General features: G+C 36.5%; 1 protein-coding gene across 1 annotated transcript; it reads left to right on the top strand.

Annotated features, from left to right (window-relative positions):
- The first annotated feature begins 59,239 nt into the window (after positions 1-59,239).
- On the top strand, positions 59,240-120,270 carry LOC121302819 (small conductance calcium-activated potassium channel protein 2-like). The gene is made up of 8 exons (XM_041233059.1): positions 59,240-60,256; positions 60,749-60,844; positions 81,050-81,468; positions 100,213-100,354; positions 110,595-110,705; positions 112,790-112,917; positions 117,484-117,553; positions 119,742-120,270. Exons 1-8 carry the CDS (start codon positions 59,303-59,305, stop codon positions 120,027-120,029), a joined length of 2,208 nt encoding a protein of 735 aa, XP_041088993.1. The 5' UTR covers positions 59,240-59,302; the 3' UTR covers positions 120,030-120,270.
- The last annotated feature ends 23,909 nt before the right edge of the window (positions 120,271-144,179 follow it).

Below are 144,179 nucleotides of genomic sequence, written 5' to 3'. Positions count from 1 at the left end.
CGGTCTCAGTAAAAAGGATGACTTTATTTCTATGCCTCATGAGGAGATTTTCTGAGACATGGTGTTTTTTTTTTTTTTAAATGAATATGGAAGTGCAACTTCAAAGTAAGCCCTCATAGCACACATTGAAAAAAAAGTCTATAAAAAGTAATAAAGAACATGCATAAAGATACACAGTACAACAAATGGCATAACTAACACAATTTTTACATGTTTTTTAAAAAGTTTATTACAGGCTTTATTCTGTATTATTAAAGGGTGTTGGTAGAAGTCTTAAGTTTCATTATTTCCTTCTTAGCATGGACACTGAGTCTCTTTGTCTTGGGAGCAGCTCCAGTCAATGGTTGTGGTAATTGTAGACGGTTGCCAGTGACATTGTATTGTCCTCTCTTTTTAGTTTTCCTGCCATTGCCTCTGCTGTTTACAAGTGGTTCTGACATGATTGCCATCTCAGTTGCTTTGAAATAATGGTTAATGTATAATATGACAGTTTGAGCCTACCCTTAATGATGATTGAGTTGAAAAGTGTTCCTCACTGTTATTAGGGTGGTAGTGTAGCAAACAGAAAAATAGAGATTTCGGGTAAATGTCTTTTTTTGTTAAAAAATTTACATCAGAATAAACTCTTGAGTTGAAACAATTTGCTTTTCAAGAGCGTTCCCAAGATATCAAACTCAACAATCAGGTACAGCAATCACCCTTTCACACATAGTATATACAGTACTGCACATCTGCATTATACTGTATTTTACTTCCTGCAATTCCTTGCATGAGAACATTTGAAAACGGCCATTGAAAAAGTGTTTTTTTTTTTTTTTTTTTTTGTGATCCTACACAATACTTTATTTTTCATATTTAAATTAAATCTTTGAAAATAATGTTGAATTTCAACAGAAATATTTGGAAATAACTAATCTCAAAAGGTGTTAACTTTAAAACATGTCTTATTAAAAAAAAAAAGAGATATCTTCCTTGTTTTTCATAAAATAAACATAAAATACAACATTAACAGAAAAAATATATACCGGATTCTGCCGAGTCAACACACTGGTTTGAACATTGCCCAACCCCAACTTTTAGCTCAAAGTAAAATTTGCACCATTCATTTCTGGTTTTTAATAATTATGCACAAATAATGCCTGAGGGGAAATATGCGGCTCATGTGAATAGAAACAACTACCTAGGAGCAGTTGCTCTGTGCATGAATGATTCAGGGTTTGGGTTATCTTCGGTTCAGATAACGAAGACGTGGATTTCGGTGGTTCTAGATCAGATGCTACAGGCTCTGCATCCTGTTTATGCTTTCCTGTTGTTATGCTACATTCCATATTTTTGATTAAAAACATGTTTTAGACACTGCAAGGGCTTGTAACTCAGGCACCATTTTTTTGTATTGAACATTTTAACGCTATAGTGCCACTTTGGATGTTCATTTATTATTTCATGTTGTGTTTTCACACCGGACACTGCAATTTCTTACTTTCAGAGATTATATAATGCCCCTTATTTGAGTGGACCGAAAATGTCACGTGTTCATATATATTTTTAAAATGCAGCGACTTTTCGTGTTTTTGGTCATTGACTCAGAAGGATTTGGTGTATAAAAATCGTGACAATCTTCACAAACAAATATCAAAAGATTATGTCATCAAAATGGTGTCACAGTGTTGACAGCATGAAGTTAGACACCTGACATTAAGAAACTGCAGTATTAAACCAGGGACTATTTATTTTTTAAATAATCAAATATTAAGATGCAAGATATGTGTATAATGAAGTTTAAGTATATATATATATATATATATATATATATATATATATATATATATATATATATATATATATATATATATATATATATATATATATATATATCAGTGGTGACTTAATAAGCCACCAGTGCCAGACCTTATTTAATAGTAACATTATTTGTTTACTGGCAGTAAACAGCATTATCCACATTTTATTTATACATTGGTTGACCAGTTTTTGAACTCAGTATTTTCTGGTACTGTAAACATCTTTATTCAGGTGTATTTCAATTCAATTAAATTTAATTCAAATGTTACAGACATTTAGGTTACAAATTCTACAACTAATAGAATCCGTAACATACATGTAACATGTCGTACAAATCTGTGTCCACGTGACAATAAAGGCTAGATCCTTACTTGCAGTTCAGTCCTATACCTCCAGAGGCCTGTATATTGTGTACTGTAAATTTAATAATACCACTGGAAATATACAATAAACAACAACTTGAGAAAAACAATGGCATAGAAAGATATACTTTAAAAAGAGTACAAACTTACTGCTGATGTGAAAAGAAAAGTATTATTAGAATTTAAATTAGACTACATGTGTCAGGGTAGGATATGTGAGTAGCAGTACAGAAACGCCTCTGTGGTAACTGTATTTCAGAGATTATAATTATTCAACGATAGTATAGCCTCTCATTTCTTTTAGCTGACTTTGATATAGCCTGTTGTGATGTATCAAGAAATGGTCTGTCATTTAGATTAACATTTACACAACCTGAATACGGATAGAGCATGTATTTGATTACTTGGGTCCTTTTTGTTTAATTATGCATCTGCAGCATCTGTGCCTGACATTTTTTAAATGCTAATTACATAGCCTAGGCTACGTCTATATTGATACTTGTTGGCTGTAAGAATACATTGCAGAATTGTCATTCCGTTTCCCCAGGCTTTAGCTATAACTCATTAAAATGTGTTCTGTCACTAAATCCCTAAGGTATATGCTGAAGAATGTTTAAAAGGAATAGGATTTTCTATTTATTTATTTATTTATTTATATACATACAGTATCAAATTAATGCACTGCATTTGTTTGGCAGGAGAGAGAAGTATTGATCCTTAAATTTGAACCCCATTGCCTCCGGGACTTCTGTCCCACTACCAGACACAAGGACTGAAAGGGAAAATCGAATTTGAGTTTGAAATCATTGCATCCCTAGTGGGAGTGACAGGGTCTCAGTGAATGGAGTAATTGAAATACATTTCAAGGTTCTTTGCCTCTCTGACTGTTCTTAATTCTTCCAAGGTCAAGCCTGGTGACAAGTCTCTATGCCATTGCTCTAATGCCCAAACGATGGTCAAAACCTTTTTGTTTAAATCTCACACTAAATCGGTCTGAACTGAGTTGTGAAATAAAAAGATATATACAATGTGCCTTGTTGAAATGCAAAACAAACCCTTTATGATAAGATATAATATTATTTATTTGAAAGTCATAGACATTTTGAAAAGTAATGAATAATATATTTAAAGGAAACCTAAAAAAGCAATTTAGATTAAATATTCATTCAAATGTTCAATCACATGAAGTGTTTCACAAGAAATGTAGAAGTCCTTTCACAGTTGTAAGGCGGCATAGTGATACTAGAAACACGCTTTGATTGAAGTGGCTGTACCTGATTAAAGCCTATTGGGAGCAGTTGCAGCTGGAAGCATTGTTCACAACCCTGAAGAATTGATTATAGACAATAATTATTTCATAGCCTTTTAAGTGAATGAAATGACCCAGCAGAGCCCGGTCTAAAGGTGGGGTTATTGAGTCAGGATTGGAGTTTACAGAAAAGATTGAATGGCAAACTAGTTGTAAAATTATGCTTATATATGTTTGTGTCAATAGAAGTAATTCAGTGAAACCTTTTTTGTAAGGGTGTTTACTATGTCATAGATGTAGGAACCATGGGGGCCAAGGGGAGCCAGCCCCCACCAATATTTTGTTTTGGGGGGCCAGATTATCTTTTGCCCCCCTTAATAATCACACTAAATAAAATCCGGTGGGCTACACAGAAATTGGCGTCACAATTATTATTACTAATATTTTTTTCTTTTTAACATTTTGCTGGTCCCAGGGAAATAACAGTAATTTGTTGATGCATAACTTAAGAACAACAAATTAGATTGGTGTAACAAGACCGGAAATCACAACATGCCTCTTTTTCACTTGCAAGGAAGTCTTCTTGAAGCAGGTTGTCTGGCAACAGTTCAATGAAGAGCTAAGGTATGTATTTTACTATTTTTCTCAAGAGGAGAATATTTAGACAACAAATAAGCATTAGCCTACACGTAAGCCCCTTACAAAATAACAGTAAATAGATCTCAGAATGTTTGTTTAATTTTAAATGACTGTAATATAACTAGGCTTGCTACTTTTTGATATTAATCGGTAAAGCTCGTTAAACGTCGAATTCACCAAAAAATGAGATAGACTGAAATAAATTTCTATACGATAAACGTCGATAAAACCGCTCCCTATTTTTTTTATTTTCTTACCAAAACTAATCTTTTAGAAATTATCTCTAGTTGGTGTAGTTTTGCTGTCAGTCATCTCAGTGGTCCATTAGTACTGTAGTTTCACCCTGTTCTGACAGATCTCGCTGACAGAAGCAGTGCTAGAATGCTCTCATTTGCCAGCTACAGCACCTGACATTCAAAGCGCTTCAAATACCTACTTTGATATTACCGGGTTAAGGTGTAGGTAAGCTATTGCTTTAAGTATTTATAGTGACAGTTACTAGCTTGATTTGAAAATGGGGAACAAGAGAAAAACACTTAATAAATATTGTGCAGAATACCCTGCCCGACTGCTAAAGTATCCACGGCAGTACGGAGTGGGCCCGTCTGGCTGTGCTAAAGCAGGAGAGGGGGAGCTCAGACGCTGCATATGTAACAGACATGTCTGGTTGTAATGACTTTCTCCAAGATCCTGATTCATGAACAGGTTTTATGTTTCACTGTATAATTTGTGAGTGGGACAACAGCCTGCACTGATTTGTATGGTTATTCATGAATATAAGTAGGCCGATTGCTCCACGTTGCGTCCGCTCAGTGCATTGTAAGCTACTGAAGCGAGGTAAGCAACATCATCCGTCTCCTAATATAGTATTATTTTCAAGTATTAAAATGCTTTCAAGTGACATTCGTAATTAATGAGGAACTTTAGTATATGTATTAAGATAATCGATTACATGCTTTTTGATTGTTTGAAGTGTACGATTATATATACAATGCTTTTTGTTTCCCATGTACTTTACTCCACGTGTGTTGCTGTAATGACATGTGCTTGGCCTATTGTTTTCCATGTGGTAGGGTCCCTCAGTCTTATTTTTGATTTCTTAATTCATAGGAGAGAGAACAGAGTGGAGCGACATGAAACCTGAAATGTTTTCTTTTTCTTTTCTGTAATGCAGTACGCAACAGTCCAAATAAACACTGAAGCTCTCCGCTCAAAGCAAGAAACATCTGTTCGTTTTTCTGCACTCTTACATACACAACACAAAGTGAGGGAAAGACAAACGCATCAGGGCACGCGACAGTCGATTGACCCCGTTGCCAAGTTAGTTCTGTTCAACTATCTAATGCTTTGTTCTGTGCATATTATTTTTACTTGTAAATGTTCTATAAAGGTTGTTTACTATGGTTTATTTGAGACAATTTTTAAATGTGTAGCTCAGCTGTGGCCAAAAGTTATTGCAATTAGAATGTTGGTAACCATGGTTTTGTTACATATTGAATATGATAAAGGGGTTTTGCTAAATGAAATGTTTTTCAATGACATAAAAAGTCTGTGTTTTTTTTTAAAACATAAAGGTCGATTTCACCCATTTTCTGCTTGAATTGAAAAATAAAGATTGAACCCCTCCCCCGGTAAATTCTTTCTAAAATAAACTTCAATATTAATCATCGATTTGGCAAAAAAAAGTAGCAAAATAGTAGCAAGCCTAAATATAATACAGTACTCCCTCGCTATACAAGCTACCGATATGAGATTTCAATTATACGAGACACAGAAATTAATACCTGTTTTTCCATTAAACGAGCATATTTTTGCTCTTACGAGAAGGGAGCTCGCAAAGTGGTCGGTCGCAAATTAAATTCTAAATACATTCTAAATTCACAATACACTAAATTCAATACATTCACATCTGTGTAAACAAGTAAATATGTATGGAAATACTTTTACAGAATGGTTCATGACCACGATAAGAGTATGAAAACATTGACTGTCACTAGATCTGTTTATTGTTTATGTGGAAAAGTCTGACTGGGGCCTTCATAAAATGTTAAAATCTGTGTATTACAGTAAATGTGTACCAAATGCAAGATCTATGATTTGCACTTGATATTGCTTAAACACTCCCAAACAGATTAAATGCTTCAAACTGTATACTAAGCATGGCTGTTTTAAACGCCTAATAGCATTGAATATATAGCAAAATGAATGGAAATTACTCAAGAGAAAACTAATTGCAATAAGCAGTAATCTTAACACCATCAGATGACTCCTCTGTTAAAATTAAATGCCAACCTATGTTTCCAACAGCAATGCTTAATAAACTACTGATAATCTGGATAGACGGGGCCTAATTTTTAGAACAAAATTTCAAGTGGTTTAAGTAACATATGGACTGTGCTCCATACAAACCAATATTGATTATGCATGTTGCTGCTATGTTTTAATTCCTACTGGGGGGAAAACACATACTGTAATCGAGCTTGTCTCACTCGGGTTCATGGCCCTTTTAAAAGGTGTTGGAGGTTTCGATGCGCTTGCGCGCACTTTTAATAACAAAAATAAACACAACAAAATAAACACCTATCTCTTTTTTGAGCCCTAACTAAACACAAAAACAGGAACTGAACTAATAAACTGGGAAGCTAAGCTGCTTACCAGTATAAAAACACAAAATAAACACAAACCAACAGTAAAAGGTTTTTGCAGTACCTTTCTTTCAACTACGCTTGCACACACTCACAAGCAGGCTCTCCACACAGCAGCGTTGAACAGACGGGCTGTAATTTACAATGCTCACCAGGTGCAGGGGATAATTAATAATAAAACAATTAACAAAAACAATTAACAAAAAACATGCATTTGCACCAGTTTTGGCAGGGAGGTTTTTAACCTCGATGTAATCCACAGATTTAGAAATTATTTATTTTTTATCCTTTGCTGCAACCACATCCAGCACAACATTATAGCAAGTCACCTAGTCTGCTTTCATTACATATCAAAAACATCAGCTGCAAGAGCATTTTAGAACCCAGACAGGCTGGATGAGGGTGCATAATAATGCCACCTCTGCTGCATTGCTAAACCCGACGACAGGGTGTAAACATGCAAGCTGCTAGCCGTTTATGAAAAAAAACAACAACTTATAAACATGTAAAAAAAAAAAAAAAAAAAAAGTATTATACTGCTAATATACTTGTGCCAAAATAGGCTAGTATAATAGTACTAATATAGCAACCATTTTGGCACAAGACAAGTATAAACGTTGCAGTATGGCGATATATATATATATATATATAATACTATATATTATATATCTATATAATATATATATATATATATATATATATATAGATTTAAACATAAGGAAAAAATTAGTTCCTCATAAACAGGAAGTCGCCTCACCTCTGTTGTGAAAATAACACACCAATAATCTAAACCCCATCACGAAGAATGCTGTTAACAATGCCTGTGTCTACTGCTTCTGTGGAACAGTAGTTTATCAACGTGTGGAGAAAGATTTTTGGACTGGCAAACCAAAACAACAACAAACCAAAAAAACAGAGTAGACTGGCGTTTCAGAAAATTGATTGGAACCAGGGAGTGGATATCAAACGTGTTCTTTGAGATTTCGGTAGAGGTGCACACAGAGGCATAGCCGTTATTTTTTGAAGACCTACATTAAAAATGGTTAGCACTACACTTAATATATTGTGATTTAGTGTTCATTTAAACTTATATTTGTTTTGATATAAAATATTGCAATGACAATTATTGTTTTGGAATAGTTGTTTTGATGCTTTATATATCTTCTATATATGTTAGTCAGTGCAGAGCAAATTATCATTGCTTACAGAGCGGCCGGTTTAAGTTATAAAATGCATGGTCTTGCTGCATTCTCGGCCGAGACTTCAAGTCCTCAGGGTGCTGAGACCAAGTCCAACTTGTTGTCAAGACCAAGACCTTGAAAATCTGGTCCTGAGACCGGTCTCGAGTCCTACAACGCTGTATTTAATATTCTCTTTTCATTTTCTTTTTCATAACTGTGCGTTATTTATTGTTAGCGTTTTTACAGCTTCATTAATATTTACTATAACGTATGTTTTCTAACACTATGATAAGTGCATGAAAGAAAACTGTGTCAGCCCAGGTCTTTATCTGTGGGGGACTCGCGCATACCGCAAAAGATTGTTTATTTGTCATTTACTGAACCATTTCAGGCTAATTTCTTTAATAATTGATACAGAATTTTAATGATTTCATATTTAGATACAGTTCTGTCCTTTATTAATGGGAATTTTGGGTGTTGAAGAGGAAATGTTTTGGTTCTGGAACCAATCGAAGATTATAACATGGGAACCAATGGAGGTTTAATTTCTGTTATACCAGATTTTGCCTAACGAGCAGTTTTCAAGGAATGAATTACGCGTATAAGGAAGGGTTACTGTATATATTTTCCTTTTTGGGTGATATTTCAGAAGATGCTATGAGCCGAATTTATTAATTACGTTACTGTCACTGCAGATAAGATACAGTGTCACAAAAGCAGTTTTAAGTACAGTACTAACTGTTCCCGCAGATTTCCTTGGGTTTTTTTTTTTTTTTTTTTTGCTAAGTAAGTTTCTAAGCGTTTTGCAAGCATTAAAATTATGCACCCATAAGAATATTTTTCTTATTTTTCATTCCATTTTTTCTTATCATCACATTTTATAAACTGTGGGTAATTATATCATTTCATACATGACATGTTGTTACAGATAACTGAAATATGGCCCAGCAGCAAAGAGGCAATGGCAGGAAGCAACAAACCTTGTTTAGCTTTGGCATTAAACACAAAATCAATCCTGCTGATAATGGTGAGGCGATTTGACCAGAAAAACTTCTTAGTGCTAATGGATATAGAAACTATTCTCTTGTCTGCTGCCAATGGAAGTGACTGCATTGTTAGTGAGTCAGTAAAAAACCTCTTCAAGAATGGCATTAACTATCAGCAAATTGGCCACTCAGCTCACCATGGTCCAGGATGCTGAATGGCAGAATCTGTGCAGCAAGTAGTAAGCCCACTGTTTTGTCTGTATTTAATAAAGTATATTTCACAATTTTGTTTACTATTTATTCACCTTTATTTGTATGCATTACAATGTGTTATTCAGTGCTCTAAATATATTTGTCTGATAATAGGTGCTGTACACTCATGGCTTACATCTTAGTGTGGTGGACAGACTTCTTTCTTTGTTCCTGACAGCTCCAGTAACAACAGCAACAACAAAGATGACACATCAAGACCTGTTTGAGGAACACCATGACTCAACAACGTCTGAACCACTGTGCTGTTGCATATATTTAAACAGAGAACTGACAATTTGTACCTGACAGATATTGCATGTATGTTTGTCAGTGCCAATGAGAGGAGACACAACTTTTTTGGTTTATTTTGATTGTTTTTTTATTTTTTTAAAATAATTTTTAAATCTGGCCCCCCCAATATCAAACATCATCCTACGCCTATATATGTATATAAAGCAACTAGTCTTAAATATGTATTTAAGTGACCAAAAACACAATTTGGAGCTCCTAGTAACATACAACATAGCTATTCAGTGTTTTGTACTCCACCAGTTGTGATGCTGTATAATCAACACTGAGCTGTCACCGTGGCTGATTCATTGGAGGTACCTTGAGGGTCATGCAGTCACATGAATTCACACAGTGCACACATTCCATTTTTGCATCTGGCACCAAATTGAGGAAGCCCACGGCAATGCTGGCGGCCTGTCTAAATGCACATGCAAGTGTTTTTGCAGTGAAATATGCATGAATCAATGCTGTGTGATTTCTATTCTATGTAAGTTGTCAAATTGGTAAAATAATAAACCAATTTTAACAATACCAAATGAGCAAGAAACGTAGGACACTAATTTAATGGACCCTTCTTTTTCTTGCTTGTGTAAAATCCCTTTCACATTTGATGTAATTGGGCTTTCAGCATCATCACAGGGCAGTTGGTTCATTTTAAAATCTAATGTGAAATGTCATAAGAATCTCAGCAATACAGTTCAGAGTCTGCATTTTTCAAGCAAACATTGCACAAGGGAATAGGGGTCTGAGATGGTGATAGGGCCCCTATATTGTTATAAGAGTTGTATTCCTTTGAAACCTTTTCACTTAGCTCAGTTCTTCTGAAAGACAGAAAGCAGTTAATCTAGCTGTGGCACTTTGTAACTATGCCCTATATTAGTTTTCTACTACTTATTTGTTGCTCTAAGGCCACTTAAATTCAATTCCTGGTTTCACATGCTCTTCCAAAGATGAAAAGTAATGATTGTCAAACAAACTTTGTGCTGAGAATGGTAATTTCAAGTGTTTTATTTCTGCCCCAAGCGTGTTGATAAAGGGGTTATGCAAAAGTGAAAAGTGATAATCAATATTTTAGCTCAATTCTCCCGAAAGACAATATGCAGAGTTCATCCAACTGTGGCACTTTGTAACAAGAGAATTGTGTTGTATTGGTTAACACTGACAAGAGATAATTATCTGAGATTGGTACTGTAATAACCTTTACTAGAACTGTTGTGCCTTGCGGGACTTGATTGCTGCACCATGCAGCAGGGTGCTGGGAGTTGGTTCTGGATCAAGCAGTCTGCACGGAGATCACCAGGTGCTGATCATGTGAACCTCATGTGGCTCCACAGGACTCTGAGTGGATGAGGAACGTGATAATGTATGACATTGTTGTTGGTTAAAGATCAGTTACTGCTGGCTGATTGAAGCCAATTATAGTAACTTTGTGTTTTCTGTGTCTGGGTCTGAGGGGGGGTAAAAGAGGGTGCATTAGGTGTGTGAGTGTGTGTATTCAGAGAATGGGGAATTGTGTGCTGTGAGCTGTGTTATTTGCTGTGAACCTACTCCTGCAAATAAAGAGCCTACCGGCTCTTGAACCGTGCTCTGTTGTCAATATCTTCTTTTTCCGATAGTAATTTCATCCAGTGCTACATTGGTGATCAGAGATGGGATGGATTGAACACTGTAGAAAGTAAAGATGGAGCCACTGTCCCAGCGGAGATCGGTAGCAAGAGAGGGTGTCTCCCAAGACTGGGTTACTGAGCAGGAGATGGAGGACTGGAGTCAGAGCAGGCACTGCAGAGAGAGAGACCAGCGGTGAGCAGCAAGACTCAAGCGGTCAGCAGAGGACAAGTGGGAAATCGAGAGAACAACCAGGAGGAATAAAGATCTGCCTGGAACGCTGAGGGGCGATGCACAGTTGGTCCTGTTAAATCATCCCAACGGCAGCCTGAGTGAATACACTTTTATCACATGATTGTGTTGATCAAAGAAGTCCCCCTGCACCACGCTGGTGGACACCGGATCGAGTGTCACTGGTGTCAGCAGGAGCCCACGACCATGCAGCGGCGCACAGTGACCAGGGGGCCTGACCTCAGCTAGCGACTCATCTGCCTGCCAGCCCGGCCATGGCTCAGTGTTCTGCCAATCAGGATGCTGCTTCAGTGGCAGTGAAGGACTCTTACTCCCTTCCCCTCATCGACTCAGTCTAGTTCAGCTCTCTGGACTTAAAAAGCGGCTACTTGCAGGTTGAAGACAGGGGCTGTGGCAGTTTCGAGTCATGCCATTCGAACTGTGTAATGGATCTGCTACCTTTCAGTGGCTGATGAAGAAGGCACTGAATGAGATTCCACCACAGCGCTGCCTGGTGTACTTGTACAACCTACTTGTACAAAGGCCAACATTTCCCAAGGCTCTAAATTAGTGCTAAACTGTTTTGAAAGTTACGCTCCAGAGAGCCGATTGTAGTTAAATTATCAAACCCTTTTCAATTAGTTTTTAGTGCTTTGTGTTACAATAAATAAAAAGAAAATATGTCTTCTGTCACCAGAATTTAATGTTGCTGGCGCTATATGAGGTACCCTAGCACTAAAATCTAGAGCCATAGTGCCAAATTTTCACCCCTGCTATCATCTCTTTTAGTAATGCATAAATGACAATAACAGACAAGTGGTGAATTCAGAATAGTATTGTAGTAATCTTTAAAAAAGATGCCACCTTTAAAGAAAAGCCAAGGCATGTAACAAATGTAGCTGTTTATTAGGCAACAATCTTGTGACAGAGAACAAAGGTATTTGAGCTGTAAATAGTCCTCCCAACCAGACAAGGCGTTGTGTAAAGGTGGCTGTACATTTTGCCCTTGACTAACGGACTTGATGGTAGGTAGAAACTGGAAGTAAGCCATCTTGGGGAAGATACGTACCTGCAAGTGCTCTGAAGACTCAATTGCAATGAGATACGGGTCAGGTAGTGATTGGATAAACCCTGGCGCTGGGCTGATTGCAGGGAGGAGTTCAAAGGTACAGAGAGGAAGCAGTTGCGTGAGTGCGACCCTTTTTTCTGGTTATGAAACCTGAGCTGGAGCATTGTGGTCTTTGTTATGTTGATAAGTGTTGTTTGTTTTGAAGACAAGGATTAGGATCCAGGAGCTGCAGCCACAGAGCCAGCACCCCACTTTGAGCACTACCTTCACCAATGCACAGCATAGACACTCACCATATCCTGCACCAGAATGCAATTTCGTGCACAGAGGATCGTGGTTACTGGAGTGTAGGACTTTGTTTATTATTGGGAACAGGACCCCATTTTGCCTTACCCTGTAATATTGTTGGTATAGGGTTGGAGTATTATTAGTTGGGATTTGTGTATATTATTTGAATAAACAGCCTACGTTTTACACTGCAAAGCCTTGTCTCGACAGTTCATGCACCACTCACCTACTGACAAGTCTGACCAGAGCCCCTAGTGAAGGCCCTGCTCCTTAACAATGTTGCCAGCAGTAAACAACAAAGCAAGGAGAGCTTCCACGACAGCTCAGACATGGGTATTTCTTCTTGATTTCTGTGCCCTCCGATCTCAGTTAGATAAGATTTTACCTTGTTGACTACTAAAAGTTTTTCGAGCATCAATGTCGGCTAGTTGTTGAAAACGGGACAACATGCTGAGTTTGTGAGACAAATGTTTTTTGCTCCAGCTCAATCTTGATTGACAGGGAAAGACGTTTGTTTTATAGTATGGCAACAGTGTAAATGTGGCTACTATCCACATTTTATATATAGTGGTTTGCAGAAGTATTCACCCCCTACCAATAATGTCACATTTTGTTGAATTACAAATAATGTGTGCACAGTTTTTCAAACAAATGTTTTATTCATAACTAGTGGTTAAACCGAACACTGTTATATGAGGAGGAGATTAAATGTCATCAAAACTTGCAAAGAAAATGTACAAAATGAAATTTATTGGTTGCATAAGTATTCAGTCCCTTAAGTCAATACTTTGTAGAAGCACCTTTTGCAGCAATTACAGCTATAAATCTTTTAAGGGTAGGTCTCTACTAGCATTGCACAGTAGAATTGTAAAATTTTTGCCCATTCTTCATGGGAAAATTGCTCCAGTTCTGATAAGTTTGTTGGGGATCGTCGATGGACTGGTGTTCAAGTCTTGCCATAAATTTTCGATTGGATTCAAGTCAGGACTTTGACTGGACCACTCAAGAACATTAATTCTCTTCTTGTTCAACCACTCTAGTGTGGCTTTGGCTTTGTGCTTCAGATCATTGGCCTGCTGAAATGTGAATTTCCTCCCCAGTTTCAGAGTCTTGGCTGACTCAAACAGGTTATCCAGAAGGATTCGCCTGTACTTTGCACCATCCATTCTCCCCTCTATCCTGACAAGCTTCCCAGTCCCTGCTAAAGAGAAGCATTCCCATCCTATGATGCTGCCACCACCATGCTTGACAGTTGGGATGGTGTTGGCTGGGTGATGTGCAGTGTTGGGCTTATGCAAGGCATAATGCTTGGAATTTAGAGCGAAAAGTTCAATTTTCATCTCACCTGACCACAAAACCTTTTTCCACATGTCTGCAGTATCATCTACATGCAAACTCCATACATGCTTTAAGATGAGGCTTTTTGAGTAATGGCTTCTTTTTTGCCACCCACCCATACAGGTCAGCTTTGTGTAGGGACCAGCTTATTGTTGATGTGTGAACACTGACTCCCATCTTAGACACAGAACTTTGCAAATCTCTCAAGGTCATTGTTGGATCACTATGTGAGTTGTAGCTTGAAAGTCTTTATATACCTGAGGGAAATTATCTACAAGTTAAACCACTTTGAGTACACACAGGCTGAAACCATTTCACTAATTTTGTGACCTTTCAAACAAATCATTGGCACCTGATCTGATTATGCAACTGAGATTAATCTGTTTTTCTCTGGAAATCTTACTTGTTTATATTCTATATACATTTTTTAATTTTATCAATGTGGAGTAGTTTGTGTAGATTCTACATGTACAAGTCTAATTTGAAAGAGACGTGGAGTATGCTCAGGTGCCAACAAAATGTGAAAACTTTGCAGGGGGGGGGGGGGTGAATACTTCTGCAAACCACTGTGCATATATATATATATATATATATATATATATATATATATATATATATATATATATATATATATATATATATAAATGATACATATATTTAGTATGTGCATGTAAATAAAATAAAAAATGAAAACAGCAATGAAACATATAGACTAGAGAATTTTTTTTAAATGCTGGAATCAATAAAAAATAAATAAAAAAACATAATTGTATTTGATGATGGCATTAGATCCTCATTGTGGGAAACTGGGATTCTCGTTGACTATAACTTCTTCCATTGTTGACGTTCACAATCACTGTCATTTATCACTGTTGATCTTTATTATAGAAGAAGAAATAAAAAAAGAAACAAAACAGACAAGGAGTCATGATGTATGTTTTGAATAAAACCACTGGTGTAGCCAGGATATTTTTGTCACTAGGGCAAAATACAAATGCCTCTAAGTTAGACTCTTTCAATTTTTTGACAGTGCGAAGTGTATTTTCCTGTTTACTCTGATTCAGTTTAAGTTCATATAGACCCCATGATTCTTATAGAAATGGAATAAATCTCTAATTATTTTATTTCAGTTGTACTTTTCCCGATTTCATTTATTTAATGAAACCTTTACTATTTCAATTAGAGATTATTGCCTCTCAAATGGCAGGATGAAATCTTGTAACCGTTTTAATCATACAAACATTTTCTTTCTGGGCCAGCATGATGCCAAGCCTACTTGCCGCCTGCAGAATGAAAAACACTTTTTTTTTTAAAACATAATTTATATAACTGCTTTGGAGTTTTGTTTTAAATGGTCGAAGAAAGAAAACTAATTTGTCTGATTCTGTAAGCAAAGAAGTAGCTTATGGGGATGGGAACTTAAAATGTCACATGCCATATTTTATCAGGAAAATATCATTGTTTTCTAAAGTAAATGAGAAGTACTGTGGACCACTGGTTTTAACAGGGCAGTACCAGTATATCTATTCATGAAGCAAAATAAACAAAACAAAAGTCTAACTCCTTCAGAGAGCACTGGCTAAACTTTGACAAGTTTATAACTATAGACCGGATGGCGAAGTTGCTTACCAGTAACCAAAAACACTTGTAACCAACACAAGTCACACACAATGCACAATACCTGACTTTAAGATTTTCTATCCGCAGAGCTATACCTTCACAGAGACAACCCAACAACATTTTGAGACCTGCTTCTGTACCTGCCTGCTTGATCACAGGCAGGTATCCCTCTCAATTGGGACCAGGTGAGTCTGATTATTGACTCGAATTTCAACCCCCAAGGTATTCCAGGGGATGTAATCCTGCTACCCACTTAGACCTCAGGACTACATTTTCTTTAAATAAAGGTTAACAGTTTTATTTATCGGAACATTGCTATGTCGAACAATGCTTAGAATAAAAAAACGGTATTTGCCAACTATTATTCCTACCTTACAAGAACAAAGTTTCACGAGTTGGGTGGGACAATGATGTACATATTGATTAATATGCTTTTTCAGATTTCATGGGTTTGAGGCTGAAGATTTATAGATAAGAAACAATACCAGTTGATATGCTGCTTGTAACTTCCTGTGAACGGTAGAGAAGGAATCCAAGCTACAAATCACCCCAGACCAGGAAGGGTGCTAGGTAAGGTTGGTGATTCGCCTTCTCGATGGTAAGATGGAACTGGAAGTCGGACATCTTGGGGAAAGGCCGTAGCTGTGAGACTGCAGAACAACTCTATTGTGATCAGCTGTGTTGCAGGCAGTGACTGGAGAGAGCATGGCGCCCCACTGATCATGTATGAGTTTGGCAGTACAAAGGGGACACAGCTATGTGAGTACAGCCCCTTACGCTGAATGGTAATGCTGCCGGAAGGCTGCTGTTTTGTGTTGTTGCAGAGGAGGACTGAAGCTGTGGAGGCAGCAGCATGACTTGTCCCTGCACTGGAGCATCTGCACTGCCTCAGCACTTGAACTGTACCTGAACACCCCCACCATTATTGGTAGTGGGGTGATTGGAACCAAATAAAACCGGATTGTTCTGGAATTAATTACTTGTTTGGACTGATTATTTTCCTTACACCACTCACCATTCTGACATTTCCAGATTGATTTTAAAACATTTAACAACCTTTTTTTTTTTTTCTGCAGTCACTGGGACGCCTCGGGAGAAGTAAAAATAGCTGTTCCAATTAAACGAGAGGCACTTGAGATGACCTTAGTCACATTTTTTTTGTTTTTGAATGAAAAAAAAAATGAAATCACATCACATTAGGATTAAACGTTAAATACAAGTCCATTTTTTTTTATTCCTAGACAAAATTAATTGCTGTTTTTTATTTCTACCTGAAATGAAAAATAATAAAATCACATGGCGATGGCACCTGCAATGTTGGCACACCAACATTCTTTGCAACAGCAGCCTGTGAAACCACAGGAGCCTTCAGCTCCTTCAAGAGTTCAGTGTGGTTTATGCAATTTACACAAGTCACAGCGCAATCATGCACTCACTGCACTCTTGCGGTCTCTGTTCATCATCTGAAAATACTGTATCCCAATTAAATGAAGTGACGTCCTAATTAAACAACATAAATAGCATTGGGGAGAACCGTCTCCCAGACTTCCAGATTAGGCGCTGCCAAATGTACTGTAATTGCATCTAGTTCTGGTTGTTGTGCAAATATATAGTAGACTCTCTTTCATCATACTGATGAAAACAAATATAATAATAACAGTTTTGTGTGAAATACAATCGTTTGTTGCTGAGTTAAAAAATGTCTGTTGAAAATTTTCAGCTAAATTGAAGTTGTATTTTTTCAACTAGTCAGATTAGCCAGTCACAGTTTCTTCAAGTGAGTCATAACCCTAAATTCAAAACCCTCCTTGTTGACATGCTTGCTTATTTAATGGCGGATTGTTTCTTTTGGGGTTTTTTCATAATCAGTTATTCTTGTGTTCCAACATCTTAAACAGTTACAGTGTATAGGAGGCTGTGCAGTCCAGTGGTTAAAGAATTGGGCTTTGTAACCAGGAGGTCCCGGGTTCAAATCCTGGCTCACTCACTGACTCACTGTGTGACCCTGAGCAAGTCACTTAACCTCCTTGTGCTCTGTCTATTGGGTGAGATGATGTTGCAAGTGACTCTACAGCTGATGCATAGTTCATGTACCCTTGTCTCTGAAGGCTGTCTTGGATAAAGGTATCTGCTAAATAAACTAATACTAACAATAATATATTTTTCTGGTGTGAGTGAGCCTGCAATAAATGTAAATGTGTTTATTTTACATCTAAATTTACAATGACATGCAGTACATTTAACTAAAAAATGACCTATTTTCTTGCCTAGCTGATGTAATTTGAAATCCAGTATACAACATTATGTATAATTATGCTAATTTCAGTGGATGTTAAAAACAAAACCATTTGTATTTCAGACTTTTGTTTTATTAAACAATGCAGCTTGTTCCGCTACTGTATTCAAAGACAAAGCAGTACTGGGAAATACAACAAAGGGTGCATCTGAAGACAAAACTATCTACCGGTATGTACTTTGGTAGAACATGTTTGCACAGTAACAGCTGTAGGCTTATTTTAGCGTTTAGTTAATCAGTTTTTCTGACATCATCCACGGTATTCAAAACACACTTCCCTAGAACATGGAATGTTTACATAGCTGTTAAAACACTTTACTTTGCTCTGCATTTGTTTTTATATGTACAAGTCAAATAATACACAGGGAATTAGAGGGAAATAATTCCACTGAGGTGTTATCTTCTCAAACACTTTTGAGTAAATGGCTCTGTGAATACTCCCTTGTGGTTTTCTCTGCAGGGTTATGCCTCAGTTACTTACCTTGTGAGATCTGATGAGAGCAACACAGGATAGTAGGACTGCAGGCAGCATTTGGGATTTCCAAATATATATCTTACACAATAATTATACTTGCCTTGAATATGTAGTTAGATGTTGTTTTAAATATTTATACGAATTAATAGAACTTTCATCTGGGATTGGTGCTAATTGGGGGTTGTGAAAAAAAAACATATTAAAATGTATTCCATCTGCACATGTACCGAAAGGTTAACACAATTAAATGATCCAGTAGTATTTAGACATTTTATAGAAATGTGTCATGGTCCCATTAGAGGGTGAGCAACAGCTATTCTGAGGATTGACCAAGCTGACAATGTGACATGGCTTGTGTGCCAGAGAAAGCTGCTGGCAATATTTATAGAGAGGACAGAAGTTCTGCCATCCAGCTGACCTAATCACCCATACAGCTGTGGGTTTTTTAGTCTATAATTTAAAAAAAAAGGGTTTTTGGTATTGCGTGACTATGGCTAGCATATAGAATTAAATATATCAAAATAGCGAACACTTTTAACACAAACCATGAGCTGATTTTAACTTTGAATGCAGGGAGAGACATTTTTTGTGTGATAATATATTCTGACCCATATTATTATTTTATATATTCTGTTTCTCATCTTCTGGTTTCATTTTGTCAGTGTAAACTGCGACACGCTGCTGTAGAAAATGCTACATTCATAGTCATGCCTGCGCAGGTTACGCTGCTCTGCTTCGGAGAGAAATTGGTTCAAAGGCATCCCCATTTTTTAATTTTTTTTTTACTGACAAGATAGCATTCGAAAGTTGAATGTCCAGGTCTTTTTCAGGTAGCTGGTGAAATGCTCTCGTTTCTCTCACTGAACACAAAATGCAGCATTGTGAGGTTTATGCCATTAAGTGTTTTCTTCTTGAATTTTCATTGTTTTGCTCTTTTAGAAACATTTGTTTAAATTCTTCTGTCATCGGTGTGAAGCTCTTTTTTTTAATTGTCCATATCTTTGTTTGAATGTAGCCAGGGGTGTCTGGCCAGTCTTCCGTAAAGCCCAGCTCTGTGGAGTGTACAGCTTAAAGTGGTACAGATACTCCAATCTCCGCTGTGGAGCTTTGCAGCTCCTTCAGGGGTATCTTTGGTCTCTTTGTTGCCTCTCTGATTAATGCCCTCCTTGCCTGGTCCGTGAGTTTTGGTGGGCGGCCCTCTCTTCCCAGGTTTGTTGTGGTGCCATATTCTTTCCATTTTTTAATAATGGCTTTAATGGTGCTCCGTGGGATGTTCAAAGTTTTGGATATTTTTTTATAATCCAACCCTGATCTGTACTTCTCCACAACTTTGTCCCTGACCTGTTTGGAGAGCTCCTTGGTCTTCATGGTGCCGCATGCTTGGTGGTGCCCCTTGCTTAGCGGTGTTGCAGACTTCTACACTTACATTGCACACAGGTGGACTTTATTTAACTAATTATGTGACTTCTGAAGGTAACTGGTTGCACCAGATCTTATTTAGAGGCATTGACGTCTCTTGTGGCTCTCAACGGGGTTGCCAGCTTCAGCTGTGGGTACACGCTGGGCAGTCTCCCTCTGTTCCAAATGCTTCTTGCGAAGTTCCCGTGCTAACTGTAATATATATATATATATATATATATATATATATATATATATATATATATATATATATATATATATAGCCAGGAGTTGATGGCTGGTAGGTCCAATACATTGTAAAACACCGGAACAGACCACCGTCGGGAGACAGCTTTCACGGAATACGTCTGTGCCATCTGATCCAAAACATCAACTCCATATTTTGTTGCGTTGTAAAACTCTACTCTCTCTAGTATTTATTTTCACTAGTCCTGATGCTAATTGACTGACCAAAGCAGCGCAGCTGGCATGCAGGTGCCAGCCTTCAAAAGGCTGATTGAAAACAATAGACTGTCAGTTATTCACTCAGGCAGAGAGTAGAGACTAATCCAATTACAGCTAAACACATTGCGGACTGATAAATTAAAAATAATAAAGTAGAATACCATTCTGTATAATCACAATACAATTGTTTTTTGTGTGGCCGTCAATGTGATTGCTCCCGGGGCTTTTAGGTATAATGTAATATATCTCCTTTATTTCTACACTCCTGCGTTTCATGTTTTGTAAGAATATTTAATACATACAGACAGCAAGGTACATGTACGCACAGCATCATATGCGTTACACGAGAAAATTACATTTTAAAACCAAACACCGCTAAAATGACTGCCGCGGGGCTTCTAGTGTTAATATACCTTGGTAACATAATTTGCACATGCATACTTGTGACAGAGAGAGAAGGAGTTTGAAGTGTAAATCTCCCTCCCGACCAGAAAGGGTGCTCTGTATGGTTGGTGGTAAGCTTTCCCCTGTACGGGCTAACTCACTGGCAAGTCGGCCATCTTGGGGGAAGCGCGTAGCTACAAGTACCCTGAGCGACTTCATTGCAATCAGCTGCGAGGCAGATACCGATTGGAGCTACTATGGCAACAGGCTGATTGCGGGGAGGAGTTCGGGTAGAACAAAGGGGATGCAGCTACTTGAGTACGGGCCCTTACCGCCGATATACTAACAAGCTGGAGTGCTGTTGTTTGTTTTGTATATTGTGTTCTCAGAGGAATGAGAGCCAGGGAGCTGCAGCCATGGAGCTAGCATTATCACCTGGAGCACTACTTCACTGCACAGCGCTTTCCGCTGAAGACACCGAGCACTTTTCATGCACAAAAGAATAAAGAATATTGTTGCAACTGTTTGTATTATTTGGGGACTGAAACCCGCCATGTTTTGCACCAGATACCATTGCTGGTAGAGGTTTGCTTATTATTTTAATTGTTTAATAAAAACACAGATTGTTTTTGAAAGACAACAACACATTGTGGACCTTGTTTATTCACCTGCACCACACACACCATGACAACGCTCTAAGGAAAAGGTACCATACATTTGAAAACAAGAGGTGTGTGTAGGGGTGTGCTGTTTCAGATTTTAATTTGACCCTATTTCGATTCATGATTCTTGTAATTTCTTTAAATTCCAGTTTTCTTAAAAAAAAAAAAAAATATTATTCATGTTATGCACTGGGTGCTTTACAGTCCACCCTTTGCTTGATCAGATTAAATAAGGCATTGTTTAAATGATCAATAGCATTATACAGTATTGCTGTTCTCACAGAATATAATTTAAATAACAAAAAAAAAAACATGGCGGCACATTGCACTAGTTTTAGAATGGTACAGTGGAATGATATTTAAGGTGATATACACTACAGTATTAGATACATTCTGGTTGAAATGTAGTCTTAGAATTAACATTGCTTAAATATGCATTTATTTGGAAAGAAATGATTAGGCAATGTTACACACGAAAATTAATGGATTTATGTTTGCCATATGCAATTATTGGTATTAGTTCTGCAAATAAAAGATTATTTTCATGCATGAGAAACAGCTGCTGGGGATGAGTTGCCTCTGACAACCAGGTTGCAATCAAAAAGGACATCACAAACTTTACTTCTCAGGTTTTCCATATGGCTACAGTATGTTTTTAAGGGAGACAAGACTGAGACTGACTACCTTGGTTTATTTGCGTTAAGTGATAAAGCTGTTTTTAATGTTCTTATGACCTGTTTTACTGTATGTTATCTATGCAGCTGCTGTTGTCTGTCAATGAGGTTTATTGTATTCATATTGGATTTGTTCCATTGTATAAATATAATCTTTAAAACAAAAAGTTATGTAACATGGTATAGAAGCATTGCAAAGAGGGTTCTATTCTATTAATCTTAACAATGGGATTTAAGGAAAAAAAAAATATTCCTGAAGCTTAATATGTTTTTACATATGTGATCCATTTATGCACAAAGTGCTGTAGATGTGTTTAGTCTGTCTGTATTCACTCCCAGAACCTTTTTAAATTGACAAATCGATAACCTGCAGTTCCACCTGCAGTCCTGGCTCAGAATGAATGTGGCAAGGAGAAGGGGAGAACAGGAAATACCTGAATTTTTAAACACATGCTTGTGATGCAACACTCTGAAAGGGTAAACCCTTGAAGGTAATGGGTCCCACTGGGGAAAAAAAAACCATAACAGAAATATTGACTTGTATGAAAGAAATGTCAAAGTCTGTAATAATACAAATGGATTTCAGAATCCTTTCAAGAAAAGCAGATGGAAAGTAGCAGTACAGAGCCCTCATAAGCTTTTACCACAGTATTTTGGCAGTTTTCCCATGCTTTTCCCATTGCTAAACTATAGTTTACTTGGCTTTGCCTTATTTATCAATATGCTTTTCCATACCTCGCTGTTCTTTATAATGCTTACCTATGCTTTGCCATGCTTTCACTAAGCTTTATTACACATTGCTATTTACTTTTACTATGGGAGGACCTATTCACAATGTAAATCCCATTTTGATTAATTATATATTTTTTTAAGTTCCCAAAAACTTCTCAACCATTAGAGAAGTTTAAAGTTTAGGTTAAGTTTATGTTCAGTTTTGAAAGAACAGTGTGGCAGGCTGGCGAGTGGATAGAGGCCCAGAGACAGTCTGTAGTTCAAAAAAATTGCTATTTTATTATAAATAAACACAAAAATGAAAGGGCACAAGGGCCAAAATAAAGGGATTTAAACACAAATAAAGCAAGACAAAAAGCAAAAATAACAATTTCCAGGCTGGGCAATGCCTTCACTGGATTCAAACATACAAACAAAACACCAACCTGCTTCCTCAGCTCCCTCTCCCCAAATGAGAAGCAGAGGCCTCCTTTTATGTCAGGTGGCTGGGCGCCGATTGATCGTTAAACTAATCATCTAATCAACCCCAGCCACCTGAACACAATGAACCCAGGCAGGTAGGGGAATTTAACCCCATCCCTGCCAATTTCTAAAGGGCAGAGATGTGCTCTGCCCCCCCCCCCCCCCCAAGTACAACGTACACCGGCCGCAATCGGACAACTCCCCTCTTCTTCCCCCCCCCCCCAAGAGTCCAATTATGTCCCTTGGGTGGGCTGTTATGGTGGGTGGTAGTGGGCGGGGTTCATGTCGGAGCCCCCAAGCCTTCTTTAGTTGAGGGGGCGGCCTGGCTCCCTCTAGTGGCAGAGGTGGCGACAGCGGCCCGGCTCCCTCTAGTGGCGGACCCTCGGCAACCCTAGAAAACAAAAAGGAGACACTAGCAGTCCCAAGCGATGCGGAGCAGCAGGCAACCCCAGGCGATGCGGAGCAGCAGGCAACCCCAGGCGATGCGAATGAGTCATCCCTGAGCAGAGCAGTCGTGGCATCCCTGGGCGGTGCAAGGCAGGCATACTTGGGCGGTGCAAGGCAGGCATCCTTGGGCCTACTAATCATCTAATCAATCCCAGCCACCTGAACACAATGAACCCAGGCAGGTAGGGGAATTTAACCCCATCCCTGCCAATTTCTAAAGGGCATAGCTGTGCTCTGCCACAAAAGTCATTAAAGTTTTGTGAATATGATATCTAACAGGATAAATACTGTACTATTGCCTGTGGCATAGGAGAATACCAGACATCAATCTGTCATTTTCCCCTTTTCAAAGCTGGAAAACATATTTTCTTTTTAATTTGCTGTTGTTTGCTGATCAGCCTGAGTATTTCTGAAATATTGGTTTAGTTGGTAATAATTCTCTAGTACAGTCACACTGTAAAGATTAAGGCTCTTCTAAAGGTATATAGCCCCTTTCACACTGGCATGCTCTACCCGGGTCAGAACCTACACAAGTCAGGACCCAGTGTCATGCAGGTCGGCTACACGATTCCACACTGCTTTTGATAAAGCAGGGTTGACCTGGGTGACAGATACAAGTGCACAATGCATGTATCAATGCCCTGGAAGCAGCTTGTTATGGACGCTTTCGTCCAAGCTTCTCTGGATTGACCCATTGTCCCAAATGTTGATTCAAGCAAATGTTTCTACATCCCCGCTGCAATCTGGCTCAACTCTCAATCAACAAAAATGTTGCTAAACAGAATAAACAGAAATGTTCCTTGCGGAACATGGCATGGCTGTTTGTTATTGTATCGGCTCACGAACAGCCGTCATGTATTTTGTGGCGCTCAACCCGGGGAAAAGCATGTCGACTCATAACATGAGCTGGGACCCGGGTCAACCGGCTATGACCCAGGTATGTAGCTTCACACTACGCGGGACTGTGACCCAGGTAGCCAGAACCTGGGTATGAGTGCCAGTGTGGAAGGCTTATGTTACAGGTAGGAGATCAGTTGAAATGTGTCAGTTTATTCTAGTTTTATAACAGTTGTTCTATTTCTTCCAGTAAAAATTGGGACAAACTTGCACTTGCTTGAAAAAAAGGTCCTTGGGGCCTGATTTATCAAGGCATGATGTTCTCTGCCATCTGCTTGAGCTAATTTACATTCAGGATTGCACCCGTCTCTTTTGTTTATTTATAAAAGCATTTTGACTCTGATCAAAGCCCTGAGAATGCACCATCATTAATATGTTAATTAGCCTACTTGTCATTCTTGCTTAAATTAACTTTACCAGAAAAATCTACAACCATTTAGGATACTTTTTATATACCTTAGTAAATCAGGTAAAGGGCGAGTCTGCCTTCTGATTGTTAGGTGCATTACATTTCAATTAAGCAATGGTGTCCTTTGAATAAGGCTCTGCAGTCTACCTTGACCTTTGTTAGGGCCCTTGCTTATGGCTCGGGATGTATAACTTCCATCAGTAGATTCTTCATTGCAATTCATTTTTTTCCTTTGTAAAATTTAAATAAATACATAAACTATTTTTTAAAAATTGCATGTCATTGTTGCTTTTAGGTGACTGAGCAGATTTCAAAAATAAATAGTTGAGAGTTCAATGGATACTGGCTGGTAAACAAACCTAAAAACTGGAAATTTGAAAAAAAGAAAAACTTTCTAGCATATCTGAGTCACAGCAAATGCTCTGACATCTCGACCTATGTAACAAATGTTCCACTTACAATTCAGACCGCTTACAATTCAAGATCTGAATTCAGAGCTTTTGACACTAGTTTGCAATTTCATGTTTTGTTAGTGGAACAGCAAACCTTAGGAGTATGAAAATGAGCAATACATTAAAATATACTACAAATTCCATGAAAGATTCTGAATGAGCTTTTCTGCCTTTGCCATAGTACTGCTTTAAAATGAACAAACATAATTAATGCAGTTTTAGATCTATTAATGAGGCATGTGCCGAGCAGCGAGTACAAATGAATATTTGTAACAAGTATGACAATTTTCTGTGCACAACTAATACATGAATACTTTTGCTATTACTCATATTTTTTAAAAAATGCATGTAATCGCTCCTGGTTCCAATAGGGTAGTAGCAACTGTCAATCTCAAGAGCCAATCCAGAGAGGAAGGAGGAGGGACCATCAACACATCAGGACTGAGATATAATACAAAAATAAAACTCAAAAAAAAAAATCTCAAAAGTCTACTGGAAGTCATAATAGTAGTAAAGTATTTCATGTTTGATTTTGAAATGTCCAAAGTAAAATGAGACAAAGAGAAGATCCTAGAAACACAAAAAAATCTGACATGCAACAAAAAAAACCCACTTGAAATAAATTATACACTAGTCATTTTTTTTTTAATTATTTGCAATGACAAACTGAAGGACTAGCCTTGAAAAGGGCTAAGTGACCCAATATCAACAACAACAACAACAACAACGAGAACAACAACAAAACATTTTATATTAATAAACGATATTATTTTACGATATTATTTTAGACAATCTCTTTTTCAGAGTGAAAGTAATATATCTCTGGAAAGAAAATTCTGAGCAGAATGTTCCATCCTCCTCTCTCACACATCACAAGTCCACTATGTTAAAGACTATCAAACCGGTCCCTCCCCCATCCCCCCTGGATTGGATCTCAATCTCTAGACTTGCGATGGGAGTTGTCACTGCCTTATCAGGTTAAGGTTAGGGTTAGGGTTATTAACTATTTGTTAATTTGAATAATAAGAGTAGCTAATGTTGATTGAATGCAACTGAGCATAGAATTTTTTTTTTTTTAAATTAGCAAAAAAGCAAAGTGAACAGAAGCAAAAAATAAAAGGCAACACCACAGCCTGGTTTCAGATAGAGAAAGACCTTTTACATACATTTTCCTAACTGCTGTGTTATGATACTCTGTCATTTAGTGAGAGATAGCTTTAATTAGATATCAGGATTGTTCAAACACATAACTTGCAGACCATTGAGCAGCATCAGCGACATGACATTTTCTCCATGTTGATTGCATGCTATATATGTTGCCAGGGGATATGAATTGTTAGCATTCCTTAATTGTTACTCACTGGAAGACATCAAACAAACCTTAACTGTAGCAGTTGGGTGATTTTCTATGTTTTATTTTTCTTAAATGAAACAAATTTCTGGTTGTGAGCAAGAATATTGTAACTAGTATTGTTTTGTCATATAAATTTACAGTATTTCATATTTACTTCTCTTGCAAACAAAAACAAAAAATATGAATCAGCCATCATATGTTACAATGTTCTATCTTTCAGCTGGCAAAATATGTTTGTCCATCAGTGTACATATGATTAGGTTTGCTACGTTTCAATATTAATTGGTAAAGCTTGTTAAATGTCGAAAACCCCAAAAATAAGATTTAGACTGAAATAAATACCCGTCTGCTCCAGCTTATTCAAAACTCTGCTGCTCACGTTGTCGTTTCTCTTCCTTATTTCTCCAACGCTACATCGCTGCTCCGCTCTCTGCACTGGCTCCCTATTGCTGCTTGCATCCATTTCAAAACTCTGTACTCGCCTATTGCTGTCTTGCACTTTCTGCTCCCTTCCTATCTCCAGACTATCACTTCTCCTTACACCCCCTCTGCTCCTCCATCTCCGGCAGACTAGCAGTAGTCATCCCCAAACCCCCCCCCCCCCCTCCCCAGCACTCCCCTCCCCCACCTCCAGAGAGGTCAGCCTGCTCCCTCTCCACTCTTGCCCCTCAGTGGTGGAATGACCTACCCATGGATATCAGGACTCCTCAGTCCCTGACCACCTTCTGGCACCTCCTCAAGACACACCTGTTCAGCCGACATCTGTAAACATCACAACTCTCGACTATACTGCATTCAACTATTACTCCTACCTATAACGACTTACCATATATTGTATTTGATTTCACTTTTCTAGGTAACCATACTCAAGTTTTTTGTAATTGCTCTTATTTGAAACCATTCTAATCCATGTATCATACTTACTACATGTTCTTAATGGACTTTACTCATATAAGCAAATATTTACTATAAGTTTTAACTGATCTTAGTCAAATTTGCTCTTATAATTTACTGTAGTCTTGATTTTGCTCTTACTTGAATTTGATCTTATTGTACTTTTATAACTGCTCTTATCTGTATCATGATATTCTGTAATGTGATATTTGATAATGTGATATTGTATAATGCAATATATTGTACTGTGATATTCTGTAACAATTTTGTAACTTTGTGACAAGGGGTCCGCAAGTACAAAAAGGTTGAAAACCCCTGATGTAAAATCTTGTTATTGTGGATTTTTAAAACCTAAAATGCATTTTTTTTTAAAAGAATTTAGCACTGATATATTCTTAAGTTCAATACATCCTCTTTTATGCAAGCCAATAATGCTCAGGTTTTGATCTATAGTTAACAAATCCCAAGTCTTCAAAAATGACTCGTGCACAGTTTTGCTGTGACAGATCAGCTATGTCAGTGCCACGCTTTACCACCTTCTGCTCGTAGTGGGATGCTCGGTTTCAAGAAGGTGGCTTGTACACATAAAACATTGATCCTCCAATTTAAAGTGGTCGTTTAACTTAGAGTAACATTCTTTCTTAAAATATGTTATTCATTTAGTACACATTTATTGCCAATTTAAATTACAAAGGCAGTTACAGAGGCGTAAAGGAGACATTTGTCTTTCGGTACTTCGATGATGGACAAATGGAGCATCTTTTCCTTTTGAATTTGGGAATATCATCTGCAGGGACTGGGAGTTCCATTAATATCCGCTGTAAGGAGAAGAGTTTGCGAGGTACTTTGGTATTGGTCATTCTGTGCACCATAAAGGGAGGACCTTGGGCTTTACTCAAGTGCCTTGAGGAACTTACATTTATCTCAGTAGAGCCTATATTGGAGGGTAGGTAGCATGAAGGTAATTTATAAAAAAAAATAGCAACGTACTAAAAAAAGCTGGTGCAGTTTTATACACATGGCCCCAAGTCTTGCAGAGAAAGAGTGTTCAGGCCAATTTTTTTTGCTGTGCTGTGGCATTCTGACTCATCAATTGTTTGATTTTTTCCCTTTAATCTATTTATATTTAATCAATTTCTTGTGTTTAATGATTATAAATCCATTTGTCGACTCTTTTTTACATTTTGATTGCACTGTTAAAATTTGAGAGATTGTTGTGTACATCTCAAAATGTTGTTATAAAAACAAGCTGTTAAAATATGACATTATGGCACTTCTTGGATACTTGCTTTGAAAAGATGCTTAAGGAATTAGAATTTTTGCTAAAAGTACTAATTTAATGTAACCTTGAATTGGTGTACTCTTTTCCATTAGTAATTACTGAGCACATGTTCCTCACGTACACCACCAGTCCTACTTTTAAAGTTATTTTCTAATCAGGTTCCCATAGTGGTTTTAGTTGAGTGTGCAATTATATTTGTATTGTACTGTACATAATGGCCTGACTGGAACAACATGATAGTCCTGATGGATTTGTTTATCCCTTTTTGACTTCTTAACTGCCTTCCAAATGATTGCAAGAAAAGTAGAACAATGGTTTATTAATTTGTCAAAAAAAAAACAGACAAAAAAAACCCTCATGAGATTTGATTTGCTCATTGCAGTGTTTTGGGTCATGCTAAATTAATGTATCCCATTTGTACCAGAATGACATTTCATGAATAGGAACCTATAAACAAACAAACTAAAAATATTCATCATACAATTAGTTTACATTTTTTTTTTTTTTACTAAAATTGCAGATCCACCAAAAAAGAAAAAAAAAGTCTGACCTTAAAAGAAAACTAATTTCCCTATTTGATAATCCATTGTGACTAAATGGATGATTATTCAAAGCAATGTGGGTTTTATTCTTAAGCTCTTCCCTAAGCACTTTCTGCATTTGAAAATGAATCAATGTGCTTCAGTTTGATAAGCGATCTGTATTATTTCACAAGGAGTTGTGTCGTGGGAATATTCCAGCAGGTCTTTAAGACATGAAGCTAATGCATGTGTATTTATGACAGAGTCCTTGAAGCAGGCAGATGATGAACATAATTGAACAAGAGATATTAGTTTGAGGTTTTCCAAAAATAGGCAATGGACAGAGGCCTTAAGCGCTGTTGCTTATTTGCTATGAACCAAATGTTTTTAATGAGCAAGAGCACACTCAAGATGCACTTAGTTAATTAGGAATAAGAATAATTACTGATGTTAATTGTAGAAACACTGGTTCCCGTAATTGATCATTAATACACTAAATGATTACTGCTGAACACGAAGGTACTGCAGTATAAGAAATAATGACACATGACATAAATGGGGCATATGGGCTTTTTCTGATAAACATGTACACCATGCAGGGCGGTGTACACATTGTTCTGTTTCAGTTAAATGGCACAAACACATTTTGTTTCATCAGCCATTGTTTCCTTTCCATTATGCAACCTTTGCTTGTGTGTCCCTTTAAATGATTTGCATTGTGAGAAACTTGGTCTGTAAACATGTGTGATTTTCCTGTGTTTCATGTAAGCTCTGAATCAATGCAGGGTTAATGAACTCTTAAAATCCAGGTCTGGTGACCAAATAATAATCCCTGGCAATACACAACAATGTGTAGTGCACAGGGAATAAATAATAACGGGGTTGCAGTCCCGAATAATAAACACGCGTATCCTTCCACAATGTACTAACATGGTCACCAGTCCTGGGTGCGTGCTGTATTGTTCGTGGTGGGTGATACAGGTTTATATGTGACAACAGTGCAGTGTTGTTCTGGGTTTTGTGCTGGCCCTTGGCAACAGCTCCAGAATGTGTTAGCCATCTACAAATAACAAACAACAACAACAATTAGTGACAAAACAAACAAACACTGCCACATTATCACAGGGTCTCTCACAGGTCCTTCCACGTTCTATTTTCAAAGCAAAACGAAGGAACAGATTGCGTATCCCTGTCCCCTTTTATGCCATCCCACATGACCCCTTGGTAAACGAGTGCAGCCACCCCTCCAATCCACAACTGCCACATCGTTTCCCTTCCGGGTCAATGAGCTCCACCCCCTTTCTAGCTGGCCGACTTCCCTTGAACCCTGGGAAAGAACTGTTTGGCCAACCCGTCCAAGGTACTCTGTTCTAGCTACTTAGCACCCTCACAGGTCGGGAGGAAGATTTACCACCAAGAATCATTGTATTTCTATCATAATACCTCAAATAAGCAAAAAAGTAAATGCAACTGAGATTAAGTGCTGTGCTGCAAATGGCAGTGTACAAGTGTTGAGTGCCAGGTGCAGTTTGACCTAATTATTTTATCTGTTATTATTAAAGAAATCCTTTTCAACCCCATTCTGTAATTCAATCGTGCAGGATAAAATAAGTCTGAATACATTAATTAGATTTAAAAGGATTTTGATGTGAAGATGAAAAAGGTTAAAATGACTCCCTTTGTTACTTTTGGAGTACATTTCTCTTAGGCACTAATGCAATTATTTAATGCATGAAATATGTTAGAACAAAGGCACACTCACTTGAGAAAACTGCCACTGTCTTCTTTCTTGGAACATCTTGTCTCCTGCGAGTGATTTGTAAATGCCCCCCCATTATTTACTTTGTCTTGCCCCTCTTTATCTCTCAGGCCTAGTGTATTTACCCTTCATGAAGCATACTCATCACCCAATCACAGTTTGGGGGTACTCTAATTGAATTAGGTCCAATGATTCCCTAGGCTGTGTTTCATTCTGTAGTCAATCAAATGAAATACATTATAGTTGTAATGCAGGGAAGCTCACACTACATGTGCTACACTGTACATATGTTTCATATTTTTAAAAGACACAACATAAGGTTTTAGAATCTTAAAACTTGGCCATATTCTAGCAACACATGCAGTCATGTTAACTAGCCCTAAGACTTTAGTTCAAGACAACTTGGTTCTGGGAGAATCTATTTCCCATCAATGTTGTTTTTTTCTTCCAATACTTCATTTTTTAAAATTACATTTTAAGAAACATTGAATTTCTTATTATACACAAAAAATAATTAATACGTAATTCACAACATAAAATATAATTCTGAAAAAAAGTATAATTTTTAATCAGCACTTATAAATGGTGTAATCATACAGTACCAGGTAATGATAAAGGAGGAACATATGGCTTTGTCAGTTTGTTTAATCAGGAATTATCATAACAGGTGACTGTTGTACTTGTACTGCTGCACGATATAGTCAATAATTTACTAAATACAGTAACCCAGTTTTGTTTTTACACAATTTCAGGCAGTAAACTACACATCCTTCCTTGTGCATGTAATGATTTAATCATGATTTCAATTAAGTCTTATGTGCGTAAAGCCTCAGAATACCTAAAACAACAAAATGTGTGAGCCTCAAAAAAGGTTGAGAGGGCTGTCATTCATTGTGACAATCCTGTGCCCTGCCCCCTTCTATTTAAGAATCTGCCTGCCTCACAGATGTGTCTCTGTAAGCAGGCAAGTAGGTTTTTTTTTTTTTTTACCAATCAACAGAAGTTGAAAGAGGTTCCCCTTTCGTCCCCAGGGGTCTTTTACAGATGCTGAGAACTTATAGTCTAATGGGTTTCTACCTGGCTTGCTAAAGCTTTGCCACAACAAATCAACAGCCTAATCCGGCAAGCTACAAGTTCTGAATGTTTTGAATTGCCACTATCTGCCCTGCATGGTAGACTCAAACAAACAGAAATCAGGCATTTTGTGCTGGATGTGATTGAAATCACAATTCTAAAACTTGAGTGTGCAGCTGATGCCACAGAGGACAATATCGGTGTCTAGTAAAAAGTGACTCTGGACCAGGCTAAGGAGCAACACAACAGGTATGTTCTAACAACCAACTATTACTGTATATGTCTGTATGTTAGGATAATGTATTTGATTTTAAAATGAAAGGTTTTACAAATACTACAGTGGCTGGTGTTTAGTTGAGATATAAAACAGAGCTATTGGTTATGAATAGTAAAAGAACATAAGTTATATACATTTACAAACCTTAGCTAATAGATTATCTATAATTTAATTAATTGAGAAAATAATATACCTATAAAGCAGGGACAGATAACTGAGAAGCAGTGCAGATTTATATTATCAGGTAATTAGTTTCTTTTTCTCCCTTCCTAAACCAGCGATTACTAATCATTACATTTCTGTAGCCCATAAATATTCGACATCATACAATAGTGTGTAACATTTTTTCCTCAACTACAGTATGAAAACAAGAGTTGTTGTGAAACGACATTGGAAAACATTTCAATAATGATTGAAAAAATAATGTCACATATACATTATATACATTGCTATCTGATAAGCCCTCTGTCACTTTGCTGTTGCAGCCATCCAGCTTGTTAGTATTCCTGTCATACTGAAGCTCCATTTCGTGAATCTTGAACATCTTTCATGACATTCAAACACTCATGGACATGCAAACTGATACAACTGAAGACAGACAAATTGACACTTGAGACTAAAATCAACGGCAACACATTATAACAAGAGCACTGGGTGCATACCTTTTAAACTGTTAAAGACAATCACCTCCTAAAATCTAAAGTGGTTTTGAAATGATTTCAAGAAAATATATAGATTTTTATATTAAAGCATGAAATGCATTTAATTCAGTAATTCAATATTTTATTAATTCCTGATACGGTGAAACTAAAAATTGTAAAGGGTTACATAAAAAAAAAAAATAAATAACATATATATATATATATATATATATATATATATATATATATATATATATATATATATATATATATATATATATATCTAAAACTTAATATATATATATTTTGAATTTAAACCGCAGCTGGAGTTTAATTTCTGCGGGACCCATAATTGCTGCGTCAGTATATAGTCAAAATATAATCTCGGGCGGGACCCTATTTGCGGTAGATGGTTATTTCTTAAAACGCCACTACCAATAAAGAAATACCAAAGTATATTTTTTCTCCCCCTACTAAAAAACACACACAGTAAATAAATAAAAGCGCAGCACTGACTATCTACATGTAACGCCCCCGATGAGACGGGAGCCTCAATCTAGCACAAAAATCCAAGATAAACTACGTACAGAACAGCAGTCCGTATGAAGTTCTAGTTTTTAGTTCAATTGTAATTCCCGTATTCAATCGCGTCCAAATAAAAACAATGTGCTTACTCTCTATGATAAGATTTAGTTTCGGTTTCCCTCGCAGAGAAATTACAAACAAGCAAGTTACAGTGAGAAAAAAATAACCGAGTAGGATATTGTATTTTACAGAAATCACGCTGATATTCTGAGAAAATTTTTGATGCAGAAAAACATCTACGTCACACTCTTGGACTTAATTAACTGCCACACCAGCATTGTCCCGCCCCTTAACAACCAATACACAGTCCTGATTCGCTGGTACAGTACTCCCCTGGCCTTCTAACTCCCACTTAATAGGTAACTGTTACCGATAAATGTACTGTAGTCGAAGTAGGTTAGCCACACACGCTGATATATACAGGTAGGCTACCGTATTACAGAAAATAAGTAACCGCGATACTTCTAAAATGTCATAAATCATGTAATTAAATATTGCAGCGTTTGAAAATTGTAGTATTATCAAGCTTATTACATCACATTACCGTGTGTATAGCATATACCATGGCTTACACACTAATGAGCCGCTTCACACTGAATAAATCACTACGCACCACTACATTAAATTCCATGACAGACTGCCATTTTATTTGTTATTAGTTACAAACCAATGCCAAAAATGAGTGACATTCCACCTATTTCCTTTAATATATTTGGGGATGAAAACAGATAACTGGACAACATCAACTTGCTAAGTGAAGACAGCAGAAAAAAATAGAAGAAAACTAAGATTGGAAAAACACAAAAAAAAAAAACTACAGCATGGGCTGTTAAAGTACGTAAAGAAAAAAATATGGACATTCATTTTAAAGAAGTCCAAAAAATCTCAACAACATTAAAGGGGATTTTATGCCACTACAAGAAGTTCAACTGGCGACCAGTATTCAGTCTCCAGTTTTCTAATCTGAATTATACCCCCTGAATTACCTGGATTTGAAGCACCTGTGGGAAACTGAGGCACTATCCCTAACACCGCGGTCAGATTGGTGCATAAAGTCTGCTTCGATCTTAAACTTAATCTGGCACGACATGGACACGAGGGTGTTCGACAACTAACAAAAACATCTTTTGAGATCCGAAAGGATGAAAACGGACTTGAATACATGTGCCTCACATGTAACGAGGTCACACTCACCTCAAGACCTGGCTTCAGCATCCATCGCAGCTGCTCTCCTGCCTTCCTCTGTGTTATTTGAAACTCCGCCCATACCATGAACATCGTTGGCTTTTGCTCAGTCCTCTAGTTTCAAGATGCCACTTTCGATGCATAAATTCACAATAAACAGAGATGTTCAATTTATTTTAAATATGTGAACAATAAATTAAATTAAATTAAATTAGATTAAATGTGGTACTATATTACACTGCGGATGTATACACAATATAAGTTTTTGGTTTTGTCTTAATTTAAAATGTATTTTAATTATTTTAATTCCCCCAAATGACACGTAGCTGTTATAAGCGGTATAAACCACTTCGGGCCATGCGGTTCCAATGATATATACCACTCCAGGCGTGGTATATATCGTGGGAACCGCACACCCCATTGTGGTTTATACCTTACATATATATATATATATATATATATATATATATATATATATATATATATATATATATATATATATATATATATATATTGTATTATGTTATTCATAGGAGGGCTGGAAGAATTCAGGGGTCTCACTTTCCAACTACACAGTTTGCCATACTTGTCACTTGGCGCCTTTACATAGCTGGCCGTGGAACTAGAAGTGCAGATTCATTCCTTACGAGGATGGCCTTCCATGGCAGACTTAGGATATGCTTGTAAGGTGGCTAACATTGCAATCCCTGCTTCAGGTGTGTGATTCCAGCATTTTAAACAGCATCACGAGTACTACAATACCAAAATAACTTCTACTTGAGAAGCAAATGCAGAACACAATATAGCAACTAGAAATGCAGCACAATACAAGGCAGTTACATTGTATTTATACAATGCCTTTCAAAGCAGGTATAACTGGTAAGAATTTCTGTGTTATATGTTGTTGAGGTAACAATACAAAAAAAAAAGATGGACCACACAGTGACCTGTGTCTAATTGACTGAGCTGCAAGACAGCATGGAAGTCAGGCTCTATTTAGAACCTTGTAGGTCAGTCAAATAGCCTGGTGCTTGACAAGCAATGCAATGGAGTGTTTCACATCCCAATTGTTTCACATCTAAGCTAAATTTGTATTGACCAATCATAAAGGATTTTTGTTCTTTTTTAGTGTGCATGCATAGATTAGGCATTGCCTTTTAATACTGTAGTGACTTCCAATGTGTCCATTAAGAGGAATATTGACCCCTTAATTGCTGAAATAAAAGTTGTATAAGTGTACAATTAACAAAGAATAAAGTCACATTTTGATCTCCATGCAAACTGTGCTCTTTTGATGTACTAAGTACTTAGGGCAGTATACAGGTATACCGTTAAGATGTAGTGCTTGCAGTGATGAATACTGAAAGGTGTTTTTTCAGGGGTCTGCTTCAGAAGACATGTCAGTATAGTCATTTTAGAATTTGTCATTGTTTCAATGAAACCTTTATTGTTCATTTGATCACTTTTTTTCTGGCACTGAAGGTACCACCAATTTCTTGAGCCTACAACATGGCTTCCATCAGTTAATAACTTAGGAACAAGCCTCTGCATATTAAAAAATGTGTGATTACCAGCTTCTCCATTTCTTAACCGTTCTTGATAGGAAGGGCCTTGCTGTAGCATTTTTCACTTAATTGGTTTTTAAATTGTTCAAAAATTAGACCTAATATATTCCCTGTTTTGCAGTGTGTCTTCAACTATGTAATTGGTATTGTGTGTGTGTGTGTGTGTGTGTTTGGTTTTTTTCTATTAAAGTACATTTGTTCTTCATTTAGTACCCTCCAGGTTGGGCCCGCCATTGTAGGTTTTGATTATTAACTTTTTTAATTTTTGGTTTAAAATGATATAACCTGTTAAAATACCACAAGAAGAAATGTTAATGATGCATTGAGTACTGTTACATTAGTGCAAGAAACACATTTATTATCTGTCAAAACAGACAATATAAATGTTACCCCTTTCTTTGACAATTGCGCTGTATTGCTGGGAATGAGATTTAAACTGAATGATACAATATTTAAATACAAAAAATAATAAAAAAGGAAACTAATTATACAACAAAACTGAAATGCTTTAAAAAAAGTTACATACAAATGTAGGACTTATCAGATACATTTTCTAATTAAATTCAAGAAATAAAGAACTAGACAAAGGGATGAAAAGCATTGTGCATTGTTTACAAATTGACAGGTTACCAGTAGGCTATAGAGATGACAGAGGTGATTGCGAAATTCAAGTCTGGGTAATAGAGGTTTTATGTTTGTTTGTTTGTTTTTTTGTTTGTTTTTTAAATATGTTTACCACAGCATGCTTTTCCAGTGACAGTATGAAAATAAATTACAACAATGCTGTGTCTTCAGATTTGTGTGACTTCTTTTGTAAGGTCTCATTAAGGCCTGTTAAAACTGATCTTTCAGACAGAACAGAAAAACTTTAACAATACAATAACATTCAAACAGATGGCTCACACTAAAATAAGTCATTTTCCTGTATGTTTTACTTTCTACTTTACAAAAGTAAATAAAACCTTGGCATACTTGCCAACATTTGGAAACTGTTCAGCGGGACATTTGATAGGAAAGCGGGACTGTACTGACCATATAGGGACTGTGGCATGTATCCATTGGCCAGAGCAATAAAATATACAGTACAATGTATAATATACAGATAAAATGGCTGATATAGTTTTGAGAAAATGATAAAGAGAAACTAGACCTTCTTTAAAAACAAATACACAGTATTTCCAGAAAATAAATCTATACTGTAGCTGTTGTGTATTTTTCTTTCTAAAAAATACACTCCAAAGATGAAAGCTTTTACCTTATTGAAAGATAGCTTACACAAATGCTCTGCTTGGTTTCTGTTCAGCCTTTTCCATTTGTAGCTCCCTGCTTGCTGTGTATGCTATTAGTGATTACATTCACTGCATTAGGTTTACTGGAGTGGATTTTGTTCAGACTAATCTGGACTTCCAACTGAGGTCTTTTATATTAAAGCATTAGCTGGGCAATAATGTAATTCACACCAGGAAAGATACAGTTCTATAACCATATGCTGTGTATCATTTATTGTAAAATAAAATACATAGCTTCACCATTAGCAGTCTGATATTTACAGTTCAGTTGTGTTAAAGTTCTGGGTGGTAAAAAAGTTTCCATAAAGGCTTCCGTAGTTATTAAAGCAGGGAGGTTGGTAGCTTTCTCAGAGATGCCAACTGCTACAGTGCTAGGTAGAATAGGTTTTATGCTAAAGAATGGATTAAAAAAATAAATGAAGGGTACACCAATACTGATGCAAATTAATCTTTATACTACATACATATGTTCCCATTTATTTTCTTTAATAATTTAATTAGCCTAAATATACATTTTCACTGTTAACTGTTCTAAATTATCTTAGTTACTTAGTAACTGGCTCAGTGATCCTTCAGAAACTTTTGTGTGAATGTAATATTGGTATCAATGTCTAATGTGTCTAAACTTCATGTTTACTGTGAATACTGCTGGACAGACTCTGTGAAACATGACTGTGCCCCTCACATCAATACAAAGAGACATAAGCAATATGCAGTCAGTGACGGTTTTAAAGGCAGAGACACTTTTTACACATTTTCTTGTTGAGGACAATCTTACGGTTGTTATTGCTGATCACATTAGTTTTCTTTGCAAAGCTGGATTTCCTGACTCAAATATCACCAGCAAATATGGGTCAGTCCACACAAAAAAATAATACAATAATTTAAAACCTTGTTCATTTAATAACAATGTTTCAGCTTCTGTCATGCTAGTTCATAAAGGTGTGGCAGCATTTTTGCAGAAGCAAATATATGTCCTTGCCACCTGGTACACCTTGCAACCCATCATACAGCATCAAAACTACCAGTATCTGTGGAAGATCTGTTGACTGATAGATTACTACTTTGCCAAAAGCAGCAAGAGAAATACGTACTGAAACAATATACATGCCCAAACATACATCACTTGATCATCCTCTGTAATGCATTGCAAGCTAATAGACTTTTAATTTGCTTTGTCTGGCACTATATCTGCATTTTAGTATATGTTTAAGAGCATACATTGTATAGTGTTTTAGCAGGATCATTTGGTGTCCCCATAATTGCTGTGGTGTTATTATATTTAAAAGATTGAATGAATAGAATTTCAACAAACAAACTAAACCTGTGTTAAAGTATTTTTATTGGGGTGTACACATTTTGTGTGTTTATAATTACCAAAATGATGGACTGAACGCAGAAATGAGGTTCCTTGGCTTGTCAGAGCTTATTAACCTTTTGATTTCTGAGGGCTGACAGCCCCTGGTATTTTACGGGTCTGGCCGGACCTGACGACCCAAGATCCTACCCCTATTTCTCCTTATTTAGTGAATTTGTTTTTAGCCAACAAAAACTTCTACAACCAGGAGGTGCTACTATCATTAAAACCATGATGTATAACTATTTGTTTTTGCATGAATTGATCCAGTATTTCACAAATTAAACGTTGTAGGAGTAAATTACATATTTTCTACAGCATACAATGTTACAGAAAATACTTCAATTTTATGAAAAGGTGTATAATGCTTTTAAATCATACCTTTTTTTCTAAATGCAAATGTACAATTGTGATTGCTTACTAAGTGGTTATGACATGCATGGTGATGGAAATCTGTTGGGGTTGGTGTCTGTGTGCAGCAACATTTCAAAAGGCACTTCCTTAATGTATTATTGCATCCTTCTAATCTCTTGTCATTGCTTTTAGTCTTTCATTCGTTGCTTTGCATTTCAAAGCACTGGTGTTCATTTTACAGCTGTTTTGCTTGATTTTGCTTCTCTCACCAAGTTAAAAGGTGGTTATTTTTAATGCTTCAAACAAGACAACCCAGTGTCAGCCATACAGCTTTGTCCAGAATGAAAGCACATGTACAAAGAGACCTAGTATGCTAGAATTAATTACATGCACCTCCTTTCACAAACAGATTTTAAGATTCTGCTCTCTTGCAATGGGAATTTTAAACTAAAACTAAAACTTTTACTGGTTTGCGTACATGCAAAGTTTTGTTTTCATTCTGGTTCATTTCACGTGCAATTATAAGAAACGATTACTTACGGCATAAAGGGGCCAATTTTAAAGCAAAGGCAAATTTTCAGAGAGGAATAATAAAATGAAAAATGCAGTATAAAACTAGTAAGATGCTATCCAGAACAATATGAAGTATATTATGAATTGAGAAAGCATGATAGTTCATCTTTTTATGACTATGCATTTTTACCGATATTTAAATATAATAAACTGTTAAATACAATTAATAGATGGATAGACTGACTGACTGATGGACTGGTGTACAAGCATGCTGAAAGACTGAAGCTATAATTGCTTAGCCAGTGATGGAAAACACTTCTCATGTTGTAATGAAGCTCTGCTGAAACAAGAAACCGCTTCATTAAAATTAAAAAAGTAAACAAATAATTTACAGTACTTAAATGTATGCAAATAATACCAGACAGATTACCATATTAATCTGTCTCATGAGCTCAGCCTTTAACGAGTGACTTAAAATGAACCTGATATTCATTAGATAGCCTGTGCATCTCGTGCATCACGGAGCAAGCTTGTATTTGGAAACTGGTGCAAGTTTACTATGAGCTAATTTGAACACTGTACCTTCTATCTCAACATGTGTTTACTTGCATAGACCATTGGGGTCAACTACTGTAAAATGTATAAAGTCCAAACACGAATCCTGAATTAATTTTGAAGGCAAATATTTGCAATCGAAATTTCCAAAGAAAAGACTCTCAGCCTTATAAAATGAAATGATTTATTTAAATGTTTAAAACACCAGGGTCTCTGACAGAATATATTGTGTCCTAATAAGTATTTGCTGAGCATGTTTTGTCCATGTTCCATTTGGCAATGTCTGGTACAGCACTATTATCAGAACAGTGTATAAGGAATAAATATCTTTTGAACATGGTTACATTTACTGGTACGATTATAATGCATACATGTCCAGACATTTCAAATGATAATCATGAATTAGAATAGGTCAGTACTGTGACTGAAACATGGGAGCTGATTACATTTAAATCTAAATTTGTAACCTGCCTATTCTGTAAACCACCATTATTCTGTATAAAATCAATGTAAATCTGATTGTGCAGTCAGGCATGAAGTCATATTTTTAGAATGGGGTCTCCCCCTCCGCCCCTGTGTCTCCATGTGTTATTTTGTATTATGATTTATTTATTGTAAATATGACGGTGTAGTCCCGTGTTGTTATTGTTTAGAAAACCTTGTAGTAATGTTTGGCTGCTGGCTAGTGCGTTGTTAAACTAGTCGGCAGTCACACATAATTAATAAACTCGTGAAGATTGTGAATAGAATAATTATCAGCTAGTTTTAAAGCCTCGGCCGCCGTAGATAAGCCTGCAGCTTCAGCACCTGGGTGGGTATACGGAGGAGAGTACAGGAGCGGGAGCTGGGTGGGTGTACGGAGGAGAATACTGGAGCGGTAGCGGGAGCTGGGTGGGTGTATGGAGAAGAGTATGGGAGCGGGGAGCTGGGTGGGTGTCCGGAGGAGAGTATGGGAGGCGGGAGCAGGAGCGGGGAGCTGTGTGGGTGTAAGGAGGAGAGTACTGGAGCGGTAGGGGGAGCTGGGTGGGTGTCTGGAGGAGAGTACGGGAGCCGGAGTTGGGTGGGTGTACGGAGTCGAGTACGGGAGCAGGAGCTGGGTGGGTGTACGGAGGAGAGTACGGGAGCAGGAGCTGGGTGGGTGTACGGAGGAGAGTACGGTGGGGGAGCAGGGGTGGGTGTACGGAGGAGAATACTGGAGCGGGGTTAGCGGGGAGGGTGGGTCTGTCATGGAGAAGAGTATGGAGAGGGAGGAGCTGGGTGGGTTGTCAGAGGAGGAGGTAGGGGTGCGGAGCAGGAGCGGGCGCTGTTGTGGGGTAAGGAGGAGAGTACTGGGCTGGTAGGGGCGGAGCTGGTGGGTGTCTGGAGGAGAGTACGGGAGCGGAGTTGGGTGGGTGGTACGAAGTCAAAGTACGGGAGAAGGAGCTGGGTGGGTGTACGCGGAGGTCGTACGGGAGCAGGAGCTGGGTGGGTGTATGCTGAGGCAGAGTACTGGAGCGGGAGCAGGATGATACAGCGCCTCATGCCTAGCTGAATCGAGATGATCATTTATTACTGCCCTATTTTGCTATTCGGAGGATTACAGTCTCTAGGAACAGTGACAGCAACTGTATTATTTTGCCTGTGAGCACTGTTTTTGTTTTAAATATTTTATTTTTGTTTAATAAAAACGACGCTGCATGCGTCTTTTGCCTGCAGAACCTGTCTGTTGTTTTTCTGGCATCTGGCCTGACGTCACCACTCAGCCATTTCCTGTCACAGTAAACAATTTATTATTATTATTATTATTATTATTATTATTATTATTTATTATTATTATTATTATTATTATTATTAATTTAGCAGGTGCTTTTATCCAAAGCAACTTACATAAATTAAACAAAATATAAAAATACCAAATTATATATATATTTGAAATGTTTCTTATAAGAAGGATAAATAAAAAAAAGGCTACAGAGAGAAATGGCAGATGAAAAAACACAGCAGACATATAAAAGCAAATAAAAAATTATAAACATTTAAAATACACAACCGACTAACTAATAAAATAACACAGCACAGAAACGCCCCAAAACAGCCATTGTCCTTCCTGATGTTCTCACACGATTGCCACACACGCTGCCGCTCACACCTGCTGGGAAGATGAATCAGTAGCAATCCTTAATCGAAGGCAGCAGAAATAGGTGTGTGATGGACGCAGGTGAAAACAACAAAGAATCATACACAACAGCTATATCCAGTTCCCTGGAAATGGACTGCCAGATGTTCTCCCTCATTGCTGTGTCTTTAGAATTTTTGGGTCCTTTATTGTAAAGCTCTGGGTATTTTGATACTGCAAGAATTACCTTCTCTTATGCCATTGTTTACTGAAGGTGCGCAAGGAAAGCTGTTCCTCATTGGTCAGTTCCCATGCTAATATAAGGGATTAGTCTTAGGTCTAACATGATTTAAATACCAATGAAAATATGTGTGACATGGATGTAGGAATCAGAAGTAAAAGCTTACTGGGGTATGGGCTTTAGACAAGTGTAACTCTGGTTTTTAGATGTTTGGACTAGTGTAAGAGCAATTTTCTAAAGCATTTAATATTTGCACCTTAGGCATCTGTTGGCTTCTATTTTTTTTAACCCTTTGCGGTCCTATGTCAGACCCCATCTGACATCATCAAAAAGACGTAAAACACAGGTCTCTAGTCATTTTTTTCTCCAGAAAAAGCCTAGAAAACTGTTCATGGCCAAATTAGACTGATAGGAGCCAAATGAAGCTGAAAAAAAAGGGGGTGCATCCGATAGCCCCATGCACCACAGAGATAACATGGACATAAACAAAGGAGATAGCTGCTTCTGCATCCAGTGCTCAAAGAATATCACAAACATTTGCAGAACTTTTTGAGATGTTATAGTAATAAAATAATGACTTGGATCGCATTATTGAGGAGTTTGGTGATAAAGCGAGTGATCAGGAGAGGATTTCTCAGTATGCACGTCTATAAAGAGGCATGTGAAAAATACAATGAACAAGGGGTGGGGCTTGGCTGGAGATACAGTACTGAGTGTCCTTTTGCAATTCAATGCTGTTTAAACCTGTTTTACTGTGAAAAAATTAAACAGCGCGTGTAAAATAAACAGCACGTATAAAAGTAAATTGGACCTGATGTACCTGACAAGCGCTGAATAAATGGACTGCTAAGGGTTCTTAATGTATGCAGGTGAAAGGTAGACCTCAATAACATTTTCATGTGTGATTTTCTGTGTATGCACATGTCTATAATTAGCAGTTCAGACATTAAAAGTTACACCTGCTTCAAGTCAATGGAACTAACACCCTATTCCTAAAGTTTAAAGGCACAAAGCCGGATGTATTACTAGAAGTGGTTGCCAAATGAGATGCACAAAGCGCAGCTAGAAGAAGAAGAACGAGGGTATAGAGTGAAAGGATCTACCATCACCAGTTGACATTTCTGAGCTTACCAGAGACAAAATTGTCAGACGTTTCAATATCAATAAGCAAGCCATTTCAGATTTGTGTGAAGTTAGCATCAGATTTAGAGAGCCCCACAAGACAGAGCCACGCGGTTCCTGTGGCAACGAAGCTTATTTCTGCTCTAAGATGTTTTGCCTCAGGAGGTTTTCAGAGGCTGATTGTGAGTATCTGTGGTATAAGCCAGTCTCCCATCTCCAAAATAGTGACCAAGGTCACTGATGCCTTAGTTAAGACAGCAGGTAAATATATCTGTTTTCCTGCAACGCCACAGCAGCTACACAAAATGAAGCTACGATTTTATGACATCGCAGGATTTCCAAGCATCCTAGGTGCTATAGCTTGCACGCAATATTGCATTACATGCCCCAGCCTTAAATGGTAGTGTTTCTAAAAATCGTAAAAATATCCATTAAATCTATGTTCAGGTGGTGTGTGATGGAAATCTACAGATCGTCAACATAGTTGCAAAGTATCCAGGATCATGTCACAACTCCTACATTTTTTCCAGATCTGGGTAGGCAGTATAGGGGCAGTGAAGCATTGGCTGGCAGCTGGCTCATAGGTAAATAACCGTGTGTGTTTCCTTCTTCCTCATTAATGTATAAAGAAAGATAGTAAATTGTGTTTTTTTAAATCCACTGGTGACAGCGGATATCCATTAAAACCATGGCTCATGACTCCTTCAACTCATCACAGATATAATAACACGCACTGATCAACTTGATCTGTGATAGAGAGAACCTTTGGCATGTTAAAAATGTGTTTTAGTGGAGCTCCCGAGTGACGCATCCAGTAAAAGCACTCGCATAGAGTGCAGGATGCGCCCTATAGTCTGGATGTCAGACTATTCCTTTCCCGACCGAGGATGGGAACTCCCTGGGGGCTGGCGGACAATTGGGCAAACGCAAGTCTTTTAGGTGCCTTGATCGTTCAGATGGTCTACTACAGTATAGCCCACACAGAGTATGTAGCATTGTCGCAGCGTGTTGCTTATTGCACAACATAGTTCTCAGGCATGGCATTGAGATGCAAGACTGTGACACTGGAGATGGAAGACAATGAAACTTTAGATCAGACGCCTCAAATAAATGCCAGGGCTACAATAATTCAGGACAATTTGTGTGCCGGTTGGTTTTAAATAAATAGTATATTGGGGACTCCCGAGTGACGCATCCAGTAAAGGCGCTCTGCATGAGTGCAGGATGCGTACTATAGCCTGGAAGTCGCCGGTTTGAGTCTGGGCTATTCCACAGCCGACCGTGGATGGGAGTTCCCAGAGGCAGCGCTCAATTGGCTGAGCATCACCAGGGGGGCCGTGGGTTTAGGTTGGCCAGGGTGTCCTTGGCTCACCGAGCACCAGCGACCCCTGTTTTCTGGCTGGGCGCATGCGGGCTTGCCTGTTAGCTGCCTGGGAGCTGCACTGTCCTCCCACACTGTAGCTGCATGGTGAATCCACAGTGTGTAAAGAAGCGGTTGGCTGAAAGCACACACTTCAGAGGACAGCGTGTGCAGTGAGTCAGCGCAGGAGTGGTAGTCTAAAAATAATAATTGGGCATTTCAAAATTGGGAGAAAAATATATATATAAATATATATATATATTTAAAAAAAAATTGGCAACGACTAAATTTATATATAATAAATAAATAAATAAATAGTATATCAATGGGTCAATTTAATTGGACTTTCATTTCATTCAAAATGTATTTATATTGGATTAAAGTTACAGATTGAAAACAATAATATTTGTGTTAGTAAATAAACTTAACCCTTTTAATACCAGAATTGTCTCCTCACTCACATCTTCCCTCCAAATTAGCAATACAATGATACTACACTTACAAAGAAGTTGAGATATTAAGAATGAACGAGTCTTTTATTTTGCATTATTAAAGTCTATATAAATTATATAAATAGTGTATAGCGGACGTACACACATTGTGTAGAAAAATGACCTTCTAGTCTCAGTAACTCATAGCCTACACATTCAGCCCAGGGTCAGGCCATTGTCATTCACTAGAAATAAAACCTGACAGAACCAGAAAGTCTCACAAATCTAAATAATGTAGTCACACATCAGCAAGGTTCAATCATCATTCAGGTTACAATTCTAGAGGTCACGTATTGTGAATGTAGTATGAGACTCCAAATACACACGTCATATAACACATATAACTAAACCTAGCTACACAGTGTTGATTAAACTTAGAATCCCTGGGAAGCATAGCAGAGCCTTACCTACAGAGTTTACTGAAGGTTTAAATTATACAAGCCTTTTATTATTTATTTATTTTTGTGAATGGCACAAGCTTTTCCACTGTTGTACAGTATATTGTAAGGGCAACAAAAGAAAAAAAAAAACCATTAGATTTGGTAATAGTTCAATCCAGTTTTTCTGTGATATGCTGACCCTTTTAGTTCTGCAGTGAATGCCACAGTCTAAACTAAAGCAACACTTTTCTTTGATGGTGCATTTGCAAATTCCCCAGTGGAGAGGGTATGGTTATCTTATACTTGCTGGATACTGCAATACATTGAATAAGCGGAACAGTACTTCCACAAATCCCATTAAATCTGAATAATAAGTCAATGCCCTCATTTACTTGATTTCTTGAACATGTCTGTGTAACCGGTTCAACTCTGATCTGGCTTAATGTCTCTGCATTGTGCTGTATTTTATTTCTAGTTGGCCCTCTCTGCTACTCTGTCCCCCTTTCCTCATCTCACACACTGATGACAATGATGCTTGGGTACGACAGGCAATTTATTCAACAGCATAATATCACAACAATAATGCCTGTGGGCTGGGTATCTAGCTTGACTGTTGCTCAATGATTTTCTTGTGAAAGCAACTGGTCTTGCTTTGTCCTCTCTGACTGAGATTTGTGAGAGCACAGCTCCATGAGGCATCAATTGACAGGACGAATGGTCGATCAAAGTCAGGGTGTGCTAATAAATCACAGCCTAGAAGAGCCTCCTTCAATTTTACAAAGGCAACAAGAGGTGGTCCAATCCTGTGGGGACAGTTTTCAAAAAGTACCAGGCTTTCCCAGGCCTTTGGCCGTCTTGCACTTCTGCTTCTGGCCTGCTGTTAGGCTGACAAGAGGCTTCACAGTAGAACAGCATGGTATAAAGTGCTGATAATACAGGACCATGCTGAGGAATGATCGGACCTTCTTTTGAGATGGTGTACAGCCGTCATCATTCATAAGATCCTCTCTTCTTATCTCAGAAAAGACCTTCACCTTGTTATGATCAACCCCAATACCATTGTGATCAATGACATGACCCCAAAACTTGATAGTCTTGCGCAAAAGGTGACACTTTTTCTGAGCAAACTTCAAGTTGTTATCTCGGAGACGACTGAACACTATCCCAAGGCATTTCAGAGCCTCCTCTTCAGAAGGTGCGAACACAAGCAAATCATCAAGATAACAAAGTAAACTAGAAAAATTGAAGTCACCAAATTTACCCAGTGGAGTGGTTAATGCAGTACATTTTCTGTCAATCTCATGGAGAGGGATGTTATAAAATCCCAACCTCAGGTCCATTGTGCTAGAGAAAACGTTTCCTCCCAATGCTGCAAGACAATCAGCTTGAAGAGGTAGGGAGTGTGTGTCTTTGATTGCCGTGGCATGCAGCTATCTGAAATCCGGGAAGAGGTAACCTGGAACCGGAACTATTCAAGAGGACGTTGTATACTCTTTATTCACCACAAGGTGTCAGTATAGCTGACCCTAATACAGTAATTGACTTTTGGAGGAATAAATTAAACTATTAGCTCTGTTACAGATGCTGTCTGTTACTATCAAATCCATGTGTATTGTGCAAGAATGGTACAACAAATCTAATTCCAGATCCAGAAATCTCTTTAGTAATAATAGTTTATAAACCACAGTAGGATGTCAACAAAAATTAGACTGTAAAATTACCCAGACTGTGTATTGTACCGTGCTGGCAAGGTTCAATTCAATACAATTGCAATGTTGTTCCTAAAGTGAACAGTAGCATAGATGATTGCTGATCCAATCACGTATACTTTGTCCCAATCACTGATATGTCCAAGTGAACCCATATTATATTTGAGAAAATACATAACCCATAACCCATTCCACAAATAGCATAAGAGCCAGAACGGGCCGTTATATTCCCATAAGGTACAGTACTATTTTGTCATGCATGTAAATGTTTTAATGATAAAGTGGTACGACCTAAAGGGGGGTTCTTAGCCCTTTTGGCTTGATAAACAGCAAGCCGTACCATTCATTTCATCATATGGATGGGGCAACAAGAATAAATCTTCATTTAACTGAGACATTAACACAAACACATCTCATTCCAAAATCACCAACTTATCTTAAAGGTGCAGGCACACATTTTTCAAGATGTCGTGTGGTGCTTGACAGGATGATTTTTCTCAGTATTTATTTAAAATGCACTTGCATTTAAAAAAAAAAAAAAAAAAAACCCTGGCATTGCAAGGAATAGGCTTATGTTAAACACTCGGTTTGAAGACTTTTCTTATGTGCTGATCTACTGTTACCTTTAGGCTATTACCATTTAAATGCATACAAAACATACCAGTATGGCATTGTTAGATGTTGCATTTTTGCTTTCTTTCACGGAACTCGTTCACATTTATTAAAAGGAATCAATCAGTGTCTTAAAATGTAGTCACTCAGAAATAAAACTTGTATAAGCTTTAATTTGTTGTAGTGTCTAACCTTTATATGTATTAAAGAAAGCAATATCAAGTGTCCCCAAAAATGAAAGTTAAAACTGGATTGCTTTCATTTTTATGGGGTTGTAACAATGAGTGGTAAAAGCACACACATCTTTTTTTCTGCCTGCTGTTGACCTGCAATCTATTGCATAAAAGCCTGTACAGACTAATGCTGATGATCTCTCGCCTGAAATGTTCCTTCAAAGCAAATCTGTATGATGTTGGATTCTGTAAAAGGTAGGATTTTGTGTGTTCTTAAAAGATAGCTGGTGGTGCAGTGGTAAAATATATGCTTTCTAAACTTGCTGTTGAGGCTCAATTCCACCTTGTTCTGTTTATATATATATATATATATATATATATATATATATATATATATATATATATATATATATATATATATATTCTCAATACATTTAGTTTCAACACAGGCAATGCAAGCTTGCATCTTATTTTTCATATTTCATTTCAAAAAGCTAAATTGAGAGAGCGATTGGGGTTATTACCAACGTAGCAACACCGGGGCTTTACAGAATGGGCAGAGTGCTACATGTTAGAAGCAGAATATTTCAAAGAAGACTACAATAGTGAGTGGGAGATCTGACTCGTAGACAATTGATTTACCAAAAAAAACATGCACTAAATATACAGTACATACACACGTCACTCCAATAAATCCAATAAACTCAGTTGTTATACTGGGCTACCTAAGTTTTTTTTTTTTTTTTTTAAAGAGACTATGTTGCGCTAATTTGCTTTGCTATAGTTAACAGTAAGGTTTTTTGTAAAACATATATTTTACCATATGGTATGCTCTAAATGTATTTTTAATTTTAAATGTAAATAAACTCTACCTTTACCAAAACCTCAAGCCAATTAAGAAACAATAATGCACACCTCAAGCTACGGACAGGTGTGTTGTATTACAAAAGTGCACCACTAGCCAGTCTTTTTGTTTTCATTGTAAACATATACAATGGTTCATTCTGGAGATACAAAAGTGTCTATTTAAAAACTTATAGAATAGATATTACAGGGCCTGGAAGTTGGGTTGTGCTAGTTTCCATATTCTGGCTGATTTGAGTATATAACAGGTAGCTGTTGTGTGATAGAGTATTGTTATAGATTATGACCCCTGCCAATGATAAAATGTAGAGGCAAAGTGAGGGAAGATTGTAGAGGCATGCCGCGTTGAAGAGCAGTGTGTATGCAGGTGTATAAGATCTGACTGTTATGTGGTCTCTGTGGAAAATTAGAACTCACACACTTTTATTATTGGTCAGGCATAATTGTTTTCAGGCCTGACCAATAATAAAGCTAAACTAACTTAATTTGGTATTATAATCAATATTACAATAAGACATACAGACTGTATACAGCCAGTTGCTTTTTTTTAGTGGATAAACATATTCTTAATTATATTTCTATCAAAGTCTCTTTCTGAGATGAATATTGAATTTTACATTCTGAGAAATTATCAAAATCAAACATGGAAATGCAGAGCCTTGACTCACCCTTCGTTCAACAGAAACAGGAAATTAGAAAATCAAGTGTGCGTCTACCATAAAGCTTCTGTTTACCCATTGACCTGTACATCATTTTAGGCCTTAACAAAACTGAGCTAAGTGAATACCATTAAATACATTTACATTAATGAGAGTGGGTGTAAGAATGATTTATTTGCACAATGTGATATTAAGGTTAATTTGAGGAAAAGCCCTCAGGTTCTGAAACAATAAGCTTAAGTAGTACCTTGTTTGTGACAAAAATAAATAAAAAGGGCATGTTAAAATTAACATGAAGTAGAGTATTAAAATAATAAAGCTCCTACAAAGCAAGCTACTAGGCACAATTGTCTGTATCATTGGCTTGAAAATAAAAGCTATATCAGATAACTTCATTGAAAGGTGTTTCTAGTTCCTTGAATGCTCTGACCCTTTCAAATCACTCAGGTGTTTTATCTTTTGCCAAATAATTTACATACACCCATTTTCATCCATGCACTACTGTTATTAACAGGGCTGTATTTTGTTTCACATTAAAAAAATTGCTTATTTCATGACATTTCACAGTCTAAAAATAGGTATTGCAATATATTTCACAATTCAGCATAATGTTTATTAAAGCAGAAAAAATTACGTTGTCACATCCCAAACGGACAGTTTTTTCTAGAGTTAGTTACACACTAAATTTTCCTAAATATTTACATACTTACTTGAAAAACAGTAAATGCTAAATTGTCAGATTATTTAGTTTTTTATGTCCACCTTTTAAAGACATTCTATTTTCCGTGAATTATAAAACAAAATAAAAACATACAGTAAATAAATATAAAAAAAGAGTAAAGTGCACATAAAATTAAAAAAAAAAAAACTGCATTATAAGTCTGACATAGCACTAACTCGGATGAAAGGTGTTTCTAAACCTGAGTATATGATTAAAAAAAAATAAAACGTTGCATGTTTTTCCATGATTATTATTATAATATAAGTCATTTAGCGGATACTTTTAATCAGCGACTTGCAGAGACTTTGGTGAACTATGCATCACAAGTGTTGCTGCAGAGTCACTTATAATAGGACCTCAGTTTTACATCTCATCTGAAGGATATTTACCATGGCTTCTGGGATTTAAAGTTAGGAATGTATGCAGTGTCTCCTAATACAATCCACAAAACCAATAAGTAGATGTTTAAGTTTAAAAAACATCATTGCTTTACAATTACATATTTTATACAATATAGTGTAAGAGACCAAGAGCATAAATCTATATTTTAAATTTGTATTTGGCGCAGCCTGTACATTTTTGTTAGCAATATTCTATAGGCTAGGCTACCTCTATGCCTACATGTTTTGATTAAGCTATCAACAATGGATCACAGTATGGAGAGAAGAAAAAAGTCTTCAATGAAGAAAACCTTTTACCTAAGTTAAACATGGAGGTGTTTCAATCATGATATGGTGGTGTGTGGCAGTGTGCCCCGCCCTGCCCCTGTGCATATTTTTGTGTTATATGTTTGATCTATGGTGTTAATGTTGGTGTATTGTAGTTGGTACACATGATATAATATGGGTTTTGAGCACAAGTGTTTAAAATGTATATTTGTATTTAGGCACGAGGATTGCACAGCACTTCATGTGCAGGTAAAATGTAATAAGATGTTAGCATGGGGAATTGCACAAAATAATTTCACGTGCAGTTATACCGAGACTCCAAATGAACGATTGATTAGCAATCGAGTCTCGGTACAACCGCATAAAAGCAGCATGTTTTCACTCACTCGGGGTTGTGTGTTCGGGAGTGGAGAACGGGGGGGGAAGAGAGAAAGAGAGAGAGAGAGAGAATCAAATATAAGATCAATTGATATGAGTGCTGGAAGCACCAGCAATGTACTTGTTTTATGTTCGCACACCCTGTTTTGTTACTGTCTAGTCGTTTTGTTTGTCTCTTTATTTTTGTCTCTTATTTTTTTCTGTTTGTTTACTTATTAAATGCTGAGTGCAAGCAAGCATCAGCTTCACCGAAAAACCCATGTCTGTGTATTGTCTCGCTTCTTCCTGGTCCGTAACATCACCGCGCACCTGCGTACTGTGACCATCCTGCCTCAGGGTATTTTACAAGTTCTGGGATTGGAGACATTTGTGTGATTGGAGATTGATTAAATGCAGCCATGTAGCAAAACATTTTACAAAGTACAATGATACCATCTGCTTGTAGGCTGATTGGCAGACTGTTTATCTTCCAACATGACAAAGACCTAAAGCATATGGCTAAGTCAACTCTGGAATTCTTGAAGAAAACTAAGATAAAAATTCTGGAATGGCCTTCGCAATCACCAGATCTCAATCGAATAGTGTATCCAATCTATCTGAGCTGAAGGAAATATGCAAGACAAAATGGGCCCAGATTTCACCAACAATATGTAACATACTGGTTAATAATTATCATAAATGGCTGAAAGCCGTAATAAAAGCAAAAGGAGGATACACGAAATACTAAAGCAGGGGTGCCAATACTTTCGTCATGAACAAATATTTAAATGAAATACATTTTTTTATATAAAATATTTTTTGTTAAATGGTTAGAACTTGTATATATTGGTTTTTGTTTTATTAGAAAGTGGATAAAGTTTTCTTTTAATGCTTGTCCTTAATCTGTTACCCTAAATTGTGGCATAATAAGCAGAGTGCGGCAATACTGTCTGTGACAGTAATTTGGGGATCAATTTAAAATGTACTAGTAGTCAATAGATTACTGCATGGTGTTTTGTTTTTGTTGTTTTTTTATTATTATTATTATTTTTTTTTTGTGAATGCCTAATACCTGTCTTGTAGACACCCATAGCATGTTTAAAAATGAGTTACATCTGCAAAGTCTCCTCCTCCTTTTATATATTCATATAAAATAGATGAGGTGAGGGGTGCCCATGTGGCTCACTTGGTAAGAGCACAGCCACATTCAGGGTGAGTCATACAACGCAGGTTCACGTCCTGGCTGTGTGAAGTTGGTGGTCTTCACTGGGGATTCTGATGGGAGCGTCACATTGGCTCTATCGCTCCCGTGGGTTAGAAAGGCAAAAACAGCTAGCTAGTCACCCAGTGAGCTCTGAACAGACACCTGCAGGGCTAGCCTTTGTCCTCCAGAGGCCAGTAGCTTGCTGACATCTGATCTCGACTTTCTGGGTGTACAAGAGGAAGCTTGCTTGGTTGTGGGATCAGGAGTATGCCCACTGAACCTTTTGTTTCTCCTGAGCCGTGTGGAGAATTGCTGTGCCAAGGGGAAAAACATTATTGGACATTCCAAACAGCGGAGAAAATCAGGGGCACACTAAAAAACAAAAAAACAAAAAACAAAACAGATGTCGCTTCCTAGCCTAAACATGTAATCCTGTGACTTTAGATTCCTGACCTGAATTAACGCTTTACATACATTTAGTGTTATTGAATAGTTTAGAAAATTAACAATAAAAACAGTGCCTACAGCATAATAAGTAGATCTGGTCTTTCTAATCAATACCATATCAAATTGTCTGTGAAATGCAGTCCATTTCATTCTGTAAAATGATCTGTAATTACTCTGAAGGCAGCTTACAGGGTTTACAGTAATCTTATCATTTGTTCCATTTGTAATGGTAATGGTATTTGTAATCCAGAATTAAGAATGTATCAAGCTACTATGCATCAAGCCTGTTTGGACTTCATCAGCATGGACTATCTCCTGCACTAAATCAAATAGGTCAATTTTTATGTGTTTAATTGTGTTGCCTTTCATAATAGAAGGATTTCTCAAACATAAGAATGGTTCAGAACAGAAAAAGACATTTATCTTTGTAAACCACATCCTGACTTTTGTTCTCACATTCATCACACTTAAAAAAAAAAAAAAAAATTAAACCACCACAATAAAGCTAAACTGCCCTAATATTAACATTCATTTCCCTTTATAAAATTCGTACACTATAGTATAAATCATGGTTACTGGTAATTGTAGCGTTGCCCTTGCCCTTGGGGGAGATTGTTTTAGCTCACTATTTCATGAGCCCAAAGAGCAGATTGAAATGAGAACAAACAGGCTTTTCTACACTCAGAGATGAAGTGAATGTGAAACCTATCACCCTCATTGGCATTTTCAGCATGGTCTAATGAATGAGCTCTCTCCATTTAAGCCCAAATACAGATTAGTGCATCTTTTATGGCGGTATACATGGTATGGGTTACATAAAGTCACAGAGGCCTAAAAAACTTTTTTTTGTTGTTTTTTTTTTTTTTTTTTTTATGTAGTCGATATCAAGGGGTCTATCTAAACAGTGACAGATCTATTTATCACTGCTGAGAGCATTCAGTTTGAGAAGCAAGGTTATGAAAATCAAATATCTAACAGTGCATGTCAGTCTCTAAACTTATGTTAGCTATTGGTTAGTAAATCTGTAGACACAAACTGGGTGGCCTCTTCATCTGCAACACACAAGCAGATTATAACCTGCCTGAAACAGTAGTACTGGGGAATAACACATCAGTTGCATGATAATTATATTTGGGCAGTTTCATATTAGGCCAAGCTAATACACTTTTCTATATGAATATTGGATGTATGTTAATGGAGTATGTTAATGGAGTCATTATATAAAGAACATGGATTCCTTGCTGTTTAGATATCTATTCTTGCTGCTTTTTTAAAATGTGTTTAGTACTACAGGAATGACCAACTGATGGTTCCAAAATGTGGCTTTTCTGATTTTAAATCTGTTAGGGCTATATATATATATATATATATATATATATATATATATATATATATATATATATATATATATATATATATATATTACACACATTTCCATTATATTATATCGGTTACCAAAAGGTTAGATGGTAGCCATTTTCGCAATAGTGATTTATACTGATACAATATATAAATCAATTTGTTTTAGTTATTGAGGAAAATCAACAGAAAAAATTGGTCAATATTTACGCAAATCATCGAGTTTTATGCCGATACATGTGTGGTGCGATGTGTAAATTAGTGTCATTTTATTTACTGCTCAACCGAGGAAGGAACTAGCCGTGGTGCTGAATTTGCTCAAATATTTCTGTTTAGTGATGAATAAGGCTCTAGAATTGTTTGTTTTTTGTCAACATAGGTGATTGCAAAGGAAGATGTGTTTGTTATCCCATCCATCTCCCCGGAAGTATTCCTTCCAAAAGCCGTCTAAACCCTGTCTAAACTCTAGTCTAATAGTATTTAGCAATACTAAAATGAAAACATATAATTTCTCTACAAATCATCTGAAACAACTTATCTTTTTGTAAGTTAGTTTCTAATTTATTAGAAAACCTTTTTAACAATGTGATGTGATCCTCACTTATTTGGACTCTAAAGACCACATTTGGGAAGCACGCTGAATAAAACGATTATGAGCTCAAGAGGGATTACTCATGTGTCGATATGTCTGGTCAACTGTTTGTTGTTATCTTTAGCCAAAACAGCAATTTATCATAATTAATCAGCTTCTAACAGGGCTGCTTATGCACAATTTCCAATCAACACATATATGTGTTATCAAGATCAACTGAGTGAAACACTACAAAATATCAATAAATATTTATGCAATAATGAAAGACGACAGACAGGGCATTTCCTGGCAGTTAATGCCCCGGCTGGGAGAGTTGAAGGCCCGATGCGTAACTATTATAAACCGTCTTTATGGTTTTATCAACAATAAGATTAAGATTTATAATCTTTTTTATTTTCTAGATGTCCTACTGTGCTTGTCCCGTGCTGCCTCAACGGTTCTTCGACTGTATAATTCCGCCTTGAACAGCGATGGGAACTATTTTTCCTTAACAAACAAACCAAACATTAAAAAAAAAAAAAAAAAAATAGTTTTTAATTTATTTAAGACAGGGAAAACATTTAACACCGTTGTGTTTCGTCTGCTTTTTCGAAAAGTTACAGTTTTAAATAGGTAAATAACAAACTGATTTAATAAGTAAAAGTATTGTTAAACAAATTCATTTATTCTTAAAATAAAGGAATTAAATTAGTAATTTTAATATTTTAGTTATTTATTTTGTAAAGTTCGTTGTGTTCTTTTAGGTTTATTTCATGTTGACTTGCAGGTTTCCTGTGAAAGTGCAGGTTTGAAACATAGCGGGTATGTTCGTGGTTGAGATTTCTGAAGGTGGAGCAAAGCACTGGGCTTTGGTTTCTGAATGTGCTTTTGCAGGTTTGCTGCAGATTTTCAACTATTGACGACTGGTGAACATCAATAATTGTAGGTTAAGACATTGGAAGGATGTGAAGACCATTATCATTTGTTGGATAGCGATGGAACCAGTATATATATATTTTTTGTAGAGAACTCGTTTTTGTCTCATGGGTTTGTTGTGACAGTTATACTCGATGTTCTTTTTGGCGGATTGATACCTTACTGTACTTTATCGGTGATGGCTGTGTGGACATTCTGAGGGCATTTTCTGGAAATGAATGCCCTCTATAGAAACCAATCAGACGATATTCCCGTTCTATTCGTATGACAGGTTTATAATCAATTGGAAAGGCTTATTAAAGTAATTTTTTCAATAATTATTCCTTATAAAATAAATGTCTTGGTTATATTATAAAATGTGCAGAACCTGATAGTATTATTTCCATAATTGAACCATATTCACCCAATAGTCCAGTATACTGGTAGACCCTTTCTTTATTTGATTACCTTTCAGAGCTGCATATATCAGGGTTCAATCATTCCAGGGTTGTGGATTATTACGACCTCTAGTGTCTGAAAAATACTTGGAATTTACATATGAAGATAATTCCCGAAGCTCATTTGTTACACAAATGCACACACGCACGCACGCACGCAGGCATGCACGCACACACACACACACACACACACACACACACACACACACACACACACACACACACACACACCATATTTATTGTTCTTTTTTTTTTTTTTACACCAGTATCAGATTATATCAGATGTAATCAGATTACTCACATACAACAGTGCTATCTTATATGTAAAATATATATTTTCCTGAACTGTAAGTTAATAGGTAAATTACTTTAACCTAACTAGATTATACAGATAAAATGCTAGGAAAACATGTTATATATATAATATATATAGATACTCATATCTATTATTATATAATTATATATTATATATATATATATATATATATATATATATATATATATATATATATTAAACAATATATGCGTATACGGAGCCTTTCAAGTTGAATGCCCCATAAGTAAAAATAAAAAGTAGACATACCTAGTTTAAGGGGGTCATTAATATACCTAAAGAGCCCTGATTAAATTAATTATTCATTAATGGTCTTGGCAAAATCTTTTCAACAAACAAGCAGCTGGCAACAAACTAAAGATGATATAGAATAGCATTTCAGGAAATCGAATCCAGGTAAGAAATCCAATTACTTAATGAAAGTGCTCCGGTTTCAGCCAGATGACATTCTTCTGATCTTTTGGAAGAAATCCTAACAATATAAATTAATCGTTTTCTATAGCATTGTTGGTTGATTAAAACAGTAAATCTTATGTTACACTTTTTTTTCCCCCTCCGATCTATAAAATGATTTTCTTTGTGGTAGCATACTTTACATTTTATATTATATCAACATATGATCTGCAAATAAAATGCTGGAACTGTTATTTAATAATAATAATAATAATAATAATAATAATAATAATAATAATAATAATAAATAATAATAATAATAATAATAATATAGATTAGTGCGGATTCATACTGTATGACCTAGAATGTACTGTTTAGCCTCTGTTTCTCGTTCGATTAAGCAAACTAACATAAAATATGTTAATAATAAACTGATATCACAACACTGCATGCCAGCTCGCGGTATAGCGCATTCTACTCAAATTAAGGACGCAGACGATCTAATAACAAACGAGGATTGTTTTCACTTTCCCACCATTAAACGATAATGAACCCGGATTTTACTTTCATTACTGCGGGTAAACAAAGAAAGTTGCCTTGTGAATTGATCAGAAGTGCTATACCAGCGTTGGTGACACTACCTATATTGACAACCGTCAGTCTTCAGGCGAGCTTTATCTCCTATAGCTGATTGCAGCATAGCTGACTGCAGTTGAAACTGGCACGATCGGCCGTGTGTGTCCCAGAAAGTAGATGTTGTCTAGGCTGCATAAAAAGTGTAATCTAATAGAAAGCAAAACGCGGGCAGCTCATATGACTTCTTTATTAGAAACAGTGCAAACAGATCTTCCTGCATCATTTACTTTATTATCATCATTTACTTTATTATGTTATCATTTCAAAGCCCATGTTTTATAGCCTGACTAATATGTTGTTAGGTATAAAACCTGCGGGTGTACACAGAATGAGAAGAGAACATATATATTAGTTATTTTACAATAATAATAATAATAATAATAATAATAATAATAATAATAATAATAATAATAATAATAATAATTGGGAACCGACCGACGTGTTTGTCGCGGGAAAACAGTAATCCTTTGTTCATTTTCTACAAGCAAGAAAGATGTTGGATAATTTATATATAATAGATATATATATATATAATATATTATGTTAACATATAATTGTGTATTGTGGTTTAAATAAACATTTGCGACCAAACATTATTTGAAAGCAAAAAAAATTTAGTTGAAAAGTTTTACACATTTTAAATGAACTTGTCAAAATGTCACAAAATTTACGTATTACATTTTAAATGTTTTTATGCAAATATTTTATATATATATATATTATATATATATATATATATATATATATATATATATATATATATATATATATATATAATATTTTACAGCTGTGACACAGATACTTTACTGTTAGACATAAGTCCAACTACACAGATGACTACCTTCCTTAGAAATGCTAACATGATTATCAAGTAATAGACTGAATCCTACAGATGCGGTGTTCCCAACCTTTGACAATTCCCTCTTTCTCTTACCACTTAAAGTTTAATCCCAATGGTGCCACAGCGTTTCCCAACTGCAACCTCACATTCTGTATCTCTCTGTGTTGCAGGTGACGTCATGCCAGTTGTTTTGGTCCGCCCAACCAATCGAACGCGCTGCTTGGATTCTACAGGAGCCGAAATGGGTCCTTCCTCGCCCCAGCAGGACTTCCCCATCCCTACCATAACGCATTGCGCTGGGTGCACTGCCTGTTCCTCCTGGTGCTTTAACAACTCTGACATGGAAACCCCATTGCAGTTGCAGCACGATTTTTTTCAGGAGCAGCAGCAGCAGCGGAATCAACACTATCATCATCAGTACCACTGCCAGGACCAGGAAGATCAGTTTCTCCAACAGCAGGGCGATCCATGCTTCACATGCAACAACTGTCCTTATGGTGTGGGGGATAACTTGATTCTTCTGCGGACTTCACCCCCATTAACGGGAGTCTTCAGGACTAATTCATCGCCAGTCTCCTCTTCAAGCCACGGCAGTCAGCTAAACGTTAGCGAGTTCACGCCTTCCAGCCATGCCAGTTCATCCAGACATCACCACCACCACCATCAATATCTGCAATGCCACAGTAGGCAGCAGGGTAGCCCCGCAAGCAACAGCAGAGATAGTAACCCATTCACCGAAATAGCCATGAGCAGCTGCAGGTACAACGGTGGAGTAATGCGGCCGCTAAGTAACCTTAGTTCTTCCCGCAGGAACCTGCACGAGTTGGACTCCGAGTCGCAGCCTTTGCAACCCATCTCCACCACTGCTGGCGCCCCAGAGATCGTGGTTTCCAAACCAGAGCAAAACAACTCCACTAACCTGGTGTCCTATGGATCAGGCGGTGGAGGCAGCAGCAGTGGGAATAACAAGTCGAGCAAAAAGAAAAACCAGAACATCGGCTATAAACTTGGGCACAGGAGAGCGCTCTTTGAGAAAAGAAAACGACTGAGCGACTATGCTTTGATCTTTGGGATGTTTGGGATAGTTGTCATGGTTATCGAAACTGAACTTTCGTGGGGAGCATATGGAAAGGTAAGACCGAGAACTTGTCTGCTTTGTAGAATATTCTCTCTTAGCATTACTGATATGCGCCAGGCGTTTTCTTTGCAGTTTGGAAAGGAAAGTAGATATTTAAAGAACACAGTGTAAATAACAATATAACGCCTTTGCTAAATAATACTATAATAATACAGTTTGCAACATGTCCAAATGTTAAAGCAGTATAGCACTAACATAATGTCTTCTTGCGGTCACAGATGATGAAAGCAGTGGCAGTTCTTAGAACATGCAGAGGATACTTTTATTTTGCAGCTAGAATGTGATGTTTCCTTTGTAGCAACTTAATCTATCAGCCATTGTTGCGAGAGTAGCTTTAACAGTGGCTTTGATTTAAATCGTTATTTTTAAGGTTACATCTGCATTCATGTTGTTAATCTATGTTTTAATTGCAGCATAAAAATTACGGATCTGAAGTATTTCAGCATGACTAACGATTCCAACTATTTCTTTTCTGTTATTTTGCAGGGGTCGCTGTATTCATTAGCTCTAAAATGCCTTATTAGCCTTTCCACGATAATTCTGCTTGGTCTGATTATTGTATACCACGCAAGGGAAATTCAGGTAATGTTCATTTTTTGTATAAAACACAACTTTATTTTGTACAAACCTTAGCTGTACTAGAAAGACACCACGGGGATCCCCTTACATTTTACACGTCCATCTGTCCCTTAATCGCATAGCGTATTTCATTGTATAACTGCAGCCTCAATCATATCAGTGGGTTGTAAATGTAAGAGGGTGTTTCCACAAGTGTTACTGAAGGAAACACGGTAGACTCCAGGGACAGTGCATGGTTTTCTAGGTTACAGATCTACAGGGCGGTCCTTTGTAAGGTGTACATTTTTATTGTTAAGTGTGCGGGAACAATGATCGTTGTGTTACTTTCTTTTAGTTAACCCTATTCAGATTACAGCTTTCAAATTTATGTTTTAGACTACTTTAAAAGTATTGGCGGAGATATGCTAGTTTATTATTTACACACACTGCAATCCATCTAGAAACAGATTCATTCAATGCCATCCTATAAAGCATTTAAATTGCACACATTTCTTAATTAGTACTGTAAGTGGCGGGCACAACAACATTTGCATAACATATCTTGCTATTATTGTAGAAAAACTGTAAGCAAATGAAATGCTGCCTGGTTACTTTTAAGTTCTTTATATCCTTAATTTTCTACCACTTTAAAGTATTATTGGTATTATTTATTCACAACTAGTCAATTCAATAAATTTAATTACAGCCAACTTTTGGAATAAAGGGCTTGCCTTCTATAGTAAAACATCTCAATGTCACAGAAGCTAAAAAGCTTTTTTGTCAATACTGTATTTCAGTAATATTATGAATTCAATAGTTACATTAACAATAATACCAAAACACAATTAGGATATTGTTTATGTACCAGATACATTTTTTTATTTATATTTACTCAGCTGTCCTCTGACACTGTTTTCCAGTGAAACATTCTGCCACTGAAAGATCAACATACTTAAATCTGAATTACATTTAAACAAGCCATTCATTTAAACAAGGTATTGTTCTAAATCCTAGGCTTCATTATATGACTGAACTTAATATTTAAAATTGTATTACAAGTTAACAGAGTATATTAGTAAATTAAATATTTCGCAAATGGTAGTAATCATTGCATTTTATGCTTTGAGCTTTCTAGTGTGAAATATAAAAAAAAAATAGTACGCAGCTGGGAATAAAGTGAGCACTCCCCATGGTTAGACTGTATTATATAAACATGTAGTAAGTATTGTAATTTGGATATACATACCTGTATTTGTAATTAGTAATACAATTATAAGTGCGCAGGGGTTTGAGTGTGTGGGCAGTCAAACGTGTATTTGTATTTTTCAAACGTGTATTTGTATTTGTCAAACATGTATTTGTCAAACATGTATTTGCATTTTTCTTAGTTAGCCAATTCTATCAGTACAATTAGACTTTCTGGGACCCAAATTCGTTTTTGCAGATTATGCAAGAATAAATGTACACACAAATGCCTGCTGAAGACTGAAATATTATTTGTTGAAGCTCCAAAACAAGACCCCTGATAATATTCTACAAATTCTAGAGCAATTCTGGAGAGCATTTCTCATTCTGTTCACTCTTTCTAATTTACTTTTATCTCAGGGTTTCAGCGGTTTAGCTTCTATTTAGAAAATCCCCCCAAAAGTTCACACAGGTGACAATAGTAAAAAGTGGGTATTCAGGTTTTCAGTAATGGTGCAGTACCTTTATCACTCTACAGTTAAAAAAGAGCTACTGTACCTCGTGGTGAAAGGAACATTGTTCCAGGGTGACACAAAAACCTAAGTAACAATTTTGGTTTAATTGTTGAAAAAATAAAAAGCACACTATTAGATTACAAAATGGTACAGTGGTAATTTCTACCTGTCTCAACACAGAGGCCCCACATTTAAAAAAAAATCTGTTTAATACATCTTACTCCAAAATAAATGGGTCATTTTACCACTCCTGAGATTTTGGAACTTTTATCAAAACATGTCTGTGTGCTTGTGCTTCTATTTTATTTTCTGTTCTGAATATAAATATCTCAAAAGACTTGTGGCATTTACTCTTGGTCAACAATGCAAATCCACCACTTATATTAACATGTTTTAATTATGTTTTCCATTAAAACCCACAAGTGTGGCCTGATTCAGTAAAACACTGTGTCTTAAAAGCAGGCTAAGTGATTGAAAAGGGTGCATGTCTTTTTTTTATTATTATTATTATTTAATCATTACATTTTGTGTTAAAAATGGATAATAAAACATTCTGCACCAATATGAGGTCTGCCCATTTAAATGAGTTGCCCAGGAGTTAAACATGGTTTCTGTCTGCCCATCTCCGGGAAAAAAAATGCAGGAAAAAAAATATTGAATATGGCAGTTGGGACACTTAACTCTAGGAATGCTCACCAGATTGTGCGCTTCGGAACGTAAGTCCTTTGATAGCGTGAGGTTAACTGGGCTTGGTTGAATATACCAATTGGAAACCTATATGCACACTAAAGACTTCAGTTGAAACAAAAAGACAGGGGAAAACGAACTGTAGCAATTTGAGTTTTTTAAAGGTCAGCTGCTGACAAGGTCTTTTAGGTCAGTAATGATTATCTGAATGTGACACCAGAACCAATTTGTAGTGCTTGTCTGAAATCAGGATTTACACTCAGATGTCTGTCACTGTTGCCAGTGCTCTTTTGTAAAGCATCTGCGCAATCAAATGCAGCATTTGTGATTTAGAAAGGATCGGTCATACAAGATAATCCGACCATCGTTTAAGCATTTCAAGCTGTTCGTTTCCTGTATTCCAAATCAGATATCAAGCTGTCCCAATTAACCCAAAAAATAGATATATGTTTTTTTTTTTACTGAAACACAATTTGTCAGGTAACAACAATGATATGCAATACATCACAATAAAGATACTGCAGTATTTCATTATTTACCATTCATGTATGGGCCATTTTTAACCAAATGCTAGTTTACACAAACTTTATTTTCAGATATTGCAAAGCTTTAAAAAATGACTCAGGACCTTAGTTGTTCATTGTTTGTCTGTAAAAACTGCCATTTGTTATTTCTTTTACGTAAAAAATAAGGTGGCAAATTTAGTACTTGGCTAAATGCTTTGAGAATATAGCCTCTTATGTATGTATATGTTTGCCTGGACCCTATTTTAAATGAGGTATGCAATTATATATAGTTTACTTCACTCTCTGTGCATGAGTAGTGTAGTAGTGTACTTCTATCTCAGTAATGTCCACAGTTATGTGGTACTGTAGCACTAATAGAAAGCCTGTAGGTCCCCTGGAGCAATCCTGTACTCAGTATAATAAAAACACCCACGCAGGCAAGGGGGGTGTTTTATATCTGGAAATCATGGTATACACAACACATAATCCTAACTCAATTGTGGACTGTCTTTACTTACAGACTATTTTATTATTTCGGTATATTGCTTAGCTAATAAGTGAACTGCATCAACATCTGACTAATATATTTCAGATTATTAAGCACCATCACCATCTATCTATCTATCTATCTATCTATCTATCTATCTATCTATCTATCTATCTATCTATCTATCTATCTATCTATCTATCTATATATCTATCTATCTATCTATCTGTCTGTCTGTCTGTCTGTCTACTATACCTACCTACCTACTTAAACAAGGAGGCTACAGTGAATACTTAACACAAAAAGCACTTAACTTAGCACGAACCTTAGCAAAAAATGAAAATGTTATGACAATGTACATAACTAATAGTGTAAGTATTTTTTTAACATGGTACTTTTAAGTATATTAAGTATACATACAGGATAATATTATACGTGATGGCTACAGTTCAGTACTTGAAAAGTACCAAATAGGATTTGTACATTGTACAGACAAAGGACCTATTCACACTTGTCAATACCATTACATTGTCAGCACTCAACACCACTAGTTCATTTCCATGTTTGCTAATACTCCTCACACACAGACAATCCTTGTTTTATAATACAATTCCAGTTTTCCACTATGCTATGACAGGTGGGATCTCTTTGCTGTTTGACTATAATTAGGTTACAGATCTAGCTGGCATCTGCAGTTTTGAGTTTTAAGTTAGTGCAATGTGCAGCGCAGAAACCCAAGCGAGTGTTCTGCCTGTCAGGCTGATTGAACTGCAGCATGTAGGCAGGATCTAACACTGGAGACGTAGTCGGGACTAGGTCCTGTCAGCAGCTGCTTGTCAAAAACAAAGTGTGTGCTTTCTTTCTCAACCCCCACCCCCTTATGCCAAAGTCAAATGTCTGTCTACTTTGAGTCTTTTTTCCAAGGATAAAAACTGTTCCACTAAAACGAAATCAAATTTGTTTGTTTGTTAACTTTTTGCTGACTAAAACTTTTGAATAGAGGCTCAGAGCTGCAGTCTTGATCCTGTGTTGTTTTTATATATTAATCTCACATATCACACAGAGCTCTTTTTCATTTGCCATTTTTTAAACCTCTGGTGCGGTGTTAAATAAGTGCAAGATACTTTTGTAATTTCTAATAAATATGAACATCTGATTTTTGTATCCGAATACATGTCAAAAAATATGTGTTAGAATATTCAGATATTTGTCCAGGCACTAATATACATATATAGACATTTACAGATATTTACATATGAAAAACAATACCTTACTTTAACTTAGTGGTGGTTTGCTTCACAATATCCATGGAGAAAAACAAGGTCTTGTTGTATTTTTTATTATTCTATCAACCACCTCAAAACCAGAATATTTCTTTGAAAAGGGACGGGCCTGAAAGTGAAGCATACAAGTAACAGATGGAGACTGTTGCCCAGTGCTGTTAGGATGACAGGTCAATAATTCAATCTATTTTACTCCTATGATGAGGTTTTAACCAATCACAGGCCAGAATTTCTAACCACTGATTTTCATATATATATATACAACTCTGGAAAAAATTAAGAGACCACTGCAAATTTTTCTTAAATCAGCATCTCTACATGTATGGCAGCCATTCCATTCCAGTGTCTGTTGAATTCCAACACAGGCACACCTCATTCTACTGAATGAGGTAATGATTAGGGGATCACCTGAACCAAATCTTATTTAACGAGGAAAAGTATAAAAACCACTCCTGTGGTCATCACCATCCTCTTGCAATAGGACCAGCTGGATGGCAAAACAGTGCTAGTAGTACCTCAAAAGTAATTGGAATCAAAAAATAACCATTGACCATGCCCAGAGAGTTGAAAAGGAAAGTTTTTAGTGAGGAAAAGAAGGGTTCAATTCTGTCTTTACTGGCAGAGAGATACAGTGAGCGTCGGGTTGCTTCCATCCTTAAAATTTCAAAGACGGCAGTTCATAAGAACAAGGTCAAGCAGCACACATTGGGGACAAAAAAACTACAGACTGGCAGAGGGCGAAAACGACTCTCCACTGACCGGGATGGCCGCCAACTCATTCGAATGTCACTCAGCAACCGTACGATGACATCAAGTGACCTACAAAAAGAATGGCAAGCGGCAGCTGGGGTGAAGTGCACGGCGAGGACGGTTCGAAACAGGCTCTTAGGGGCAGTGCACCCACTGTGAAATGTGGTGGAGGATAGGTGATGATCTGGGGGTGCTTCAGCAAGGCTGGAATTAGGCAGATTTGTCTTTGTGAAGGACGCATGAATCAAGCCAAGTACAAGGTTGTCCTGGAAGAAAACTTGCTTCCTTCTGCTCTGACAATGTTCCCCAACTCTGAGGATTGATTTTTCCAGCAGGACAATGCTCCATGCCACACAGCCAGGTCAGTCAAGGTGTGGATGGAGGACCACCAGATCAAGACCCTGTCATGGCCAGCCCAATCTCCAGACCTGAACCCCATTGAAAACCTATGGAATGTGATCAAGAGGAATATGGATGGTCACAAGCCATCAAACAAAGCCGAGCTGCTTGAATTTTTGCGCCAGGAGTGGCATAAAGTCACCCAACATCAATGTGAAAGACTGGTGGAGAGCATGCCAAGACGCATGAAAGCTGTGATTGAAAATCAGGGTTATTCCACCAAATATTGATTTCTGAACTCTTCCTAAGTTAAAACACTAGTATTGTGTGTTTAAAAATGAAGATGAACTTATTTTCTTTGCATTATTCGAGGTCTGACAACACTGCATCTTTTTTGTTATTTTGACCAGTTGTCATTTTCTGCAAATAAATGCTCTAAATGACAATATTTTTATTTGGAATTTGGGAGAAATGTTGTCAGTAGTTTATAGAATAAAACAAAAATGTTCATTTTACCCAAACACATACCTATAAATAGTAAAACCAGAGAAACTGATAATTTTGCAATGGTCTCTTAATTTTTTCCAGAGCTATATATATATATATATATATATATATATATATATATATATATATATATATATATATATATATATATATATACATATACACACACAGTGCCTTGCAAAAGTATTCAGACTCCTGACCAATTCTCTCATATTACTGAATTGCAAATGGTACACTGAAATTTCATTCTGTTTGATATTTTATTTTTAAACACTGAAACTCAGAAACAATTATTTTAAGGTGACATTTGTTTTATGTTGGGAAATATTTTTAAGAAAAATAAAAAACTGAAATATCTTGCTTGCATAAGTATTCAACCCCGGTGCTGGGGAAGCTCCCAGTTTGCACCGATGAAAGAAATTGCCCTAACGAGGACACAATTACCTTACCATTGGCCTCCACCTGTGAACCATTAAAGTTGCTGTCACATTTTCTGGATAAAAACCCCACTGTTGAAGGATCATTGGTAAGGCTGTGAATCTGAAGGAAAATGAAGACCAAAGAGCATTCTACAGAAGTTAGAGATAAAGTAATACAAATGCATAGATTAGGAAAAGGGTACAAAATAATACCCAAGTGGATATCCCAGTGAGCACAGTTGGATCAATAATCAGGAAGTGGAAGCTGCATCACACCACCCAGGCACTGCCAAGAAAAGGCCGTCCCTCAAAACAGTGCTCAAACAAAAATGAGGCTTGTGAGAGAAGCCACAGAGAGGTCATCAATCACTTTGAAGGAGCTGCAGAGTTCAGTGGCTGGGAGTGGAGTAATGGTGCACCAGTCAACTATATCAAGAGCTCTGCATAACACTGGCCTATATGGGAGGGTGGCAAGAAAGAAGCAGTTACTCAAAAAGTACCATCTGAAAGCACGTCTGGAGTTTTCCAGAAAGCATGAGAGTGACCCAGCTGCAATGTGGGAAAAGGTTTTGTGGTCAGATGAGACCAAGATAGAGTTTTTTGGCCAACACTCAAAGCGTTATGTGTGGTGCAAACTAACACTGCCCATGCCTCAAGACACACCATCCCTAAAGTGAAGAATAGTGGTGGCAGCATCATGCTGTGGGGACGTTTCTCATCAGCAGGGACTGGGCATCTTGTTACAACTGAAGGAAAAATGGATGGAGCAAAAAAAATACTGCAAGAGAATCTTCTTCAGTCCGCTAAAAAACTGAAGCTTGGGAGGAAATTCGCCTTTCAGCAGGACAATGATCCCAAGCACAAGGCCAAAGCAACATTGGAGTGGCTCAAGAACAAAAAGGTGAATGTCCTACAGTGGCCCAGTCAAAATCCTGATCTCAATCCCATTGAGAATCTGTGGCACTATTTGAAAATTGCGGTCCACAAGCATCGTCCAACCAACCTGAACAACCTGGAGCAAATCTGAAGAATGGGCCAAAATTACTCCGACACTGTGTGCAAAGCTGGTACATACTTACCCCAAAAGACTTAAAGCTGTTATTGCAGCGAAAGGTGGCTCTACCAAATATTAATGTGTGGGGGTTGAATACTTATGCAAGCAAGATATTTCAGTTTTTTATTTTTCTTAAAAATATTTCCCAACATAAAACCAATGTCACCTTACAATAATTGATTTTGAGTTTAAGTGTTTTAAAATAAAATATCGAACAGAACAAAAATTTCAATGTACCATTTGTAATTCAGTAATATGAGAGAATTGGTCAGGGGTCTGAATACTTTTGCAAGGCACTGTGTGTGTGTGTGTGTGTGTGTGTGTGTGTGTGTGTGTGTGTGTGTGTGTGTGTATGTATATATATATATATATATATATATATATATATATATATATATATATATATATATATATATTATATATATTAGGAATTTCTAGGTTGAAGCTATACATAGGGTATGTATAAAACATGTGAGTGAGCTAGTGGTCAACTGTTAATTAACAAAAAAGGGGCACTTAATTAAAAAGAAGCATAACTGTGAACTGAAAGGTAACAGTTAGTTGCATAAACTAACACAAGTTCCTTCCTTACTCTTACCTGCATGGCAAGGATATGTAGGTAAATATAATTATTTGGGGAATTAGGGCCCTTAGTTTGGTTGCCAAAGTTAAATTCATACTGGAAGAGAAAACTTAAGGACTTTCTAATGATTGCCATTTCACCCAAGACTAGCTTTAATTAGGGATAAGATGGATGATGGCCCTTATCCCAGGCATGGTAGTATTGTATGTTGAGTTGCATATGGGGTGGTACTTATGTAAGGCTGTAATTTTCTTCCTGTAACCATTTCAAGTGAGGATATGTTTTTGTTTGTTGCAATTCCTACTGAAAACAACAAGTCAGAAATAACAAACTGCAAGAAGGAAGAGATGAAAGAGGAGAAGAGACAGGTCCATTAAATCATGCAACTTCAAAAATCTGCAACAAATGGATTTACCAATCAAATTGATGCTTATTGATGACACCCACAGCCTGTTTTTTTTTTTTTTCTGGACTCTGTCTGAAAGAATCAGGGAAGCCCGTGTGAAACATTGTATAATTGCAGACAAACTGAATCTGTTACACACCTACAGGAAAATTAAGGATTGTAAAGGTCAAAACTGACTAACTTTTACTATAACTATAAAAAAATGCAGCATCATTCTGGGAATTAAAAAAAGATGTAACTACTAGTTAGTGATATTAATAATTAAAATGATCAAGCCCTCTTCTAGGGCTCTGTGCATCAAAGCGACAATAGTTTTACTTAAAAATAAATAAATAAACAAATAAATATATAACACTCCTTCCTTACCTCCAAATGCAACATTATCAACACATAATTACATGCTGTCAACACTGTTCCAGTTGTGTAGCTTGAATACTCAGCACACATCTGCCAGCATAAGCAACAGGCAAAACCTAAACAGAACTCAAGATAACAACTAATGACACCTGACATATACATACTAATTCAAATATATCTTGTTTTTCATTTGGTTTATTTGGGGGATTTGGTGTTATATGAAGTTTCCTTACCCTGGTGTATATAATATTTCTGATCACTGAGCTGTTCATGGGTGATTAGATAGAATTGACAGGAACATGTTTTGTTTTAGAGAACTGTATCCAGAATGTGCTTAAAAAAGACAAACCCAGCTGTCATTAGTAAAGTTTTCTCCCTTCCTCCCAAGTATTAAATCATCTGAAAAAGACTTCTGTTTAACAGAAATGCGCTAAAGGAAATTTTTTAAAGCAGTTTATGATACAGCATCTTACTAGCTAATTTGTTTAAAACATCTAAAAGATGTTAAAAAAAGGTCAAGAACGTGCTTCTCCAGTCACTTATGTTAAACCATATACAGAGATATAGGGGGTCTATTTATAAAGGGTTAATGCTTGTCGAAAACAGGAGCACATAATCGGACGTTGTCCAAGGCCGCCTATTTAATGGTAGTTGCTATTCATAAGAGAGAATTCAGTTGCATCGTTAAGCCCCAACGATTTTCATCTATGAAGGCATGTTTTTAACAAATTGAGAAAAAGGTTAATAATGAGCTCATTAGCATAAAGTTTTCACCAGTCTGGAGCATCAACCTGCTATTCAAAAGAATAAATGACGGCAAAATGCTGTTGATAACTAGGAGTTATTGAACGCTTTCTACAGACAAGTCTAAACTAACAGACTATTCTTTTAAAGACATATTTCATTTCTACATTTGCTCTGTTATACAGTTTGACATACCTGTGATTAACACTGCCTATTTAAAAAAAAAAAAAAAACAATAATAATAATAATCTGTAGCTTTATATGAAGGAGCATGATTAATATAAATATATACTCACACAACAATATATTCTCTGGCATAATCATTTTGAAACAATGATGTGAAGCGGAGATGAAGTGAGAGACTGAGAATAGACAGTTATTTTATTATTAAAATACTAAAATATATTTTTATTTCTTTTACCTGTGTTCACAATAAACAGTTTTTACGAATACTGTCTATGTGATCCTGTTCATTTTCATGGAGTATTACAATATACAGTATAGCAAGGTTTTTCGAACTACCTACAAGAGCCGTACCGGTCATTTTCACCTGTAGCGTTTTAAACAGCTGTCATATGATAATGTACACTCCTTGATGAATTGTTGCTGGTGATGAATTGTATCTGGTAATGAACTGGTCGTGATGAATTGTTGGTGATAAATTTTCATAGACCCGTATACCAGTTCTGCTGGTGCAGTTGGTGGGAAGTTTGGGCTTGCTTGGTAATGCAAAAAACACTGCGAGATCAGTGTTCGAAAGGGAGTCTCCCCCCCCCCCCCCCCCCCCCCCCCCCCCCCCCCCCCCACCACAAAACGATCCATTTTGTGTACAAAGTGCAATTCTGCATGAAACTTTCACTGTTTCATAAACATAAATTCGCCACTGATTGAGTCCACGTTTATTATTATTATTATTAATAATAATAATAATAATAATAATAATAATAATAATATGTAATACAATTTTTTTGTTCCTGGGTAGTAAGTGTTATTTCCTAATTGCTTATGCCTCAGAAGTATAGAAAATGGCTATTATTATACTTCTAAAAAAGATTTAGAAGTGAGTAGTTTTTCGAGATTTACAATTATACTGTATTTACAGTATAATTGTAAATCTCGAAAAACTACTCACTTCTAAATCTTTTGTAGTCATCTTTGTATTACTTTAGTATAAATACATGTTAAAGACACACATTTGCCCATTTTCTCATTGGAAATAGTGATATTTTGAAATATCACTGTCCTGGTCACAAAAGCAAAGTTTGTGGGGAATAATAGCCATTTTCTATACTTTTGAGGCATAAGCAATTAGGAAATAACACTTACTACCCAGGAACAAAAAAAAAAAAAAAACACAGTTACACAGTGTAATAATAATAATAATAATAATAATAATAATAATAATAATAATAATAATAATAGAGAATTTGTAAGATTAACATTTAAAGTTTTCAAAATGATGATGATTCTTCTTATTACTACTAGAACTACAGTATTATTCAAACGTCCTCCTACAGTGCTTTTTGTTTATTTTATTTATTTATTTATTTATGGTCCTGCAGTTACGAATGGAACTGTGTTTACCAGCGTTGCCAAACAAAATGAAAATACAAAGTATTTATTTAAAAAATACTTTTGTTTTCTAAATGATGACATGTCCTGAATTTTTGGCAGACGTGATAGGGGCGTCGGAATCAGGTTTTGCAAACTGCCCGCGACTGGCAGCTGCAGACTCGGGTTTCGGTAGAAGGCTACTGTCGGTGGATTCCGCTTTTTGCAACACCTACCGACGCCACCCAAGGAACATTAATAATGCTGATGATGTCATCAAAAAGGGGCAGATTCTTGAATGACTGTATACCCATTTAAAAAGTGCTTTGCGACAGTTGCCAGTTTGCTCAAATCATTTTATGAATAGAAATATGAATGACTTTTGTTAGATTTAAACAAAATTTGTTTTATTACAGTAGTCGGCAAGCGCTTTTATGAATTGGGCCCGTAGTTTATAAGTTATAGCACAACAAAACAGTGAGGCATCATTCTAGTATGCTAAAATAATCAACTCAATTATTTACTCATGTTAACAAGGGATTTATTTTAGCAGACAGAAATTATGTTTCCTGTTAAGACTGATCCTTGTATTGTTAAACATAATGTATCCAACAGGCTACAGATTTAGTCTTTCTGCCCAATACAGTTTTTTTTTTCAAAACTTGCCTGTATTAAATTGTTAAACGCAGTCATAATTGAAACAAGTTTCCATATGCATGCTCATTGTGGTACAGTAATGAAAAGGATTTACAATGCTTTCTCTATGGTTTTACTGTGACTATTAGTGATTACTAGGCCCATGCGGAGTACAAACAAATACTCGTAACCATTATGGCCACACAACTAATTATAACTAATTTTGCTATTACTCGTTATTCGAAAAAATACAATAAAATGAAGTAAAGAAAGATAGAAGATGAGATAGAAGATGAATCGGTGGGGCGGGACCATCAACAATCTTTTAGCAACACAAAACGTCACTCCTCCATTACAGTTAAGGAAGAGAAGGGAGCAGAGCTGCAGTCAGCAACTCACTACATACATCTAATTTTTTTTGTTTGTTTTTAATTTGATAAACAATAACTCAGCTTTTAGTGTACTTTACACACAAGCTATGTTCTGTTGCATTAGGTTTTAAGAAAACAGATTCTTTTTTATGGCAAAGATATGAGTTGTATGTGTTTTTTTTCACAAGTTGTTTAAACTATTTGGAGAAATGTATGTGTTTGACCATCTTTGAGGTTGCAGATTCAATAAGCAGACATAAGCTTAATGAAAATGAATCATTGTTAAATAAACATTAAAGCACTGTATGGTCACATTGAGTGAAAATCAGTGCCAGAAATGTATTTCTTTTTTACTTCTAATTTAGCCCCACCCACTTCTGGTGATGTCACCTGAGTACGAGTATCCGTACAAGTATTGATTTCCAAGTACAAGTACGAGTACGAGTAATGGTTTCTCTGCACACCCCACATAAATTTTTTTTTGTCTCGTGCCCCAACTGCATACGCTTTACCATTCTTTTACTATCCTGACTATAGATATTGATTCAAGTGTGAAATCCGCTGAGATGTGTTCTTTTAAACAGGTGGCAAAAAAAGATAGACAAAATGTATCTACAGTTGTTGATGTTTTTAGGCTTAATCAGGGGGCAGGGCTAGCTTCACACATTTTGCCACCCTAGGCAAAATATAAACCTGCTTGGAGTCATTGATAGGCTTGCCTTCTGCCTCGTAGTGGAAGTGTCTCTTTTTCTGACGAGATTGAACTTGTAGCTCGGGTGGAAAGCAAGCATCAATGCAGTGTGAAGTTCCTCTGCCAACTCCCTACAAAAAATTGAAGTTCAGTATTTTCCCAGTGATACATTTAGCTTCTGCCCACGATTTGACACTGCTACTTCCAGTGAGGGTAAGAATATAAGAACATAAAAACATAAGAAATCTTGCAAACGAGAGGAGGCCATTCAGCTCATCTTGCTCATTTTGTTGTTAGTAGCTTATTGATCCCAGAATCTTATCAAGCAGCTTCCTGAAGGATCCCAGGGTGTCAGCTTCAACAACGTTACTGAGGAGTTGGTTCCAGATTCCCACAATTCTCCTTGTAAAAAAGTGCCTCCTATTTTCTGTTCTGAATGCCCCTTTATCTAATCTCCATTTGTGACCCCTGGTCCTTGTTTCTTTTTTCAGGTCGAAAAAGTCCCCTGGATCAACATTTTCAATACCTTTTACAATTTGGGATAAAGATTTATTGATTGATTGATTGATTTTGAATGACGTTTTCTTTTGCAACAGTGTTTGTCACTTCTTCTATTTTTGTGTCGTCTGCAAATTTAACAAGTTTGCTTACTATACCAGAATCTAAGTCATTAATCTTGATTAGTAAGACCAGAGGGCCTAATAACTCCACCGGTTACCTTGCTCCATTTTGAGGTTTCTCCTCTAATCAGTACTTTCTGTTTTCTACTTAACCTTTTATGCAGGATTTTGTCAAAAGGTTTCTGGAAATCTAAATAAACCATATCATATGCTTTGCAATTATCCATTGTCAATGTTGCATTCTCAAAAAATCAAGCAGGTTAGTTAGACACAATTTCCCTTTCCTAAAACCATGCAGGATACACCATATAGATACTTTTCCATTTTGGATCTTGTTATAGTTTTCATAAGTTTACATATAATAGAAGTCAGACTTATTGGTCTGTAGTTACCTGGTTCGGTTTTGTCTCCCTTTTTGTGGATCGGTATTACTTCTTTAACAGCCTCTGCACAGAAATTGGCTGCATTATTTACCTGCCCGGTGACATTGTGGTGTGAGAAGTGGAATTTTTCTGACTTGGGTGTTGCAAGCATGAACACCATGATTAAGCAGAATGGACAATACGAGAGATTGGAGGCTAAGTCCAAAAACGAGAAGGAATAGTGGACAAAATTTCAACCAGACTTCAAACACCTGAAAGTAAAGACCCAAAACAACTCCTATCTTGTTGCAAATCCAGACCAGATTCCAAAAGACTTATTTACCTGCAACCTTTGAATCGCACGACATAGCCTCTCCAACTTTTGAGGGAGTGGCACAGTCATGTCAGTGGCCATAGGAACAGTGGGTGTACAATGTCACTGGGTGTGGTTTGTCAAAAGGATGATAAACACACCAGACTTAAAGTGAAATCAAAAAGTGATTTATTTAAAGGAAACAAAAGAAAAAAAAAAACAAGCAAAAAAAAACCCCAAAAAACCCCAGAAAGAAGTATGCCTCTCTCCAGCATCGACCTTCAAGGTTGGAGCTCATCTAAACCCCTGAGAATTCTCAAGCCCTTATATATAGAATTAATTTCCCATAAGACAGCTTTCATTTAAACATACAACTCTCAGTTTTTTTAAAAATAAAAATAAGCACATATACAAAAAATGTTTTATTATCACCCTCATCAAAAATTATTTTGACCAAACTCACACACATAAGGTTAACCATACACATATACATATACAGTGTCTATAGATAGTATTTACCCCCCTTGGACATTTTCAGTTTGTTGAGTTACAACCTGAAATCTTGATGCATTTAAATGGAATTTTTTTCATTTGATTTACACAACCTAAACACTTTGAAGAGGCAAGATAATTTTTATTGTGAAACAACAGCTAATGAAAAAAAAAAGTCTTGGTTAGATAAGTATTCACCCATGTTGACACATGGACAGTTTCTCTCATCTCAGCCATAGAACGCTGTAGGTCTTTCAGAGTTGTCATTGGCCTCTTGGTGGCTTCTCTGACCAATGCCCTTCTTATCTAGCTGCTCAGTTTGGGAGGACGGCATGCTCTAAGCAGATTCTGGGTGGTGCCATATACCGTCCACTTCCCAGAAACACAACCAGTAACACACAACTGTCACACTAATTACTGTTGCTTACTGTCTAGTGTTTATCCCAAAAACACTCAATTGGTCAACAAACTAAAAGTAGCACCAAGTGTAGTTTACATTTTGAAGTCTGCTTTAACTACAAGTATTGCCATTGCTGTTCTGAGATTAGAAAGGATACTGAACCATCCATGGTAAACGCATATTTAACTTGTCTGCCTTTAAATGGAAGCCAGTGTGATCCGCAAATTTAGACCATAAAACTAGTTAGCAGTGGAATGGTAAAAATATGTGCATCAGATAGAAGATGTATTTATTTCAGTGGGTAGAACATTATAATAGATATGATATAGAAGTAATATATAATGATACACGTAATATATCATGATAATGGGACATGTGTTATAATTTTTATTTTGACCAGATAACATTTAAAAATCTGTTTATAATTTAAATTTAGCCTATTATCTTTTCATCAAACAGCCTAAAATGCATAGTTGTATTCCTGCATTTAATTTAACAATAATTAAGAAGCTGCTGCAATGTAATCTTAAACCATTTATTTATAGTTATTAAACAGTCTTTACTGGTTTTCTTAGTTTACCTTTTATTACTTACAACAGGTTTATGTTTCATGTTTACATTTGTCATGTAGGAAATCTGATTATAAATATGCATCAGGTGCACAAAGGTGCTTCTTAGGAACTGAAACTCAACCCTTATTTCTGCATGTATTATACCCCTTCTAATGTAACTACAGTGCACACTCCATGTTATTGTACAGTGCAATCCATCTATAACTTGATCCTCTAGACTGGTGTCGGGAAGCTGTTAATGGCAGGCCACCTCACAACGTTTTCATTGTACAACTTGGGTTTTGTGTATATTAAATATCTGATCTGGTGGAGAGCATTTAAGACTGCATTTTAGTTGCTGGTTACATTTCCGTTTCGAGATCCTCCTGGGTAAAGACTGTAATTTAATTCCTGAACTGCTACTAATTTGCTTTATCTATCAACTGGTATAGTTTCCTAGACTGGTAGAGATAGTAATAATAATCTTTATTTTAATATTGAGCCTTTCATAGTGGACCACCGTCACAGAGCGCTTTACAGAGGTAGGCTGTGAACTGTGCATTACATGCAGAGTCACTTCCAATAGGACATTGAGGATTAGGAGGTTAGGACAAGGAGGTTAAGTGACTTGCTCTGCCACTCGGTCAGTGGTAGAGGCTGCTAATGATGCATTCCCAAACATATTCTGTATTATCACTTCATGTGCTTTTTATGCATGCTTTTGTAGCATTGAAGTTTAATCCTACTAGCAAAATAGAGCTGAGTCACCAGTTTAATGGTACCTTCATTTAGCAGAAGTATAATTCAATAATATAAGTCAGCAAAGAAAAAAAAAGCTTCCTCATTGAGACAACAAAATTAACATTAACAAATGCATGTGACAACAAGTAGCATGAAGGTTTCCTTAGCTAAGCAGCTCCTGAGTAAAAAGCTTTGATATCATAAATAAAACATTACATTAATCTCTAATAGTGCTAAACCTCTCCACTCCATTTACTAATGAGAGTGGAGGATTTCTTACAGAGACAAGATATATGTTGCAATCTCCACATTACATGTATTAAATATTGAGTTGTAGTCCATTAAACGTATTGAGTATTCTGAAGACAGATGTAAAGTATTATTTTTCTCTAGAGTGGTTTAAAAATATATACATTCTGATCTGTGGTAACTGCATAATCTTTTAAACTTCAAAATGAGTTGTTTTCCACTCAACTGATACTAAATTTTGCAGTACTTATTTCCAATCCATTGCGTTTAAGTAGACCTGTCTGAGCATTGGATATAATGTCAAAGCTGCCATTCGGAGGATATGTTTGGAAAATGTGATCTGTTTTCCCAGAATAATTACATTAATGACTAAATGACTCGTAAAAGTAAATGTTAAAAGGATGTTGTTTTTTGCCTGTTTATACGTTAAGAGATTGGTAATAGGGAAACAGCCAGCTAACACGAATGAAACTCATTTAACAAAAACAGCTATGTATATATGTGAAAATGTACAGTACTAGGTTGGTGGAGTGTGCTCCAGTAGGTTAAGTGTTCAAATCCCTGCTTCTCCACTTTCTGAGGAATCCAGGCAGACACAGCCCATAGGCGCAGTGAGCTGTTCTTACCAGATGTTGCTTACACACATCAGAAAGATCACTTTCTTCTTGGTGATAATGAGATCATTGCTTGCCACCAAATGGAAGGAAAAACCATGGGAAAAATCCCTGTTCCCTGACTTCAGCTGTGCAGTTGGCTGCTGGTCAGTAGCAAAATAACGTTACCAGGGATTAATCACAGGAGAGCCCACTTCAGTCCAGCCCTTCCACTCCCATTATTTCCTCCAGTAGCATAAGTATGAAAGTTGCTACAAGCATGAAATATTGACAGGACAAAGAAAACACACTGTAGGAAAAAATATACATGGATGCCTGATGGGCAGAAGTCAGGGGCAATAATCCAGTTATGTTAACAATTGAACCTAGGATGTGAAGGATGTTTTTATTCATTACTCCATTTTTTAAAATTGGTTTTACCAGGCATTTACCCTTATTTACAAGGGGTAAGACTGTTTTGAAAATATTTAATATGAACATAATAATCTTAACAACATTATAGAATAGGAGCTCAAATACATAAAGAAATTAATAAACAGGAGCGTATCATTGCATTAGGCTCAAACATAATCCACTCCTTGAAAAGAGCAACAGGTGTATTAGCAATTAATTCTTAGTAAACTATTAATTACCCTCAGCTAAATGAAGACAGGATTTATGTGCAGTTAAGGTGACCTAAATGAAAGGTTGCAATGTTAAACTTTTAATTGTTACTGTTTAAATCGAATTTTCTCATTGTTTAAATGGAAACCTAGTTATGATACTGTATGATACGTTTTTCTTTTAATATGATCTTATAGTTGATATTTTAAAGATTGCTTTAGTTATTTAGTTTGAATAGACAATTCTTTGTCACTTATATTGTATTTGGAATGTGATACTTATCTATAAAAGGAAATGTATTACATTTTGTAAAACCATAAAAAAAAAAAAAGCCTTTACAAATGTCTTTTACAGAAACTCAATTATAGTTTTCTATCTCCTCTAAAGTGTTATATTCTGTTTGGTGTAATGCAATACCATTTTAAATAAAATTTTTAAAAAGTGTACTAAATGCTTTAGGAAAATTGTAAGCCAAAGCTCCTCAAGTGTTATTACACATTATGTTTTAATAAAGAGCAGAGCGGTTGACACTGTGAAATAACCCATACTGTTATATTTATAGTATATTTTTGTTGTTGTTGCTACAAATGTATCATGTCTGATAGAGGAAAAAGTAAATCCTCTCCATGTCCATTTGTTGCTTCTGAGTATCAGTGTGGAAAATAATATGGAATTCAAACTTGCTGCACAACCTGAGGTGTACAGTTTCAATTGCCAAAGCATCACTTTCTAATAAAGTCTGAAAGGAGTCAGTGATGTGTTGACACATTTGCATGTCTTGTTATTGTGGGATTGGGGTTCTGCTTGCACTAGACCTAGAACTTCCACTTCCAGACATTGAATGTCCTATATTAATTATAGGTCCTATTTTATTATCTTAATGGCAATGAATCTCAGTACTGGCACCATTTTGGCCACCTATAGTGCCCCATGTGCAGTAGACCATGGTAAAAACAGAGTATGTACTTTAAAATCGCCATGAAACATAGGCAAGCAACAGCTTCCAGGAAAATGTAGGCTTCTTAAATAACTTAAGTGTTACTGAACAGACTGCAGAGTTTAAAACACAACACATTTCCCTAGATTCCTGCTTGCTGTATGTATTCCTGCAATATATTTTTCAAAATAATTGCAATTAATAAATCTGTTTTGAATAGTTATTTTCCTTTGATACCGTTTAGGTATCTGGTCTTCCCTTCAAAATGTCTTGTGAATTCACAACATAGCCAGCTGAATCTAACCTGTTCAGTCTAAATCTGTGCCGGAACAAGTAGGTAGGATCGTGATAGGGATCAACCAATCAAAACGCTGAACTTTGCAAGAGGAGTCAAGAACCAATGAACTGTTTGTGATTGAATAGGTGAACAGACGATATTTTGATGGGAAGACCAGATGTAGGACCGACTTAAAAGAAAAAGAAGTGCTCAAAACTGATTTACGGCTAGGGATATGTTAATAGAAATATCAAAACAATTGCAATTGTGTTGAAAAAGATATTGCAGGAATATGTACAACAAAGCAAAAGTTGGGGAAAGTAATGCATTGTGTTGTAAAGTACTTTTAAAGAGATAGTGTATATTTATGACAACACAAAAAAATAGACAAACACTTTGATGAGAGGTGTTCTTCCATGTTAAAAACCAGCACTGGTATCAGAGCTGATAGTACTGCTTTTTATAATTGGTCTTGCTGGTTCAAGAGCATGTTTCCTTACTGTAGCATTTTAAAGTCAACTGCTTGTGATCGTCACTCTTAAATTAGGTATGCCAGCTGGGAATCCAGCATGAAACCAGTGAAAAAGTGTTATGAGTCACACTCCTGTTGACCATCAGCTCACTTGATATTTTCAGCAAGGTTAAAAAAATATGCTGTTGAATCACATGTCTAAGTTTCTTTATAGCATTAATGTACTGTATATAGTTTTTTAGATCAAGTGTTATATAACAATAATGTTTTGGCAACATGTAATGCATTATTTACTGTAAAAAGAATATTACCAGTTGCAGTCATATTATGATTGAGTGTTTAAAGTACTGTAGCATTTTTTTTTTTAATATTAATGAACCACAGCAGAGTAGCATGACAAAGCCTGAAGGTTAAATTTTAGCTTTTTTAAATTGTAAACTAAGTGAGAGACACCACTACCTGTGGGGTCTCATTAACTTTGCTTCTGCTGACCCCTTTCAAATGTGTATTTTTTTCTATATTTTCAGTTGTTTATGGTGGACAATGGTGCGGACGACTGGAGAATAGCCATGACATATGAACGGATTTTCTTTCTCTGTTTGGAGATATTAGTGTGTGCTATTCATCCAATTCCTGGGAACTATAAATTCACATGGACAGCTCGTCTTGCCTTTTCCTACACGCCATCCACAGCAATAGCGGATGTGGATATTATATTATCAATACCAATGTTTCTAAGACTTTATCTTATTGCCAGAGTCATGCTGTTGCACAGCAAACTTTTTACTGATGCCTCATCACGAAGCATTGGAGCACTGAACAAAATAAACTTCAATACCCGTTTTGTAATGAAGACATTAATGACCATATGCCCAGGAACAGTGTTGTTGGTTTTCAGCATCTCATTATGGATAATAGCTGCATGGACCGTCCGAGCTTGTGAAAGGTACGTTGACTTGCTCTTCACTGTGCGGTGCATCAGAGTGTTTGACACAAAGTACAAGTGCATGAGGAAATCTACTTGCTATTCAAAACATAAGTTCAGGAAACTCAAAGATATTTGTTAACAGGTGTGAAAAAATGAATCCCTGTGTTTTGGTGTTTTATAAAATGGAAAACAATTAATAAATAATGGAGAGGTGTGATCAGTTTAAAATAATCAGAATCCAACAGTTTAGAAAAAGCTCTGTTCTAAGTTCAGAAGCTGTTTGACAATGTGTCTTTATCGACCTTTGTCTCCATATTTATTTCTCTTTCCTGCACCATAAAGAAATGTTTAGGACATGTTATACTACTGGATACCTCAGGGTGACTTTAAAATACGATTGATCACAGATAGTTTGCATGGTTTCGAAATATCAGCACAGAACATATCCTGCATATCTGAAATTTAGCGATAGGCCACTGTAATTTCAAACGATATCCTCTCCAATTCAGTCCTATCTATAATGGACTTTGTACAGTGCATAGTTACTTAAAACACAATTTGAACCTCTCATCTCCCTCCCCCAAAAATAGCCTGATTTATTAATTAATCCATGATGCAAATAATATAATAATGTAAATAAGAAACATTTCTGTGACCTGATCAGTATAGCTGTACATTTCAATTATTGCATGTGTATAACTTGCTCATTGATAAGCACCTTGATTGACACCTTGGACTAGAGAGATGTCAAATACAAGGTGTATTAGGCATCAATCATTTGTAAAACCGTATTTTCATAATGAGTTTTGAAATATCCATACATAATCATGCCTCAGCTACTTAATTTAAACAGAACCAAACCTGAATCTTTATAGGTCCTCTGTGTCTATTTCATTTACACTAATACATGTATGTCATAGTAAGCATTTCAAACCGTGTAAAAAAAACATTTTTAGACTAAATCTTTAATATTAGTTTTCCGAAACACATCACTCATGTACAGTAATTAATTGACTCTTTTTGGTAGGAAATCAGTATTGTGTTCTGCATTCTTATCAAGCTATTTATAGTACCTCTAAGCACCAGTTAAGGAAGGTTGATTTTATAACTGGATTTGAATGAAACCCGAAATGAAAAGTAATTCCCTCAACAGAGAAGATTATGATGGCACCAGGACCTCCTTATCGTATACTTCTTTCCATGGGAGTTTGAATTGGTAAAGCCCCCAACAATGTTGTGTTAATATATTGTGGACAGTGTGCTGTTTTGTCTTTTTGTACTTTATGTTCATTCATACTAGCAGTACTGTTCTTTGAGTCAAAAAAAATACCCAGAATATTAACATGAAAGTGAAATTAATTTTAAATAAGATTTCAGCAAAATAGATGTTTTTAACAATGTTTGGATTTAAATGTGTTTTTAATCTAATTGTGATTTTATCAGCAAGTAAAAGGGAAACAGCTGTCAGCAGCACTAGGCTCCAGACACAACAAGTAATGAGTGAAAACAGAAAACTGTACAGAATGGCACTTCCCATGTTTGAGCTTTTTAGGAATAACAGCATTACTAAGTTCTGTGATAGTTTAAAAGCACCATAGTGATTAGAGCTTCAAAACTTTCATCCACCAATCAGGAAGCTCCATTGCAGGGCACTTTCGCATGGTAGATGACTAACCATTCAGATTGAATGGCTAGATTTTTTTTTTTAATGGAAGGAAAGGAAAAACATTGAAAGGGTAAATAAATCTTTACGTTGATGGCGTATGTTGCTTAAATAAAACTGTAGAGCTTAAACACTATTACTCTCACATTTCAATATTTTTTATTAAGGATAGTTAATAGATAGTTAATAGATAGATAGATAGTTTTAACAGTCAGACTCAATAAATTTACATCTGCGTTATGAAAACTGATACTAGACGCTGCGATGCGTGAGTGCAATGTATTCGTGTGCGTGCCATAGCCATAGCGGCAGATAGCTGCTAATATCTGAAATCCATTAGCATTAAAGTCTATGAGATGGGATTGGTTCCCGTAAAAATGTTGTTAATAACCGAAAGTTGTCTTTATCAGGGTTGCTAATAACCGACATCTGTGTGTGTGTGTGTGTGTGTGTGTGTGTGGGCGCGTGGAAGACTGCTGTGTACCAAAATGATCAATAAGAAAAAAGAATATAGTGAATAGATGTTTTATATTATATGGAGTCAATTGTATATATAATGTTAGCTTCAAAATGGGATCCTATATTGTACTCATCCTCATCATGCATCACGATGCCCCCCTATTGGCAGCTTCTTTTAGAAACAAACTGCTACCATTTTCTTTACCTTATAAATGTAAACTGACATGTGCTACACCTTACAAAATCCACATTGAGCGATTTGTCCTCTTGAAATAATTACCATTAGTAAAGGGACATACAAACAGAAAAAGCAAAACTATACAATACAAAAGTGTATAATATAGTAGTAGCAATTGATATTGTGTGTATGCAGTATTTCAGTAATTGCATGTTAGTTTATCTGCTGTCACGCAACAAAATTAGCTGTACCGGTGGTTCTTTTTTTTTTTTTTTTTTTTACATTGGTGTAGATGTAGATGTTGCTGATGTTCTGCACAGATATTACTAGAATAATGATTTTATTAATAGCGCTGGCAAATCATTGCAAGCTGAAAGAGCAAGAAATTCTGGCACACTGTATATTCATTTTGCTTACACGAAAACTTAGTATGTCCGGTTTCATTAGCCTCCCAAAGTAGTAGCATGGATTTTTATCATCAAACACATTTTAGATTGAAAGGCTTTTAAAACTAAGAGACAGGAAATGCATTACATAAGATGACAAAAAATGGCTAAAATCTGTAACAAGAGACTCACAAGCTTGCCCTCATGTAAGGTACCTACTTAATAGGAAAATTGGAAGGGACTCAAATTATTATTGTTAATACATTTATAAAATGGGTAGCCCTAAACATGTTACCCATGCATACATCTGCCTCCCTATTGTGGAACCCATGCATGTTATATTTTGTATAATGAAAAGTCTTGAACTGTCGTTCATTAGAGTAAGCATTCTATTCTATGACAGAAGTGCTCACGTCTGACCCAACACAAGCACGAACGCCCTCAAACTGAGTTCCCATGGCAACATGTTTCCTTGTTGCCCTGTGAGTTACTTTCTTAACAGTCTATTAAATTATTACATAACTGGTCTTTGTGCATTGTGGGAGGTCAAGCTAAATGATTGATTGTGGTTGTATTAATTCCTTGAAAAAAAAAAGAAACAATGGCATTGATCAGAATTGTATTATTATGATTCAGGATGTGTTGTAATAACAGTACACCGACAGTACACAGTTGAAAGAATTAATTTCTTGTCTTCTGACCCACAAGACTAACAAACTATTTTTTTTTAACCTAGAGATTAAACTTATCCTTCACTGCCCATGTTAAAAAGCCCATGTTAGAAAACTCCAAAGGAAGGCCAAACAAAGATTCTGGATGTCAAATAAAGACCCAACAAACAGAATTGTGAATGCTGTAGATATTGCAAGCACCATTACTTTAGAATTGTTTGATATTTGCATGTGTTGGGAAGTGTTTGTTCTGGCCAATAATGCTGGCACTCCTTTGGGTCAGTATGTTAGCCGAAGCATGGCTTTGTTTTTATAACACTTTCTTAACCTATCCTAACCGTAGAAACAGCTGTGGCATATTCTCACTTATAAATAATAGATATTATTCGCAAATTAGCCAAGTGCTCTCAGAAGTAGGCAGGTTAGAGTGTGAAGAAGCTGTAATTGTGATTATAGGTTACTGTCTATGGGGTGACACATTTCTGGCATTGGCTTTGACAATTAAAAATCTCCCCCTAGTGGTGTCACAAATTGTTATTTCTCATAATAACATCATGTAGTCTAGCGCAGTATAAAGGACTAGCAGCCTTTGCAACAAACATATACAACATATCTACTAAATGAGTAGGCCTGTAAATGTGTGGCAGTATTCAGATATCTGCTGCTCCAATAGGGCAGTGACGACTGTCAGTCTCAAGTCTAGAGATAGAGAACCAATCCAAGAAGGGTGGGGCGGGGGAATCATCATTAGAATAGTATTTTGCGACACATCCTCCATAAGGAATCGTCTGAGATGATTAGCATTTTTTTAAAGTGTACAAAGCGCTGTGCTGGCAGGGTGGAGGGTCATGGCTGGTGTACCTTTTTTATTTTTTATATTTCTTGTAAAAGATGATGACACTTTTGTTGCTTGAAATGTTCCTTTGCCTTCCTGAAACAGTACTACATAAGAGAGATGTCAATTTTGCCAGAGTTCATGATTTTTTAATTTTGGCTGAGAAAAAAAGATCCTGTTAGAACATGTTTCATTCACTGCCTATCAAGTTCCTTTGTCATGAAATGGGTTTAAGAATGAAACATAACAGTGCATATCAAGGGTGATAATATGAATGTCAAATGCTATAAAGTACCACTTCCCATTAAATAAAAATACTGTTCATTGTTCAGTGTTGGAAAAATTTTGTTTTTATTTGTTATACTGTATTATAATGCCACTTGGTTTCATTGTGAAATTTGATTAGGAAACTCAAAATATTTAATTTGTTTTTGTAGTTGCAAAAATATTGCCTCTTGTATTAACTAGCGTGCCCACTGCCAGTCCCCCAGAAAACATATCCAATATTCTTGTTAATATGCTGGTTTATTATTATTATTATTATAGTTCACTCTTGTTCGAGACCTCAACTAATGATTTAATTTGTTTTGATACTTTTCATAATTAGTTGTATTTCTACAGCACACATTTAAATCAGGTCTACACACTTAAGCAGGAATAACAGCATCCAACAGCAGATGATCAGGGGATAAGTAAAAATGTAACTGAAATTAGATTTTCACTGCTTGCTGTATCATTGCTTAGTGGAACTTTTCCTTGTTAAAGGTGTTGTTGCTAAGGTTTTGTATTTTTTGTTTTTACCGCTCCAATTTTCACTGACTTTTGTGGCACTGTATACAATCCTTTCACTTTCTACTTCCACCTGCACATCTCATGTCATTTGCTATGTTTTATACTATGTGTTTTAATTCTAATTATTTATAGCATTAGTTAAAAGAAGTTAATATTTTATCAATTTTAAACTAATTATATTTTCAGCTGTCATAATAAAACAGGATTTGCTATGTGTCCCCTGAGACCACACTGATGCCGTCAGAAATGTATAACTTGTATGTCTACATGAGGCCAGCAGATTGTAATGACATTAGGTCATAACAGTACTTGGCTGGTATGACTCTGGAAACAGATTAAAGGCTTCAAATCCGGGGTTGTTCTACTTATGGAATCAAGGGCTACGAGGGCACTTGAAGGCAGCAGGACGATCTGTATTGAAGCCTGCAGTCATAATGAAAACCTGTTATACAAGGACAGTGTTTGCCTGTTGGTTATTTATTCCCAAAAGTCACTTTTTGTTGCTATTAATAGTGATACAGAATCTTTCAGCAGATTCTCCTTTAAATGGACAAACACGTTTGAATACCATGGGCTTCTATTTAAAGAAGTTTTAAATGCAGTGAATATAACCTCCTTCTTGAGGAGATACCTGAGGGTGTGTTTAGATGAGAAATGGCTTTACTTTGATAAAAAATGCCTATACAGTATCAAATGTTGGTTACCCCTAATGTTATAAATACCATTTCTAAAACTTAAATTTACCAGGTTTGACTGTTTTTGACTCTGTAGGATTATCTAAACACATTTTTTAAAATTATTATTATTATTATTATTATTATTATTATTATTATTATTATTATTATTTATCATATTGGATTTACTTCACCTTGATGGCATGAATTCACTGTAAAAGCACAGAGATAGATATTTATAATGTTGGTGAAAGCAAGTAATCAGAAGTGAGAAGATTCTAGGATACCTGGATGTGAAAGATGATGAAAAACTAGGGTGTGTGGTAAGATGGGAAGGAAATATGTATAATGAGTGTCCAGATTAATCAGTTCATTAATATGGTTCGCTATTAAAGGAAATTGTAGATAATGTTCAGACTTCAAAATAAGGTGATAAAACCATTTTTTTTAATGGCTGCCAGAGATAGTACATGCTGGCAGTGCAGGAAGGAAGGTGCGTTGACAGTGGGAAGTCATTGTTTGAATAATGGGAGTTATTGTGGGAGATTTGGACCACAGAGAGGTTAAGATGTTTTTTTATTGTCCATATAGAGAGTGGGAGGGGAAGGGAATATCCAAGAATACCTGCTGGCTGATTGACTACTATTACATTTAAGCATCCTGTGCCAAGTCTAGTGAGGCTTCCTTTAAAACCTATTGAATGTGTGTAAGGGGTTGTGAAGGTGTTTGTGTACTCAAATGAAACTATGACTACTATGACTACAAACAGTTTTTATCATAGGGAATGTTTATTACCAGTAATCTCAATAGGTACCATGTACTGTTGGTTGTACTGTACTATCGGAGTAAAAAAAACGAAATAGTCCAGTACTGTAGGAGTGTGCAATAGCATTCTTAAAGGGTGATGTGACTGATATGGAATCGTGTTCCTTTTCTTTCACTTTAGTTCCAAATTCATACATCCTGCCATTTACAGAACAATGTCCCTAAGGTTAACTTCTAACTGTGCATAGAGGATGTGTTTAAGAGCATAACTGTTGTACATTCAAATATTAGCCTGAAAAAAGTATATAAAGGCAACCAAGGTTAATTGGCCTCATCTGCAAATCAGCCACAGGCAGTGCACACATTCTTGCACATGCTCTGTAGAGCTGAGGCTGATTTTAATTACTTTGATGTGGGACTACACAGCAGCTTATTTCCTACTGTGCAGTTTAAATACTATATATTGAAGTATTAATGTACAGCTATGGTCGAACATTTTGTATCACCTAGAATTTTAGGATTGAGATATAATTATATATATACACACACACACACACACACACACACACACACACACACACACAACAAAAATATAAACGCAACATGCAACAATTTCATAGATTTTACTGAGTTACATAGCCCTAATCTATGGATTTCACATGACTGGGAATACAGATAGGCATCTGTTGGTCACCAATACCTTAAAAAAAAAAAAAAAAAAGGTAGGGGCGTGGATCAGAAAACCAGTCAGTATCTGGTGTGACCACCATTTGCTTCATGCAGCGTGACACATCTCCTTCACATAGAGTTGATCAGGCTGTTGATTGTGGCCTGTGGAATGTTGTCTCACTCCTCTTCAATGGCTGTGCGAAGTTGCTGGATATTGGCGGGAACTGGAACACGCTGTCGTACATGTCGGTCCAGAGCATCCCATTTGGTGAGAATGCAGGCCATGGAAGAACTGGGGCATTTTCAGCCTCCAGGAATTGTGTACAGATCCTTCCAACATGGGGCCGTGCATTATCATGCTGAAACATGAGGTGATGGCTATGGATGAATGGCACGACAATGGGCCTCAGGATCTCATCACAGTATCTATGTGCATTCAAATTGCCATCGATAACATGCAATTGTGTTCGTTGTCCGTAGATTATGCCTGCCCATACCATATCCCCATCGTCACCATGGGGCACTCTGTTCACAACGTTGACATCAGCAAACCGCTCGCCCACATAACACCATACACACTGTCTGCCATCTGGCCGGTACAGTTTAAACCAGGATTCATCTGTGATTCATCCAGCACGCCAGTGGCCGTCGAAGGTGAGCATTTGCCCACTGAAGTCAGTTATGACGCCGAACTGCAGTCAGGTCAATAACCTGGTGAGGATGACAAGCACGCAGATGAGCTTCCCTGAGAAGGTTTCTGACAGTTTGTGCAGAAATTCTTCGGTTGTGCAAACCCACAGTTTCATCAGCTGTCCGGGTGGCTGGATTCAGACGATCCCGCAGGTGAAGAAGCCGGATGTGGAGGTCCTGAGCTGGCGTGGTTACACGTGATCTGCGTTGTGAGGTCGGTTGGACGTACTGCCAAATTCTCTAAAATGACATTGGAGGCAGCTCATGGTAGAGAAATGAACAATTCTCTGACAACAGCTCTGGTGGACATTCCTGCAGTCAGCATGCCAATTGCATGCTCCCTCAAAACTTGAGACACCTGAGGTATTGTGTTGTGTGACAGAACCGCACATTTTAGAGTGGCCTTTTATTGTCCCCAGCACAAGGTGCACCTGTGTAATGATCATGCTGTTTAATCAGCTTCTTGATATGCCACACCAGTCAGGTGGATGGATTATCTTGGCAAAGGAGAAATGCTCACTAACAGGGATGTAAACAAATTTGTGCACAAAATTTGAGAGAAATAAGCTTTTTGTGCATATGGAAAATTTCTGGGATCTTTTATTTCAGCTCATGAAACATGGGACCAACACTTTACATGTCACGTTTATATTTTTGTTCAGTGTATAATAGTAAAGTAACACAAACGTCAAACTAAATTAACACACCACCCCTACACACGTTAGAAAATGCAGCAGCAGCTCTAAATTAAACTGCATTTAAAGTGCCCCAAACTGGGTCGTAGCACTGCGTAATCAACACAGTCTAACTCACATTCTCAGCAGCTGATTTGAATCATGTGATCAATAGCCTGGCTGTTACATCCACGTGCTCCAAGCCAGCGGCAGAGATAAAGGACAATGGCTGTTGTCTTGTCTTGTCTTGTCTTGTCCTGTCCTGTCTTGTGGCAGGCTTGTATTATAGTATTCTGGACATTTTGGATCTGTGTTTCTGTTATAGTTATGCTACAGGTGACAGCATAGCACTGTCAGACATTCTGGAGTTCTAAGCTAACAAACTTGGAAACTTGACTCAGTGTTAAGATGCGTCGATAGTGATTTCCGTCATAAAGATCCCCTACACAGGGTTGTTACTTGCCTCCCTGGTGCTAAAGTCAGGGACATTGAGTCAAGAACATCCAGCTTATTAAAAGTTCATAAAACAGAGTCTGTGCTAATTGTACACATTAGAACAAATGAAATATGTGACAGAAAATCTGAGGTATTGAAAGAGAATTACAAAGCACTAACTAAGAAACTGAAAGAACCGGGAAGCAGAGTTATGCTGTCAAGTATATTACCTGTTATTGGTAAGGGGATGAACACTTTAGTAGAATTAAGGCTATAAGTAATTGGCTGGTAGATTGGCTATAAGTAGATTAGCTGCTAATATTGAAAATCATTTAGTAAAGATTTAAACTAGGAACTGGAGAGGGGAGGATGTTTACAGAGGGCTGCTATGAAACAAAACTGAAAAGAATCAAAGTTATAATATCTAACCGGGTTCATTACCCACTGCTATACCACTCAGCAGATTCAGAGGTGTATGTAATCTGTTACACTCCCTGTCACCGCCATTAAACCACATGCTCCTGAAAATACTATTTTACACCTGGCCTTATTTAATGTTAGATCTCTGTCAAATAAAGTACGACTGATCAGTGAATTTATCGCAGATTATAACCTTGATATGTTATCTTTTACCTAAATTTGGCACGGAGTTGATGACAGTGTTTCTTTGATCGAGGCTTCTCCTCTAAATTACTCTTTTCTTCAGAGTGCTCATACTTACTTACTGGTTGAGGAGGTGAACTTGCCACTTTCTTCTGCACTGAACTTAAAATCAAACAAGAAATCTTGAAGGGATATTCATCCTTTGAATTACTAATGCAAATTATTGATCTCAAATTACCTGTTCTTATTGCAATTGTATATTATCCACCAAAGTTTATTCTACTTTTTTTTTTAAATGAATTTGGTGAATTATCTATACTGTCTGTTAACTATGATAGGGTTATTTTATTGGGTGACTTTAATATCCATGTGGACATTGATACTGATTCTAATGGTTCAGAATTTTTTGTAGATATTGGATTCTCTAAATTATGTACAGCATGTTAGAGGTCCTACTCATAATCGTGGACATACTTTAGATCTAGTGATTTCTCATGGTTTGGATATTCAAAATATAGTAACTTCTATTATATCTATTATACTATCTATAATCATCTTGCAATTCATTCTGAGATTAAACTACCCTTAATAGTAAAGAGCCAGGCTTGTATAATTAAAACTCAAGTCGTTAACTCATTAACAGCTACAAAGTTTTGTGAGGCTTTTAATTTATTACCAGTTGCTCAGACTGTACCATTAAATGAGTTGGTTGACACTGATAACACCCCCATCACTAACATTTTTGATACCAAAGCTCCAGTTAAAACACAGAGGGTGTTTTCCAAAAGAAGCGCTCCACAGTTTAATGAGTTTACTCAGAAACTGAAATGTGATGGTCGTAAATTGGAACACAGATGGAAGAATTCCAAACTGCATGTTCATTATCTTGCGTGGAAAAGCCACCAAGTTAAATACAAGATGGCTTTGTCCCAGGCTAGATATTTATACTATTCTAACCTGATTGAAAAACATAAAAATAATCCTAGATTTATTTTTGCAAATATAGATAAATTAGTAAATCCACCTTCTATTACTACTACCTCTAATATTGGTTACATTTTTAGTTGCACTGAGTTTTTAAAATTCTTTCAGAATAAAATTCTTGACATTAGAGATCAGATCTTACAGAATCTTTCTATTATGGACCTTTCTTCCTACTTTGAATTAATAGACCTGATAAAGTTATGATGGAGGCTTTCTTGTTGGTTACTTTGCAAGAGCTGACAGCACTAGTTAGGCATATGAGACCAGCCACTTGTGCCCTTGACCGTATTTCTACTAAACTATTAATAGTTGTATTTATTGTTTCTAATATAAGCATTTTAACAATTATAAATGAATCGCTTTCACCTGGTATAGTTCCCTCTGCACTTAAGATTGTAGTTGTTAAACCTCTGCATAAAAAAGTAATTTGGAGTTATTAACAGCTATAGGCCAATTTCCAATCTTCCATTTTTAGCCAAGGTCTTGGAGAAAGTTGTTTCCAATCAATTACTCAAATTTTCAATGATCTTTTGATAAGCTCTGACTCTGGCTTTCCTTCAATTTTAATTCTTCTTGATCTTAGCGCTGCCTTTCACAGCATGGACCATTTCATTCTATTAAATGGGCTTGGGAGTTCAGTGAGGTTGGCAGGCGGTGTCCATTCTTGGTTTAGGTCTTATCTTTCTGATAGGTTTCAGTATGCTTCTGTCAGAGAGATGAAGTCTGATTTGTCAGAGGTTGTCTGTGGTGTTCCACAGGTTCTATTTTAGGTCCTGTGTTGTTTTCATTATATATGTTGCCATTAGGTGATATTATCCGCAGTCATGGAGTGAATTTCCATTGTTACGCAGATGATGCTCCGCTGTACTTATCTTTTAATCCAGACAATCCCTCTACTGGGGCGCTATTAGCTGCTTGATTTGCGGGCATAAAGTTTTCTGATGTAGAATTCTGATAAAACTGAGGTCATGCTTGTGGGTTCACAGCACCCATTAAAAAATGTTGATTTATATCAAATAGATCTTAGCAGCCTTTCCTGAGAGCTAAAACTTGAAGTAAGAAATCTGGGGGGCATTTTTGATCTTGTTCTATCATATGAGTCCCATATTAAGAAAATCTCTAAAGCATCTTTTCATCATTTGAGAAATATAGCTAAACTTAGATCTATTATTCCTGTATCTGATGCTGGGAGGCTAATGCATGCCTTTGTTTCATAGAGAATCAACTATTGTAATGCACTTTTTTTCTGGGATTCCAAAGTATTTGGTTTCTCGCTTGTAGCTTATTCAGAATGATGCTGCAAGAATTCTAACTAAAACCAGAAAAGTTGAACATATTACTCCTGTCTTGGCCTCCTTACACTGGCGTCCCGTGCAGTTTCAAATTGATGTTAAGATTTTATTTTTAACTTATAAAGCCGTTAATGGATTAGCACTCAGTTATTTACAAGAGCTGTTGATCGCATATACTCGTTAGCGGAATCTTAGATCTCAGGATGCAGGGCTCTTCGTTATTCCAAGGGTAAATACTAATAGTATGAGAGGACGGGCCTTTTCTTATAAGGCTCCTACATTATGGAACGCTCTGCCTTTTTTTGTCAGAGAAGCTAGGAGTTTTTGAGTCTGTTTTTAAGTCAAGATTGAAGACTTATGTATATACACAGGCCTTTTTATTAGAGTGTTTTTATTATTACTATTTTTTCTAATTATTTAAATATACATGATTGGAAATGTATTTACTTTTATTTAAAATAGTATTTTTATTATCATTTTTTATGCTATTATAATGTTTTATTATGCTGTGTGTATTATGTTTTCTGTAAAGCACCTTGGTGTCTATGACATAAGGTGCTATATAAATGAAATAAATAACATAAAATAAATTCGTTATTAATACCTGTACAGGAGCAATATTCAAGACATTCACAACATTATTTAACAGAATGGTGAAGCAATTCACCAGAACGGAAAACACCAAATTGCTCAGCGATTTGTCTGATTCAGGTTTTTTCAGGAACTCGAATAATTTCTAACTTTTTGTAGCAAGAGAAACAGCAGCACATTTTGCTGTTTGTTTCCGCCATTTTGTAGCGATGAGGTGCACTCGTGGAAATCAGAATACAAAACGAGTCAATGATATGATGACAGTTCTGGAAAGACTGAATAAACTAATCAATGTACCCCTCAAGACACTCAATGACAAGTTTGATTTTGATGAGTTAACAGATTACAAAAGAGTACTGTATCAGTGAACGAATTATGTTCTTATGTTATTTTAAGCAACGTTCCTGTTCCTTTAGGTGGAGCATTTACAATGAGAAAAATCAATTTCTCCACAAAGGTGTTCTCAGGCAGTGCTCTCTTAGGAGCTGTTCCTATACGCAGAGACTACTGTGCTTGTATTTGCAGAGTAATTGCCTTTAAGAAGTATTTATCGGCAGGTATTTAATAAATCAAAACACACCGGTGTATTAATGTGTTGATTTCAAAACAAGAAAAGCTGCCCTTCCCTCACCTTTACAATTGAGTAACGGCAATTTTACTTCCACGTATAGAGTGTTTTAAAAGCAGAATTTGTTCATTTGTTGTATTTTTTATGATTCCTAAATAAAAAAAAGCAACTGAACATAAAAAAGCACAATGGAATGGAAAATAATTTTCCTCTCATGCTGGGCGCTGACATTTTTACTGCCATACTGCTGTACAATATGCTTAAAATGACAATGAAAAAAAGTTTAAAACTAGCCAATGCAACTGACTTGTCATGTAAAATTGACCTTTCCTTAACCCTCCTATTAGGTTTCGAGTCTATTTGACCCAACTTTAATTTCAAATTTTCTTTTCATTTTCTGTAGAATATTTTAAGACTTTTCCTAAGTTGGGGTCTTGACCTCATACACAGAAAACAGAACCTTTGAGATGTTTATTTGTATACCGGTCATGTATACAAATAAGATGTTTCGGGACACTGTGACCCGTGGAATTTATCTGTATAGATTTGTGTGCAGGAATAAAACAAACTTAATTTGTTATTTTATTATTATATTTGTATTATTATCTCTGGAAATAGCTGCACCTGTTTGGGGATATTTACAAACAAAAAAAAAAACCCAATATATATCTATAAGGTAGAGCCTACTTTTCACTCTCAGTATTGCAAGAGCATCTCACTGGTAAAGATATTCCAAAATGAGGAGCTCCCAGGTTGGCAGTCAAAGAAGTTTTATCACAGCTCCTGGACTAAAAGAGCATAAAAGAGTAAAACCTTTGCAAAAAAGCACTTAATCAGTTTAAGGCTGTTTAAATTAGTTTGAAAGCATCGGGTCAATATGACTCAAAACATAACAGATATACCTAAATTCTGACAGTAGGGCTAAACCTAACATGAGCTACCGCTGTGGAAAATGGGATATGCATATTTTTGTCGAGTTTAATCAGAGATAACACCTTGCCCAGGACTAAAATCCCATAATTCATCAAAGAGATTACATATTTATAAAGAAACGAAGGAAAGTGAAGAAAAAAGATTTAAAATTAAAAGTAATAAAGGTAAGAAAATACTCGCTTATTAAATATAAATTAGATTTATCGATAGTTGGTTTGATCACTACAGGTTGTATATTAAATAACACTCTCAGATTAGCATTAAACTGATGCTGATACATGTTTCATTACATTGCCTACATGAAATAATCATCCCTGTTGGAAATTCCAGTAATTACCAGCTCTGCTCTATCCTGGTCTGAGCTGCTAGTTTAACTGGTCGTGCTGGTTGATGGTTTGGTTAATATTGTTCAAGTAAAAAAAAAAAAAAAGTAATTTAAAGTCTTTTTATTATACATTACTAAATATAAACTGATAGTTATTTGATTGATGTAAACCTGCACACCTGGTGATATATCTGGTAGAGATCCAGTTGGAAAGCAGTAAATGTTTGTTATAAATCCCAATCCTTGCTGATGACCAGCTGGGATTTTCAGCAGGGCTATTAAAAGATCAAATCTTTTTCCAAACACGTACATGTGGTGAAAGCAGAGGGATTTACATAGTTGATATGATATCAAGATGGAAGGATTAATTATGATTAAAACTGTATCATCAGGTTCATTTAATTAACTTTAAGCCTTCTGGCGCTTCTTAGATGTTTATTTAGCAGCTGCAGGCAACTGTAGATGGTAGACTGTTAAGATGGCTTTTTATATGTAGAGGGCATTTGAAAACATTCATTAAAACAGTGTGTTGATAAATAATGGGTGAGTCAATAATAACAATGGTGCATAAATTGACAACTTCATAAACGGTGCTGTAATGGCATGTCTATAGATATAGCTTCCACAATGACATTAACCACAGCAGAAAGTAGAAATACACAGGAACTGCAAAAACTTCATTTAATTCTGATCTGATGTGAAAACAAGAAGCAGCAGCTCAGAATGTTGGTGCAACCCCTCTTAATTGTAAATTCCAGTATTTAAGTCACTGTTAGGTCCTACAATGTATTACCCAAATAATAATAAAAAAAAAAGTTTTTGTAATTTAACAATGTGTAGTAGTTTCTGTGTTCATGCTGGTCGGGCTGTTTGTTCAGTTAACAGTGTGTTCATAAGTCTACTCAAAGCCTCTTCCTGGCTTTGTTAGAGGGAGAGAGCACTGTGTCTGTGTCTGTGTTATTGTTATGATATGCTGAGATGAAGTTGCTGAAAGTTATCAGACAGCATCCAGTTGTTTGGTGTTTTCAACTCGTCATTCAAGCCGGGGACTAGTTGTTATTGTGGTTTCTGTATTGTCGCTGACAGCAAACACTATTCTCCATTTTATTTTTACTCTATTTGCTATACTATATAAATATAAATAGGAAGCTGGCTTAATGTACATTGACGAGGGCCTGTACAAGAACTGAGTTTTTTCTCCGTTACTAGAGATTAAGGTCCTGACCAATCAGATTAAAGGAAATCTCTGATCCATTTACTAATGTACATTCCATTATCCATTACACAACATGTGATATAATGGAACTTGGACCAAATAAGATAATTAGTTTACAGCAGAGTCACGTTGAGAAGATACACATTTTTTATGTTGTTAATACTTACAATGAAATTCAGTGAAAAAATGTAAAAGAACCATTACAGTTCAAATTCAACAGCATAGCGCTTTTACCCCTTATTGAAAGAATAATTAAAGCTGTGGATCAGAATACTTCAGGAGATACTTCTTTTCATTGTACATGTCATTTATTTTAAAGCATGGCCAGAACTGTAATCATCAGTTCATTCTGTACTGTAGCTTAGAATGCAATCTGTATGGGTGGCTATATATTTAACCCCACTGAGGCAGCCAATTAAAGTGACCTGCATCTAAAGATTATGCCTATTAATTATTAACTAATTAATAACTATTAATTGCGAAGAGATCTTAGCTGAGACACAAATAATAGTTCTACTATTGTAATATGAATTAACACAATTTTTCAATATTTTTCCAGTTTATATATATAATATATATATATATATATATATATATATATATATATATATATATATATATATATATATATATATATTTGCATCAGACAAAAACAAATGTTGTTTTCACAGACAAAAACAAAACAAAAAAAAAACTGAATTTCTTGCATTGTCAGGCCAGAGCAACGAATGGAAAAGATAATTCTGTTACAGAGAGTCTATATTCTTCTTTCTGTCATACTGTGTTTTCCACTTGCCGAAAGGAAAGCTGATAGGTCAGGCAGTGGACGCAACATTAGATAATTCACTTAGCTCTTAATAAAAAAAAAGCTTGCGAGTATGTGGTGAACCAGTGAGTATTTGCTAATTTCACAACGTTTCGTGTCAGTTAACAGCACCACCATGGCAGTAAAGCTCCCTGGATGAAAGGAAAATTCGCCTTTTTAACAGGATTAATTTAATAACTGCTGACTAAAAACATATTACAAGGGAATCACTCAATTTAAAGTACTGTACATAGTTTGAAGCTTTAGTACAGATACAATGTTAAATATTTATCATAAAGTTTTAAAACAAGGCAACGTATCCCTTACTCTTTAAATAAAGCTGTGTTGGTTTTGGTTTGGAAGAAAAGTGCATGCAGGCCTATACCAGGGACAGTGTGCCATCAGCGGCTTCTCGGGCGCCTGCAGGAAGGAGCCAGAGCCTCTGCCAGAGACACACTGCCGTCTGTCTTTGTTTACAGGGAATGGCAGTCAGGGATTGGCTGGCTTCGGATCCCTGACTGGTCGGTTGGTTAATGAGCCAGAGCATGACTGTCTTTGTGCTGGGAAAGGCAAAGAAATTGTGTTTGTGAGTACTACTAACTGCGTGACCACTGTGCGTTCAGCTGGGGTCGACATAACTTAGCCCAGAAATTAGTTAGGGGATTGTAAATCCTACAGAAGTATAAAGCGGGTGTGTGAGTGTAGGTTCATGCAGCGGGATCTCCATTTATACTGGGACAAATGCTACATTAACTGTAGGCAAATCCGTAGCTGTGTTTTTCTACAGTGTTTTTTTTTTTTTTTTTAACACTCTTGTTTGTGTGTACCATTGCTGGTATAGTCACATGTTTTTTTGAGTCTGACCCCACCTTGGAAAAACCATTGCTGGTACCCTAGTGGTGGCTACCTGCAATTGTTTGTAAATACTGCAAATAAATCTCATGCACCTGTGAGGCATTGTAATGTAATTTGTTTTGTATCTTTCCACCTGTCAGTGGATACCCACAACCCTCTTTCACAAGGCTTTTATTGTTGTTTTCCACTATTTATGCACTGTAGATGGAATTGTGTTAACATAATTGCTGTTCAATGAATGAATAGTTTGGCAATCTCTGTTCCGTTCCAGCAGGTGCATCACACAGGAAGAGGCAATCCACACACAGGCAGAGGGCGGGCGTGAACCCAGGACCTCTCGCACTAAAGCATAGCACCGATATGAGCCAGCTCCCTTTCAAGGAGCGTATATCATGCTTATGTCTCTATGTGTGATTATGTCACCTACCAGCCCTTTTGCTGCTTTCACCCGTGCGTGCTACAATAGTTTTGAATGAACAGGATCCTGAGCATCCTATAAAAGTGTGCAGACTGGATGGTTATTTAACTGATGGTTATGGTTTTCAAAAATGTCTTTTTGTTTTCCTTGGAGGTTTCATTTAACTAATCCTGTACAGTGAGCTTTGTTGGGAACAAATGGTGACACTTGTAGCTTATTAAAGTAAATCTGGCAGAAGATTATGCTGTCAGTACAATATTATTGGCAGGCTATATGCTGAAAAAAAAATAGCATTCACAATAAAAGTAATGAAATAGAGACATTTACAACAACAACAACAACAGAAAGTATTTCACGTATTGGGCTAGATTCTCAATTTACTCCAAGTTGTGATTAGCTATTTTTTTTTTCAGAAAAAGAAAAAAAAACCCTAATAAAGTTACCAAACCAGAAATAAACAATTCCTTACTTTTAAATGATGGGTCTCAGGTTGTTTTTGTAATTTATTTTAGAATTGGAATTTGGTGTTTTTAGCATTAATGCTGATTTGGAGTAAATAGCTTGGAGAATCGAGCCCATTAGTTACATTATGTTTTGAACATGTAGGCAGAAAATATATTCCCCATATCAAAGCTTATGTTGGTTATTGGTCCCATTGCATCAATGGAAAACACATTTTTGTATACATTCTTGTGATCTAATGTCAAATGAATCTTTGCTTTCTAAGAGCAAACATGATTGTGACTTTAATGAATATGTCAATTCCCACACAACACTTTAACATCAATACAGCTACTCTTAAATTGATAGAAAATTCTATTCTAGGGTCTTGCCTTACTGTACGGCTACACTGGATTTTGAATAACAGAAATGCCAATGAGTACATAATGTTAAACTACATTATTATTGAAATCCCTGTCCAAACCTGAATTTCAAAGTAAAACACAGCCTAATGCACAGCCTAATAACTATATCAGCGAGTACCTGATCTGATTTCAACATTAAATGTGTATGGTTTAATTTGTTCTCAGTGTTAACCCCAGCCCCCACCCAAAAAAACATATTTTAAAGTACTGAATCTGGTTTGTCCGTCAGAATACAAAATTGTGGGATTCTATTTTTTGTCAAACAGTTTTCCCTTTTTGAAAACAAACAATAATTATGTTAAAAGAGGAAGCTGCAATTAACACCCAAACTACTCAAAGTAACTATGGACTTGTTTACATGTTTCCAGATTTACTGCAAGAACTGCTAATTTCTCAAATGTGTTTTGGGTTCCAGATACCATGACAACCAAGATGTCACTAGCAACTTTTTGGGAGCGATGTGGCTAATTTCAATCACATTTCTGTCCATTGGATATGGGGACATGGTACCACATACATACTGTGGCAAAGGGGTTTGTCTTCTTACTGGAATTATGGTAAGTATGGATTGTAGAACGTTTCTTCTTTTAATTGTAAATTTACATGTTAAACGTTAAACAGATGTGGAGTTTAAGAAGTGGTTTCATTTTTGGTGTTAATGATAATTCTTTCTTTGCAGTCTATCACATGAACCATTTCTCATGTAAAAATATTTGTAGACTATTAGTGTGCCTGTTTATAGAAAGGAAACAACACAAAGGGCAGGCCAATTTGTTTACACACATTCTACGCATACCACACTTAGATTTAAATATAAATAGCTGGGAGATTTGTATTTCTGCAATTCATTCACATGTCCACAGAGTCTGGTACTTTTATTTTAATGTAGCAGTATATTAAAGCATTCCAATAACTGGCCCTATTTGCAAAAAGCCATTAAATAACTTTCAATGTTCATAAAACTGTTATAGACTGTTGGCTTCTTTACCCTTTAACATTTTCATGTACAGCTTTAGCCAAAAGTTTTACATCACCCAATAGAATTAACTAATTTTGCTTCATAAAGTCGAATGAAATCTGCTGAATAATGTTATGTTAACATATTGAGTTACATATTGCTTTGTAGTTTCCCATATACTTAACGTAAAACTGACAAACTTAAGTCTAACATTAAATACTGTACTACTACTGTTATGGTTTCTGGTAGACTTTTGCAAAATCATTTTGTAGTTTCTTTGATTACATGATGTAAAATAAAAGTTCTAAATTATGTTCATATATTTATATATATATATATTATCTATATTATAGATTGGATATATATATTATATATATTATATAGATATAACTTGTAAAACCTTGAAAATTTATTATATATATATAGTATATCTATATAATATACGTTATATAATCTCTATATCTCATATATCATAGAATATATATATATGTAGATGTTTTTAATCCAGATTATATATATATATATATATACAAAATAATTAGGTTAATCTAACATTCTAGAAACTGTTGGCCATAGCTGTACACAAAACATTATTTACACCTAAAATCAGACTTCCATTCTTTAAATAACAAAAAATAATGACGAACATATTCCTAAAGGTACCAACAGCATTTTAAAGCAGTAACACATATTCAGGACAGAGAATGTTCCTGAAGTTACCACACAGAATACAATAACATGAAATCAATGTGTTGCTGGTATCAGGGATCCTATACAAACAAAACATGTATTGTGAATTTTCAAATTATCAGTGATTTTTGTCTGGGCTATTTTCTACTGGACTTACTTTCTTAAAGATTTGTATGACTAAATGCATGAAGTTTTATATGAACCATGAAATACAAAATCGGAAAATCACTGACAGTAAATAGCCATATTGATTTTTACTACATTGAATTCAATGAGAGATTAACAAAAAAAAAAAAAAAACAAAAAAAAAAAAAAACACACACACACACACCGAGCTGTGATTCAAACAACAAAAGAAAAAAAAAAGCATTTTCTTTCAGTAAAACTAATTTAGCTTTTCTTTGGAACTATTTAATAATTTTGTTTTATATCATGTTAGTTAACAACAAAAAGGCTTGGTTTTCTGACTGGTGCACTTCAAGTAACTGCCAGTTATGTTCTTTAGGTATTCTTTAAAACTGTTATATGAAGACTTCAGAGAAGGTTGAAAGCAAAAGAACCAAAGAGCAGATAATTGGAGCTGTATTCCTGGCTTTACACCATGGCCCAGGGCTAGTACACCTCTCTTCAGTTTAATGTTATACATGTCTCTTAATGGCATAATCAAACCGTAAACCCGTATAGCATCATGGCAATCTCCTTTTTCATTCCTAGGCAGTAGTAATATACATTTTGTGTGTTCTCTTGCTTCACTTTGAAAATTCAGACAAAGCAATAATAATAATAATAATAATAAAAATAATAATAATAATAATAATAATAATAATAATAATAATAATAAAATGCAATGCGATTCAAATACAAGATGATTATTATGTTCTGCTATTTGTTACACTTTGTATAAATCTAGATCATATGTGTGTTTACGATTTCTCAAATCTACCACATAAACAAATCATTAGTATATTGATCCACTTTTAATGCCTAAGGCCATCAGGCCACCAGTCAATGTTGTTTTAACAAAAGTCAGATTTCAAAGGCAGACTTCAAGGTAAAACATATCATTATATCATCACTAAATGCAACCACTAAATGTGTTTTTTGGACCACAGCTGGTTTACAAAATTACATTTTAACCCGGAATTGCTATTTAAACATGCATACAATTGTATCTAAATTAAAGCAATGAAGACCTTCAAAATCAGTTAATAATGACATCTAAAAGAGGATGCCTAACCTGTAATTTTTAGTGGTACAATCGGCGCCCTAATTTCGTATTTGATTATCCTATAGGTATTTATTAACGATAATTGATGCATTGACATTTTAGTTTTCAAAATAAAGAACAAACTTTTTTTTTTTTTTAACAGAAGATCCAATAACTAAAAACACCATTGTGCATAACAGTTCAACAAAAAGGCACAACTTATATTCAAATTAAGAACACTTCCGATTATAAAAAAAAAAAGAAATACAACTGAAAACAATATGCATGCATAGGGTTCCCATATGACTTCATGTTTACTGGGACACTTTGGGACAGTTCAGACTTTTTAACTCACACCCCCAATGCATTCTGGTAACTGTAGTCCTGCTTTGAAAGGTACGTGAGGCAGGTAAAATGTACCAGAATGCATTGCGGTGTGAGCTGAAAAGCCTGAACTGTCACAAAGAGTCCCAGTGAACATGCAGTAATATGGGAACCCTATGCGTGTTTTTGTAATTTACAGTCTGGTGACCAGACAATAGGCTCTGACTATAAACATCAATGTGTAAAGCATGGAGAACAAAAAACAGGGATTGCAGCCCAAATAATAAACACACGTTATCCGCCCTACAATAATACTAGCCACGGTCACCAGTCCGGGTGCGTGCAGTAGTGCTCACGGTGGATGATAACAATTATTTATAGTGACTGTGGTGAAGTGAAGTGTTGATCCGGCTTTGTGCTAGCCCAAGGTGACAGCTCTGGATACGTGTTAGCTGTCTGGCAGTTTACAAACATAGACAATTACTAACAGACACAAACAAACAAAACACTCATGAATATTCTTTATACACAGGTTTCTCTATTCAACAGTGGTTACTGTGTCTCTCACTGTCCTTCAAGTTCAATTTCACAAACTAAGCAAAGGAGTAGATTGCGATTCTCTGGCCCCTTTTATGCTATCACGCATGACCCCTTGGTAAATGAGTGCAGCTGTCTCTACAATCTGCAGCTGCTACGTCGTTTCCCTTCCGGGTCAATACGTTCTTGCAATGGAGTCTCACCTTCTTCCAGACTGACCGACTTCCCAACCCTGGGAAAGAACTGGCGTGCCAGCCTGTCCAAAGGACTCTACATTTTCTGCTTAGCGCCCTCACAGGTTGGGAGGGAGATTTACAACCAAGATTCATTATATTTCTGTCACAGTTTCGTACTAAATTCAGCGTCTTTTCATATAATCCAAACACAGCATGTTTTGAAACAAAAGAAGGTAAATTAGAGGGGGTAGATTGAGGGGTGAGGATTGACTCAAGGAGGGGTGACAATTGACACGAGGAGAGGTGAGGTCTGAGGATGTCCTAAAATGGTCACCATAAGCTTGGCCGTGATTATTCTGATCCCCCTCCTAGTGGCTGATGGGTTTATAATGCTACCATTAGCATAAGTATTAGCATTTCCTCTTGACTAGAGAGCTTGCTCTTTAGTTGACTGGTAAGGCATTTGTCTTTTAACCACATGGTCGCAGGTTTGCGTTCTGGTCCTGCCGTTCCGTGCAGTTCAATGGAATGTAAAACCCAAGCGTTACATGATGCTACCCTGTCACACTGTGGGATCAGAAGTGGGATAGTGCCCCTGGAGACTCTGAGCAGGACTGCAGTTGAAAAAAATATAAAATGAAAAGGACCTCTATCAGGATGACGTGGAGTGAGCTGAGGAATGGCTCCACCTGGAAGCTCTCCCAGCACCAGCCCGAGTGCCGACAAAGGGGAGGAGTGGCAGTCCTGGAGGCGAGCGACGGAGATGCTGCCTGCCCGAGTGCCAGAGAAGGAGGAGCTGCCTGCCCATGAGCCAGAGGAGGTCAGCTGGCACAACTATTTCAGTGATCACAAGGCCTCAAGTTGGTGCTTTGTCTGCAGGGAGTCACTGCTGGAGTGCCCCGCTTTGCTGCCAGCATGGCCAAGGCTAAAGTCCCCCACAGCTAGAGTGCCCCTTGCTTCTCCAGTTTGAGCCCCTTTTGCACGAGTTTGAAACTCCAGAAAACAACCTGTCACAGCTTTATAATATTTATGTATTTCATTATTCTAAAAAAAGCAGCTGTATTTTATTTCCCAAAGGTGTGCTGACAATGTACTTGCAGTTTTTCATTTTGTACATTGTGCTATAGCTGATGAGTGGGAAGCTGAGATTTGTGAATGAATATTATTCTGAAGGCACTAACAGCATGCTTCCTGACAGCCGTTTATAAACAAGGGAATTAATGAGTCCCAGCATGTCTTTATTTAGCTTCTCTCCTGGATGCACGCTTTTGATATGTCTGAATGTGTAGAACACAGACGCACTTATTTTCAAAGCTCCAGCAGATGTGCAGCACCACTTATTCCCTACATGCTTTATTGTGCCGGACCTATACCTTTTTATTATTCTGTTTCATTTTTCCAATGTCCTGCTAGCTACTAACATTGTGTCACATATTTTCTTTTCACTTTTTCCTCGTCCTTATTTTCCTTTGTGCTCACTGCTTTCAAGCTACTTTCTTTTCACCATATTATACCAGTCCTGTATATGTAACCAATAGCCTTACCATCTCATTATTCACGTTAAATCACAGTAATTTACTTTAAATCTCTTCTCTCACCTTTCGATTCCCTGTTAAAGCTTTTCACATCCCTCCATTAATACCCTATCTCATGTATTCCTCTTTTATCTACAATGATTAGCAAGTTTGTTATTATTATTCATATTCCGTATTTGCATTGTATTCTTTTTTTTTCATTGTTAGTGTGCTTATTTTTACCAGTTTTATTTTTCGTTCCACCTCCCACACATTCTGGTTTTGAAGAGTTCTTGTTATTGCTATTGTGAATATGTTTTATGCTTACATGTCTGGTCGCTGTACTTTTAGGTTTCATAGTGTCTTCAAGCGAGGGTTTTTCTGGTTTGTGCAGTGAGGTGCTTTGCAGTATTATTTTTTAAAACCTTTATGTAACAGGGACAATGTAACCTTTACTGGCTTCTCGTACACATGCTTCTTTAACTGGCTGGTGGACATGTGCCGATGGAGCTTCCTGCTATAAACAGGAGCCAATAACACCCCCCCGGGCTGATTACCCAGAAGATACTGGTCGTTGTGACAGAGATCAAAGGACAAAATGAACACCCTTACGTCTTGCAAATTTTATACATTTCTTGAGATGTGTAAACCAGTGTCTATAAACAAGTCTATAAACGGTTGTTGCCTTAGTAACCTAAGTCCTTTAGTGACTTGTGAACGTGTGGGTTGAAGTGGTGATGCAGGTGCTCCAAACGAGGATAAACACAAAGTTCACGGTTCAAGTTATTTCTTTTAATTTCCTTTTGGTCTCCTTGACTAGGTTAAATAATAAAGCTGGCTCTACCCACCAATGGGTATTGCCAGCATCAAAACAAGGGGTTGAAGTCCCGAAATAATAATTACAAAAAGTACAGACACAACACAAACACAGACACGTCTCCGGACAGTGCATGCTCTTAGTGCAGGTGCGGTGCTGGAACAGTCATAATGGTTAAGTGCAGGTGCTGGTGAAGTCCAGATGAATCGCTGGCCCAAGGCTGCAGCTCCCAGCTCCGTGTTTAATCAGTCTGGCGAAGACAAAACACACATGGTTGCAAAACACGACAAAACACTTAACTCTGCTTCCAAACAGTCCTCGTTTACTCCCATCAACCACAACAAAAGGAACCAATCACGACATCACATCCCCCTAAAGTACCCATAGCCCCGCCCCCTCCAATAGCTAGTTCAATCACACCTCCTCCAATTCATGAATGAAACTTCGCTCACTGTACTAGGGTGATGACTCCTGGTACCATGACGCCGTCCCTTTCCTGAATGGCCGGCTTCCGAATGCCCCCGGAATGAACTGCCCAACCATTCAATACGGGGCACGTAATTCCTGCTGTGCAGTGCTCTCACAGGTCGAGAGGGAGACTGTTGATTCAGATTCATTCGCTCTTTGTCACATGACTATAAACTGCTCTTCCTGTAGCAAGAGCAGTTTGCAGTGCAGACTTTGTTATCAGTCTTGTTACTAGGCAGGCTTTATTATCAGTCCTGTTGCTAGGCAGGCTTTGTTAGCAGTCCTGTTTAACATCAGCAAGACATTTTCTTTCATATGATTACCAAAACATTTTCACCCTACAACTTGGTGGCAGTGGTGCCCCACAGAGTCAAAGCGAGACCACCAGGAGAGACCCAGATGGACACTGACCAGTTTGCAGTGCTGCTGCACGTGATGCAGCAGGGCCAGGTGGCTGTTTTAAAGGCTGTGGGACCAGAAAGGAAAAGCCTTCACCAGTTATGACCCCCCTCCTGCTTAGTGGTGGCTACAGAGGACGACAAAGAAGACAGCTGAGGATAACCCCAGCGTCAGTAGATACCCACAACTCCCTTTCACACCTTACTTTGTGGAAAGTTATCCATAAAACATTAAGCCTCTGTTTAATTTTACCTTTCTGTAACATTTCATTAAAACACCTGCCTTTGAAACTGCTAAAAAAAGATACTCCAGTAAACACACCATAGACTTCTGCATAAAATGTGTTTCTGAGAAACAGGAGACCCCGTGGTTCTCAGTGTCCTGAGTGCTTCCTTTATAGGCCACAGACGGTTACGTTGAAATCTCCAATAGGACAACTTATTGCAGCAGTAAAATTTTTGTAACAAAAAATCAATAGAATCTTGTTATCCCTCATTTGGTTTCCAGGCTGAAATGTTATTAATTGCTTCAATGTACTGTAAAAAAATTGTCAGGGTAGCTATATGTATAAAATAAAATAAGCTCTCACCAGAACACCCATAACTGAAAATAATCATCCTGTGTGTAAGCTGTTTTTTAGAGCTGGCAAGATTTGTTTTTGTGAGATGAGGTTGAACGGGGGTCATAGTATTAATTTTAGCCTTTCATGTCTGCTTATTCAATATTAGATTGTGTCAGGTTTCAGAGGCTATAAGCGAGGTTGGAGATGGAAATAGATGCTGCAGAACGTGGTGCTAGTTGGCTGTTCCCTCTGAGCCAAAGCACTTGGTAAGTGAGATCATGTCTACTTTGTGGAAGCTGAGCTCCTCTCTCATCTGTAGGCATTTTAAGGTCCTACTGACACTTTTTTTAAAAAGAGCAAGACAGGACTAGCTTATCTGTCCGGACTAGGAGAATATCAATTTTACAATGTATAAAACTGCGGCTTCTTTACGACTTTTGTTTTCTACCAAAATGTTGACCTACATGGTCTTGGTAGTGAGCTGTGCTGCAGAAAACACAGAATGAGAAAAAAGGCAAAGGTGTATGTATTAGAGTTTACTTTCCAATATGACAGCAAAGAAAAAAAAAACTCCTTTTTATCAAATTTGATGAGTGGGATCCATCCGATTATAAAAATCGGTTTGTTTACACATGGCTCAGCCTTGCCATTTTTGCTCAGGGGTTCCCTGTTATGGGCTTTAACTGAAAAGCAAAAAGGAGAAACATCTAGCCTAAGCGCCTCATCTTCCACAGAGTAGACATGATCTCACTTACCAAGTGCTTTGGCTCAGAGGGAACAGCCAACTAGCTCCACGTTCTGCAGCATCTATTTCCACATCCAACCTCGCTTATAGCCTCTGAAACCTGACACAATCTAATATTGAATAAGCAGACATGAAAGGCTAAAATTAATACTATGACCCCCGTTCTACCACCATTAGTGGAAAACCTCATCCCACAAAAACAAATCTTGCCAGCTCTAAAAAGCAGCTTACACACAGGATGATTATTTTCAGTTATGGGTGTTTTGGCGAGAGCTAATTTTATTTTATACATATAGCTACCCTGCCAATTTTCTTTTTATAGCACATTGAAGCAATTAATAACATTTCAGCCTGGAAACCAAATGAGGGATCACAAGGTTCTATTGATTTTTTGTTACAATACAAGAATGTTACTGCTGCAATGAGTTGGCCTATTTGTCTGGTCTGTTGGAGATTTCAACGCAACAGGCTGTGGCGTATAAAGGAAGCACCCAGGATGCTGAGAACCCCGCGGTCCGCAGTTTCTCAAAAACACATTTTTTTACACATTTTTTATATATATATATATATATATATATATATATATATATATATATATATATATATATATATTATATGCCGGTTTGCAGAAGTATTCTCAGCCCTAGTCACATTTTGTTGTTTAATTTATGCACAGTTTTTCACCCCCTACCAAAAATGTCACATTTTGTTGAATTACAAATAATTTATGCAGAGTTTTTCAAACAAACTTTTTTTTTATTCAAGGCTGTAGTGGTTAAACTGAACGTTGTTATATGATGAGGAGGTTAAATGTCAGCAAAACTTGCAAAGAAAATGTACAACATGAAATTTACTGGTTACATAAGTATCAGCCCCTTAAGTCAGTACTTGGTAGAAGCACATTTTGCAACAATTACTGCTATGAGTCTTTTTGGATCAGTCTCTACTAGCTTTGCACAGTAGGACGGTGAAATTTTTGCCTGTTCTTCATGGGAAAATTGCTCCAGTTCTGATAAGTTTCTTGGCGATCGTCGATGGACTGCATTCTTTAAGTCTCGCCTTAAATTTTCGATTGGATTTAAGTCAGGACTTTGACTGGGCTGCTCAAGAACATTAACTTTTTTTTAATTTTATCAATGTGGAATCCTTTGTGTAGATTCTACATGTAAAGTCTAATTTGAAAGTGTCATGGAGTCTGCTCAGGTGCCAACAAAATGTGAAAACTTTGCAGGAGGTTAAATGTCAGCAAAACTTCTGGGTGAATACTTCTGCAAACCATTGTATATACACACAGTAGTTGTAGTCAAAAGTTTACATACACCAATGAAAATTTAAATTTTGAGAAATTTGTTCAAAATAAAGAATTTTTGGAAAATCTTTTGTAGCAAAAGTTATGCTTTTGAGGTTGAGGAAAAAACTTACAAGAAATAGATATGTACAATGATTTTTTTCAGCAATTTTACTGCAAAACTCCAAAAATGCTAATTCAAAAGTATTCAACCCTTTGATGCTATGATATTATTGTCTAGGAGGTGTTAGAAATTTCAACATGATAATGCAGAACCTAATTCTAGAAAAGTCTAGAAAATGCTGGATTGTAGGTGAACATTCTTAGAGAGTATAAAAAGGTTAGGTACCAAAAAGTCAGTATTGGAAAAAGTAACAAGCTATTTGAAGACCTTAGGCAGAAAATGATCTATTGTCATAAAGCTGGATAAGGATGCAAGATTATTTACAAGCATTTGAGTATCCCAATTTCAACTATTGTTTTTATTATCAAAAAATACAAGACTCATGGTACTGTCACAACGCTCCCTCTGTCTAGAAGAAAGAAGGTTCTTTCACCAAGAACAAGTAGCAGAATTGTGAGGAAGGTTAATAACACTCTGGGATTGACTGCCAGAGATATTCAAAGTGAATTGGCTGCAGGTGGGACTGGAGTTTCCATTTCAACCACAGGCCGAGTATTGCATGGTGAAGGTCTCAATGGTTGCAGGCCAAGGAAAAAGCCACTCTTAGGAAAAAGTCACAAGGACAATCGACATTTGAAAGATGGATATGAGTTCTGGTCAAAGGTTTTGTGGAGTGATGAAACTCAAATCGAGCTATTTGGTCACGCTGATAGTCGTTAAGTTTGGAGAAAGTCTGGTGAGGCGTACAAAGAAAAGAACACCATACCTATTGTCAAGCATGGAGGTGGTAATATCCTTCTCTTGGGCTGTTTTTCCTCTAATGACACAAGAAATTTAGTTAAAATACACAGTAAAATTGATTCCATAGCATACATCGATTGGTACTTGCTTTCATCTGGATAACCTTTAACAGGGAAGTACAGAATGATCGTTTTATCTTGATTTGAGAAAAGGAAACTGCACTATTAATACTGCTTGTTCTTTTCAGGGAGCTGGCTGCACTGCTCTGGTGGTAGCTGTGGTTGCGAAGAAGTTAGAACTAACCAAAGCTGAAAAACATGTGCATAATTTTATGATGGACACACAGCTAACCAAAAGAGTAAGTCATTTAACACACCAACTGAATACAGTTTGACAAAACAACTTCTATATATAACAGGTACAGTCTATACTTGTCATTCTAGCACTAATGTGAGACCATAATGAGGCATGTTCGATTTACAATAATCTGCTAGTCAACGTCAGGATGAAGGGGCAGAACTAACTGTAACCTGGATCCAGATTATAAACATCCAAGAATAATGCTGAATGACACAGAGAAGGAGCTTATAATGTTGTGTGGGTTTAAAATTTAGCTGTCACAGTTCCAGAGACTGTAGTTTTTATTTTTTTTGTTTGTTTTTTAAAATAATTAAAAAAAATTCAACCAGAGATATGTTATATTAAGTCACATAGCCTCGGCCACCACACTCCTATATCAAGGGTTTAAGAATCAAAATTATATATTTTATGGGAGATGAAATGGTAGCCGTATTAGTCCAGAGATGATAGACAAAGAGAAGGAGATGTGATACCTTCATGACATCAATCTCTCTTTCCTACTTTCACCTGAAGAAGAGACCTTTGAGGTCTTGAAAGCTTGTGAATAATTATTATTTAGTTAGTCCAATAAAAGGTATCACATCTCCTTCTCTTTGTCTAGTATATTTTATGCAACACATTTTCCTTAAGAGTTTCACCCAGTGAAATATGATTTACCTTGTTTTGTTACACCTTACAATGCTGTTTATAAACATTAGACATAAACTTAGCAACCTGCTACAAGTGTTACTGCATTAGCTGTCCAATACAGACACCATAGCACAATACCCAGAGCGGGCTTCCTAGGGATACCATTAAAATGTCATGACAGTCCTCAATCAGATATTCTGAAGGTGTTCATTTTGTAGTTTTGCTGTTTAATATTTCAAGATTAACTTTGAAATCTTTATCAAGTAAAATATGGTTTGGTTCTCTTTGCGCCTTTTCAGCGTTATAGTGTAACAAACTGATAAAACCAGTTGCATTCATTTAATATTCTGTCAGGCTAATTGGCACATTTGTCCCTCAGCTCAGCTGACACACATGTCCAAGTGGCTTCATAGCACCCTGTATAGTTTATTGTACAGCATATTTAGTGTGTTTGGTTTTAATTCGTTATTCATGGAATTAATGGTTTGCCTATTGAAAACACTCCTTTCTAACACATATCCACTAACACACACACACATAGCCTGCTGTATCTTGGGTTCTTCTTGGAGCTCACTCTATTTTGTGAGTTTTTGTAAATGCAGAGAACCTCATTAAGGGAAGGGGGTGAGGCCTCACTGCCAAAGTTACAAGGACACCTCAACATTCCCTGTTGTCATTAATATTTTTAATTGCACACAATTATGTTGTTTCTACTGTTCAACCATTTAGGTTTGTTCTTTCTTTTACAACCAATTCCTGAGAAATAAATACAGCCCTGAAAACATATACTTTAATTTGACAGAGGACAGCTATACCACCTAGACATAAGGACCATCTGTTTACAGTATAGTGACTGCTCATGTATGTATTTTTCCAATATAAAAACATCTGTGACCTATTTTAAATAGCCCCCCCGGTCAGTTCTGTTCAGTTCAGTTTGGGCTATATTGTTATACAAATGAAGAATCCTATAATTATTGTGTTCAAGATTTTTCAAACAAAAAAAAAAATAGACATTCCATATTGTATATAATGTATATTGTTGTAAAAACAAAGTGAAATCATAGTAAAACATTGGTAGAGAACAGAAAAGCATCATAAAAAGCTTAGTTAACCATATCTGCAGTTCCATAGAAACCACCCTGTGTAGTCAACCATAAGATACACAGGGCCAGATTTATGAAGTTCTTTATCTGCACCATTGTTAGTGAATGAAAAATGTAACTGATAATGTTACAAAACTTTAAAAAGCATCTCAGAAGTTTGATTTATGGATTTTAATGAATGGACTTGATTGTGACGGAGTTATCCTAGTTTTGTAAGATTAATAGGTGAAGAATTAACATGAAGGAGTGTGTTTTGACATGGATTAGTTATTGTTTTTCAGCATTCCTTCAATGCCATCCACTCATGATTAAACTGTCTAACTGTTTTTTGTTTTGTTTTTTTAAGGTGAAAAATGCAGCTGCTAATGTACTCAGGGAAACATGGTTAATATACAAAAACACAAAGTTAGTTAAAAAGATAGACCATGCACGAGTGAGGAAACATCAACGGAAATTCTTACAGGCCATTCACCAGTGAGTATGGTTCTTTATTTATGTATGTCTTCTTATATAAATAATACAATCTAATGTCCATTAGTTTCTAAACCCAACTAAACTAAACTAAACTAAACTAAACTAAACACATTCTCCCCACCAAGTAATACAGAAGTCTGAATGGTGGTCATTCACTTGTTATGTCAAATGTCAAAAGTCAGAGGGACAGATGTACTAAGATGAGCCAGTTGCAACGCAAACATACCGCAGTTTGCATTTTCGTTGCGACAATTCATTTTCTCGGATGTACTAAGAGAAAATATGTTAATGAAAAGAGCCACAATATACTCATTTAAATATTTGTTCCGTTTTCTTAGCAAGATTCCCAGCATTGCAAGAGTCATGTGACATTATTTAAATAAGTAACAGCAGCTGAGTTGTGGTTTGCTGCAGCAGAGGGTGCCCGAAGAATAACGTTTATACATGCTGGGGTGCAAGAACCAAAATAACATTGTTTTTGTTAAATGTAAATGTCATCTGTACAACGCATTCTGCTCCGTCTTCATTTTACCTATTTTAATTCTGTTATGGATTAAAAAAAAAAAAAAAAACGAGTCAGTTTAATCCCATCAGATTTTAAAGTGGGACCCCCATCTTCACCCCCAAAAAGCTTTTTCATAATCATACAGAAGTCCCTCGCGAAACCAGCCATGTTTGTCTTACATAAGGAGGTGTTGTGTTTAAAAACAATACAATAAAAATGCCCACACATACATTTACAGTGTTCAATGCATTTTAAACGTAAATCATTTTGCTGAAATAACAGTAATATGTTTTGGGTAGGCTACACATTACATTATGTAAAAATATAAATCTGTACAGTATACAGTACAGTAGTAAAATCAAATGAATACCTAGCACACTTTCTTTTTACTTTAGCCTTTTGTGAACGTGGTCCAGTGCATTTAATTAACATTGTCAACCCTTGCTAACATACAGAAAAGATACATACTGTACTTACTAGCTAGTTGTGGTCCTTTGGTTAGCTTCAGTACTTTTTTTTTTTTAACTGATCCTATTATTGCAGATTAGAGGTTTTCATTCTTAATGAGTTTTGGAAATGTATCATTTATCCACTTAAGGAAGTATGCTGTTCCTTTCTGTGCACCTCATAGTGTAGTCTCTTTACGGTGCAACAAACATCTTCTTACCTCTTATTAGCACAAATAACTTTATCATGAAGCCCTTTTTGCTAGTTGTCCAGAATGTATTTTCACATGACCCCAGACGAAACCCATTTAACCTGCCACCACATTAGAATTCAAAGGACCGCATGAAACAGGACCCCACCTGACACTGCACATAGAATCCTTGAGAGCTTCAGGTGGGATCATGCTTTCTGCTGTAACGGAAATTGGCTGCTAATGTTGTGTCAGGATAAATTACTTTTTTTCTAATGAGACTTTTCAATGCATGTTGCTGTTTTTTATTAATGCCAGGTATCATATGACTGTGATGGCTGCATATGTAATGAAATCTACTAATAAAGAGGCTATAATCACATGCACTGCTTTTCAGTTTAGTGTTGTCTGTAGTGTTTTACAGTGGCAAATGAAATAAAATAAAAAAAAAAAAAAAAGATTTTGCTTTTTACAGTTTAATACTTGATACATTTAACCCACTTGAGTGCTCAGGAATAGCTGATAATCAATCTAGATTTTTTTATTTTGTTTTGTTTTTGTGTGTGTTTCTTTTGCCTAAAAGAATTGTCTGCTTTAATGCCCCGTTTCTAACAGATTACGGTATTGTCTTGACTTACCCATTCCCTTTGTGCTACTTTGTTTTTAGTGTATTTTACATTTTCTTTCTTTTGTTTTGTCTTTTTTTTGTTTCAACAAAATGAAACTAGAGCTCGGAAGTAAGTTTGTATGAGCTGTTCTTCAAAAAATGTTAATATTCTGTGCATGCATCAGAGAGATCCTATTTCCTGTCAATCAAATGGTATGATCACTGCCATGGAAACGTATTCTAAAATCATGATCCTATCCGTGATAAGTGGAATTCTCTGCACACATAATGGCACAGTGTGTTCCATTTGAAAGCATACTGCTGTATTTGCATTAGTTTCTATTATTGCCATCACTTGCAGCTAAACCAATCACAGATATTAATTTACTGGGGCCAGATTTTCAAATCACAAAGGCGTTGGTCACTCACATAATTGTTTTTGTTCTGTTTTTCCACAAATGTATGTGCATTCCCAGATATGCACCACATTAAAAACCCTGTGCTAAATATTGCTGTAAATAAATGGATCTGTTGTCTTGGTGTTTGTGAGACTTGTTGTTCAGAAGTATGTTGTGCATCAGACTGTAAAATATCTCTGTTACACAAAAGCATGTAAGCCTGCATTTGCACACAATAAAAACCCCAATCAGTGTTGTCTTGCATATTCACAGTAGGTTTGAAAATCAAGCCTGATATTTTAAATATCATTTCAAAATTAGCTATAATTTCACCTACATTAAAATAATTACAGTGAAATAATGTATTGTTTATTGTTATACATTATAAAGTATTTATGAAATACAGTAAATGCTACTGTATAAGCAACAGGCTAGTGTAGATGACTTTGGTTTGCTTGTTTGTTTAGAAGTGCCTCTGATTTATCTAAATTTCCCAGTTCCTGCCTATTATGGTCATATTGGATGTATATGGCTTAAACATAAATACATATATAAGTATTGTATGTTATTTATAACATAGTAGCATTTAAACACTTTTATGGATATGAACCACACAACCTGAATAGTAAAAAATTGAGATGGCTAATGGCCATAGTACAAACAGAAATAAAAGTATAAATACAATAACAAACACCTCCTGAAGTGATATCTGGACAGACAAACTATGACATAACAGGTCTATCATATGTAGTTGTGTGATAATATAATACAGTAATGGGTCTGAGTGATCGATCAGGCTTGTGAGTAAATGGTCTGCCAGACACTCATGAGTTTTCACACCTTCCATCACTTGTGGTGGAAAATGTAATATAAGCTTATGTGACATTGCCTAACATATTGTAACATATACTTTATAACCAGCTTATTGTATATTAAGTTAAATTAGATACCCCATTTGTAGTCTTGTGTAGAGCAACCCAATAACAAACCAAAATATAAGGGATTCAGTTTAGTGGGGTCCCAGTCAAGGAGAACAGCCCAAAAACAAGGACTAGCACATCTAAAACACTTCACTTGCTTCTGTGAAATTTTAATTTGTTAAGCCCCTAACTGGCGGATAATTCCTTCTATGAAAATCTTAGCTTTTTCTCAGCATTGATAAAAGACCATAAAGTTAATGAAATATTCCAAAGTTAATGTGAAATGAAATATTTCAGTAAAGCCGATCGTCTTACATCAAAGGCACACACATTATAGTTAATGTGCGTTTGAATTTTAAAGGTATATATTATGGGGGTTCATTATAGCCTGTACCTATTTTTAGACAGTGAAATAAGTTTTTTTTTGTTTGTTTGTTTTTTTTTTTTACTGTGAAAAAAGTACAGACCTTGTCATACGGTTTCTAGATATTAGAATTTGTTTGCAGAATTCCACACAAATTTTCATGTATAACTTTTACAATCAATTATGCATTTGCCAGACCTGTGCATCTTTCATAAAGGAAAATGTAAGATCTACATAGTAAAGAGAAATGCACTCAGAAATACACTGATAATTTACACAAACAACCAATTAGACTCAGGAGTGGCAAGGGGAGTGGTAGTACAGCAAGGACCCCCCTTCAATTACACATGCTAATTACTAAGTCTGCTGGATTGTTGTAAAATGCATTTAATAAACTAAGGCCTTTCTATAAAGTGACATGCACAGTCATGCGTATAAATAGGAAAATCAAAATAAGCATTGGCTGATGTGTCTAAACATCACTAAGAACTAGTGTTTAAACAGAATAAGTGTGCAAAAAAGCTATATGGGCTGCTTAAGGAATCCTCATTAAACATGTTACAATGTTAGCCATCAAACAAATGACCACATACTGTATTGCTTTAGCTGCAAGTTAATGATTTGTTTTTCATATCGGTCAGAATCTTACTTATCACTGACTCTCCATCAGGTCCAGGCACCTTCTAATTAATTCCATTTCAGACTGAACAGAGCTAACTCCTGTATCTAGTCACTTAGGCATAGGAATAACCTAATTTCCAAATCACCCAAGCAGGTTGTACAGTGCCTAAATTCAGAACTTCCTATGTCTATTTGTCATGATACTGAAGCATTTGAGAATTGTTTCTGGCTTGTATTTCATACTGGTAAAAAAAAAATTTTAAAAATCTATATTAAATTGTTTAAACACATGACAAACAACGCTCAGTGAACATGTAACATCTCTCTTGCTATTTGCTTTATTTTGCGGTGTGGAGACAGCATGCATCTCATTTAACCAACTACATAACTAACTGGATTATGATGCCAAAGTAACACAAGCATTGTCCATGTGGATGTATGTTCTGTGCATGATGTCTGGAGACCGCAGTGAAATGAGCTGTTTAATGACTGCTTTTCAAAAATTCCACATTAGATTAAGAAGCGTAAAGATGGAACAACGAAAGCTGAGTGATCAAGCAAACACTTTGGTGGACCTGGCTAAGGTTAGTACAGTTCAAAAGCAATCCATTGTTTGTCTTGAATGCTTATTACTGAAAAAGGAGAACAGGGCAACTCTGGAATTTATACGTCTATAAAATCTATTTTGGGAACAGTAGCTGAAGTGAAATGGCTTTGGAGATGTCGTACGTCAAATGAAATATAATGAAGAGGTCTTTTTGTGCCCTTTTAACATTAAAGGGGTCATTGCAGTTGTCTTGTTGCAAACAAAGGCTTTGATGATCGCCTTGTGGAAATCTCCCAAAAGGTACACATTATCTTGAAATTGAGAGGATACACTTTATGGTAAAGCACTATCCTGTAATACGCATTGTATCGTGCTTGTGGGTCAAATTTATCAACTTCTTTACACCAAAATGCATTTTGCCCACATTTGGCTAAAACATTTCCTTATGTTTCTTTTACTTCCTCGTTACTTCATCCCACACCAAAAAAAAAAAACAATGCATAGCTTTAATTTTCTGTCTATGTGACTGTAAAACTGTGTCTGGGGAATAGACAGAGGTTAAAAAAAAAACACATGTTTTCATTGCTTATGGTACCCATCATCATCATCATCATCATCATCATCATCATCATCATTATTATTATTATTATTATTATTATTATTATTATTATTATTATTATTATTATTATTATTATTTATCTGGAATGTTTAGATTTGCAAAATTCTGACATTTTATGTAGTGTAGAAAATGTTAAAAACAGATTTATTTATTTATTTTTTGCTTTTTAGAAACACAAAATGATAAAGATTATAAAATTATACAGATAAAGATTATAATCACTGATTCCCATCACAAAACATTTTTATGATTATTCCCCACCACTTTGCTCGTGTTTTTCATGACTAAAAACAAATGCAGAAAATTTTCCTGGGAAATGGGAAAAAAAAAAATGTAAAGGCCATGAACAAGACTATGAATGGGGAACAAAAACATACAAAAGGTGCTTGTTATATGGGGAAGTGAAAATCAATAGCATGTTCCAGGTAATACTTCCAAACTCATTAAAATCTCCATCGGAACCAGAGAGCTGTTGAGTTCTACAGTTTGTACTTGCACAGTAAAAGCCTTTAGAAACTTACAGCGGTACTTAGAATGGATGCATTCCCATGATGCTGCCAGACATGACAACAAAAAGAAGACATACAAGGGAACATAAAATAATCCACTTGTGCATTTTAAGAGAAAAAGACTCCCAAACACACATCACTACAGCAATAAGCAGTAACATATTGTAAATGGAAACCATTTGAAGTATTGACTCTCATCAATTAATTTCATGAGCAGGGAATAAACATAACAAGGAGTAAATGCTGATTTTAATGAAATGTTTTAACATCAAGGCTTATGGCCCAGACTTTAAATTCCACCAAGTATTGCTGGATTGAAATGAAGAGGTTGTTAAAAACAAGATAGTCTTCAAGCAATGAGCTGTTGAAAATGATTGAGAGTGGCACTATCCCACAGGCTTATGCAAAGAGCTTGTACAAGTTATGACAGGTCATCTGTGATAAATTAAGTTTCAATAAAGATAGACTGAATAAGTCTCAGTACTTCTGATAAAGACTTTTCCTTAGTCAACATATGGTTACTGGGGACAAATAGTAAAAAAAAACAACTAAAAAAAACAAAAACAAACATATGTTTGTACTTGAAAAGTAATTAAGAATTAGTAACAGGGTGCATTCAGATAGCAAATCACAGAGTGTCTATATATAAGCATAAAACAAGATAATTCATAATGGTAAAAACATATTCAAACTGGAGATGCAAGTATTTGGTTGTTTTATTACCTTTTATATTTTCTTTTTATGATGTTTGCAACCATTTTGAGTGGGTTGAGATCTCATACTCCAATATCAGACTGAATAATTTTTCTTCAATACAAGTTGCTACTGTTCATGGCTTTGAGCTTGCATAAGACATCTTTGCTTTTAGCTATTCTCTGTGCTTCCTGATTCAAGAAACAATAATCCTATATGTACCACTGTGACCTTTCAGCAGGCCAGATTAGAATCAGGAAGGACAATATATGTCCAAACAACATGGATTCTCCTATCTATCTATCTATCTATCTATCTATCTATCTATATATATATATATATAGGTGGCTACCCTTGTCATAATATCTTTCTTGCTAATACCTTTTCTCTGTTTCTGCCATTAGACACAAAATATCATGTATGATATGATTTCGGACCTGAACGAAAGGGGTGAAGACTTTGAGAAGAGGGTTGTTAACCTGGAAACTAAACTAGAAACATTAATTGGGAGCATACAAGCTCTCCCTGTACTGCTTAGCCAGACAATTGGCCAACAGCAGAGAGAGTTCCTCGAAGTTCAGATGCAATCCCACGACAAGCAAGTTGCCTGCAGTGCTGAGCGATCGCGGTCCTTATCCAGGCGAAGGAGGTCCTCTTCAACAGCACTGCCAACTTCATCAGAGAGTAGCTAGTTGACTAATATACCCACAAGATAAAGACTTTTTGCCATCATATGGTCAATATTTTAGCTTTTATTGTAAAGCCCTATGGTTTTAATCAGTGTTATCCGGGTTCTGATGTCAGAATCCAGGAAACCTGAACAAAAATGTTTTAGGCCAAAACAAGTGAGAATTGTTTTTTTTTTTTTTTTTTTTTTTTTCAGATGCACAGTGAATGCACCTACCATTGCTATATAGATTGTTTCTTCTGTAATTATACTACCTTTTTATTTATGTACTTCAATGAACTTTACTATTATATAAAATAATATAATAAAATATTTAATTTCTGCATAGTTTTTTGGTCGAATTTGGAATTCAAATGAGTTCCGAAGTAATAAAGGTTTGTATAATGATCGACAAAGAAATCTAGAACAATTATGTTCATTTGCTTTTGTTTTGATGAAACAATTCTAAAGGGAAGTTGCTACAACTGTTTAAATAACTGTAATTTTAATATGTTTTTTATACTTATAGTTTTATAGTGCACTAATACAGCAGAAACGATCCATGATGGGGTATGGAAAAGAAAAGATAGAGCACTTGTTATGTTTTTTTTTTTTTTTTTTAAATCGCTCTTCTTGCAGTAATTTACTCTCAAACCCCAGTGCACTAGAAGAGATCTTTGAAACATATTTTAAAGATGAAACGATGAAAAGACAAATTACAGGTACATTATTTAACCAGTTGTAGCAACACATGAGGACGTATAACACTATATTTTGTTCGGAACCCTGCTACATACTCTTTAAGAGCTCGGAAACAAAGAACACAGATCTCCAGTTTCAATCTTGTAGTGTTTTGCTAAAAAGGACAAATTGTTCTAGGAAGCCTTCTCCTTTCTGTGTTTCTTGGTTGAATGGCAATCTTCAGTCAAAACACTGCACAAAAGTTAAATCCTGTGCAAGGGTGATCATTGATTTCCTTTAATGTGCATCTCTGATGCTTATTGATAGCTCTGCTCATTCACTGAGAACTTAAGTAAAGTGTGTGCATCTCCTTAGGGGCTGCAACAAACATTTTGTCTGAAATGAACAAAGTTTTCAGTGAAAAGGAAATGCTTTAATTGATGAAAGCCCACATGATTTGTTCTTTCTTAAACAGTATCCACTGCACTTCAACATGGAGTCCCAATACTTGTTGAAGGGTGTGGTAAATACACACTACAGCTTTTGATTTCTCTAGTGGAACTAGCGTAAGATAATAAAAACAAAAGCAGTCGATCACTGGGACAACTGTGAGGACTACCACAAAAGAGAGTAAAGTACTCATCTTTAAACTTTAGCAATGCCTCAGTTTCAGGACTCACAGCACCTAAGCACATCAAGTGCAATTACAACTCTTATCCAGGTAACAGGGTCACAGTAGGCAATTTCAGAGCAGTTTGAAGGATATTTCAAAACAGCCTTAGTATACATGTGGTGTACAAATCAATGAAATGACTAGTCTGTTGACATTCTTTTCAAAGCATTTGATTAGTGCAAGAGAATGACTCCTCCCAGGGTATTGGTGATATTGACTGATATTGACTGAACACCACCCCCTCCCCTTTAGTTACCTAATGTCAAATTAAATTAAATCAATATATGACGTTTACTGTGTCCTCTTGGTGTACTTGTTTCACAGACAGATAGATCTATACTTTGATCTTTTTAAAATACAAGAAGTTGCTTTTGTAATACACAATTTTTTTTTTTTTTTTTTTTTTTTCATTTTACATCCATATTTCTTGAAACAAATTTAGAAGCTGCTGTAAGCAAAAATCCTGGTTCTGCTACAATACGGGACAACTGGCATGGTTAATTCATATAATACAAGCAATATATGAGCAAGACAATCTGCACATATTTCACAAATATGAAAATATATCTACCAAGCTTCTGTTTTTTTATCAAGTGCCAATATCCCAAAGTTACAGCAATTTAAACAGATCATTTTCCTTGCACAGATTCAATGAGTAGAGTACTGGGTCACCTCTTGCTGCATTACCAAAACGATTGCTGCCGGATCTGTAATATTGATAATGAATTGCAAGTTCCTCAAAAGAAATAGGCGTCTTGATCACCAAACCCTCTACCCAAATACAAAATCCCATTAGCTACTTCATCCATGATCATGTTTCACAAGTTAGATGGGGAAGGAGAAAGACTGACACAAACAGATTCCCTTTAACTAGAAGACAAAATAATACTCTATTGCTTTGTATTGTATTATAAACCTGACACATCCCCTTTACCTAAATTAGTAAACCACATTATTATTCATCTCACAGACCCAATCCTTCATTTCTGCAAACTCTGCCTCTTCCACACAGATGGATTGAGTTGGCAAAGAACTACGCAAACATGTTTTGAGCAGTTGGTAACACCTGGCTTCAGACTCCTACATGTCTGTTATTGTCTGCTATTGCATTTGCCCTTGAAATTCTTTAATACTCGCTAATCACACATTTAAGAACCACGTGACTGACTTTTGAAAAGGATGAGCCTTTATTTTGCAACAAAGGATCTTCAGAGTGGGTGCTAGCCAGCATGTGGGTGGAAAGCTACAGCCATTCAACATAATATTATATATATATATATATATATATATATATATATATATATATATATATATATATATATATATATATATGCGTGTGTGTGTGTGTGTGTGTGTGTGTGTATATATATATATATATATATATATATATATATATATATATTAATATACTCCAGTTTCAGGAAAAGTCCTTTAATGATTTTAAAAATCACATATTAATGTTTTAAGTGCATGATACATATTTAAATACTATATAGTACACATACATTTAGTCCCTTAAGATCTGTAGATGTGTAACCTTTTTCAGTACTGAAAACATCGAAATAATAATAATAATAATAATAATAATAATAAATAATAATAATAATAAACATAAAATAATAATAATAGACTCCATTGGAGCTGGCAGAGGTTAGCCACCCTAGCTGGCAGTACCCAGCTCTGTGTTTTCAAATGGAATAGGATGCTGGAGACACCCGCCCAAGGCTTCTAACAAATGAAAGAGAAAAATACCCCTAGAGTCTGCGAGAGCGGGGGTGGAAGATGACTCACGGTTTGCCAACATGGTTAACAACTTAGGAAATGAAACGGATATGAGAACAGAGAATACTTTGCAAAGGCCTAGCTCCAGGTTTCTGTCTGTGGCTGAAGCAAAGTGACAACAGTTAGGGGTTTGAAGATTCATCAAGGGAGAATGACATGCTTGAGGGAGAAGGGACAAGGGCCTCGCATTGACCAGTACTTTCTACAAAGTCATTAATGTCAGTCAAATTAAATCCAGCGACAGGAACAAGCCCCAGTTCGCAGAATATCAGCACCCCTGTCATAGATGAGAGGAGGACTTGCATAAACACAAATAGTGATAAAACTAATGATCCTTGCGAACCCGGTCTGATGAACCAGCGTAAGAGAGAAAAGAACCTCAACCGGCACAAACCTGGAGTTCAATGGCCAAGAGTGTCTGAAAAAACAGCATGGGCCACAGTAAACATGGATCTCTGTTTTGCGTTGGAAAGGTTAGGTGGAACAGTTAAAAAGAAGCTGGATAAATTTGGGGATGCCAGCTATGCATATGGAAGTGAGAGGTTTGGAGTTGAAAAAAGAAAGGAGAAAGTACAAACTATTCCTGTAAAGTCTAGATGGCAGAAGGAGATTGAGTGCTCAGTTAGAGAAAGGAGGCAGCTGTGGAAGCAATGGAGGAGAGCAGAACAAAGTCAAAAGGAGGCACTCAATCTATTATAAAGGGTCATAAAAGATAAGCTTGCAACATTGCACAGAGCTGAGCACCTATAGAAACACTGTAAAAAGAAGGATTATGCAAGAACTAACTTTTATAAAGACCCATTCAAATTTTCAAAGAAGTTATTCACCAAGGAGAAAAATGTCACACTAAAAGCAATTAAATCTGAGCTGGAAAGATATCTCAAGGAGACACACACAGATTAAAAAAGACAGGAGCCTATTCCTTCAGACATCAAACCTATCAGTCCACTAGAATACCAACTGGAGGACTGCCCACCTAAGTGTAAAGAAGTAGAGCAAGCTGTGAAAAAGACAAGGGCGTAATCCTCTCCTGGGCCTAATGGAGTTCCATACAGAGTGTGCAAGAGTGCTTCTGGAGTTCTACGAATCCTGTGAACACTGATGAAAGTAGCATTGGAAAAACAGGTTGTACCAAGAGCATGACGTCGAGCAGATGGGGTCTTTATACCCAAAGAAAAAGATTCTATGAGTAATCGGTCAGTTTCACTCTATTTCCCTGTTAAACATGGAAGGCAAGATTTTCTTCATCACTGTTGCACAGAGATTGTCTGCTTACCTGCAGGATGCTTAGATCAGTGTGATCTGGCTGCAAATTCAAATATATAAAAAGGACAAGAAGGAGCTTCATGTGTCATTCCTGGATTAATTAATGCATACTGTTCAGTTCCACATGCGCTTCTTTGAGCAGCATTTGATTTTTTCAGTGTACCGAGGACAATAATAAACTTAGTGAAAGCCTACTTCAGAGATTTGCAATTTTTTTTTTCTAAACTTCAGAATTCATCACTATATGGCAATGTCTAGAAACTGGAATAATGGCAGGATGCACCATTTCTCCACGGGCTTTTACTGTGGCAATGGAAGTAATTATTAGTTCGTCAAAATGGATAGTGGGAGGAGATCGCTCGGCTCCTGGAATGCGACTACCACCAATTAGAGCATACATGGATGACATGACAATCGTGACTACAAGTAGCCTGCACTAAAAGGTTATTGGGCAAACTAATCAATCACATTTAATGGGCACAAATGCAATTCAAGCCCACTAAGTCAAGCAGCATCTCTATAATTAAGGTAAAGTAGTGGATAAGAGGTTCTACATTAACGGTGAGGTTTTCTTAACAACACTAGAGAAGCTGGAAGTATTAAATCGTTCATAAGTCGGGAAATGGTTAGGAGTTTAATGCTGCCTCAGCAGAGTAGGACTGTATGGTAAAAGGATACTGCAGCTGCCAGACTCAGGTCTAACTGAGGAGTTTAAGTGTGCCAAGGTTCAATTGGAAATTACATTGGTAGAATCACATGACAAATGTGTAAGGCAGGCAGCACCTGTGTTGAAAACTGGAAGAAAGTGGGTGACAAAGGAAGCTTTGGAAGATGCAAAGGCTGCCCTTTGGATCAGTGACATTATGGGGAAAGTACAGCATAGAATATAAGGCCTTGGTCTCAGTTCAGCTCCTCCTACATGGCACAAAGCAGTCTCAGCTCAATGCAGGAAACTATTAGTCAATGAGGTGCAAAAGCAGGAGGAGAGGATGAGGTGCGAAAGGCAGTTTCCCAGGCCAAGCAGGGAGAATGGATGAAATGAGAAAGTGTGGAACAATGCACGATTGGCTGGGGAGATCTATGGACAATGGAACAGAGCAGGTTATCAGGTCTACATAAGACATTCTCCCATCACCACAGAACCTTAATCTATGGGTAGGAGAGAATTCATTGTGTCCTTTGTGTTCATCACCAGCTATATTAAGACACATCGACAGGCTGTAAGGTGAGCCTTAGCCAAAGACAGTTTGACCACATGCATGACCACATGCTGCGATGTTTGGCCTTAGCGATGGAAGACAAGCACAGCATGACCAACAGATTGCCACCAATTCCAACAATATATATAACACACGAAGAACAACATTCCTCCATCCAGGGGAGCAACCACCAAGAAAAGGTATTAAAACCAAAACATATCGAGGACAACTGGAAACTGCTAGAGACAGGAAAATGCTGGAGATTGCCACCACTAACCCTCGACCTGATATTGTCTTGTGGTCTGGATCAGCATGCCTTGTTCACTTGGTAGAGTTAACAGTGTCGTGGGAGGATGCTGTGGATGAGGCATATGAAAGGAAGAAACTTTGGTATGCTCAACTAGCTGCTGAAGCGGAAGACTCCATGTTTACCCAGTGAAGGTGGGTTGTTGAGGATTTGTGGCACACTCCACAACCCAGTTTCTCAGAGACATCAGATTCAGTGGTCAAGAGTTGCAATGCATAGTGAAGAACTTATCTGAAGCAGCAGCAAGGAGCAGCAACTGGCTCTGGTTGAGACAAAAAGATTCTGGTTGGGGACATCAAGCACAGTAGAAACAAATCAACGTCAATGGAAAGAAAGGTAAGTAATCTGGGCTTAGCTGAGTGGGGGATGGAGGGGGTGATGATGGGATGCCAGAATTACTGTCAAGCCCTCTTAATGTGTTGTGGGCTAGTCTACAAAACACCAAGGATGGAAGGTGCCCACTTGAAGACCCCAGAGAAGTACCCTACTCAGCTCAGTCCAGACAGTTGTCATGCTGATGCTCTAGGGAGACTGCACTGTGGGTGATCCCTAGAGCAAGCATTGCAGCCACTGTGTGTGCTGATGTGCCAGGGAGGCCAAATAGGCTGATCCCTGGCACCAGCATTACAATTCAGCCTTCAACACCAGGCAAAAGGATATCTACATCATCAGATGGAAGGAAGGGCAGATGGATAATATTAGTTTACATTAAAAGAAGCTATGTCTTAGTTGATGCTTATCTTGGCGAGAGCTGAGTCCAATATCAGCAGGAAATTTTAACACCTACTCTCATGTAATAATAATAATACTAATAGTAATAATAATAGTAATAATAATAATACCTTCATTGCTCATTTCTTGTAAAGATGCTGACATATCGTAATTTTGTTTATCGTGGTTTTCTTTTGAAATTTCTCCAATCACATGAAAATTATTTGTTATTTTCGTCATCTTGGTTTGACAAGATGAGGAAACGATTGGAAACGAGCAGCCATCACACTGATAAATCAATGACATTGGCGCGGTATGGGATTTGGAGTTTTTAATGTCTGATTATCAGTGGGCAGTGAACATCAATAAACTACAATCCCAGAGTACATTACGAACAAGCTATGAGAGTTAGATATGTTTTTTTTATACTTTCAGCTAAAAAAAAATCATTCTTTAGGAATTTCTAGTGACACACGTGCACCTAAATTAAAATGTACGTTCACACAAGCAAATTTTTTGTCGCATGTACAACCAAATTAATCGTACTGTGGAGCCCTGTTATGTTTTTTGTTTCCGATTTAGTTCCTGAGAATAGTAGCTGCAGTTATTATTATTGAGGTGTACCTGCTGCTCGCTGTGTTACATCTTTTATTACGCCGGCCAGAGACCAGCGCTTACAGCTATATTGTCATATTTTCTGCATTTTCTTTAAATTCTCAAATTAATATATCGAAATCTGGTAAAAAGAGACCCGGGTAGCGTTGGGTTATTTAAAACCCGGGTTTAACCTGGGTTTTCAGGTATGAAAACTAAAGTACAGGAAAAATTCCTCTCATACATATATTTGTGTTTTCATACAATAAATATAATATTATAGTGAGTGCAAGAGATAGGCACTTTTAATTAACTTTAACTTTATCCAAGCAATGTAAAAATATGAATTCTACCATTTAATTTAGAATTGTCTACTATATCGTGCACACACAACACAAATACATACAGGTTTGAATTTATCTGAAATATAAACACATTGGAAATGTGAAAAATCAACAAGTTATCAAAAGTGCCCAACCATTTAAAGTAGAGATATCAAAAACACAAGCAAAGTTTCAAGAAACCATTGGGGCAACCTTGACCAGTACAAAGCAAATGGGCACAACTGTAAAACTGATGGGAGCCAAAGTAGCAACAATAGTTTCTTGTATCATAAACACAAGCTAAGTTAGAAGAAACAACTGGGGCAACCTTGGCCAGCACGAGGCAAATAGGCACTTTGTTTCAGATTAAATATGCGATTAAAACCAAGATTAAATTAGATTAATTTTTTTAATTCTCAAGTAGCACATGCTATGACCCAATCACAATGCTGGGTTGCTAGGCAATTTTATAAACATAATGTGCCGGAGGGACTCATATCTCAAGGATGTCTTTCTATTCTGTTTCTAGTAGTTAACTTTTTTCTTTTTTAATAACGTGGTGCTCATGAACAATGTGCAGCCTAGATGTCTTTACTGTGGTGGTGTTCTTTAGTAACTGTGTCAGGACATCTTCCCGAAATAATTTTGTTTGTGTGATCTTAAGTTCCATCAATTCATTGAGTTGCCATAAGCTTTGGCAGATTGTAAATGCCCAAATGACCAGAGTAAAGCAATAACAGAGTAGGAAAACAGTCTGTTCTATGTTTGGGGCCTGCCAAGTGAAAACTATTCAATTCCAGGGAGTATATAGTCTATAGCGTTTGACTAAGATATTTTACAAGAAAGAAAAAAAAAAAAAGTTTAACTCAGAGTTTCTTAAAATTAAAATTCATGTTAGTATCCTTACTTTTCTCATGTGAGCAAGTCTCACATACATTGTTGAAGCCATGATGCAGCGTCTTTGTTTTCTGTTTTCTATACTATGGCAGGAAAGTCACCCCATTGAAGGAATCCAGACATCGTCAATGTTTTTGACCTCACTAATTAAAAGCTCATTGTATTGTAAAAATGGACTAGGAGTACTTTTTGAGTGATCCCGATACTTTGAAAACATTTTTATAAAACAAAATAATTGTAATTAGGTGTTTACTATTCGGCACTGATTTAAAAAAAAAAAAAGGCAGAATCAATTTTACATATTTAATATGCTGTTAACATACACGGACTGAAATATCACAACTTTAAAAAGGAATACCACCTCTATTTATATAATAAATGATTATAAACACTAGGACCTTTGTGGGGTGGTTTTCTGGATTCACTGTAGCCATGCAGGAAAAACATCTTTGAAATATTTCCCTTGAAGTAACTAGCTGATACATAGCAGGCTACAAAAATCATGTACATGTGAACTTCCGTTCAAATTGATTTTGTTTGTCACATTGTGAAATGTGTCATGTTTGAAGTAAAAGCTGAAACTGATTTAATTTATATTTATATTGTAGTATTTCTGGTTCTTGGGATAGAAATAAGATGGAGGCTGAATTCAATGGAAAGGCTCAAGCCATTTATATATGTACAACAGTGATCATAAAAATAAAAGCATAAATTAAAGGAAGGGAACTGGGAGTCAAAAATGAAATAAAATCATAATTTCTTTCTTTCATTTCTCTACCCACTTAATCTATCCTGCTCTCCATCTCTATCTCTCCATCCATGAACCCTCTCCATTCACTCTTGACTCCCCCAATCTCCCAGTCATTTCAACACATCCTCTTATATCCCCTCGCTCCACCGCCCCTTATGCCAGACCCCCCCCCCCCATCCCCCCCCGTCTTTTGCACCGTGGAAAGGACTTGGGTTAAGGGGATGTCTGACAGACACATACACAGCCACACCATTCACACTACCCACTTACACATCCCCAATCCCCAATCCCCATGCCCTCCCTGGATTGCTTTAATATGTTCATGAATACTACATTTTAAAAAAAAATGTCATGCCTTAAACCAATTCAATTCAGGTTCAATATCAAAGCTAATGAATAATCAAGATCTATAATGTCATTAAAGATGAAGATTTTCTCCAATTTAAAAAAATGTGACTCTCACATAAATAACTTTCAAGGCTGGAACAGAATATAATAAAACAGAGATTTCTGTTCAAAACAAATTAATTGCAGAATGGGTAACTTTTTATTTCTCTGAAAATAGCATTACTGTACAGCCACACTGGGACTTGAACAATATCCCTAGTCTGATCAAAGCCATCAATGAGCAGGCACAGTTCAATGCACATCTGACTCTACACAGGTAGGTCAGTCAAATTACTTCAGTCAAAGTCAGTGCATTACACTGAGGTCTAAGTTGAAGAACAACACTCATTTACAGCCCAGCAGGCTGCTGCAATAAGGCCAACCAATTCGGCAGTTTTTTTTTTTTTTTATTGAAACCTGGAATACAGTTATATGATTCTTGTTTTAATAGAAACCGTTAAATAATCTTTAATGGTCTGTAAGTGGTTTGAAATGGCCTGCTGTCAATTCCCACTAAAATGTATATGAACAAAGCACTTTATTTTGAGAATGGCTTGGTGCTGATGTCACTGACAGCTTTTTTTTTATGTTTTATTTTTTTAAACCTCTCTATGTAATTGCTTCAAACTCAGACATGAGGAATACCAGAGATTGATCATATATCCTGCTCTGGTGGGGATGGACTAATTTCTCTTACTTGACATGTATTGTTTTGGGTGGAATCGCCGTTGGCAGTGCTGCACATGTAACAGCAGTTGGCAGGGTGGGGAAAAATAATAGATCATTCTCAGTCGTGTAACTGAGCTTTCCCAGAAATGAAGATCAACCAAACCACTTAGCCATTGAAAGTTTAATTTAATGTATTAAATATTGTGATTGTCCTGCTGTTGTCAACTGCAAGGGAAAGCCATAGGCAAAGCCCCAAAGAAGGCCATTATTATCTTGAGGGAAATTTTCCATTTGTGAAAAGGTGGGAGACTGAAGAAAAAATGATTCCTTTTTCCATGTGTAAACATGTCAGCTGCTGTGTAGCTTTGGTTAATGCAGCATGAAAGTTGACTGACAGGGTATGCTATTATGAATGAAAAAGCCTCCAATAAACACGTCTGAGTGCGTTTGTAAGAAATTGATTTCATAATGTAAAATAGAAGGCAGCAACCTATGATTAGATAGCAGTTGGGAACAACACATTGTAATGACCTTTTATTTTACCAGGTGCTACACAATCTATATCAAGAATGTTTTTTTTCTGTTTTTTTTAAGATGAGTTAAAAAACTGGAATTTAAGAATAAAAATAGGATTGCTTTTGAACAGAGGTCTTGAAATTCCATGGCAATTTAATCATCTGTGACATGTACTTGATTGACAGATAGATGTCTGCCCTTTATCAGAAGCATACATATAATTTAGGATTATTTACTTATGTCTTCATGTATTTAATTTACAGGCATCTCTTAGAACAAGCAGAATCCGTTTCAAATGGGCCCTGCCCCTGTCCCCAAACTGACTGCAGGCTTGTAAATGCACTTGGAATTGATAACAACCTATCATCTAAATTTCACTATCACACAAATAATGAAAAAACATGCAATCCAGTGGCCACGGCCCCCATGCAAGCTTGAATCTTATTTTTCCAAATTTCTCAAATACTAATGCCTGATTGCTTGTGTTAAAATGATATGTATAAGAGAGAGAGAGAGAGAGAGAGAGAGAGAGAGAGAGAGAGAGAGAGAGAGAGAGAGAGAGAGAGAGAGATTTCTTACCACTTCTGCGGGGTAGGTTAGACCCTACAAAGCATTGCATCATCAGTGTACCAACACTGCTCTGTGAGACACCACTGATTTACAAAAAAAACAGTATGTGCTAAATATACAGTACATAACAGTATATAATTATTTTGTTTGTCATTTATTTAAGTTTAGCAAATTAAGTCGATAGGACGTGCTTGATTTTTGTCTGCCTTTCTCTTGCCTTAAAAACTGTGTTTAGAAAATATTTTACTCAAAGTATGCTAGTGATGTGGTCTTGAAAAGTAAAAGCTTTATTAATGTTGTATGCTGTGCATATGCTAGCAGTGTGTAACAGTTAAGTTTATTAGAATACATGATGATGGGCTACTGTTTTCTTTTCTCTGTTGGCTAGTGGAAAAAATGCGTTTAACAGCAAAATTGGTGATATGAATAATACAATTCTCCTGCTGCTGGGAGCTTAAGGGGACCCCCAGCCCCTCTGTCTTTTTTCTATCTCCCCTTTTTTTTGGCCACCAGCCCCCCCTGATACACATAACATTCCAATGAACTGTTATAATAGGCTACCTATTATTTATTTATTTATTTATTTATTTTTAAGAGACCTTTTGCGCTGTTTTGCTTTAATAAGTTGAACTTGGTTTGCTATGTTTTATAAAACATAAACTGAACCATTTTAGCATAGCACCACCCCAATTAAATTTGACGCTCACTTTATCGCATTACCAAGGTGTGCTGGTAGTGTACCTTCCTATTTCTGTTGTAAACTTAGTCATTGTTAAGGAAATACCCTCAAGACTTTGGGCTCTTTATTCATTATTTAAACAGTGCCATATTTAGACCTGTCATCATTTATATCAATGGAATACACCTCACTGTGTATGATCTGCCCGGGAAACCTGAATATTTTCTGGAAACTGTACCAGGTATATTGAAAGAAATAGATTGTCCACAAGGGATGGAGCATTTGACTATAAACCACAAGATGAAAAAATGTGTTCCAGAAGGCAAGTGGGTTTGCATGACCACACCACAGCAAACCCTGCTAGTAAACCCTGCCAGACAAGGCCAAGTTGAGACCAGTCAAGGAGAAATGTTGCCTGCTGTGTTCTCTAGTTGTCTGCAGCAAATTATCCCATTTACAGACATTACTTTTTTCACCATTGCTCCATTTTTTTACACACCACAAACTCAATCTTTTTTTTCTGTACTACAACTAAACATTGAATCGGCTGTTACTGGTTCTCTGATATACCCTGAGTGGCTTCCCAGTTTTAAATAAGGAGCATTACACTGTCTTTATTTAATAGAAAAATTGTGCCACAGTCAATTTATTTTGCTGTAAACATCTGATAGTACATTTAATTCCACCTTGCATCTGAGAACAGTTAGAATGTGGAGGTACGCCATATTTTAGTTTTTCTGTTTGGGGCACGTGAAACTGGCTACCACTGCAGCACTTGGCTTAGTATTCACAGGCAAGGTTATTGAAATTAATGCAAAGAAAAACTAAGCTTAGACTGTGTGTGTAGACCTACTGTAGCACCAGCGGTTTGATTAAGTTAATGTTACATTTTTATGTTGACAGTTTATTTCTTGGCAGAATCCCCCCTGAGTGTTTTAGCACCTTGCTTTAGTGCTTTCAGAAATTGTGAATTAACAATTTTATCTCAAGGGGTCTAAGAATGTTCTTCTTCGGTTTCTTTTATGCGCAAACTGACTCATTCAAATTGACAGCACCAGCACAAGCAACAGCAGCATTATTAAGATCAGGACTTGACCCCATGGATGCCTATGTATTCGCCATTGAGCACACACAATAGTTAGAGATAATTTGCAGCAGTAAAATAACTTAGATGCTTGCATATTGTATTGACACGTATTATAGCAATAATTTAAATCCTCTTTAAAACTATTGGATGAAATGTATATTGTACGCAACATATATATTTTATTTATTAGCTTGTAGCAGGGCGAGCAGCCCTGTACAGTGTTTATTTTAGAACGGGATCTCCCCTTCCGCCCCTGTGTTATTTTGTATTTGTTTATTTTATATTTGTGTTTATAGATGACGGCGAACCGCCGTGTGTTTTGTATTTGTTTATTATTTTGTATGACGGCGCAGCCGTGCATTTTTGTGTTATTGTTTTAAAAATGTATTTGTGTTTATAAATTACGGTGAACTGCCGTGTGTGTTGTTTTGCAGCGTGGATGGGAAGCCCATCCACGTTTAATAATTAAAACCCGTGCAGAAGGCGGCCATCTCCCAAATTAAGTGATTAATCTATTGCTAATCGGGAGATGGTCACCTGTATAAATACCTGCAGCTCTCTCCATGTTAAGGTGGGTGTTCAGAAGTGGAGAACGGGAGAGCGAGAGGCGAGAGAGATATTTAAAAAGAATAAGGATCCGTGAAGGCTATTGCCCAGCTGGACCTTAGCGTTAATTTTTGTGGTCGTGATTTATTTTGTTTAATTGTTTTATTTCTGCTCTGCTTTGTTCAAATATTTGATTTATATTTTTTGTTCTCATTTATAAAACGGCACACGTGCCACTGCCACTGCACCGTACCTCTGTTCTGGTTGCACTTTCTTCTGGTCTGGGTCCCCCGCAACGTCGTTTCCTGCCACATAGCTATATTTTATTTATTAGCTGTGTTTTGAAATGTGTTTTGTTTTGTGGACATTTTACACTGTGTAAACACTGAGGCCCAAATTTATAAAGGTAATGTAATATGCATGTTCAGTATGGCCGCACTCAACATCAAAATAACAACCTATTTTATAAGACTAATTAGGTGAAGCAGGCGATTCTGCAATCAAACAATTTAAATACCCCTCACTGCAGTTAGCAGTGGAGAATTACACACCTCTCACAATAAATAACGGGTTTAGGCCAACCCTGCGTGTGGAAGCTACACATTCAAAAGGAAAATGAATGGCACACGAAAAGACCTCAGCCTGGTAATAGCCATGGTGATGAGGATGCTCGGAAGCAAAAACTGAAATTTTCCAGTATGGAAGTGGAGATTTTGGTACATGCTATACTTGTAACACAGGAGCAGGCCATCTGGTGAGTAGTAGAGGCCACTGAGCCCCATCATTTCCTCCCTCCCAACCATGTAAATAATGTATTTCTGTAAGTAATGTATTTGTCTGTGAATATTGAGTGGATGAACAAATTAACCCTAATTGTGTGTGTTTTATAAATCCCATCCAAGAATTCAGAACCCTCAGTGCCCATTTTATGGTTGTAAAACATGTGCAATCCTTTTATAAATCTGGGCCTGAGTGTTTTCATTGCTGGTACCCTAGTGGTGGCCATGAATCAATGCACTACCAGACAATCAGTGACTGAAGAAACTGTATTGCTGAGTGCTAGAATGAGTTGCTTGATGTCATGGTGATTTGGAGACTCATGTTGGAGAAAAAATCAGTAGTAGCAGATGGATAAGGGAAAACAAGAATAAAGAGATAAGGGAGCAGATCGTCAGGTCGAACAACCCCCAAACCCCCAACCCCCAACCCCCGACCCCCACCCCCCGAACTCCGAGGCACACAGGTGTCCATGGTAGATGCGCTCTTGGAGGAACCTACTGGTTGCACAGTTAGCCGCTAATGCTTATTGAGGTGGTGTCTATGTGCAGGAAAGATCAAGCTTGCCCTGCGAGGGACAGTCTTCCACTGAAAGGTATAGCTCGCTGTGTCAGGGAGGAGGCTGTACCATAGTGGGCTTGAAAGAGGGTGAGAAGAATTTCCTTCAAGGGGGATGAGATGAATTGCTGCACTGAAATGGTCGAGGAGGTAAGCAGTTCATGTAAGGAAATACTTGCAGATCTGAAAGACCATGGAGCTCAAGAACGGGAATAGAAGGAAGTAGAAGTCAGTAATGTAAACAAAGTAAAAAATACTCACAGGCCAGTGGATTTCTTTAATTAATGTTCATAGTTGTATTACAGTTTAAGCTTGGGTCTGTACACTGAGCATAACGAAACTAATGCTTTTTAAACAGTGCCGTGGCAGCTGCAAAAGCCTCATGATATGATTACAACAATCAAAAATACATTTTATTTTTAGCTGGGGGGGGAGATAACAATAAATGAGCTGATCAAATATTTTTACTGAACCTTCCATTTTATATCAATTTTATTTGCAGGCACTTCAATCACAATTTGTTTGACATCAATGCAGGAACATATTGCTTTAAAAATGACAACAAAACTTACAGCACATGCTTTTAAAATGAATTAGTAATTTGCTCCCTTATTCCACAGAGCATTTTCAAACTAGGTCATATTTCAAATGAGGTACAGTATATTGTTCACAGAAATTCCACACATTTGATATAAAATATATTTTGTAAATCAATCTAAAATATTTTCAAACAATATATTTACATTGTATTTTAAATGGAAACAGGTACACAGAATGGCATTTATATTAAAAAATAAACTAACAAGGGGCCATAGTCACAAAGCTTTAACGTATAAGTTATTTAAAGTCTGTAATGCATACTGCCTTTAGCTTTCTTAAGAGACTAGGAGAATTCCATGAAAATCAATGTTTATTTTATAAATAAAATGAAAGTGTTCCTGCTTGTTCCTGTGACTGTAGTAACCGTGTACTATCTTACAATTAAATAATAAATACATTTTATTCCATTAGGAATAAGAAAAAAAGAGGTATTTGTATAGTATCCAAATGTATTTAGGCAATTAAGAGTTACCCTGTAATGTTTTCATGCTGACAGCAGGAGACTATCATCTCACAAAAGGACATCAGTCAGAATAATTCATAGTTGCCATATGGTCCATTTGTTCAGTAGTTTCCCTGGTTTGGGGCAGGTGGTTTCTCTGCTTAATGTCAGCTTTGAATTATAATTGATTAATCTGAACACATTTTACCAACTGACATTTAAAGGAAAGATTGTTAAAGGATTACATTTTCCAGTTCTGAGGTCAGGCATCGATCTCTTAAGAAATAACATGTAGAGAGACTTTGCAAGTTCATTCTAATTACACAATGGTTCTAATACATACCAATCAGGGTCCTGCTGCAGGGATTACTGTACTCTGGTTTCTCCCCTCCACAAAATTGTTTTGAATGTCTTTTTTCTTTTCTTTAGGTGGACTACTGTCATCACTGGGAATGTTGGAGCTGGACCAGTTCTCTGGAGTTTCATCTTCAAAGATATTAACAAAAATGGATGGAACGTCACTCATTTTGTGGAAGTGGTTTAACAAATACATTGCAGACCTATGCTTTCAAATAAAATGATCAAACTATCTGATTTATTTATTTCTATTTCAAAAGTACAAAAGTGGGCAAAGTAATGTTTAATTCTGAATCAATATTACAAGAATCACACAAACTCATGTTGGCTTTTTAATAAATAAATAAATAAATAAATAAATACAATACATACATACATGTCATCATCAGATTGTAAGTATTCATTAATGAGATGATGATGTTTATTTTTGTATTTATACATTTTTTAATTTCCAATGTAGACTAGTTTGACACATTTGGGACTACCCTGGAGAATAATTCAAACTAGTCCTATTTGACATGAAGGGAGGATCTTTTTCTGGTATCAAAACTTCTTCAGATCTGCTTCGGGTAAAGTGAATTGTTGGTACACAAAATATGCTCTTTTACCTGGTCTTCTACTGATTCTTTCTGCGCCATGCACCTTCAAATCATTATGACATCAAGCAACTCATTCTACCACTCAAGACCACAGTTTCTTCAGTCACCGATCGCCTGGTTCTGCTTCAGGTGCATCAGCCACTCAAGCCATGGCCATTACTTCAGTTGTTCCCATTGCACCCGCCCTGCTGGCAAGTTGTCAATCTTCTCTGCTACTGCTTCCAATCTGCCTCCTCTCCTCCGCTGGCAGACTCTTTCAGCACTGCTACAGTGCAACATTATTGATTCATCCCTGCTCAATCTCCACACCTTCATTCAGGACTACATGACTGCTGCCCTCTCTCCTTCCACCCTCTCCTACATGATCAGCTGATCCTTGTTTACCACATTTATCTGGTTTTCCCCTTCAACCAAGAATACCCATGCAAAAAACAATATATTCCTTATGTTTTGGTGCAGTAACCCCAACAACCAAAGTCAATGCCAACCAGCTCCTCATCAGAAAAATGGGTCATGTTCATTTCTCTCTCCATGATATATCTTTTGCCTAACAGAGTATTGCTAGTATGCCCGGAGTGGGGCTTCTCTCCACCAGGACCACCAGTGACTTCCTCCCATATGGGGGTTTTCCTTTCCACTGAGATTTGTCTTTAATTATCCATCAATAATAATAAAATAAATCTATTCCTTTTCTATTTATTTTCCTATGCATTGGTGGCACAGTTGTGGGGAGCCGGGGGTCCTCTTTTGGGGGCAAGTGAAGCTCACTTCCCAACCTTAGAGGTCCTGCTGCACTGGACTTGTCCTCCTTCAGGAAGATTCTCCACAAGCCAGAGGGGACCCCCCAGCCAAAACTATCCTCTTTCTTTTTATTTTTCCCCTGCTCATTCTAACCTTCTTCATCCGTGTCAAACGACCTCTCTGGAGAGCAAAGCTTGTACCCAGCCTTGGAGCCAAGCCACACACTCGACTCCTCTGAGGTGGCTGTCTGATTATCTCTTTGTTTTTCTTTTTCCACTGTCCCAGTCTCCCCCGGCCATGTCAACCTCACTCAGCAAAGGTGACCCTTGCAAGCTGGGGAGATCTCTGGACTTCTCTTCATCTTTTTCGATTCTTCGGCTGCCCTTTTTTTTTTGTTCTCCTATGGGAAAGCGAAGCTCGCCTCCCAGCCTTGGAGGCTGGTCATTCTGGCCTCATCTCCCCGAGGACGGCTCTCTTTTCTAAGTCACTAGCACTTTTCTCACATTTCAACTCTCAATTTCTTCCTTCACGCAGCCCTTGCTCCTGTACCATGAATATAGTATATATAAAGGCAAAAAATCTTTCAAGCAGTGTAGTACTGTATTTTAATAATTTAGACAATGTAATTGTTAATAAATTGTCACTATGCTGTGGTCATTTGATATTTGTATTAATGTTCCAGTATAATTTTAGATGCTAATAAATCTAATAAGGGTAAGTGCAAAGTTCAAATCTAAAAAAAAAAGTTACCTTCTGCTATGAGCCATCACAGCTTCAATGAAAAAGGTTTTAGTTTAACTTTATTGCGAGTGACATTATTGACTCAACAAAATCAGGTTGAAACAAAAAGAGATTCATTAACATCCCTAACTAAACCATCAACTAGTGTAGTGTTGCCTTTTATAAAACTGAAGAAGCCAGATGAATAGTAGAATGTCTTCCCTTAATCAAAAAACAAATTACATTCCCAAACAGGATATATTAAAAAATGAGATTTTCTGTTACAAGTGTTGGGCGCCCTTGCCCATTTAATATATCAGCATATTTCTGTTTAAAAAAAGGTAATAAAGAAGTACTGTACCATGGCTGTTGCACCTGTCAATTTCCTGTTATATTACTTTGAATTTATGGATCTTAAAAGGTCCCGAAAAATATACTGTTATACGTTCCCATGCAACACCTAGAACCGCCAAAGCAGTCTGTTTATCCACTAGTTTCTTTTGAAATGTTTATTATATTATAGTTTTTTTTTTGAAGTAGCGCTTTATATGTGATAAGTTAGAAAATAAACCCTTTTTATGTTTAATTGTTCATTTAAATACAATGTTTCGGCTGTGCAGATGTTTGATGTGCTTGAATAAAACTTTTGAGTTGTATCCAATAGTTTGTGTTTCATTTTAATATTGATGTTGTTTAAAATGTAACCATCATAATGACTGCCGGCGGTGGTTTTAGGTATGAGTATAACCGCGGCGGTTCTACTGTTAATAGAATAGGTGTGTTTCCTGTTCTTATAAAGATGTTCAGAATAAGCTGGAGGGGTTAGTGGCACATGTGTGCATTCTATTGCTCCCAACACGTTGGGGAAACCAGAAATGTCATAGAAATTTGTTTTCAAGGCTTGTAAGTACACCTTGCTTTTAGGGAAAAATTTGGGTATTCGCCTTGAAAATGCAGTGAGCACAAATGGCAACAGACAAGAAAAAGTGCTGGGAAATGCCAGCAATAATTGCGACTGTTTAAAGCATGCTTACAAAAGCTCTTAACGAATTGATGCAATGGTGTCGCAATTACCGGCAGCATTAGTACATCTCATTATAATATCTGAGAACCCTCATTTGCACTATCTCCAACCCCTTTTTGTGAATTTATGCAGGAACGCCCATAATTACATATTCATCTAAGGCTGAACCACAAAAAAAAAGTGCTGCCAATTGCAACGCGTCAGGGGGGATTACATTTCGCAGCGATTGTCGTAAACGTGTACAAATCACGTAGATTTTTTTATTTATTTATTTATTTATTTAGTTACATTTTTATTTCACCCTAGACTTCCAACTCGTTTGCAAATATTGCGACAGCCGCAATACTTTAGTACATTTACCCCTCAGTGCGCTAGAGCGGACATTTTGAAAAGAGCTTTGAAACAGACTTTAAACTTATTAGTGTAAAATTGTGTCAGTATGTTAACAATGAAAAGAAAAACTACAGGTACGTTATTTAAACAGTTGCAGTGACATGTAACGCTATATTTCTTGAACCCTGACGCTTTCTCTTTAAATAAGAGTTAAAACGCAATAATGAAACACTATAAGCTATCTCTGAGTATTCAACATGTTATTTTTTACTTCAAATATAATTACTGATTTGAAAAGGATTGCTTTCTGATCTTTAGTAAGAGTGAATTTATAATGCCTACATATAACAAAGCATTCACATATTAGGAAACATCTAGGGGGCTCCCGAGTGGTGCATCCAGTAAAGGCACTCCACGTGGAGTGTAGGATGCATCCTGTAGTCTGGAGATCGCAGGTTCAAATTCAGGCTATGTTATTTCCAACCATGACCAGCGGTTCCTAGGGGGGCGGCACACAGTTGGCTGAGTGCCGCCTGGGTAGGGAGCGTTTAGGTCAACAGGGCAAGCCACGGTTCACCGCGCACCAGAGACCCAGTGATCAGAAGTGCAGCCATTCAGATCTGTGTTGTCCTTCAGCACTATAGGTCTGGTGGCTTCGCTGTGGATTTGCAGTGCAAGAAATAAAGGATTGGGAGGAACACGTTTCAGAAGTCACGTGTTTCAGCCTCCATTCCCCAGTTGCCACAGTGAACCAGGATAACAATAATAATTGGGCATTCCAAATTGGAGAGAACAGCAGGGTAAAAACCATTGGCAACGACTAAATTATAAAAAAAAAGAAAGGAAATGTCTGAATATCTTTTTTTTTTGGTGTCAAATTAGTATTTCAAGCTCTTTAACCCTTTCATGCATGGATACCTCATATGGAGACGTGGAAAACTAACTGTATATGAGGTTGCAAAGTGGGATATTCTTTGTCACATTCAGGACCTTTCACACTGGCTTCTAGTGTAAAATGAAGATTCATTTACAAACACAAAATAAATAAAACATAAGCCTAACTCCAGTATGGAGTGCTTAGCTAAATATTTTCAAGTTCTAGCTAATAAACTCGATGACTAAGCCGTTTACCAGAAACCAAACACCAACACTTATACACATAAGTATTAAATACCTTTCAAGGTCTGACCACATGTCTGTCCCCATGTTGTAAACGGAATCTAGAAAAAAAAAAAACTAAACTAAATTTAAATAGAAATGAACAGAACAAAAGCAAAAGAGAAATAATAATAATAAATAATAATAATAATAATAATAATAAATAATAATAATAATAATAATAATAATGCCAAATGTGTTTTCTGCTGCTAGCAAGGAGAGAATACATTATCATTTTAATATCACTGTTTCTTATTGGGTGATTCAAACATCAATGAACATAATAATATACGACCTGCTCAAACTATGACAGGCCATAAAGAGCAAGTTCACTTGGAAGTAGTTCAGTGTGTTTTGTGCATCTGAACTTGTTGAGTTACACGTGTAAATAAATAGTCATCTGTTCTGCAATAAGTTTGCTTTTCACACCAACAAGCAACACTGGACAAAAGTGCTTCATTGTGGTTTTAATAAGTCATAGAAAAAAGCAACAGAAGCACAGATAATTGACAAATTGAAATCAAGGAAACTGATTTCCATTACATGAGAGTAGATTTTAAAACGATATTAATATATTAATGACATTCTCATTTTTTTTTTAAAAAAAAAAAAACTGAAATAGAACTTGATAATGACATTCATAGCCAAACTGAAACAGATTTTAAATTTGGTGGTGTAGGGCTCCAAGTGAATGCCAAAAAAATTACAGAACACTTTCTTTTCACATTCCAGCTTCATTATATCTTAAAAATTGCCATTTGAATTTCTACATAACCACTTGCAACCATCTTAAAACCAGTGTTTAGATTAATTTCATACAGATAAGGGCTTTCAGAACTACAATCAATGGTAATAATCACACTGCACACTTTATGATGGCTTTGTCCTATCAGCTGCCTTACACTGTTGTATAAAGCCCCATGATGTGATTACTCCTGGAGACAAGAAGAGCAGAGATAGCAAGATAAACTTTGCACATCTCTGTCAAGTTGCCAAGCCACACACAAAGCTGCCAGAGCTGTAGGCTCAGAGATACCGGCCACTGCAGCATCTTGAGGTCTTTGTTCCTTATTCACATTGGTTATGATGATAAGCCTCCTGTTACTCAGAAAGGCAGCTCTTGAGCACTTGTTTTAACACAGTGTGACAGATGGTATAACATTGCACTCATTCCAAAGGATATGACCGAAATACCTTAATCTGTTCAGGGGCTGGTGAAGACATTTATGGGGTAAGCTGCATGAAAAATCTGTCAATCAAACAATGGGAAAAGTATCATAGAGAGCTGATAATGTGTTTCTGTTAAATAACTTCCAGAACCTTTTGGCACTTGTGACCAAACATCTTGGACAAGCCTTGTCACAGCTGGTGCTCAATATACTTTAACCCAACTTGGCAATATTAATAGGATATTAGCTGGAAAGCTAGAACAGTTCTGGTTGTGTAAATATCAATACACTCCTAAGCTATGCTCTCCTTGCCACCTACACTCATCTAACACCAGTAGGTTTAAGGTCCTCACCTTCTAAATGGGGCTGCTCTGTAAGTGGTAAGCTGCTTCTGTCAGAAACCAACCATGTATAAGAATATCCAAGAATAAAATAATTGCTTTTTGCTGTCCATGAGCCTTTGTAAAAAAACATGGTAAATTAGCGCAGTCATTTTGCAGTTCCCTACGCTTATATTATTTAAAAACTAAAACAAGTTTTATAAGGGGAGCAGCATGGAATGCTGTTGCAGGGTTGTAGGGGCATCAGATTCAGCACATGTCTATGCATAGGGGATGCAATTTGACATCTACATGGAGGAGTTAGCAGAGAATAATACCATGGATCATCAAAGAGAGTGCATTCCAAGAGATGGTGCCTGAATGCAGCAGAATTCCTAACAGAAGATGGAATACCAGCTCCATCCTAACCACGAGATAAGAACAGCTTGTTTGGTTGTTAGTAGCTTATTGATCCCAGAATCTCATCAAGCAGCTTCTTGAAGGATCCCAGTGCGTCAGCTTCAACAACATTGTGTCAGCTTTAACAACATTGTCAGCTTCAACAGCATTAACAACATGTGTCCCCTATGGTGATATGGGATTTAGTTTCCCATCCTACTATACCGTTCACAAGATCAATTCATTTGCTGCTACACCATGTTACAGTTGTCTACTTTATATTCACCCTGAACAAATGTTCTACTGATCTAGCCAGTGGAAACCACTGTCACTTAAACCATTATAGCACGACCCTTTGTGTACCGAGAGAATAACAAAATATAGAAGTATATCTGTTGTAATGGCTTAAACAAGACAACAATATACCAGTAGATGTAATCAATATTCCTCAGTGCTTTTTCAAAGCTATAGAGTATTTTTAGAGTAAATGTGAAATGTGAAGATAACTATAGTATTTATTTTCTTTGTTCTTATCTGCATATATACATAAAGAAAAGATATATTCATTTTAAGACCTGAATGAAGTCTATAGACTCGCAGGGTTTTTTTTAATTATTATTTTTCTTTTTTTTAATGGTTCCTGGAGTTTTTATGCAGCCCCAGTTCATACATCCATTTTCTATGAATCCAAAATCACTGTCCTGAAGAATGATTTCCAACATAAATAGTTAAGGAGTCGCTGAGGAAAAATATGCATACATATTCTTCTGTGTAAATTATTAAGGTAGAACTACATGTAGAACTGAAATGCCACAAATAACAGAATGGTGTTGTATAAATATATATAATAATAATAATAATAATAATAATAATAATAATAATAATAATAATAGTGTTTTTTAAATCTCGTTCTAAACACTCCGAATTACAAAGCATTTACCACTATTCTTGACAGTGCTGAAACAAAAAAATTTGTAAGAGCTCTCTTGTATTTACCTTCTTTGTTATTTATTTGAAGCTTTTTAAAGTATCCTTTTTTTAACATCACTTGTAAAGCACTGTTGTATCTGCAGGTCAACAAACACTAATACATAAGTAGAAATTATTCAAATTGTAAAACTGAGTGTATTATTATTGAAAAAAAAAAATCATGCTTTATTAAATCATTCATTTCTAATACTTATTTAAATTGATCAATCATGGCATTACAAACATGTTGAAAAATATCAGTGAAATAAACATCACTCCTGCCTGATCAATTACACATTATGGGCATGAAACAGATGGGATACATTTATTCTGTGCAGTATTATTTGAAGAAAGAGAACATGTTGATTTTA

Source organism: Polyodon spathula, chromosome 2 (genome assembly GCF_017654505.1).
Source record: "Polyodon spathula isolate WHYD16114869_AA chromosome 2, ASM1765450v1, whole genome shotgun sequence".
NCBI lineage: Eukaryota > Metazoa > Chordata > Actinopteri > Acipenseriformes > Polyodontidae > Polyodon > Polyodon spathula.
Note: the sequence above shows the minus strand (reverse complement) of the source record. Positions and strands in the feature narration are given on the sequence as shown.

Bases quoted from the DNA above. Each gene is read 5' to 3' on its own strand.
- LOC121302819 (XM_041233059.1), top strand. From the start codon at position 59,303: ATGCCAGTTGTTTTGGTCCGCCCAACCAATCGAACGCGCTGCTTGGAT. The intron at 60,845-81,049 runs GTAATGTTCATT...CTATATTTTCAG, and splicing joins ACCACGCAAGGGAAATTCAG to TTGTTTATGGTGGACAATGG. The intron at 110,706-112,789 runs GTAAGTCATTTA...TGTTTTTTTAAG, and splicing joins ACACACAGCTAACCAAAAGA to GTGAAAAATGCAGCTGCTAA.